This window comes from Theropithecus gelada, chromosome 2 (genome assembly GCF_003255815.1).
Source record: "Theropithecus gelada isolate Dixy chromosome 2, Tgel_1.0, whole genome shotgun sequence".
NCBI lineage: Eukaryota > Metazoa > Chordata > Mammalia > Primates > Cercopithecidae > Theropithecus > Theropithecus gelada.
In genome coordinates, this window is record NC_037669.1 from 161,179,603 (window position 1) to 161,310,826 (window position 131,224).

The 131,224-nt window shown below is 38.0% G+C and overlaps 2 protein-coding genes and 1 long non-coding RNA gene across 3 annotated transcripts in view; 1 reads left to right on the plus strand and 2 right to left on the minus strand.

Annotated features, from left to right (window-relative positions):
* Nucleotides 1-46,464: 46,464 nt before the first annotated feature.
* Nucleotides 46,465-119,081, plus strand: PIK3R4 (phosphoinositide-3-kinase regulatory subunit 4). Its single transcript, XM_025376804.1, has 20 exons — nt 46,465-47,001; nt 48,095-48,870; nt 59,844-59,977; nt 61,717-62,299; nt 65,391-65,525; nt 67,143-67,364; nt 71,946-72,119; nt 76,612-76,757; nt 78,563-78,766; nt 87,812-88,013; nt 89,167-89,354; nt 90,514-90,724; nt 93,389-93,554; nt 107,410-107,574; nt 111,620-111,831; nt 113,667-113,798; nt 116,435-116,535; nt 116,961-117,049; nt 117,311-117,419; nt 118,535-119,081. Exons 2-20 carry the CDS (start codon nt 48,138-48,140, stop codon nt 118,703-118,705), a joined length of 4,077 nt encoding a protein of 1,358 aa, XP_025232589.1. The 5' UTR covers nt 46,465-47,001; nt 48,095-48,137; the 3' UTR covers nt 118,706-119,081.
* Nucleotides 119,082-119,863: 782 nt separating this feature from the next.
* Nucleotides 119,864-121,691, minus strand: LOC112619032. The gene is made up of 2 exons (XR_003118159.1): nt 121,521-121,691; nt 119,864-121,490 (listed from the first exon to the last, which is right to left on the minus strand). It is a non-coding gene; the product is annotated as an uncharacterized LOC112619032 (long non-coding RNA).
* Nucleotides 121,692-122,175: 484 nt separating this feature from the next.
* The window catches only part of COL6A6 (collagen type VI alpha 6 chain), a 111,649-nt gene continuing 102,600 nt past the window's right edge, over nt 122,176-131,224 (minus strand). The window contains exon 36 of the mRNA XM_025376803.1: nt 122,176-122,826. Within this exon, the coding sequence (XP_025232588.1) occupies nt 122,637-122,826 (190 nt within the window). The 3' untranslated portion in view covers nt 122,176-122,636. The remainder of the gene's footprint in view (nt 122,827-131,224) is intronic.

Below are 131,224 nucleotides of genomic sequence, written 5' to 3' on the forward strand. Positions count from 1 at the left end.
TCAGTAGGTGCACAGATTGGTTTTTTGGTTATCTTCAAATCCTTTTCCCATGCTAGGCCGCCACTGTCATTATCTTTCAGACTGGGAAAATGGTTTCAGCAAATGAGTTTGCTACCTTTCATTTAGCTCTATGCCACTCCTGCATTAGCCAGAACCTAGACTGTCTGGAAAAAAAAAAGAGGTTTTAGGGGAATTCTACTAAAATCATCACAGCAGTCATAGCTCATTTTTAGAAGGTGCTAAATATCTCTGGAAATAAAACTTGCAACTCCCAGAACTCTTAGAAAATTAATATTTTAATTTAACTTTATGCATGGCTTGCTAGTGTAATATTACATATAATGGAAAAACTGAACCATTAACTAATCTTCAGATAGTTTGTGATGTTAGCATTTAAACTACATCTATAGTAGGAAAAATTACGTATGCTATAAATGTGATTAGTATAGTTTATCACATGCCATGGACTTCCAAAATCAGTGTTAGGTGAGCGTCAAATCCTATTGTGTGTGATTCTACAATATCCTGCTATTCCTAGATACTTGAGGATCCCTCTCATTGTTACATTTCTTCTACCCTGTCTTCTTATGAAGCTAAAGCCATGGCTTCCTTTTTCTTTTCCCAGGTAAAAGCTTTTGACCAAAAGCTTTTGTAATTCATGTATGCATATATGTAATAATAATGTAGCAAACTCTTTGCCTCTCTGAATCTACTTTGGCATGACAAAAGCTATCTCCATCATTTCCTGTTTAAAAAGACACACATTTTAAATCACAATTCCATCCTTGGCCCAATTCAGAGGTATATCTACTTTCAGTTGAAAGATGATGAAACCCAGGACAGGTTACAGAAAATGTCCTGGTTTGTATGACTCATGGTATTAATAGAATTGAAGTTCTTTGTGTTTGCACAAAACAAAAAACAAGGGCTGACAAAGTGCAGCCTTATTGCCAAGTTCCGGACCTTTTAAAGACTTGTAAAGATTGGGATATGTTCCCAGCATAGGGAAGATTCAAGGCCACTGAGAAAAACAAAACTATAAAATTCTGACAGTGATTTTTCCTCACAGTGTCTGCAATCCCTCTCCAAAGCTACCTGATAGCCTTCAGTATGATACTATATTGATTATTAAGGATTTTTGCCTTTCTTCCCATTTGTAATAGCCTGCCTGGTTTCCTAGCCGTATAGTCCCTTCCCCTATACCAGTTGCAGGCTCTACTCTAAACAACAGGTGACGCTTATTTAATGTATACCATATGAACCTCCCTCCTAGCTACTACAAGTATTAATGCTATTTTCCTAACAATCCTATGAAGAAGATACTATTCTTATCCCCAATGTAGAGATGGAGAAATTGATGCACAGAAAAGTTAAGTAATTTGTCCAAGGCCATACAGCTAGCAAGTGGTGGGACCAGGATTTGAATCCAGGCAGATGAACTCTAGGAGTCTATACTATTAACCACTGTGCTCCACAGCCTCACAGCTGACTTCAGGTTCTGACATCAAACTGACCAGCAAATAAGAAAAACTTAAGGCCAGATTAGCATCCTGTTGGCCTGCAACTCAGACTTGATCTGCTTTGCCTTGGACCTCAGTTTTCATGATTGGGTATGTATTTCACCATCACCTCTTGCTCTCTCAAATCATAGCTCCTGCACCAGATAGCTTTTTTTTTTTTTTGGAATTTATGTATGGGACAGAATTCCTACAACCTGATGTTGGAGCTCCTGATCCTAGCTTGCTGAGCACTCTTTGCTTCCTTATAGGCTTGCAGACTCTGCGGCTTGCTATAGCCTGTTGCCTATCACCAAACCTCTCCATGCCTGACTTGGCCCCGTCTTTGGCCAGTTTGTTAGCTATCTGCCTCTCTTAAGGCCGGCAGACAGCTCTCTGGACTTCCTTCGTATCTGTCAGGACTGCCCGAACATCTGGCTTGCCCAATGAGTGTGTATTGTTTATGGATTTTGTTATGCTCCAAACTGACCCAACCAGCCTCAGTTCTGACTCTTCCTTTTTTTTTTTTTTTTTTTTTTTTGTCATTTCCCATTTATCTTCTTGGTGGGCTCCTCATCTGACTCCACCAAACTTTCCTCCCTCTACCTTTCCACCTTTCTTATGGACCACATCATTTTCTGCCTTGTCTCTATTTTGCTTATTTTTTTTTAAACTCTTCATAGTATCGCCTTCTTTGGTTTCTCCTGGAAACATCTTATTTTCCCTTTTTTACATTCCATATTAATTGTTTCTATCTCAATTCTCACACACTCTTCTCCTTCTACAAACTATCTGGTTTGGAATCAGCAGTTTTCTGATCTTGAAACAGCAGATCTTTCACCTACGTGCTATATGCCAGAAAAACCACGCTTTAGATTTATGTTTCTGATTTGCAAGTTTCACAGCCTTAGTTTCCTCATCTGTGAAATAGGGATAATAATATGACTTCACAGAAACATTGTAGGGATTGTACAGGGTCACGTATTAGAAAGTACTTGAATAGTATATTACATTAAACAAATGTTAGGCATTATTAATATGAAGAATACTACAGGACCTTTAAAATATAGAAGAATAAGTGATTTCTACTCTGCATCATAAACCAGCCCAAGAATTGCAGCACTCTGTTTCTGTTCTTCAATCTTTATGGCAGATGTTGATATATAGAGCAGAAAGAACCAAATGCATTAGGAAGCTTAAGAGCTCGTAATAGCCGTAGGCATTAGATATACAGGTCTCTGGAGACTCTCAACATCTTTGTCAAATTTTTCAGTACCCTTGTCAAGTTCCTTGCTTTCTTTACTGGACTGGGAATAAAAGTTTTTCTTAGATTAAATCAGACATTGTAAACTGGCAGTTTACTGGCTAAATTTGACTCTTTGATACACCTCATGTGACAGAATAGTAATCTTTTTGAAAAGATGCATGTGAATGCATTTAGGTAGTATTGTGGATCAGGTTCTCCCAGAAGATTCTCTAAACCAAGAATTTGGGTGTAAGTGATGTATTTAAAAAGCGCTCCCAGCTGGACATGGTGGCTCATGCCCAGCACTGTGGTAGGCCAAGGCAGGAGGATCACTTGAGCCTGGCAGGTTGAGGCTACAGTGAGCTGGGATCACGCCACTGCACTCCAGTCTGCGTTTCAGCTCCAGTGAGCTGTGATCACGCCACTGCACTCACACCACGGCACTCTAGAGCAAGACCCTGCCTTAAAAACAAAAATAAATAAAGCACTCCCAAGAGAAACTGATAAGGGAGTTGGGAAACACGATAAGGAAGGGGAGAAGCCCAGTAAGGGTGTGATTCCAGGTGAAGTTACAGACTAAAACAAATGATACCTCAGTGTATTGTTCCTAGTGTTAAAGGAGGGATGCTTTCATATACCCTCCTCCCCTGCAGAAAGAGGAGACAGCATAACCGCCAAGTTCTTCCCTCGTTCTTAGCAGTGATTAACTTTAGGGCCCAAGAGCAAGCCTCTGAAGGCCACACAGGTGAAGTATTAGCAGCAAAGCATGTAAGAAGTGGGAGAAGGGCACACAGCTGGTGAAAGAGATCTAGAGGTTCCAGTTGGAGCACCAACAAGGTCCACTACAAATGGGGTACACGCTCTCTAGTGTGCCACAGTCCTACCACTTCCAGTTCTCACTCCTGGCCAGCTGCAGCTCCAGCGTTTCTATGATGGAGGGACTTGGCATGACACTGTGGCTGGAAGTGGAATGCTATCGTGAGGCTGTGCTTACTTAGCACTTTATACAAGATGAGAAAACATCAATTGTCCATACCTGAGACTGGAGACTGTATTGGGGATGAGGGGAATTTGTGTTAAATTCCTCCCTCCCCAAGCCCAGTTTTGTTTTTACCCCAACATTTAGCCATTTCATTATTTAGTCTGGCTCCTATATGCATTTTCATGTGGTGACTACATAACTCGTATAATAGGAGATTAACACGATGATAGAATGTTAGATTGAAGAGACTGAGATTACTTGAACCTCTCCCTTAACTTTACAGATTATGAGAGGAGGTTCCCAGATGTTGTGACTCTCACAAGGTCACAGAGCTAGTGGTGGGAGAGACTGTGTAGCACCAATGTCTCCTGACTCCCATGGGTTTGCTTAGTCTGGGCTCAGCTTCATTCAGTGCTTCTACACATGGGTTATGACGAGGCTGACTCCACAGAGAGACTGAATTAGATAAATTTATTAAATTGTAGAGCCCAATATAAATGTTTAAGTGTGGTTATGACCTCAAATGAAATATCTTGTCCAGCCGAAACTGATGAGCTTTGAGAGGCAGCAGCTACAGGTTATTACACAGAAAATGGAGGGCATTAAACTTAATTCTCTGTATGATGCCTATCTAATATCTGCTAAATGTGTTTTATATCGTTAACGTTTCCCACAAACTCATTGATAAAGGCCTCACTTGATTTGAGTTCATTGGAGCTGATGACTGAGATAGCTAAGGAAATTGGCTTATACTTCACACTTTAAAAGCATAAGTGATCCCATACAGTAACTTTTTGAACTGTCCCAAGCATCAGTTTGCTGAGGATACATCACTTAGAAACATGGAAATGTCAATAAAATGAGTTAATGCCTAAACTAATATTTAGTACCATGCTTGGTGATATGGTTTGGATTTGTGTCCCCATCCAAATCTCATGTCAAATTGTAATCCCCAGTGTTGGAGGAGGGGCCTGGTGAGAGGGGATTAAATCAGGGGAGCAGATTTCTCCCTTGCTGTTTTCGTGATAGTAAGTGAGTTCTCACGAGATTTGGTTGTTTAAAAGTGTGTGGCACTTTCTCCGTTTTCTCCTGCTCTGGCCATGTAAGATGTGCCTCCTTTCCCTTTGCCTCTGCCATGACTTAAGTTTCCTGAGGCCTCCCTAGCCATGCTTCCTATACAGCCTGCAGAACCATGAGCCAATTAAACTCCTTTTCTTTATAAATTACCCCATCTCAGGTAGTTCTTTATGGTAATGTGAGAACGGACTAATACACTTGGCATAAAGAAAGCAGTTGATAAAGTTTTTAAACAACAACATTACATAAAGGGCTAAGGGCTTCTGACTTAGGCTGGAGGAATATCTTGAGATGCTTTTCATTGTAATATTTTCCAACATCTACGTGGGAAGCAAGAGACTTGGCCTGGCTGCTTGTTGAAACAATTCTCGAGAGGAGACCCAGAGAGGTCAGGCTGACTGTTGTTAGAACTTGAACAAAGGAGACTGGTGATTAACTCAAGGACAAATTTGTGGGTTGAAATATGAGGATTCAGACTGACTGACAGGCTGAAGCTGGATACTGGGTAGGAGCAGAGAGAACCTGGAAAGACATTGCAGAGGATCAGAGAAAGAAAGGCAGAGTAAAAATTGGAGATAGAGGCTCATATGTTTCATAGCATGATGTCCCTGACCTGGCCTGGCCTGGAGAGGGTTAACAGCTTCAGGCTCTGGCCTGAATGATTGAGGATCACGCACTTTGAAAGTCTGGGGGTCAAGTACTGCTTGCAAACCCCAAGGTTGTTCTGGGCAGCTAACAATTAGCCTGGTATGAAAAGCCCTCTCATTTATCTTTCTTCATGGTTGACATCTGATGGAGTCATTCAATTCACATCAAGCTCTTTGACAAATGATGTTGGATATGATTTATTTGGCTCTTAAACAGTGTAAGTGCAATCCAGATATATGGTCTCCCTCCCTTCACCTATCAGAGGACAGTATCTTCTTAGCTACCAGGACAAACAGAAGATTCTATACTACCAGAGCTGTGCCCCAGCATCCTGGGTGTTCATGTTTCCATCTCTCCACTAGCCATCCCTCTCCTCCTGCTGGCATTTCTGTGGTTTGGTACACAGAATAGGCTGAGCCAATATGAGAATGGGGTGGTTCAAGCCTCACCTTTTTTTCCTCACTGACCACTCAATTGCCCTAAGACCATCATACCAGGCCAAGCAGGTACACACAAATTTTATTTATGGGAGGGGTAAGCAATTTTAGCATAAGTTTATATGGAAGGCCAAGAGTTGATCTCTCCTTCCCCCAGATGCCAGGTGGTGGGAAGGAATGGCATCTTTTCTGCAACTCTGTATCAGGTTTAGACAGACCATTTCCTTTTAATAGGTTTATTATACCAAGCACAGACATGCCTCCCAAGCATTGTCTTAATCGGCTGGGGAAAAGAATCCATTCTGAGGAAGAAAAAATTTATTCAATTAGCATAAAGTGTTATCCCAGGCCCTTGGAGTCGATGAGCCCCCATTGATTACATGGAAGTACACTTGATTTCTGTTCTGCTCTCTTCCCATACCTACCAAAATAAAAAGAAGCTGTATTAGTCTTTAATGACCTATTTCTTTTTTTATAGCACAAAGGACTCTGGATTAGATTAAATTCTTTCAGTTCAACAGTGGGGAGCTATTTCAACTTTTCTTTACATCTGCAATACCCTAAGTGCAAAAAATGTTTCATAAATGTTACTTATGATGATAATAAGTAAAGGAGACTGATTTAGGTCTTTGTGGGTTTTGATTCCTCTCATTTCTCCACTGCCAGTCTCTTTCTAGAGAGCATTGGCTCAGGATTAAATTGCAAAATAGATCAAGATTTCCAAAGTCATCTTTGCTCTCTGTTCTTGCAGTTTTCCCCCATCGGTGGCAGAGGGGCCTCATTTCTCAGCTCCTGATGGTCCTATTCCTTTCCAGTAAAAACCCCTCTTGCTTATCTATACTGGAGTAGAATTAATACAAGCGTAAAGAGTTACCCTTTCCAAGCCTATGGTTAGAACAGAGATTACCAGCTATTAATAACATTCCTACTGAAGCAGACAGACAGATGACTTACATGGGGAAAGTGGGTGGATGAGCCAGAGTGGAGAGCTCGTCATTGTCTAGTGATGAGCTGCTACTCAGCTCTAGCTGACTGTGACAATGAGGAATACTGGCCCAGTATTGGCAAGTATTTTCCAGGTTTTCAAAAAAGCTGGAAAACTTGATTTTAGGGGAAATCTTCCAATTTTCCAGTGAGCTAAACAGTAACTTAGAATACAAGTGAGCAATCCCACTCCTAGCTATCTATCCAAGAGAAAGGGGATATGTCCATAAAAACATGTGTAAGAATGCCCATAGCAGTTTTATTCATAAGAGCCAAAAAATGAGAAACAAGTCAACCGTCCCTTATTTAATGTTGGCTCCCTAACTTATCACCCAAACTACCTGTTGATAAAGACAAAGCTGAATCAAGAGCTATTCTGACAGAGTCTGCAGTGTGACAGAGTCTCTGTACTGTCTCAGAGTGGGAAGGACCAAGTCAGGATATTTACTGATAGCTTGAAGTGCTTTAAGGTGGGTCTTTCAGTGTAAGAGAGTAGGTCTTGGTTAGGAGTAGATAAGGACATGATAATTTAGGATTGATGGACACAGCAAGGCAAGGTAAAGGGTTTAAAGCAACTAAAGGTGTCAATTATTGTTCGTTGATTTCTATTGAAGAGTTTCAAGAATTTCCTGGAATGAATAATAAAGTGGTTTGTGACTTTTATCTTCCTAGACAAGAGTTTCTTAAAATAGTAAAATGATCCTGACGATGCCAGGGGAATAGTAGAGTTATGCTAATGTAGGTAGTCAACTGTATAAATGTAGATGGTTTGGGTTCTCATCTTCAATAAGAGAATGACATTGTGGCATACTTATAAAATCGAGTATTACATACTACTCAACAACAAAAAATTAACAAACTATTCCTATACATGGTAACATGGATGAATCATATAGGGATGATGATGGGTGAAAGGAGCCAGATGCAGAAGAGAAATCAGTGTAATACGTTGAAGAACATACATAAAGTTTCAAGAATAGGCAAAACTAATCTATAGAGATAGAAGTCAGAATAGTGGTTACCTCTGAGGAGGTAGGGCAGGTGGTAGGTGTGGTATTACTTGGGAAGGGGCACAAGGGAACTTTACAGTGTTGAAAATATTCTGTAACTGAGTGGTGATTACATGGATATACATATGGTGATTGGGCAATCATTGAACTGTATACCTAAGAATACTTTATACACTTTAATATATGTCTTACCTCAATTAAAAACATATATACACACAAAATATCACCATTCTTCAACAACACACTCAAATAACAAGATATCCATTAAAATAGAGGTCCATTAAAACAGAGGTCCATGTTGGGGCTGAAGAGAAAAATAGAAGTGAGCTATGGGAATAAAAACATTATGAAAACAAACATATAAGAAATGGAACCCCATCTCTACTAAAAATACAAAAATTAGCCGGGCATGGTGGCACGTGCCTGTAATCCCAGCTACTCAGCAGGCTGAGGCAGGAGAATCACTTGAACCCGGGAGGTGGAGGTTGCAGTGAGCCGAGACCACACCACTGCACTCCAGCCTGGGTGACAGAGCGAGACCCCGTTTCAAAAAAAAAAAAAAAAAAAAGAAAGGGACTTTTCAGAATCAAAGGTGGCAATGCATCCTCAATTATAAATAGTTAATGATCCATTCAACTCTCTCCTTTTGACATCTAAAATAATGTATATTTAAAAGATTTTTTAAAAGGTAAAACCAACTATAAAATGTACATGTGTCAAACATTTTGATGAACTCATTAATCAGTATGAACCAGTCACGATGCTACAGTGGGAACCAGTAAGATGCTATGACCAGTTCAAAAGACATTTAAAGGGCAGAAACTTACACAAGGGAGTAAAAAATTACGAAATAAATTTCTAAACAGGTGCAAAAAGGATTTAAACAGATCTATCTACCTGTCTATCTCTATCATCTATCATTCATCTATATGTAATAATCAATTGCATTTCACTAAACACAATGAATTTGTATGTCTCTGGACAAGAATCACTTATACTTATTTGTTTTCTGTAACTAGCAGAATTATTTTTAAAAGCAGCTCACACAGTGAAAAGAAGTGATAACCTGGATGGGTGAGCTAGAGTGAAAAAAAACCTTTACAATTTTGTTTATTATTCTTTTTTTGAATACACACACACACACAAATTTAAAACTAGGCAGTCTGAGAAAAAACATAGACACAGGCCTGTTTTAGCTCAGGAACCTCAAAATTTCAAACACTCTTTTGGAATGTTAAAAGTTGAGGGTACCAAAGAGCCTCAGAGGTCATCCATTTTTAAAAGGCCTCAAACTACAGGAACGGCACTTTCTTATAGATTCTTGGCCACCAGTCAGCAAGAGGGATACATTTTAAGAGACAGCCTGGTCTTTGAAATGTTCAGCAATCAGCCCACCTCAGCCACCCCTCTTTTTGCTGGTATGCCTAACCCTGATTCTGAAATCTGGTCTCACTGTATAATATAGAAGAATTTCATATGATAGGTCATTGTCTGGACTTCTGATAAAATATCACGATGTCTTTTTCATAGTCATCTAACTTGCTAGGTTTCTGTTTCAGGCAGTGGGATAAGATATGTCCTAATTCTTGATCATGAGCCAGGAGGAAAGGCAGAGAACTCTCAATTTCACAAAAGGAACAAAGCTTCATTTATAGTACACCACTGCGCATGATAGAATTTCATGAGTCAGTCAATAAGGATAATTAAACTGTGTAGGTCAAGGACTGGACACAACCATTCAACCTCCAGAAAATCCATTAAACAAAAGCATAAAGAACATTATTTAAAAGCTGCAATATTTAATTATTGGTGCATTTAAAAAATTGCTTTATTGCTGCAAAACAATGTCAAGAAAATAATAAAAGCCCAAATTCTCAACAATATTATTTCATCAAAAAAATCAACTTCAAAACATACTAACAATAATCCTTTTTTTTTTTTTTTAATTCACTGTGTAAATTCCCTACTTTTGTGCTTTGCTTCTGCTGTTTCCTCTTCCTGGGCTGGCTTCTTGTCTGTTTTGTTTGTTTGTTTGTTTGTTTGTTTATACTGAGTCTCGCTCTGCTGCCAGGCTGGAGTGCAGTGGTGCCATCTCAGCTCACTGCAACCTCCACCTCCCAGGTTCAAGCGATTCTGCTGCCTCAGCCTACCAAGTAGCTGGGACTACAGGCGCGTGCCACCACACCCAGCTGATTTTTGTATTTTTAGTAGAGACGGGGTTTCACCATGTTGGCCAGGATGGTCTCGATCTCTTGACCTCGTGATATACCCGCCTCAGCCTCCCAAAGTGCTGGGATTACAGGCGTGAGCCACCGCACCCGGCCCCTGGCTTCTCGTCTCTTTAAAACATCTCTTTAAGATTCTTTTCTAGGAAACCCTCTCTGGGGACCACAGCATGCTAAATTTTCCCCCATTCTGAATCTTTTCAGTGCTTTTTATTTTATTTTTATTTTTAGAGATGGGATCTTGCTATGTTGCCCAGGCTGGACTGCTGTGGCTATTTTGAGGCATAATTATGGCACATGACAGCTTTGAACTCCTGGACACAAATGATCCTTTTGCTTCAGCCTCCCAAGTAGCTGGGGCTACAGGTGTGCCCCACCAGGCCCACTTTTGGCACCTTTAAGGCATTGTTTCTTCTAGCACTTTAAAAAATATCGACTCTATTAAATTATAGTTCACATATAATGCTACCCATAGTAAATGTAAGCTTGATGGGTTTTGTCAAATGTATACACCCTTATAACCATCACCATAATCAAGGTACAGAATATTTCTACTCTCCACAAAATTTTATCATGCCCTTGTAGGCAATTCCGTTATATCACCACTTCTGCCCACAGACAACTCCTGATCTGCTTTCTGTCATTGTAGATTAGTTTTACCTGTTCTAGAGTTTCATATAAATGGAATCATATGATATGTACTGTTTGGTGTCCAATTTATTTGGCTCAGCATAATGTTCTTACAATTTACCTATGCTGTTGTATCAGTATTTTATTCCCTTTGCTTGCTGAGTTGTATTCTGTTGTACAAATAGATCTCAATTACTTGATCCATTTGCCTACTGTTGGAGACTTAAGCTGTTTCCATGTTTTGCTACTATAAAAAGCTAATATGAACATTTTTGTGCAATCTTTGTATGGACATATATTTTTCTTTTTAAAAAATTAATCAATTTTTATTGCATATATTTAAGGTGTCTAACATATTCTGATATACATACAAATAGTGAAATTACTACGGTCAAACAAATTAACATATCCATACCTTACATAGTTTATGTGTGTGTGAAAAGAGCACTTAAAATCTACTCTTAGCAAATTTTCATTATACAACACAATATTACCAACTATAGTCCTCATGCTGTACATTAGATACCTAGACTTATTCATTCCACATAACTGCAAGTTTGTATCCTTTGGCCTACACTTCTCAATTCCCTCCGTCTCCCTACCCTTGGTAACAACCCTTCTACTTTCTATATATACAATTTCTTTTTGATCGTGCAGACATATATTTTCATTTCTCTCTTACACACACGTATGCATACATATATACCAGCTATATATGTATATGTACCTACATATATATAACATACACATATATATGAGTGTATGGTAAATATACGTTTAACTTTATAAGAAAACTGTTGACCTGTTTTTCAAAGTGTTGTACCATATTACATTCTCACCAACTGTATATGAAAGTTTCAGTTATTACACATTTCCATCAACACTTGTATTGTCAGACTTTCTTCTTTTTGTTATTCTAGTGGATGTGCAGTGATATCCATTGCAGCTTTAATTAGCATTTAACCAAATGCTAATAATGATGAGCATGTTTTCATAGGCTTATATAAAGTAGGAAGAAGCTAGAGGATGGGTGGAGTCGGATTATGAAGGAACATCTAGACAAGCTAAGTAGATGAGCATTTGCCAGATTCCTCTCCTCAGGCCTTTAAAACAATTTCTGGAACCACTTTCACAGAAATATATAATATTGCAACTAATTTTTTGATTTATTTTTGATCATTTAATAATTTTTATGTGCAGGACAATTGAATGGACTGAAGTAAAATATATAACTATTAAAAAGTTTATTTTAGATGCACTATTTAATATCAGTAATATATGAAGACAAGTCTGGCCTATTCCCCTATGAAGAATGCATGCATGCTGTTCAATTTAAACTCTATAAGTGTGATTTGTCAGCTAACAAATTAAAATATGACACATACTGTGTTTGGCTTTGGAATCCAGTATATACTGAAATGTGGAAGTGAAATTTAATTTTATTCTAGGGGATCAAAAAGCATTCAAATTGTTTTCAGGGCCTGATATTTGAAATTCCTGTTTTACTTTAAGATATCAACAGGTTTGTGTTTATCTTTTTATGTTTTGCTTCTTAATGGCATGATGGGAGACAAGGTTTCAGAATTCTCTTGGAAAATAACACATGGCAGGAATGCATGATTTTCATTCCTGAAAATTAAGAGCCAAATGGAATATAATTGTCACTATGCTGTCCTTCTTTTTAACACTGTTTTTGTAATTATTTGATGTACTCTCAAAGCTTTTGATAAGAATCATGCAATTTACAGATCTATTGAGGTTCTATTTGAGGCAAATTAATAGTGATATTATTATTATTATTCTTTGAGACAGAGTCTCGCTCTGTCGCCCAGGCTGGAGTGCAGTGGCACAATCTTGGCTCACTGCAACCTCCACCTCCCAGGTTCAAGTGATTCTCCTGCCTCAGCCTCCTGAGTAGTTGGGATTACAGGCGCATACCACCATGCCTGGCTAATTTTTGTACTTTTAGTAGAGATGGGGTTTCACCATGTTGGTTAGGCTGGTCTCAAACTCCTGACCTCATGATCCACCTGCCTCAGCCTCCCAAAGTCCTGGGATTACAGGCCACCACACCCAGCCAATAGTAATATTATTTTTTATTTTCATCAGCTTATTATATTTCAACGCTTATATTCAATAGGCTTTCTGCCTTTAATTAGTGGTCCATAAAGCTTTACAAATTAGTATAAGGCAAACATCCTTACAACCACCATTCATGTCAGAAGATAGAGACTCTCCAAATACTCCATAAATCTTATACATTTTCAGTCCCGATCTCAACTCATCCTTCCCCCAACAGTAAGCACTGTCTTCACTTTATGATATTCACTTTCTTATTTTTTCTGTACAGTTTCACAACCCAAGTGTGCATCACTAAATTGCCATTTAGTTTTGCTTGTTTTTTTTTAAAAAAAGTTTGCCTTTTGAGTCTTTTAATTTATAGATTTCTTCTTCCTCCCTCTCTTACCTTGCAATTATTTGTTGTAGAAACATGATTATTTCTCCCGTATTTTCCAACAGTCTGGGTTTACTGATTATATCCCCTTTTCACAGGTTCCTCTGCCCTCTGTATTCCTATGAATTGATATTTGGATCTTGAAAACTAGTCAGATTCAAGTTTAGTTGTTTTAGCAAGACTATTTCACAGGCGATGATGAATATACTTCATCAGGAGGCACACAATGTCTGGTTGTCTCTCTTTCTGTGCCCTGAGCAGCTATGGTTGCATATTGCCCAGATGATTTAATTCTTTACAAATTGCAAAATGGCAGTATTCCTATTCTCACGTTCCCTCTTTAGTTATTTGCTGAAAATTTTAATGAGAAACCTTGCCTTATCTACCATTTGATTATGTAGTGATAGAGTTCATATAGCAAAGGAAGGATAAATAGTTCTTTCCTTTTATTTACTAATTTCCAAAATAAGTAATTGGTTTGCTAGCATCTCCAAGGTGATCAATTAGCATGCACACGTGTGTGTGTGAGAGAGCGAGAATTAACTCATTGATTTATACATATTTGATGTGTTTAGAAATCTGACAGATAATACCCTTATTCATGCTAAAATTATCTCATTTTGGGGCCAACTTTGAGTTGGCTCCCAAGTCTACAAAAGATATATTTTAGAATTCTTTTTAACAAGAATCTGGCTGTGAGAAAAGACCACAAAGGAAATAAAAATTTTGCACCAAAAGGATTTGCTTTGGCTCATCTAGCAATTTTGTTTTTATAGTCTGTACATGCCCTATTTTACTAGAAACCGAACTATGCTTTATTATTTTTAGTCTCATGACTGTGTGAGTGGCAGGATTCGCCAAAGACAAGCAGTATTAGAATGTGAATCACAGAAACTCTACCTAACTTCTAGAGAAATAAACGTTGTCCGACAGGTGTAAACTATCATTCTTATTGGTAAATAACCACAGCTGGCCTTGAAGGGGAACCACCTTCCACTCTACATGATGCATAGCCAGGCTTTGACAGTAATTCACAGTCTCTGGAGTGCAGCGCTGTCTGGGTTCATTTATGTCCTCAAGCCTCTTTGTCCTTAATTGCAGCCTCCCTTACTAGGCTCTATTTTTAACCCCTTTGAAACTATGGTAAGTGTTTGGATTTTTACTGAAATATTTTAGACATACATAAATAGAGAAGTATTATGAACATCTGTAGAATGACTATCTAGAATTCCCAAATTTTATTATTTTGTAGTATTTCCTTCAGACCATTTTTAACAAGAAAAAATAGAGGGAATCCATAGTCCCCTTAATTCTCTAAGCTAGTTCTATTTAGCTCCCTTATTGCAGAGGCAACCACTATTTTGATGTTGATTCAAATGATTGAATGAATGTTGATTCATTCTGTGCATATTTTAATGTTTATGTTCCATGTCTATATCTGTGAAAAATATTTAGAATTGTGGTGTCTTTTCAAAGTTTTATAAATATTATTATACTACATAGCATCTCATCCACTAACTTGCTTTTCTCACTGGATGTTTCATTTTGGGAATCTGTTTTTGTTGCCGTTGTTTTGAGACATGGTCTTTCTCTGTCACCCAGGCTGAATTGCAGTGGCACAATCATGGCTCACTGCTGCCTTGACTTCCTGGGCTTAAGCAATCCTCCCACCTCAGCCCCTTGAGTACCTGGGGCTACTGGCAATGCCACCATGCCCAGCTAATGTTTAATTTTTTTTGTAGAGAGGGGCTCTCATTGCCCAGACTGGTCTTGAACTCCTGGGCTCAAGAGATCATCCTGCCTCGGCCTCCCAAAGTGCCGGGATTACAGGTGTGAGCCACCATGCCTGGCCTGGAATCTATCTATGTTAACACATCTAGTTTATTAATTTTCATTGTTGCATCCATTGTCTTGTTAATGGGCATTTATGTTTCTATTTTTTCCTACTATAACACAGTGCTTCAAATAATATTCTTAAATATGTATGTGGGAGAGTTTCTGTAGAGATAGATGTAGAAGCGGAGTTTCTGGGGTACAGAGTCTCCTATATCTTCAACTATGCCAGATACTACCAGATTACTCTCTGATGTGGTTGCATATTTTTAAACATTTTGTTGTGTGTATTTAAGGTGTAGAGCATGATGTATGAGGTACACACAGATAATAAAATGGTTACTATAGTGAAACAACTTAACATATCCATCATCTCACATAGTTACACATTTTTTCTGTGTATGGCAAGAGCAGCTAAAATGTACTAATTTAGCAAAAATCCCAAAAATAATACAATATTATTGACTATAGTCCTCATATTGTACATTAGATCTCTAGACTTGGGTATCCTACGTATCTACTACTTTGTATTCTTTAACTTACATCTCCCCATTTCCTCTCTCCTCCTAACCCCCCATCTTTGGTAAACCCCTGTTTTATTCTCCATCTCTGTGTATTTAACTTTCGAAAAAAAGATTCCACATATAAGTGAGATCATGCCATATTTTGCTTTTTGTGTCCATTCTGTTTCATTTGGCATAATGTCCTCCAGGTTCATCCATGTTGTTGCAAATGGCAGGATCTCCTCCTTTTTTAAGGCTAAATGATATTTCGTTATATGTATAATGTTATATTTAACAGTTTATTTCAAATTTGAACCTGTTAAATTTAATTTTGAAGATTTTTATTTTCAAATCACTTTAATTTGATCATTATACATCATGTATCAAATTAGAGTTATTAGCATATCCATCATCACAAAAATGTATCATTTCTTTGTGATGGGAACATTCAAAATTCTCTCTTCTATCTACTTGAAAATATAAAATAAATTCTTGTTAACTATAGTCACTCTACAGTGTTACAGGACACTAGAACCTATTCTTCTATCTAGCTGTAGTTTTGCATCTGTTAACCAACGTCTCCCTATTCCCACTTCCAACTCTTTCTCAGCTTCTAGTAACCACTTTTCTACTTTTTACTACTATGAGTTTCACTTTTCAGCTTCCACATATGAGTGCCAACATGTGGTGTTTATCTTAGTGGGCCGAACTTACTGCATTTAACATAGTGTCCTCCAGGCTCATCCATGTTGTTGTGAGTGACAGGATTGCATTGTTTTTAATGACTGAATAGTATCCCATTATGCAGACACACTACATTTTCTTTATTCATTTATTGATGGACATTTAGGTTGATTCTATATCTTGGGTATTGTGGATAGTACTGCAGTAAACATAGTGATGCAGATGTCTCTTCAATATACTGATTTCCTTTTCTTTGGATATATATCCAGTAATTAGATTGCTGGATCACATGGTAGTTCTATTTTTAGATTTTTGTGGAATACTGCTTTTCATAATGGCTGTACTAAGTTACATTCCCACCAATAGAGTACAAGGGTTTCCTTTTATCGGCATCCTTCCTTGCATTTGTTATTTTTGTCTTTTTGGTAATAGCCATTCTAACTGGGGTGAGAATGTGGTTTTCATTTGCATTTCCCCGATGAACAGTGATGTTGAAGCATTTTTTCATATATGGGTTGGCCATTTGTATTTCTTCTGAAAAATGTCTACTCAGATCATTTGCCCATTTTAAAATCAGACTAATACATTTTTAGCGTTGAGTTTTCCATTCCTTGTATATTCTGGATATTAATCCCCTTGTCAGGTGAATAGTTTGCCAGTGTTTTATTCCCTCCTGCAGGTTGTATTTCACTCTGCTGATTGTTTCCTTTGCTCTGCGGAGACTTTTTAGTTTTATATAATCCTATTTGTCTATTTTTGCTTTTCTTGTCTGCTTTTGAAGTCTTATCTATAAAATCTTTATGCAAACCAATGCTATGAAGCATTTCCCCTATGTTTTCTTCTTATAGTTTCGGGTCTTATGTTCAATTATTTAATTCATTTTTAGTTAATTTTTGTATATGGTGAGAAATAGGGGTCTAGTTTCATTCTTTAGCATATGAATATCCAGTTTCTCCAGCACCATTTGTTGAAGAGGTTGTTTTTCCCCCAACGCATGTTCTTGGTGCCTTTATCAAAAATCAGTTGACTGTATGTGTGTGGATTTCTTTCTCAGTTCTTTAGTTTGTTGGATTGGTCTGTGTGTCTGTTTTTATACCACTACTGTGCCGTTTTGGTTACTACAGTTTTATAGCGTATTTTGAAGTCAGGTAGTGCAGTGCCTCCAGCTTTGTTCTTTTCACTCAGTATTGGTTTTATTGCTGTGGCTCTTTGGGGTCTTTTGCAGTTCCATATGAATTTTAGGATTTTTTTTCTGTTTCTGTGAAGAATGTCTTTGGTGTTTTGATAGGGATTGCACTGAATCTGTAGATTGCTTTGGGTAATATGGTCATTAGGTTGTTTCTACATCGTGGCTATTGTGAACAATGCTGCAATGAACATGGGTGTACAGATATTTTTATGAGGTGATGATTTCATTTCCTTTATGGATATACCCAGAAGAAGGATTATTGGTTCATATAGTAGCTTCTTTTTTTTTGAGACAGAGTCTTGCTCTGTTGCCCAGGTTGAAGTGTAGTGGCATGGATTTCAGCTCATTGCAACCTCTGCCTCCCAGGTTCAAGTGATTCTCCTGCTTCAGCCTCCTGAGTAGCTGGGATTACAGGCACACGCCACCATGCCCAGCTAGTTTTTGTATTTTTGGGTAGAGCTGGGGTTTCACTGTGTTGGCCAGGCCTTGAACTCCTGGCCTCAAGTGATCCACCTGCCTCAGCCTCCCAAAGTGTGAGGATTATAGGTGTGAGCCATGGTACCCAACCAGTAGCTCTATTTTTAATTTCTTTAAGAACCTCCACAATATTTTTCATAATGGCTGTATTGATGTGGTTACATTAATTTACATTTCCACCAGAAGGGGTTCAAAATTCCTTTTTCCCTATTTCTGGTGTATCATACCTTCTAATTTTTGCCAACCTGATAGATATGAAATGGTAACTCATTGATGTTTTAATTTTTATTTGCTTGATTACTAAAGAAGTTGAATACCTTTTTATATACTTATTGGCCATTCTTTCTTTTTCTTCTGTGAGTTGTTGGGCAGTGTTCTTCAAACTGCTGAAGGATGATCAATGTAATGAGAAAAGTTGGAGATGGAAGGTCACTTACACACTGGCACAGATTTCCAGGAGTCCTCACTAGCCTCCTCCCCAGCTTACATCTTTATCTTAAATCTGTGTGTCTTTTCACTGTTCCTCCTGTGCATTTATTGTGAGGTATCTGAGAGAATAATATGGGGCAGATGAACTACAATAAGGAGGAAAGATAATAAGGAAATAAGCTCAAAATTAAGAATAAAAAGAAATAGAGACTGCAATCTATTGGGCTTTAGCATGATAAAATCCCCATTTTGTTCATTGGATTGAGAAGAACACTAGTTTAATATTTTACTAAGGAACTAGAAAGAGAATCATAGAATTTAGATTTTAGACTTTGTCTTTATATTTTGTAACTTTGCTTTTTAGAGTCTCCACCTCTTTCATGGCCTCTGAAGGTATATCTTTGGTGTTTGAGGAAGATGAATAGATTATTGTCTGAGGTGGGTTGTATATAGTTAAGAATAGGGGAAGGGGGTTCTAGGTGTAATTGCTGGTTCTGTCACTTACTAGCTTTGACAACTTGAAAATTTGTGTAACCATTCCAGAATTCATTTCCTCAAGATAACAAATAGCACCTACTTTATAGGGCTGAAGTAATGATTAATGGAGTAATATATGTAAGTAGTAAGAACAATGCTTAGAATATAGTAACTACTCAATGTCAGTTACAATTATCATCTTGAAAAATAACACATAAATGAAAATATACTATATAAATGCAGATTCTTATCTTGAGTGGAGAATTCTGAAAGTTCATATGACATTCCTAGAAGTAGATATATATTTTTTTTCATGGTTGATAGGAAAACCGGTAACTTTAGGGTAGTTTATGTGGAAATGATTTCATCCTGGTGTTGCAGAAAAGATGACTATGTTATGAAAGCATTAATCTATTCATTCATCCATCCACTCATCAATCATTTATTAGAGACCTGCTACGTACCATGAATGCCCTGTGCAAGAAAATGGAGGAAATAAAAAGTTAAATGATACTTAGTATCTGTTATTAAGGAGGTGAGTAGGAGAAATAGCCACATGAGTATATTTATTAATTTAACAAATTTTAGAACAGTGAGAGCACAGAGTAGGGAGTTGCCAATTCTATAAGAATATATTAGGAAAGCTTCTATAGAGATATAAGTTATGAGGAAAGGAGACCTTCCGGTGCCTTTAAAATTCCACCAGGTAGTTGCTATTGGACTAAGCCAAGGGGGTACTTCATGGCTATAGGTGGTATTGGAGAGGAGAAACCTGGGAATAATGTCAAACCAAGAGGGTGTTTAAACCAAGTATTCTGTGGATTCATTGCCAGGAAAGAAATGCAAGGTGGTCACTGGAAGGTTCCAAAGTCATGACCAGGAATATGAAACATGGTCAAGTTCAAGGCAGGACCAAGGCCCACCTGGAAAATAATCAGTGAAGTTGGAAGTTCAGCCCAGAGAAACAAAAGGAAGTTTGTTTTTCAGATCTAGCTGGAGATTTAGGCTCATTCAGTCAATGAACCTCTTTGGCTATGCTTATTATCAGCCGTGGGGTAGTGTGAAGTTAATTCAAGGAACTCTGCCAAGCTGAGCAGATGCTGCCTAATTTGCCAGCTCATAAGTCTGGTTTTCTGGTTATTTTTCCTCTTTATTCTAGTTCATGTGGGTACTCTTATCTTTAGCACAGTTTTTCTGTGTCCTGAAAGTTTTTAAATCCTCCTTAAAAAGAGATCTGTTTCCATTGAGTTATATTCAGGCAGTAAAATACATAACTTATCTGTATTATGTGCAATATATCCTATGGAAATTGTGTTTACTAGGGTAGATATAAAATTACATCATCCTGCTTAAGGGCTTAATGAAGGATTCCAGGAGAAGGTGACCAAACTGATGATTCAATGTTGAGGGTGGCCCAAAAGAGAAAGGTGCTCACTGTCGCAGCTACTGGATTAATGGGCCAGATTTAAATGCTGAAAATATGTCCAGTGCTGACGTTTGTCACCAACTGCATGCCAGAACAGTGGCCCACTTGGCAAATAACCTACATCCTATGCCTTGCCTTTCTACTTGTGCTATTAATTTGCTTTCCGTGGATCAATGACTACAAAGTGTGAATCAGTCTCTACAGGAATGGCCAGCTTGCTGGCAGGGCAGTAGCTCTTCTGTAACTTTGCCAAAGTTCACAACTGGGAAGAGATAATTAAATCCAAGCACGAAGTTCAGACATCTTTGAAAGCTTCCCATAAGGTTACCTTCTGCTTCAGGTTTTGAGGCTGAATTCAAAGGTCATCCTCTGAAAAGTCAGAAACCATCCAAACTGACCACATTTAAAATACTATTACTAATGAAATTCCCAGAGAGCTTTCTTATTAATTCAAGGAACACCTGTTTGTCTCTCTGCATATCCCCTTAGTAAATTACTTTTGCCCCTAGACAAAGATATCTTCTGTCACCCCGCCAAGTCCTTACCTACACACTGGATCTACATCAAGAGAAGAACACAGATGGATAGTAATTGCTGCCATAAGAAAGCTCAGCCTTCCTGAATATGGGGAAATTAGCTTCTTTGTGGGTTAGGTCTTTCCTGGAATCCATAGCCAGGCATAAGACAGAGGTTCCCTGAATCTGAGATACTAAACTGGGAAGGAAGAACCTTGCTCACACACTAAGGATAGTCTTAAAGCCTATCTCGAATATTCACCCATAGTGGGGAAGCTTAGGAGGGACTAGAGAGGCCAGCCTAATTTGTATAAGTCCTATGACCTGACAGATGAAGGCAAGTTGTGTGTGGGTAGGTGCCAGGGGGCAATGGAGAGGCATGGTCTGGTATTCAATAGGGTTGAATGAGAATCCAATACAAAGAGGAGCATTTAAGTTAATGTCATGAGCAGGTATGTGAGAGGACATTATGGGCAAATCTTGAGACATGCTATGGCCAGTTATCTGTCTTCCTTTGTCCTATGTGGGGCAATGCATAGGAGAGTCAGACCCATTCGAAGGGACAAGTGTGGAATGTGTTTTTTTGGGTTTTTTTTGTTTTTTTTCCGAGACGGAGTCTTGCTCTGTCGCCCGGGCTGGAGTGCAGTGGCCGGATCTCAGCTCACTGCAAGCTCCGCCTCCCGGGTTTAGGCCATTCTCCTGCCTCAGCCTCTCCAGTAGCTGGGACTACAGGCGCCTGCCACTTCGCCCGGCTAGTTTTTTGTATTTTTTGTAGAGACGGGGTTTCACTGGGTTAGCCAGGATGGTCTCGATCTTCTGACCTCATGATCCGCCCATCTCGGCCTCCCAAAGTGCTGGGATTACAAGCTTGAGCCACCGCGCCCGGCCGGGATGTGTTTTGACTCTCTTTGTTCAATTTGCTTTACGTGTTCTGGTAGATCCTGTTTCCAAAGTGTAAGGCAGCATCCCATGACTGTCCTTTCAGCCACTCCTTTCTTAGTGAACCAAACACTGAAGTGAGATTTGATGTGCCCAGGAACCCACTGCATCTTCTCAATCTTGGTTCACCGGGGCTAGGCACTGAAATATGGGACTGAGGATAGGAGCTTTGTGGGCAGCAGAGAATAGTAAAAATTTTGTGGATACATATGGAAGGGAAGGTGGGTATTACAGTACAGGTGATGGGGCAGATGATCTCTGTCATCTAGTAGTCCTAGGAGAGGTCATCTGGTCCTTGGTATGAGTGAGATGTTAACAATGGGAGGGGAGTCAGATGGACGACAGCGCTTTGAATTTCTCGATGCTTTTGGCATGTAGCTCTTCTTGAACTATAGGTACCTCATCTTAGTACAGAATGGATCCTAATTATTGTGAAAGGTAAGATTCTAGATGAGGGGCTACTGTGAATCATATCCAAATGCCATGATAACTAGATCAGCCTTTGACTGTAGGAGTGTTGTCTCAGCAACTATAGACATGGTGAACTTTGAACCTAGATTTTCTGCTCTATCTGATAAATGGTCTATAGGAGGTGGGAAGTGGAGAGGCAAATGAATTTGTTTGAGATTTTTTGTGTAGAGCCCTATAAAATAGAAATAGGCTATCAAAATCAAACAGTGTGTGGTTGGCTCTTCTGTGAAGAGGGGTAAGTTCCTTGAGAGGAGGACAACGGTAGAGAGGGGACATATACATTTTCTTGAGGATATTCACAAGCAGGATAGTGTCCTTGTATGAGGAGGGGACAGTCTGAAATGAAGTGCACTGCCACAATATTTCATTTAGATTTAGAGTTGGGAACAGCTATATCGTCTTGGCTTATTTCTCTCAAAGTCTCTGATGACTGGGTTTAATCAGTTATCCAGGGTAGTTCTAGGATGACGGTATTTCAGATTGTGAAACAAAACAGGTCATCCTACTAGATTAGTGGCCTTTGCAACCCTTGACCCCTGGGCCTCATCTGCATAGCTCTGAGCTCTAGCAGGAGCTACTGCATCATCTTTGTCACCTGAAACTGGGGAGGGATAGCCAGAGATCTTGTGCCAAAGTGTCCTAGGCCTGGTGCCCTCACTTTGCCATCTATTTTAGGTTGAGTTTTCTGCCTGGTGGGGCCAGAGCCAGGCAGGGAGGAGCCAGGGATTCTACCTCAGGCTGTCAAGCACATATATCCTAGTCTGGGCCCACACAGCAGTTCTATTGCCATCAATCAAAGAACACTCACATCGGAATTTTGTGATGCCAGAATTTGTGAACAGATGAGATGGTCATCTATGTCCTGTGAATCATCAAATCATCTGGGGAGTTTTGTGTGTGGTGTGTGTGTGTGTGTGTGTGTGTGTGTTGTTTTGTTTTGGTTTGGTTTTGAAGATGGAGTCTCACTTTGTCACCTAGGCTGGAGTGCAGTGGCATGATCTCGGCTCATTGCAACCTCCGCCTCCCCGATTCAAGCCATTCTCTTGCCTCAGTCTCCTAAGTAGCTGGGACTACAGGTGCCCACCACCACACCCAGCTAATTTTTGTATTTTTAGTAGAGACAAGGTTTCACCATGTTGGCCAGGCTGGTCTCGAACTCCTGACCTTAAGTGACCCACCTGACTCGACCTCCCAAAGTGCTGGTCAAGGTTGTAGGTGCCCTGGAGGTCCAGCTTTCTGTGGGTCAGGGCCACCCGAAAAGCAAAGATCAAAGTGTGTTAAGTTGAGGCTGCTGCCCTATTTTATATACATCTAATTTCATATTCTTCTAGATACTTATGGAGTCCTTGTTTCCTGTTTCCAGAGTACACCCCAGTGATAAGAACTTGCCTTGGGATCCATTAGAGCTTACTTTTTCCTTAATTTTCAATTTTTATGGGTACATAATAAGTGTATATGTTTATGAGTTACATGAGACATTTTGATACAGGCATACAATGCATAATAATCATATCAGGATAAATGGGGTACTCATCACCTCAAACATTTATCCTCTGTGTTATAAACAATTCAATCATACTCTTTTACATATTTTTAAATGTATAATTAAATTATTTTTACTATAGTCACCCTGTTGTGCTAGCAAATACTACGTCTTATTCATTCTTTCTATCTTTTTGTATCCATTAACCAACCTACTTCCCTTGCACCCACCAAGCCTACTATCCTTCCCAGCCTTCAGTAACCCTCCTTCTACTCCATCTCCATAAGGTCAATTGTTTTAGTTTTTAGCTCCCACAAATAAGTGAGAACATGTGAAGTTTGTCCTTCCGTGGCTAGCTCGTTTTACTTCACATAATGACCTCTAGTTCCATCCATGTTGTTGCAAATGACAGAATCTCATTCTGTTTTATGGTTAAATAGTACTGCATTGTACATATGTACCAGTTTTCTTTATCCATTAATCTGTTGATGGACACTTAGTTTGCTTCCAAATTCCAGCTACTGTGAATAGTGCTGCAGTAAACACAGGAGTGCAAATATCTCTTTGATATACTGATTCTTTGGGGTATACACCTAGCAGTGGGATTGGTATGGATCATATGGTACTTCTATTTTTAGTTTTTTGAGGAACCTCCAAACTGTGTTGCATAGTGGTTGTACCAATTTACACTCCCAACTACAGTGTACCAGGCTTCCCTTTTATCTACATCCTTGCCAGCGTTTGTTATTGCCTGTCTTTTGGATATAAGCCATTTTGACTAGGGTGAGATGATATTTCATTGTAGTTTTGATTTGCATTTCTCTGATGATCAATGATTTTGTGCACTTTTTCATATACCTGTCTGCCAACTGTATGTCTTCTTTTGAGAAATATATATTTAGATCTTTCACAAATTTTATAATCAGATTATTATATATTTTTTTCCTATAGAGTTGTTTGAGTTTTTTGTGTATTCTGGTTATTAATCCCTTGTCAGAAGAATAGTTTGCAAATACTTTCTCTCATTCTGTGGGTTGTCTCTTCACTTTATTGATTGTTTCCTTTGCTGTGCAGAAAGTTTTTATTTATTTATTTATTTTTATTTATTTATTTTTTTGAGACGGAGTCTCGCTCTGTCGCCCAGGCTGGAGTGCAGTGGCCGGATCTCGGCTCACTGCAAGCTCCGCCTCCCGGGTTCACGCCATTCTCCTGCCTCAGCCTCCCGAGTAGCTGGGACTACAGGCGCCCGCCACCTCGCCCGGCTAGTTTTTTTGTATTTTTTAGTAGAGATGGGGTTTCACCGTATTAGCCAGGATAGTCTCGATCTCCTGACCTCGTGATCCGCCCGTCTCGGCCTCCCAAAGTGCTGGGATTACAGGCTTGAGCCACCGTGCCCGGCCGAAAGTTTTTAACTTGATGTGATACCATTTGTTCATTGTTGCTTTGGTGGGCTATGCATGTGGGGTATTACTCAAGAAATATTTGCCCAAACCAATGTATTAGAGAGTTTCCCCAGTGTTTTCTTGTATTGGTTTCATAGTTTGAGGTCTTAGATTTAAGCCATTAATTCATTTTGGTTTGATTTTTGTATATGCTGAGAGATAAAGGTCTAGTTTCATTTTTCTAGGTATGGATATCCAGTTTTCCCAGCACCATTTCTTGAAGAGAGTGTACCTTCCCCAGTGTTTGTTCTTGGCACTTTTGTCAAAAATGAATTCACTATATGTGTGTGTACATATTTGTAACTTCTGTTTTCTGTTCCATTGGTCTATGTGTCTGTTTTTTATCCCAGTACTATGCGGTTTTGTTACTATGTAATTTCTCCAGTTTTGTTCTTTTTGTTTAGGATAGCTTTGGGTGTTCTGGATCTTTAGGGTTCCATATAAATTTTAGAATTTTTTTTTCTATTTCTGTGAAAATGTCATTGGTATTTTGATAGGGATTACATTCAATCTGTAGATTGCTTTCGGTAGTATGGATATTTTAACAACACTGATTCTTCTATTTTATGAACATGGAATATCTTCCCATTTTTTGGTGTCCTCCTCAATTTCTTTCATCAGTGTTTTATAGTTTATATTATAGAGATGTTTCAATTCTTTGGTTGATTCCTAGGTTTTTACTTTTATTAAATATGATAAAATTGACTATTATAAATAGGATTACTTTTTAAATTTCTTTTTCAGGTTGTTCACTGTTGGCATATAGAAATGCTACTGATTTTTGTATGTTGATTTTGTATTCTATGACTTTACTGAATTTTTTATCAGTTCTAATATTTGTTTTACAGAGCCTTTAGGTTTTTCCAAATATAAGACCATGTCATCTGCAAACAAGGATAATTTGACTTCTGTCTTTCCATTTTTCAATGCCCTATATTTCTTTCACTTGTTTAATTGCTCTATCTAGGAGTTCCAGTATACTAAGTAACAGTGGTGAAAGTGGAGATCCTTGTCATGTTCTTGATCTTAGAGGAATGGCTTTCAGTTTTTCCTCACTTAGTATGATACTAGCTATGGGTCTGTCATATATGGCTTTTATTATGTTGAGGTATTTTTCTTCCATACCCAGTTTTTTAAGGTTTTTATCATAAACAGATGTTGAATATGATCAAATGGTTTGTTAGCATCAATAGAAATGATCATATGGTTTTTGCCCTTCATTCGGTTAATATAACATATGGCATTGATTGATTTGCATATGGTAAACACTCTAGCATCCCTGTGATAAATACCACTGGGTCATGATGAATGATCTTTTGAATATGTTTTTGAATTCAGTTTGCTAGTATTTTGTTAAGAATTTTTGCATCAATATTCATCAGGGATGTTGGCCTGTAGCCTTCTTTTTTTGATGTGTCTTTGTCCAGTTTTGGTTACCAGTATAATACTGCCTCTTATAATGAATTTGAAAGTATTCCCTCCTCCCCTACTTTTTGGAATAGTTTGGGTAGGATTGGTATTTGTTTAAATGTTTGGTAGAGGTAAGCAGTGAAGTCATTGGGTCCTGGGCTTTTCTTTGCTGGGAGACGTTTTATTATGGCTTTGATCTCATTATTTGCTATTGATCTGTTCGGGTTTTGGATTTCTTCATGGTTCAATCTTGGAAGATTCTATGTGTTTAGGAATTTATCCACTTCTTCTAGATTTTTTCAATTTATTGGCATAGAGGTGCTCATAGTAGCCACTAATGATCCTTTGAATTTCTGTGGTATCAGTTGTAATATTTCCTTTTCATCTCTGATTTTATTTGTGTCTTCTCTTTTTTTTTTTTTTTTTTTTGGTTAGTCTGGCTAAGAGTTTGTCAATTTTGCTTATCTTTTCAAAAATCCAACTTTTTGTTTCATTGATCTTTTGTATTATTTATTTTGTTTCAATTTCCTTTATTTCTGGGCTGATTTTTCTTTCTTTTCTTCTACTAATTTTGGGTTTGGTTTGCTCTTGCTTTCCTAGTTCTTTAAGATGCATCATTGGGTTACTTGAAGTTTTTCTGCTTCTTTTTTTTTTTTTTTTAGATGGAATCTCACTCTGTCACCAGGCTGAAGTGCAGTGGCATGATCTTGGCTCACTGCAACCACTGCCTCCTGGGTTCAAGTGATTCTCCTGCCTCAGCCTCCTGAGTAGCTGGGACTACAGGTACATGCCACCATGCCTGGCTAATTTTTGTATTTTAGTAGAGATGAGGTTTCACCATGTTGGCCAGGCTAGTCTCGAACTCCTGACCTCATGATCCACCTGGCTCGGCCTCCCAAAGTTCTGGGATTATAGGTGTGAGCCACCGTGCCTGACCAGTTTTTCTCCTTTTCAACGTAGGCACTTACAGGTATGAATTCCCTTCTTAGGACTGCTTTCACTATATCCCGTAGGTTTTGGTATGTTGTGTTTCCATTTCATTTGTTTCATGAAATTTTCCAATTTCCTTCTTAATTTCTTCATTGACCCACTGGTCATTCAGGAGCATAATTTTTAAATTTCCATGTGTTTGTATAGTTTCCAAAATGCTTCTTGTCATTGTTTTCTAGTTTGTGTTCAGAGAAGATGCTTGATCCTATTTCATTTTTAAAAAATGTTTTAAGACTTGTTTTGTGACCTAACAATTGGTCTATGCTTGAGAATGATCCATGTGCTGAGAAAAAGAACATGTATTCTGGAGCTGTTGGACAAAATGTTCTGTAAATATCTATTAGGTAAATTTGGTATATAGTGCAGATTAAGTCTGATGTTTCGTTGTTGATTTTCTGTCTGAATAATCTGTCCAATGCTGGAAATGGAGGTGCTACACTCTCCCAATATTATTGTATTGGAGTCCATCTCTCTCTTTAGCTCTAATAATAGTTGGTTTTTGTATCTGGGTGCCCCAGTGCTGGGTGCATATATATTTATAATTGTTATATCCTCTTGCTAAATTGACCCCTTCATCACTATATAACCTTCTTTGTCTCTTCTTACAGTTTTTGTCTTGAAATCTATTTTGTCTGATATAAGTATAGCTACTTCTGCTCTTTATTGGTTTCCATTGGCATGGAATATCATTTTCCATCCCTTTATTTTCAGTCTTTCTGTATCTTTTTAGGTGGAGTGTATTTCTTATAGGCAAGACATCATTGAGTCTTATTTTTTTATCCATTCAGCCATGATTTCTTTTGATTGGAGAGTTTACATTCAATGTTATTATTGATAAATAGCTTACTCCTGCCATTCTGTTATTTGTTTTCTGGTTGTTTTGTGATCTTCTCTTCCTTCTTTCCTTTCTTCCTGTCTTATTTTTAGTGAAGGTGATTTTTTTAGTGGTATGGTTCAATTTCTTGCTTCTGTGTGTGTGTATATATCCATTGTATGTTTTATTTTATTTGTTGTGACCATGAGGCTTGAAAATACTAACAGAACCCATTATTTTAAATAAAAGCCTTTAATAACTTAATCCCCACTTTTTAACTTTTTGTTGTTTCTATTCACATTGTATTGTACTGTCTATGTCTTGCATTGTTTTTGAAGTTATTATTTTTGACTGATTCATCTTTTAGTATTTCTATTTAAGATAAGAGTAGTTTACATACCACAATTATAGTGTTATACTAGTCTGTGTTTTTCTGTGTACTTACTATTACCAGTGAGTTTTGTACTTCAGATGATTTTGTATTGCTCATTCGTGTCCTTTACTTTCTGTACTCCCTTTAGCATTTCTTGTAGGATAGGTCTGGTGTTGATGAAAAATCCCTCAGCTTTGGTTTGTCTGGAAAAGCCTTTATTTCTCCTTCATGCTTGAAGGATATACTATTAGATATACTATTCTAGGATAAAAGTTTTTCCTTCAACACTTTAAATATGTTATGCTACTCTCCTGCCCTGTAAGGTTTCCACTCAAAAGTCTGCTGCCGGCCGGGTGTGGTGGCTCACGCCTGTAACCCCAGCACTTTGGGAGGCCGAAGCAGGCGGATCACTAGGTCAGGAGATCGAGACCATCCTGGGTAACACGGTGAAACCCTGTGTCTACTAAAAATGCAAAAAAATTAGCTGGGCTTGGTGGCGGGTGCCTGTAGTCCCAGTTACTCCGGAGGCTGAGGCAGGAGAATGGCATGAACCCAGGAGGCAGAGTTTGCAGTGAGCCTAGATCGCGCCACTGCACTCCAGCCTGGGTGACAGAGTGAGACTCTGATTCAAAAAAAAAAAAAAAAAAAAAGTCTGCTGCCAGATGTATTGGAGCACCACTATATGTTATTTATTTATTCTTGCTGCTTTTAGGATCTTTCCTTTATCCTTGACCTTTGGGAGTTTGATTATTAAATGCCTTGAGGTAGTCTTCTTTGAGTTAAATATCCTTGGTGTTCTCTAACCTTTTTGTATTGAATGTTGACATCTTTCTCTAGATTTGAGAAGTTCTGAGATATTATCCCTTTGAATAAACTTTCTACTCCTATCTATTTCTCTATCTACTCCTTAAGGCCAATAATTCTTGGATTTGCCCCTTTGAGACTATTTTCTAGATGTTAGAGGTGCGCTTCATTCTTTTTTTACTCTTTTTTCTTTTGTCTCCTCTGACTGTTTATTTTCAAGTAGCCTGTCTTCAAACTAATTCTATTTGATCAATGCTGCTGTTAAAAGACTCTGAGGCAATTTTCAGTATGTCAATTGTATATTTCAACTCCAGAATTTCTTCTTGATTCTTTTTAATTCAATGTTTACTAAATTTTTCTGATAGAATTCTGAATTCCTTCTCTGTGTTATCTTGAATTTCTTGGAATATTCTGTTTGAAAGGTCACATATCTCTATTTCTCCTGGATTTGTACCTGGTGCCTTATTTAGTTTGTTTAGTGAGGTCACTTTTTTTGCATGGTCTTGATGCTTATGGATGTTCATCAGTGTCTGGGCATTGAAGACTCCAGTATTTATTGTAGCCTTCACAGTCTGGGAATGTTTGTACCCATCCTCCTCGGGAAGGCTTTCCAGGTATTTGAAAGGATTTGTTGTGGTCTAATTTGTATCTGCATTAGGGGTCACCCCAAGCTCAGTAATATTGTGGTTCTTATAGATAGTAGAGATATTGCTTTAGTGGTAATGGATAAAATCCAGAAGAATTCTCTGGATCACCAGGCAGAGACTCTTGTTCTCATCCTTTACTTTCTCCCTAACAGAGTCTCCCGCTCTGTGCTAAGCCACCTGTAACTGCGAGTGGAGTGACACAAGCACTCCTGTGGCCTTCACCACTAGGACTGCACTGGGTCATTTCTGAAGCCAGCACAGCACTGGGTCTTGCCAAAGCCCACACTAGCTACTACTTGGCTACCACTTATGTTTGCTCACAGCCCTAGGGCTCTACCATTAGCAGGTGGCAAAGTCAGCCAGGCTTGTGTCCTTCCCTTCATGATAGCAAATTCTCACAGGCTTAGGGTGCATACAGAGATTCCATGCAGGAGCTAGGGACTAGAGTCAAAAACCTTAGAAATGTATCCAGTGTTCTATTAGATTGCAGCTGAGTTGGAACTCAAACCATGAGACACAGTCCTTCCTACTCTTCCCTTCCATTTCCATGGGCAAAGGAGCCTCACCCTGTAGCCACTACCACCACAGGCCCACGGGGAGTACTAACAGGCTACTGCTGACGTTCACTTATGGACCAAGCACTATTCAGTCAGTTTGTGGTAAATGCTGCCAGGCCTAGGACTCACCCTTAAGGGAAGTGTACTCTCCCATGGTCCAGGGTGGGTCCAGAAATGCCATCCAAGAGCCAAGGCCTATAATTGGGAACCCCAAGAGCCTGCTTGGTACTCTACCTGACTGTGGCTGAGCTGGCACCTAATGTGCAAAACTAAGTCCCCTTTAGTTTTCCTTCTGTTTTTCTCAAGCAGAAGGAGTCTCTCACTATAGCCACTACACTTGGGAATGTGCTGGGTCTCACCTGAATCCAGCTCATCTCAGAGTCTTACTCAAGGCCCCTGGCATACTACCTGGGTGTCACTGTTTGTTATTCAGGGCTGAAGGGCTGCTTAGTTAGAAGGTGATGGATCCTGCCAGGACTGGGCCCTTCCCTTCAAGGCAGTGGGTTCCCTTCCTACCCAGGGTGTGTCTCAACATGTTGTCTGGGAGCTAGGGCCTGGAATGGGGGGTCTTACGACTCTGATCAGTGCCCTATCCTACTGTGGCTGACTTGGTGCAATATGCACGACAAAGTCCTCTTTACTCTCCCCTCTTTTCTCCTCAAACAGAAGGAAGGAGTCACTTTTGAAACATGAGCTGTGCTGCCTGAGTTTATGGGAGGAGTAGCACAAGCACTCTCGTAGCCACTTCGGCCGGCTTCTTAGTAGGTGGCGTACCCCTGAAGTCCACTGGTTATGAAACCAGCTCAGCACTATTACTCTCCTAGGGGTTGCCGTCCTTGTGGCCTAGACTGTCTTGCAAGTTTATTAGGGCTCCAGCTCACTTTAGCCCACGGTGATGAGGCTTGCTGAAACTCAAGTTCTGACCACTGGGATGGGTAATTTCCCTCTGGCTAGGGCTCATCTAGATGTTCCTTCCTTCAGCACACACTGGCTGACTTCAGCTGGGTTTTGCTTTCTGCTGTGATAGGACACCACTGAGTTGAATGCAAAGTCTCACAATCGCTGCTCTTTCTCTCTTGCAAGTACACAGATTCTTTCTCTGTACCATGTAGCCACTGCCAGGGGGATGGGGGAGGAGTGGCAAGGGCGATTTAAGACTGTCTTTACTACCCTCTTTGATGCCTCTTTCAGTGACATGAAGTTCAAACCTGGTACTATGAATGCCCGCCTGATTTTTGGTACTTAGGAAGGTGCTTTTTGGGTGTCGGTCGTTGTTAAATTTGGTGTTGCTGTAGTGGGGGACAATCAGTGTGGAGCCTTCTATTCAGCCATCTTCCATTAGAGCTCATTTGTGATGGGCATGTGGGTTAGGGGGACAGCTCCTCAGCTTCCTGGTCTGATGATATTTCCTAGTGGTTATCAAAAGCCTGATGTTCCAAGAAGCTATCTTTGGTTTAGACATGGAGGTGGGTAACTGCCATCCTTAGTTTCATAAGAATGTGTTGTCATTTACATCTGAGGTTAGAATTCAACAAGGTACAGGACATTCCTAACCAATTTCCCTCTTAACTGGCCAGGTTAGGTCAAATAAACAGTGAGATGAAAAAAGTGAACAATAAGTTTATATAGTCAGAGGAAGTAGTAGTTATAGTGGAGATGTTGGTGATGATGGTGATGTCGGTCATCTGGGTAACACTGATGCAGCCATTGACAAATGCCTGTGATGACAGTTAGTGCCTGGGGCTGGCTTTTAGTTGATCTTTTTCACATGATAGGTGGGTGAGTCAGCTACTTTGAAAAGGCTAAGAACAGAGTGGACATGTATAAATCAAAGTTTTATAACTTAAATATTTCCACTTTGATTCATACTATAATTTCAGAGACATTCAATCTTTATTTCAGAATGACCTTTCATTGTCAGTGATGGAGTATTTTAGCCTTAAGTTACAATGCCCTGTTGCCTCTGTAACATACAGTTATTTTGTAAAGAAATTCCTAAATGATTACTGGAACTTATATTTAAACAATCATTTTGTAAGGAGTAATTGTCATATTTGACATATTTCTATTTTTCATCAGATGAAATTTTCTTACACTGAGAGGTCCAAAAGAAATATACTATACTATCCCAAGGCCACATAACTTATGGGGAATAAATTTAACAGGATTAAGAGGTAACTTATTTATATATTCCATTTTTTTCCTTTGGGTGTTGACAGTTTATTCATTTAGGAAATGAAAATAAATAGCAAAAAAGTGATAATGATAGTCTAGATATTAAAAGGAGAAAAATAACATTTTGTAGCTACATGAAAATTATTCTCACTGGAGTTTAAAATGCTGAAGAGAATAACAGAGTTATTCTCTTATCGATGAGAATAATTTCATTTAAAGCCAATAAAAATATATATTCCATCACAAGCTCTCCACTGTAAATGTAAATAAGATATACTACGCAATAAATCTCTAAACAACCCACTCCAATAATTAAAATTGTTTTATTTTCCTTTTTAGTATATTTTGTGATCATCATCCTGCTATTTTTTTTTTTTTTTTGCTGAGCAATATTATATGCCTGGTCCCATGCTGGACTTTTATATATATGATCCCTTTTAATGCTCACAACAACCCTATGTGGCATCTGTAATTGCCTCTGCTTTACAGATAGAGAAACTGACTCAAGAGATTTTAAACAACTCACTACATCCTGTGGTGCACACAGGAATTACCCCGGGTCTAAGATCATGTTCTCAAATATTGCACGATATTTGCCCACAAACATATGTAATTTTCACAGAGTATCTGAAGTAATTTAAAAAAAATTCCTGTAGCTGTTTTATTTATAGTAATATTATATCACAAACGTTTTCCGTATTTGCCACATAACTTCTTAATCAGACATCCTGTGCACATTTGCTCTGAGCCGCCACAGGGGTACACTGCCCTCTAGTGGAATTCTATTCTTAAGAAAATTTTGCCCTCTTTCTGCCCTCAGGATAAAAAGTTGTTTTCTTGTTGCATAACTGTTTATTGTTACTGCTTTATTTTAAACATGATAAAGTGTTAAAAGGTCTTTTATCTTGTATTCTTTAATGTAGAGAGATATGATTATTCCTATTTTGGGGGGGTATGTGGAAAATAAATCGAACCTCAGAGAAGTTCAGAAATGTACTTCATGAAAGAATTCATTGTTCCTGGCATTGAAATAAACATGGCGCCACTATTTCCTGAAGTTAACAGGATATTTAAAGCATCTCTCCTAAAATTACATTTAAAGGCTTGAGGATATGTCAAATTGTGTTAGGACCAGCACTGAAAGACAAAGTAGACTCCCCTGGGATCCATAAATAACTTAGAAATATATTTAAAACACAAGAAATTCAAATAGACCAGAATTTGTTTTTGCCTGAGCTCACGTTAATTCCTCATTTTTAAATATGTTTTTTTGTTTCTTTTTCTTTCTTTTTTTCTTTTTTTTTTTTGAGACAGAGTCTCACTCTGTTGCCCAGGCTGGAGTACTGTGGTGTGAATCTCGGCTCACTGCAACCTCTGCCTCCTGGGTTCAAAGGATTCACCTGCCTCAGCCTCCCAAGTAGTTGAGACTACAGGTGGGGGCCATCATGCCTGGCTAATTTTTGTATTTTTTTATAGTAGAGACGGGGTTTCACCATTTTGCTCTGGCTGGTCTCAAATTCCTGGCCTCAAGTGATCCACCCACCTCGGCCTCCGAAAATGCTGGAATTAGAGGCGTGAGCCACCCACGTATGGCCTAGTTTTTAATATGTTTCTAATGAATCTTTTTCACTTTAATGTTGTTAAAAATCCTCACAGTATTAAAATGCTTAATTGGATAGCTTTGTTTTAATTAGGAAGGACTTTGGTTAATATCGCATTGTTTTAGAGACAGCAACAGGGATAATGTTTTTTGTTTTGTTTTGTTTTTAGTGAATTAGGCCATTATTTCTGCTACTGTTCATCAAAAAAGAGCCCTGGGCAAAACTGCTGATGCTATCACATGGAAAAGGGCTGACATGAGTTGTAATTGCTTTGTGTGCAGCCAGCGGAACATGCTGTAGGGGGGAGGGGAAACCCCTTCAGCTTCATCTTTATAGAAAGCCCAATCTTCTTGTGCTTAGTGAATGACCAATTTGAAAAAGGAGAAGCAGCAAAGACAGGGTTATAAGGCACGTATAACACTTAATAAAAGACAGAATCGTACAAGGCTTCCTAAGGAAATGATATTAATATCTCTTTGTGCTCTACATTAAAATTGTTTATTTTCTTTGAGGTTAGGTTTCAGGACAGGTAAGAAGATGGTTAAAACCAACATAAAGCAATTTTTAAGACAAATACTCTTCCAAGTAGTACACAAATAAGTTACCCACACAAGGTTAAAAAAAGACGATGGCAAAATGCCTTCTCAGTGTAGAAATGTAGGATAGGTAAAAATCATGGATTATGTATATTGATAAACTCTTTTGTTCACTGAGAATTGACATTCAGCATATTACATACAAAATGAAAATTTGCCTAGGCAATGATCTTTGATATTATAGACCATGCCATATATAAATACCAAATTGCAAATAAAATTTTATACTTAGAAGACTTCTAGGATGTTGATGTTTTCTATAGGTTCCTCCCCCTACAGTTTAATTATTCTAAATACTTGTAGAGTGTTAATATTATAAGGTAGGATTTCTCAACCTCTATTATGTTACCGATAATTCTGTGTGTGTGTGTGTATATGTGTATGTGCTGCTTTTCTGTGAATTGTAGAAAGTTTAGCATCATCCCTGGCCTCTAAGGCTAGATGCCAGTAGCAAACACTACCTGTACCCCATATGACAATCAAAAATGTCTCTGGACATTGCCAATAAAATCAAAACACTTGTATATATGGCATGGCTGTTCATTAAAGAGATGAGATAATGGTATAGTATTACAGATTGTGTTTTTCAAAGATGACTGCCTCAACATATATATATGAGATATATACGACAAATATATATGATAAAGACATATATCTCATATATACATATATCTGAGATAAATATATATCTCTCATATATATATATATGAAATCTCACTTGCTTTTCATATAATGTGACCTTGACATGCATCAGTTGAAAGGTGTGTGTGTTGGGGAGAGGGTATCTATGCTCCTTTCTCTTGAACCAGGGTGTAACTTTGTAACTGTCTCACCCAATATAAGGTCTATCACTGAAGCTAGGTTATAAAAGGCAACACTGCTTCTACCTAGATGTCTCTCTCTGGATGCTTGTCCTAGGAACCCATCCAGAATGTTGTGAGGAAGCCTAGGTCGCAGGAAGAGGTTATGTGTGAATATTCTGGCCAACAATCCTAGCTAGGCCTCCACCACAGCCAGCACTGACCTGTATATGAATACGAGGGCCTCCAGATAATTCCAACCTCTAGTCTTCAAGGCTTCAGCTAAGGACCCAGAAGTCATGGAGCAGAGGCAAGCTGTCCCTGTCTAATTCCAGATCCACAGAAATAGACAGACAATACATTTTAAAAATTACTTTCAACTACTAAGTTTTGGGGTAATTGCTTATACAGCAAAATATAGCTAAAATATACAGTTTGAATCAGATTTCAATTATGTGTGTATATATAATATGTATATAATATATATGTAATATTTTAAATAAGGAGAGTCTAACATTATTGATTAGGATTAAGATTGGCCCATAATACTGATTTTACCCCATCCTTCTCCACAACGTGCAAGCATTCCAAAAGGAGAAAGAATCTCAGTCTTCCCGAGTTCCATTAAAAACAAAACTAAATGACTAAAAACAACCATACTCATCCCATAAGTACCAGGTCCTTCCCCCATACCACTACTTTATCACTAGCGCACAAAACATCATATTGATTTATGATATGGCAAGCACTGTCAAACTGAATCAATTAACATTTTAGGGCCATTTCATCCCTATAAGCAAACTATATTCAGCTGCTAGAAACACATGAACTAAAGGCCATGGATTTGGTTTTATTTTTCAAGCCACATGGGCATACCCACCTGCTACAAACAAGAGACCTGTAAAGGTCAGACTATAATAAAAAAGCCATCTCCAGTATAATTGCAAACTCTGCACAGTGACAGCCCCTGGAATTAAGTGACTTTAAAGTTCTAGAACAAGATAAATTGGTCAACTTTTTACACTACTTTATCAGTTAAGGAAGACCTTTGGTTACAAATACAGAAAATCTAACCAACAGCGACGTCAACAAATGTTTATTTTTCCCATGTAATAAGATGTTTGGAGATCAGGGCTGTGGGTTCAGAGGCTTGACTATTATCAGGGCCTTCCTTCCTTCCTTCCTTCCTTCCTTCCTTCCTTCCTTCCTTCCTTCCTTCCTTCCTTCCTTCCTCCCTCCCTCCCTCCCTCCCTCCCTCCCTCCCTTCCTCCCTCCCTTCCTTCCTTTCTGTTTGAGACGGTGTTTCGCTCTTGTTGCCCAGGCTGGAGTGCAATGGTGTGATTTTGGCTCACTGCAACCTCTGCCTCCCAGTTTCAAGCAATTCTCCTGCCTCAGCCTCCTGAGTAGCTGGGATTACAGGCATGTGCCACCATGTCTGGCTGATTTTGTATTTTTAGTAGAGACAGGGTTTCTCCATGTTGGTCAGGCTGGTCTCAAACTCCTGACCTCAGGTGATCCGCCCACCGGCCTCCCAAAGTGCTGGGATTACAGGTAAGACACCATGCCTGGCCCAGGGCCGGTACTTCTGTTACTCTCTTTACCTTTTCCTCATGCCTCTTGAATCATGGTCACATTATAGCTACTGTAGCTCTGGGCAAGGCATCTGTATTAAAGGCTGGAAGAAAGTCAGAGGGGAAATAGGTGGTGCCAGCAGATTTCTCCTTGTATCTCTTTGGACAAAACATAAGGCATGGCTGTGCCTCAGTTAAGGAAGACTGGAAAAACAAGTATCGCCAATGGCCACATAAAAATGTGTTCAATGATGGACCACATATACAACGTCCCATAAGATTATAATGGAGCTGAAAAACTTATATTGCTCACCTGTTGTTGGTGATGCTGGTGCAAAATAACCTGAATTGCCAGCCATATAAGAGCCTAACACATACAACTATCCACAATACATAATACTTGGTAATGACAATAAACGACTATGTTACTGCTGTTTTTAGTATATTATTCTTTATATCACTAGAGTGTATGCCTTCTATTTATGAAAAAAAGTTAACTATAAAACAGCCTTTTGTGCTTCTCAGTTACTACTTTTGACTTATTAGTAATGTGATCTTAGGAAAGTCATTTACTTCTCTGCACCTTCGTTTTATTATCTGAAAAACGGGGACAGTTTTTTCATAGAATTGATGGGCAGTTCAAATGAATTAATATCTGGCATATTTTACGCCCTATAACAGGGTTAACTTTTCAAGGTAATATGACATGTTCTGGCCAGGCGCCGTGGCTCACACCTGTAATCCCAGCACTTTGAAAGGCCGAGGTGGATAGATTACTTGAGGTCAGGAGTTTGAGACCAGCCTGGCCAAGATGGTGAAACTCCATCTCTACTAAAAACATAAAAATCAGCCAAGCGTGGTGGTGGGTGCCTGTAATCCCAGCTACTCAAGAGTTTGAGGCACGAGAATTGCTTGAACCCGGGAGGTGGAGGTTGCAGTGAGTAGAGACTGTGCCACTGCACTCCAGCCTGGGTGATAGAGCAAGACTGTCTCTCTCTCAAAAAAAGTAATATTACATGTTCAAATATAAAGGTCATGTAGATATTGGATACATGAGTTCAGCGATCAGGCAAAGGTTTGAGAGGGGAAAAACAGTATCATCAGCATACTGATGATATTTAAATCCACAGAACCGGAAAAAGTCACTTAAGGAGAAATTTTAAATAGAGATGAAGTACCTAGAAAAACAGAAGATGCTATAACATATTATTGAATTGATCTCAAGTAGTGAGCACCATATTTGCCAAACCATTTACCTAACTCAAGAGAAAAACTTTGCCCTGGCCAGGCACAGTGGGCCATGCATGTAATCCCAGCATTTTGGGAGACCAAGGTGGGTAGACTGCTTGAGCTCAGCAGTTTAAGACCAGTCTGGGCAACACGGTGAAACCCCATTTCTACAAAAATTGTTTTAAAAATTGGCCAGATGTGGTGGCTCAGGCCTGTGGTCACAGCTACTCAGGAGGCTGAGGAAAGAGGACTGCTTGATTCCAGGAGGCAGAGGTTGCAGGGAGCCAAGATCATGCCACTCCATTCCAGTCTGGGTGACAGAGTGAGACCCTGCCTCAAAAAAAAAAAAAAGTTTGCCCATGATGTTTATTTAACATGTTAACAAATGTCTTCACTATAAAGATTCAAAGAAAAAAAAAAAATCCCATCTGGATTTTGGTCTAAAGAAAAGCTTTTCATTTCATATTAACTAATGTATTCCCCTTTACCGAACAATGAGAACTATATAAGTCACAAATTTACCTTTTGTGCTGCCACAATTTCAAAGCTAAATTAATACTTTAACTTTTTTTGTTTGTTTGTTTGTTTTGAGACGGAGTTTTACTCTGTCACCCAGGCTAGAATGCAGTGGTGTGATCTTGGCTAACTGCAAACTCTGCCTCCCAGGTTCAAGTGATTCTCCTGCCTCAGCCTCCTGAGTAGCTGAGATTACAGACACCTGCCACCATGCCGGGCTAATTTTTGTATTTTTACTAGAGATGGGGTTTCACTATGTTGGCCAGGCTGGTCTCGAACTCCTGACCTCAGGTGATCTGCCCGCCTTGGCTTCCCAAAGTGCTGGGATTACAGGCGTGAGTCACCATGCCCGGCCAAATTTAACTGAAGTTTAATTTATTAATTCCAAGTACTATTTCTCTGCTCCTTTTGAATGAATATTTATTATTTTCTCGTTTTATTTGAGTTACTTTTGTAAAGTCATTTCAAATCTTTTGTGGAAGAGAACTGGTGAAGGAATAGAGGTGGATAATAGTGGAAGACAGAGGAATGGCTTGGATACACGTATTCCGTTTGCCCACCTCCTCCTCTGCAGCCAGCATCTCACTCACTGCCCTCTTCAATCCCCCACAGTGGCCTTCTCTTTGTTCCTAACTTGTCAAACTTCTCCCCACTGCTAGTCCTTTACTTTTACTCTTCCTTTTGCTTACAACACTATTCCCACTATTCTTTATTTAGCCAAAGCCTGTTCATCTCTTACATCCCAGATTAAATGCCCATACCGTGGGCATGTCTTCCCTGACTGCCCCTTATTATATACTCTCGTGGACCCTGTACTTTTTCTCCATAACACTTATTATCATTGAAATCCTCTGATTTTTTTTTTTGACAAATCATCTACTTTTAAAAATGCTAACCCTTTCATTTCCATGTATTCAAGAACAGTTTTATCCAAGATTATACATTCCAAGAAAATTGGAATCTAGTTCTCCCTATCCTTTGTCTGCCTATTTTTTCATGTGTAATGGTGAAAGAGCTTTAGGTTAGGCAGCTTAGGTGTTTTTAAATAAGATCCAGAGAAGTGATAGCAATGAAATAATTACCAATTTTTAAAAACATTTCTGCCACTTTGTTTCTCTCTGAAATATTCAATCTATATTCACATTTCTTCAATTATGCATGAAATGTTTTTTATAGCTGTTTCTAATCCTGGATCCAGTTGAAGCTCACACATTGCATTTAAATTTCATGTCTCTTTAGAATCTTTTAATTTAGAAAAGTCAGTCCATGTTTTTGACGGTATTCACTCTTTGAAGAATCCAGGCTAATATTCCATTTTCTGGATTTGTCTGCTTGTTTCCTGACGGTATTGCTTAATTAATTTTTCTATTCCTTTTTTTTTTTTTAATAGGCTGGAAATTGGGTCTAGAGTAGGATTGTCTAATAAAAACATAACATAAGCCACATATGTAATTTTAAATTAGTAATCACATTTTAAAAAGTAAAAAGAGGCTGGGCATGGTGGCTCACACCTGTAATCCCAGCACTTTGGGAGGCTGAGGTGGGCGGATCATGAGGTCAGGAGATCGAGGCCATCCTGGCTAACACAGTGAAATCCTGTCCCTACTAAAAATACAAAAAATTAGCCAGGCATGGTGGCGGGCGCCTGTAGTTCCACCTACCCAGGAGGCTGAGGCAGGAGAATGGTGTGAACCCGGGAGGCGCAGCTTGCAGTAAGCCGAGATCGTGCCACTGCACTCCAGCCTGGGCGACAGAAAGATTCATTTTAATTAAATATTTTCCTTAACCTAATATATCTAAAATATGATTCCAACATATAATATTTATCAAAATATATTGAGATTTTTTCATTTTTTTTGTACTAAGTTTTCTAAATCTGTATGTTTTCTATACTTGTAGCACATTTTAATTTGTATTAACCATATTTCAAGAACTCAATAGTGAAATGTAACTAGTGGCTATCATATTGAGCAGTGAGGTCTAGGGGCTTGATTGAATTCAGGTTACACATTCTTAGCAGCCGGGTGAGCTGACTCACACCTGTAATCCTAGCACTTTGGGAAGCTGAGGTGGGTGGATCACTTCAGCTCAGGCCAGGATCACTTCAGGCCAGGAGTTCAAGACCAGCCTGGCCAACATGGTGTAACCCTTATCTCTACTAAAAATACAAAAATCAGCCAGGCGTGGCGGCATGCACCTGTAATCCAGCTACTTGGGAGCTGAGGCACAAGAATTGCTTGAACCCGGGAGGCAGAAGTTACAGTGAGCTGAGATCATGTTACTGCACTTTAGCCTGGGCAACAGAGCAAGAGTGTCAAAAAAAGAGAGAAAAAACCAAAAATATTCTTGGCAAGAATGCTTCATGGGTGACAGTATGTATTTCCCATTGCATTATATCAGGAGCCTCAAAATATCCGTGTCCTACTATTAGTGATACTAACTTTGATCACTTGGATAAAGGGGTTATGAAAAGGTTTTCCACTATAAAAAGTTCATTTTCATTCTTTTTTAACATAGAAAATAATCTGTAGGTATTCCTTGGGTACCATGAGACCATCTTGTTGTTCACAACTTTTACCCAATGATCTTAGAACCCATTGACAATCCATGTAAAAATCAATTATTGCACTGCAGGTTACAAAATGGTAATTTCTTATAATTTATTTTACATGTATTAGCTGGCATTCTTTTTTTTTTGAGACGGAGTCTCGCTCTGTCACCCAAGCTGGAGTGCAGTGGCCAGATCTCAGCTCACTGCAAGCTCCGCCCCCTGAGTTTACACCATTCTCCTGCCTCAGCCTCCCGAGTAGCTGGGACTACAGGTGCCCGCCACCTCGCCCGGCTAGTTTTTTGTATTTTTTTAGTAGAGATGGGGTTTCACCGTGTTAGCTAGGATGGTCTCGATCTCTTGACCTCGTGATCTGCCCGTCTTGGCCTCCCAAAGTGCTGGGATTACAGGCTTGAGACACCACGCCCGGCCTAGCTGGCATTCTTGTATAAGAAGATAAAATACTTACTATTAACTAGAAGGAGCTGTTTATATTAGGGATCCTTCCCCCCTGCCTTATTTTTCCCCTTAGAATGCAAGGACAGCAGAGCTCACATGGACATCTCACAGGACTGCAAATGCACTGGTGGAGTAAACAGCTCAGGAGAGGGAGGAAATGAATAGACATCAGGCAGATGAATGTATTTGTAAAGGTAAGGCTAACTGCTATAATTAATAGACTATGAGATTTTGCTGGCTTATAATGGGGTATACTTTTGTATATGTAAAAGTTCTATGTGGGTGTGCCTGCTAAGCAGGGGTCTTTCTCCAGGCTGTGATTTTGGGACACAGGCTGCTATCTTCTTGTGGCTCTGGCATTAACTAGGGCCTTTAAGTCTTCTGCAACCAGGCTAAAGAGGAAAGAAGGTGGAATTCATTCACCTCCTAACTATCGTGTACTAGAAATGAAACACATAATTTCCACCTGAACTTCATAGTGAACGCTAGTAAAATGGCTCCACTTAGGTGCAAACAGTGGTGTGGGACTGAAAAATATGGTTCCTATAGTTCAGGCACTTCCCAGAAACATCTATTTTCTGTGGAAGGGGACAGTTAGCCATCAGTGCCAAAATGCAGCTGCAAGGACACTGGCTAGAGGATGGTCCAGTGTTTGCTGGCTCTTTCTTAGTTTGACTTCAACAGTAGCAAGTAAATTTTATCTTTTATTGCTTTGAAAAGAACTAGGTGAAATTTCTTCAAAAAAAACCCTCCATGGACAGTCATGATTGCTATTTAACAACAGAAACAAGGAAAGAAGGAAGAAAGAATGAGAAGGAAAGAAAGAAAAAAGGAGGAACTGGAAAGAAAAAGAAAAGAAAACCATAGTAGTGAGTATAGAAGGCATTGAAAAAATCCATAAGTTATTTCACAAAATGTAATGTTGGGGAAAATACAGGTGGGGAAAAGCAGAAATAATCTAAATTGAGACATATTTACCATATTTCTATACCATTACTTCTCTATTGGAGAGATATCTAAAGCACTTACATACATGGTATTCAGAGTCTGAAATATAAGCTTACTCCTTAAAAAAATACTATCTGGTAATTAACTGAGTGCTTCCATTGATTTTATGTATATATTTTAGATGTTCCCAGTCCTGGGACTCCTGACCTTGGCCCTAATGATCACAAACCTCACAAAGTCCATATTTATTGATTCAAAAAATACTGATTGAATGTCTATCATCTGTTAGGTATGGTTCTAGGTGTTGAAGATATCCTGATGAGTAAGAATCACACAATCACTGTTGTCGTGGAGTTTACAGTCTAGTGATAAAAGAGCCAATAAACAGTTATGCCTCAAACTTAAAGGATTTCAATAATAATAAGCACTGTGAAGGAAAAGTAGAAGGTCCATGAAAGTATATAATGGGGGGCAGTCAGTGAAGAACTGCATGAGGTGATGGCACCTAATCTGGGACTTGAAAGATGAAAAGATTTTGGCTAAAGAATAGGGGAAAGAGTGTTCTAAGCAGAGGAAAGAGTAAATGTGAAGGACTAACAGTAGGGAAAGGTTTGACAATTAGAACAGGATAGGAGCAAAGAGAAAGCCAGTGTGGGAGATTAAGAGGGACAATGAGTGATGTCAATTGCAGTGCAGCAGGTGGGCAGGGGTCAGATCATGCAAGGATTTGTAGGGCAAGCTACGGATTTTTAATGTTAGCCTAAAAATGAGGAGGAGCTTCTAGAAGGATGTAAGCATAGATGTCTTATGATTATAATTTCATATAAAAAAGACTACTCTAGGACTAGCCATGTCAGACATTAAAACATTATACAATTATTTTAAAAGTACTGGTAGATGAATTAAATAGTACCTCAATGGACAGAAAAGAAAGTCCAGCAGAAGACCCAGATATACATAGGAAATCTGTTATATGGTAAATATGACATTTCAACTAAGTGGGGGGAAATGTATTACTCAACATTTTTAGATAACTGAGTAACTCTCTAGAAAAACATACAGTTGTAGCTATACTTCAGAAATTTAAGAGCACAAAATGAAACCATAAAAGACCCAGAAAAAATTCTGGGAGAAGTATACAAAATAATATCAGGAGTGAGGAGTGCCTTTTCTGTGTAGGTTTCAAAATGTAGACATCATGACAATGATGGTTGCTTGGCCTAGGCTCTGAGGAGATGGCAGTGAATGGGTTCAAGGTATATTTCGGGGATGGAATCAGCAAGAGCAAGTGATCACTGAATGGGAGGAATGAGTGTGGTGAGGAAGAGGGGGAGAGTAGGAATATGTTAAGGATGCCTTAATGAGTTCCAAATTTACAGTCTTGAGGAATTCAGTGGGTAGTAGTGCTGCATATTGAGTTGGAGAAGAAGGGAGGAGGGAATGTTGCAGGGATAATAACAATTTCAGCTTTGGATTAAAACATTTTGTGTTTTAAAGAACACTATCAAAAATGTGAAAAGACAACACAGAGAGAAAATATTTGCAAATACTATCTCCGATAAGGGATTTGTATCTAGAATATATAAAGAATGCTTACAACTCAATAATAAAAAGACAAACCAATTAAAAATAGTCAAATAATTTAAATAGACATCTCTTCAAAGAAGATATATGAACAGAAAACAAGCACAATAAGAAAGATGCTTAACAGAATTGGTTATTAGGGAAATACAAATCAAAACAACGAGATACCACTTAAGAGCCACCAGGATAATAAAAAAAGGAGATAATAACAGTGTCAGCAAGAATGTGGAGAAATTAGAGCCCTCATACATTGCTAATGGGAATGTAAAATGGTGCCTGCACTTTGGAAAACAGTTTGGCAGTTTCTGAAATGTTAAACATAGAGCTGCCATATGAGCCCACAATTTCATTCCTCAGTATCTATCCAAGAGAAATGAAAACATATGGCTACACAAAGACTTATACACTAATGCTATGAACATAGCAGCATTATTCATAATAACCTAAAAGTAAAACAACTCAAATGTCTATCAACTGACAAAAGGATAAAATGTGATATATCCATACAAAAAAAATATTTGCAACAACAAATAAATGAAGTACTAATACAAGCTACAACAGGGATAATCCTCAAAAACATTATGCAAAGTGAAAGAAGTCAGTCTCAAAGCCCACATATTATATATAAAATGTCCAGAAGAGGCAAGTGTATAGAAACAGAAAGTAGATTAGTGATTGCCTAGGGCTGGAAGCGGGAGGAGAAATGGGGGAGAACAGGGAGCGACTGCGAATGGTTTCACGGTTTCCTTTTGGGGTAATGAAAATGTTTAAAATCAGGCAGGCTGGGCACGGTGGCTCATACCTGTAATCTCAGCACTTTGGGAGGTCGAGGCGGGCGAATCACTTGAGGTCAGGAGATCTAGACCATCCTGGCCAACATGGTGAAACCCCGTCTCTACTAACAATACAAAAACTAGCTGGGCGTGGTGGCACATGCCTGTGGTCCCAGCTACTCTGGAGGCAGAAGCATGAGAATCGCTTGAACCCGGTGGAGGTGGAGTTTGCAGTAAGCCGAGATGGCACTACTGCATTCCTGCCTGGGTGACACAGCGAGATTCTCTCTCCAAAAAAAAAAAAAAAAAAAAAGGCCGGGTGCGGTGGTTCACGCCTGTAATCCCAGCACTTTGGGAGGCCGAGATTGGCGGATCACGAGGTCAGGAGATTGAGACCATAACACGGTGAAACCCCGTCTCTACTAAAAACACAAAAAATTAGCCAGGCGTAGAGGCCGGCGTCTATAGTCCCAGCTACTCGGAAGGTTGAAGCCGGAGAATCGCTTGAACCCGGGAGGTGGAGGTTGCAGCAAGCCGAGATCGTGCCACTGCACTCCAGCCAGGGTTACAGAACGAGACTCCGAGACTCCATCTCAAAAATAAATAACTAAATAAAATCACATTATAGGGATGATTGCACAACTCGACAGATGTATTAAAAACTACTGCTTTGTACATTTTAAGCAGGTGAACTTTATGGTATGTAAGTTATATCTCAGTAGAACTCTTAAAAATCCAGCTTGGGATATATTAGTTTTCCTAAATATTCTTGAGTTCTCTTAACGCTGTTCTGCTGTCCTGGGAGTGAAGGGGTGTCTGAACAGGTTCTAGGGGATGTCAGAAACCTCAGCGTTCGAGAATGAAAGGTAGAAGAGGAGGACGGGGATAGATCGTTGTCAGAGCATTATTTTCTCCCTGTAGTTTCGCCCGGAGTAAGACTACACCTTCGTTCGTTTCCTAGCAACCAGTTTCCTACCCTGGCAATTCCTCAGGGCTCACTCTTTTTCGTCACTTCTGCTCGGCGACAGGAAGTGAGGTCAGACCGGCTGCTTTCCCGGGAGTTCGGCGTTTGCTGCGGCTGTAGCAGCTGAAGTATAGTGTTTTCCTGGGACTGGCGGTCTCCACTTCTCTCCCGGGTTCCATCTCCCCCCGCCCGGTGGTGAGGCCCTCGAGGAGGGCTCGGAAGGGTGTAGCGATCCGCGCTAGAGGAAGACGAGGCCCAGGAACGCATGGCCCCCAGGGCAGGTTAGGGGGCTGGAAGGGGCAAATCCCGGGGTACCTGTGGAAACTCTTTAGCGTGGCTTCTTCTCTCTGCCGAGACCCCTAGAGCTTTCCCAGTTCTCCTCCCAGGACCACCCGGGTTCCTGAAGAGCGGGACTTTTCTGCGCCCCTCCCCCAACAGCCCATCTCCTGCCTATGAAGAAAGACCCTTCGTAGAGATAGCTTCCCCGCTGCTGACGCGTTTTCCTGTCCCGTCCTCGAAGTAGTCCACTATGACCTCGTTGTGAAGCCTCTGAACGATTTTTGACACTTTCCCGAGGCCTAGGGTAAATGTTTATGTGTGCTTAAGGTCGTGTGTGTATATGTGTGGCATTTATTTCTTGCAAAACCTGAGTTAGCAAAACCCTGGGCTACGGTTAGCAAGTGCCTATTTTGGTCTACATTTCTTTAACATCTGTGGCAAGGTTTCTTGTTGCAGACCAGGGAAGTTTGCACCTTCTTTTAGCTGGGTGAGAGGGCACATTGGAATTAGGCAGGAAGTGTCCAGGAGTTAACTGAATTTTTAGATCTTAGTTTGACCATTTCAGGAATTCAGTGACCTATTTGTATTAGATGACTCCTAGTCAGTTTCACATTTTTCTTTTTTTCTTTTTTCTTTTGAGACGGACGGAGTCTCGCTCGGTCACCCAGGCTGGAGTGCAGTGGCGGGATCTCCACTCACTGCAACCTACGCGTCCTGGGTTCAAGCAATTCTCCTGCCTCAGCCTCACGAGTAGCTGGGATTACAGGCGCCCACTACCACACCCGGCTAATTTTTGTATTTTTAGTGGAGAGGGGGTTTAACCATGTTGGCCAGGCTTGTCTTGAACTCCTGATCTCGTGATCCGCCGGCCTTGATCTCCGGAAGTGCTGCGATTACATGCGTGAGCCACCGCGCCCGGCCAGTTTTAAGTTTTTAATGTGTCTGTGTCTTATTTCCAAGAAACTACAGGTTCTTGGACAAGAACTATGTCATAGAGTAATTTTGTGATTCTCATAGCCCCAAGCACAGCACGGAATACATAGTAAAGGCTCATTAATATTTTAAATTTAAATATCAGAAAATAACACATTCCAACATTTTTGGCTTAAAGTTGAAGAGACCTATCTAAATATAGTTCAGCTTCTGGAAATGGCGATGCACAATAGCAGGATCTTTTTAGGTAAAATAACAAGGTCTTCTTAGAGAAAATAACATGGTCTTTTTAGATAAATGTGTGTGAAATTTAGAGACTGCCGAGAAGGCTAGGTACAGTGCTCTTAGTGGAAGAGAAATATGCTGCATCCGTCTTTTCGGAAGAGACCAAGTAATGGAATAATGGTGTTTCACTGCTTCTTTGTTTCTTGTCTTTTTTCTTCATTTGTTTTTCTTTTATATAGGTATTGTATCCTAACCTTACCGACCCCAGAGGTGCTTGCCATTATGGGAAATCAGCTTGCTGGCATTGCTCCCTCCCAGATTCTTTCTGTAGAGAGTTATTTTTCAGATATTCATGACTTTGAGTATGATAAAAGCCTGGGGAGTACTCGGTTTTTTAAAGTTGCTCGAGCCAAGCACCGAGAAGGCCTGGTCGTTGTGAAGGTTTTTGCAATTCAGGATCCCACATTGCCTTTAACCAGCTATAAACAAGAGCTAGAGGAACTGAAAATCCGGCTTAATTCTGCACAGAACTGTCTGCCTTTCCAGAAAGCATCAGAAAAAGCATCTGAGAAAGCAGCTATGCTCTTTAGGCAGTATGTGCGAGACAATCTCTATGATCGCATCAGTACCCGTCCATTCTTGAATAACATTGAGAAGCGCTGGATTGCTTTCCAGATCCTGACAGCTGTGGACCAAGCACACAAATCTGGAGTTCGTCATGGAGACATCAAGACTGAGAATGTGATGGTCACCAGTTGGAATTGGGTTCTTCTAACTGATTTTGCCAGTTTTAAGCCCACTTATCTTCCAGAAGACAACCCGGCAGATTTCAATTATTTCTTTGACACATCACGGAGGCGAACTTGTTATATTGCTCCTGAACGTTTTGTTGATGGTGGGATGTTTGCCACTGAGTTAGAATATATGAGAGATCCTTCAACTCCGCTTGTAGACTTAAATAGCCATCAGAGAACAAGAGGAGAGTTGAAGAGAGCAATGGACATCTTTTCAGCAGGTATTTGAGTGGGTCACATTTGCTAAAGGAGCATGTGTTTATCTTTTAACTGTTAATCAGAAATGTAGCTTTTTTTAGTCACCAGATATTGAAAAGTTAATGTCTTGGTTTGTCCTCAGACACTATTTCAATTAGAGGCAGTATTCCTGCATTGGATATGTTTAAGTGCCTAGGAAATGCAAACAGCAGTTTATTTACACAAACAGATAAACATATTTGCTTGCCTACTTTTATTGTATGTGTCAGGCCCTGTCCTAAGTGCTAGGGACATTGATGGATAATATATTTTCATAATGCTTCCATTTTAAAGTGACCATGGATATTGCAAAAGGACATTTCAATGCAGTGTTGTTTACTGTGGTGGTAATAAGCATTGGGTGCTACTATATGAACACATAGATACTTAAATTAGTCCTCATGGTGGTGATGAGTCAAGAGGTGGGATCAAGCAAGGCCTCTTTAATAGAAAGATGATATTTACATTGAAATCTGAAAGTTGATTGGGAGTTAACTTTCGTAGAGTAGTTTGTTTCAGACAGAGAATGTTGCCTACACAAAAGCTTAAAAACCAGAACATGATGCACTGATGTGTTTTCTGGAACACAGAATGTGAATTAAGTAAGGCCCAAACTCAGGCCAGATCAGAAACGGTCTGGCCTGACTGTAGCATGGAGAGTGAATTTTGCAGGGAAGCTACACAGAAGACAGGAAAACAAGTTAGGAGAAAACTGCCACAGTCCAGGTAAGATGATTGTGACTGGCTTAAGGTTGTGGCAGAGTTGGAAGGAGTGGAGAGAAGTGGTAATGCTTAAGAGATTATTAGTAGATAGAATTGTTAGGACTCTGTCATTGGAAGATGAAGTCACAGGAACTTCGGCCCGCCCACCAAACTGAGTGGGTGGTAATGCTGGTCCCTGAGACAAGGAGACACAGGAGGAGGAACAGGTAAGATTGGGAAGATGATGAGGTCTGTTTTAGATATGTTAAGTTTGAGATTTCTGCCAAGGATTCAGGAGAAGATGTACAACATATATTTGGTTATATTTTTATTTATTTTTAATTTATTATTATGTTTTAGAGATAGGATCTCACATTGTTGCCTAGGCTGGAGCGCAGTGGTGCAGTCGTAGCTCACTTCAGCCTTCAACTCCAAAGATCCTCTTGCCTCAGTTTTCTGCGTGTAGCCAGGACTACAGGCGCACACCACCACACCCAGTTGATATTTTTTAAAACATTTTTGGTAGAGACTGTATTTTACTATGTTGCCCAGAATGTTCCTGAATGCCTGAGCTCAAGCTGTCATCCCACCTCAACCTTCCAAAGTGTTGCGATTACAGGGATGAACTACCACACCTAGCCCAGCAATTGGTTATAAATTTTTGGGCATAGAAATCTGGGATAGAGACGGAGATTTGGGAGTTATCAGGAAATAGGTAGAAATTGTAGCTAGGAAAAGTTGTACAGAAGTGATTCTTAAGCTTTTTTGGACTCCCTTAAAAAATGTAATGAAATTAGCGGACTCCTTCCCTGGAAAAATGTACCATGCATTCATTCCTATATATTATTTCACATACACAGACCACATGAAGCTGAGCTATGGATTCCAGATTATTTAAGAATTTATGGGATAGAGAGGAAGGAGAAGTGTGTTGAGGGTGGTACTCTGAGGGACTTTGAAAGAAATCTGGCATCAGTGCCATTTTTGGTAAATTTTGTGATAGTTTGGCTTAATTTTTTTCTCGCTTGTGGGTTTTATTGCCATTGCTTTTGGTGTTTTAGTCATGAAGTCCTTGTCCGTGCCTATGTCCTGAATGGTACTGCCTAGGTTTTCTTCTAGGGTTTTTGTGGTTTTAGGTCTAGCATTTAAGTCTTTAATCCATCTTGAATTAATTTTTGTATAAGGTGTAAGGAAGGGATCCAGTTTCAGCTTTCCACATATGGCTAGCCAGTTTTCCCAGCACCATTAACTAAATAGGGAATCCTTTCCCCATTTCTTGTTTTTGTCAGGTTTGTCAAAGACCAGGTGGTTGTAGATGTGTGGTATTGTTTCTGAGGACTCTGTTCTGTTCCATTGATCTATATCTCTGTTTTGGTACCAGTACCATGCTGTTTTGGTTACCATGCTGCCTTGTAGCATAGTTTGAAGTCAGGTAGCATGATGCCTCCAGCTTGGTTCTTTTGGCTTAGGATTGTCTTGGCAATGTGGGCTCTTTTTTGGTTCCAGATGAAGTTTAAAGTAGATTTTTCCGATTCTGTGAAGAAAGTCATTGGTAGTTTGATGGGGATGGCATTGAATCTGTAAATTACCTTGGGCAGTATGGCCATTTTTCACGCTACTGATTCTTCGTATCCATAAGAATGGAATGTTCTTCCATTTGTTTGTGTCCTCTTTTATTTCATTGAGCAGAGGTTTGTAGTTCTTGAAGCGTTCCTTCACATCCCTTGTAAGTTGGATTCCTAGGTATTTTATTCTCTTTGAAGCAATTGTGAATGGGAGTTCACTCATGATTTGGCTCTCTGTTTGTCTGTTATTGGTGTATAGGAATGCTTGTGATTTTTGCACATTGATTTTGTATCCTGAGACTTTGCTAAAGTTGCTTATCAGCTTAAGGAGATTTTGGGCTGAGATGATGGGATTTTCTAAATATACAATCATGTCATCTGCCAACAGGGACAATTTGACTTCCTCTTTTCCTAATTGAATAGCCTTTATTTCTTTCTCCTGCCTGATTGCCCTGGCCAGAACTTCCAACACTATGTTGAATAGGAGTGGTGAGAGAGGGCATCCCTGTCTTGTGGCAGTTTTCAAAGGGAATGCTTCCAGTTTTTGCCCATTGAGTATGATATTGGCTGTGGGTCTGTCCTAAATAACTCTTATTATTTTGAGATACGTCCCATCAATACCTAGTTTATTGAGAGTTTTTAGCATGAAGGGCTGTTGAATTTTGTTGAAGGCCTTTTCTGCATCTATTGAGATAATCATGTGGTTTTTGTTTTTGGTTCTGTTTATATGATGGATTATGTTTGTTGATTTGCATATGTTGAACCAGCCTTGCATCCAGGGATGAAGCCAACTTGATCGTGGTGGATAAGCTTTTCGATGTGCTGCTCGATTCGGTTTGCCATTATTTTATTAAGGATTTTTGCATCGATGTTCATCAGGGATATTGGTCTAAAATTCTCTTTTTTTGTTGTGTCTCTGCCAGGCTTTGGTATCAGGATGATGCTGGCCTCATAAAATGAGTTAGGGAGGATTCCTCTTTTCCTATTGATTGGAATAGTTTCAGAAGAAATGATACCAGCTCCTCTTTGTACCTCCGGTAGAATTCGGCTGTGAATCCCTCTGGTCCTGGACGTTTTTTGGTTGGTAGGCTATTAATTATTGCCTCAATTTCAGAGACTGTTATTGGTCTATTCAGGGATTCAACTTCTTCCTGGTTTAGTCTTAGGAGGGTGTATGTGTCCAGGAATTTATGCATTTCTTCTAGGTTTTTTAGTTTACTTTCATAGAGGTGTTTATAGTATCCTCTGATGGTATTTTGTATTTCTGTGGGATCGGTGGTGATATCCCCTTTGCCATTTTTTATTGCGTCTTGATTCTTCTCTCTTTTCTTCTTTGCTAGTGTTGCTAGCAGTCTTATCAATTTTGTTGATCTTTTCAAAAAACCAGCTCCTGGATTCATTGATTTTTTTGAAAGTTTTTTGTGTGTCTATCTCCTTCAGTTTTGCTCTGATCTTAGTTATTTCTGGACTTCTGCTAGTATTTGAATGTGTTTGCTCTTGCTTCTCTAGTTCTTTTAATTGTGATGTTAGGGTGTCAATTTTAGATCTTTCCTGCTTTCTCTTGTGGGCATTTAGAGTTATAAATTTCTCTCTACACACTGCTTTAAATGTGTCCCAGAGATTCTGGTATGTTGTGTCTTTGTTCTGATTGGTTTCAAAGAACATCTTTATTTCTGCCTTCATTTCCTTATGTACCCAGTAGTCATTCAGGAGCAGGTTGTTCAGTTTCCATGTAGTTGAGCGGTTTTGAGTGAGTTTCTTAATCCTGAGTTCTAGTTTGATTGCACTGTGGTCTGAAAGACAGTTTGTTATCATTTCTGTTCTTTTGCTGAGGAGTGCTTTACTTCCAACTACGTGATCAATTTTGAAATAAGTGCGATGTGCTGAGAAGAATGTATATTCTGTTGATTTGGGGTGGAGATTTCTGTAGATGTCTGTTAGGTCTGCTTGGTGCAGAACTGAGTTCAAGTCCTGGATATACTTGTTAACTTTCTGTCTTGTTGATCTGTCTAATGTTGACAGTGGGGTGTTAAAGTCTCCCATTATTATTATGTGGGAGTCTAAGTCTCTTTGTAGGTCTCTGAGGTCTTGCTTTATGAATCTGGGTGCTCCTGTATTGGGTGCATATATATTTGGGATAGTTAGCTTTTCTTGTTGAATTGATCCCTAATAGCCCTCTTTGTCTCTTTTGATCTTTGTTGGTTTAAAGTCTGTTTTATGAGAGACTAGGATTATAACCCCTGCTTTTTTTTGTTTTCCATTTGCTTGGTGGATCTTCCTCCATCCCTTTATTTTGAGCCTATGTGTGTCTCTGCACGTGAGATGGGTCTCCTGAATACAGCACACTGATGGGTCTTGACTCTATTCAATTTGCCAGTCTGTGTCTTTTAATTGGAGCATTGAGTCCATTTACATTTAAGGTTAATATTGTTATGTGTGAATTTGATCCTGTCATTATGATGTTAGCTGGTTATCTTGCTTGTTAGTTGATGCAGTTTCTTCCTAGCATTGATGGTCTTTATGATTTGACATGTTTTTGCAGTGGGTGGTAGTGATTGTTCCTTTCCATGTTTAGTGCTTCCTTCAGGAGCTCTTGTAAGGCAGGCCTGGTGGTGACAAAGTCTGTCAGCATTTGTTTGTCTGTCAAGGATTTTATTTCTCCTTCACTTATGAAGCTTAGTTTGGCTGGATATGAAATTCTGGGTTGAAATTCTTTTCTTTAAGAATGTTGAATATTGGCCCCCACTCTCTTCTGGTTGTAGAGTTTCTGCCAAGAGATCCGCTGTTAGTCTGATATGCTTCCCTTTATGGGTAACCTGACCTTTCTCTCTGGCTGCCCTTAACATTTTTTCCTTCATTTCAACTTTGGTGAATCTGACAATTACGTGTCTTGGAGTTGCCTTTCTTGAGGAGTATCTTTGTGGAGTTCTTTGTGTTTCCTGAATTTGAATGTTGGCCTGCCTTGCTAGGTTGGGGAAGTTCTCTTGGATAATATCCTGAAGAGTGTTTTCCACCTTGGTTCCATTCTCCCCGTCACTTTCAGGTACACCTATCAGACGCAGATTTGGTCTTTTCACATAGTCCCATATTTCTTGGAGGCTTTGTTCGTTTCTTTTTACTCTTTTTCTCTAAACTTCTCTTCTTGCTTCACTTCATTCATTTGATTTTCAATCACTGATACCCTTTCTTCCTCTTGATCAAATTGGCTACTGAAGCTTATGCATGCATCACGTAGTTCTCGTGTCATGGTTTTCAGCTCCATTAGGTCATTTAAGGTCTTCCATACACTGTTTATTCTAGTTAGCCATTCGTCTAATCTTTTTTCAAGGTTTTTAGCTTCTTTGCGATGGCTTCGAACATCCTCCTTTAGCTCGGAGAAGTTTGTTATTACGGATCGTCTGAAGCCTTCTTCTCTCAGCTTGTCAACGTCATTCTCCGTCCAGCTTTGTTCCATTGCTGGAGAGGAGCTGCATTCCTTTGGAGGAGAAGAGGCACTCTGATTTTTAGAATTTTCAGCTTTTCTGCTCTGTTTTGTCCCCATCTTTGTGGTTTTACCTACCTTTGGTTTTTGATAATGGTGACATACAGGTGGGGTTTTGGTGTGGATGTCTTTTTCTGTTTGTTAGTTTTCCTTCTAACAGTCAGGACCCTCAGCTGCAGGTCTGTTAGAGTTTGCTGGAGGTCTACTCCAGGCCCTGTTTGCCTAGGTATCACCAGCGGAGGCTGCAGAACAGCAGATGTTGCTACCTAATCCTTCCTCTGGAAGCTTCGTCTCAGAGGGGCACCTGGCTGTATGAGGTGTCAGTCGGCCCCCACTGCGAGGTGTCTGCAAATTAGGCTACTTGGGGGTCAGGGACCCACTTGAGGCAGTCTGTCCGTTCTCAGATCTCAAACTCCATGCTGGGAGAACCACTACTCTCTTCAAAGCTGTCTTAGAAGGACATTTAAGTCTGCAGAAGTTTCTGCTGCCTTTTGTTCAGCTATGCCCTGCCCCTCTAGTGGTGGAGTCTACAGAGGCAGGCAGGCCTCCTGGAGCTACGGTGGGCTCCACCCAGTTTGAGCTTCCCAGCCACTTTGTTTACTTACTCAAGCCTCAGCAATGGCAGACGCCCCTCCCCCAGCCTCGCTGCGGCCTTGCAGTTCCATATCAGACTGCTGTGCTAGCAGTGAGCAAGGCTCCATGGGCGTGGGACCCTCTGAGCCAGGCGTGGGATACAATCTCCTGGTGTGCTGTTTGCTAAGACCTTTGGAAAAGGGCAGTATTAGGGTGGGAGTGTCCCGATTTTCCAGGTACTGTCTGTCACAGCTTCCCTTGGCTAGGAAAGGAAATTCCCCAACCCCTTGTGCTTCCCGGATGAGGCAGTGCCCCACCCTGCTTTGGCTCATGCTCTGTGGGCTGCACCCACTCTCTGACAAGCCCCAGTGAAATGAACCCAGTACCTCAGTTGGAAATGCAGAAATCACCCGTCTTCTGCGTTGTTCATGCTGGGAGCTGTAGAATGGAGCTGTTCCTATTCGGCCATCTTGGAACCTTCCCCTGCCTTCAGTGTTTTGTAAAATGAGGTATAGTCTGTTATAAAACACAATATAGTTAATGCCTATGGTAATTTTAACATTGATACAGTAATTACACTTCTTATTCTAATTTTGTATTTGACCCAATCATATCTCTTACAGCATTTTGCCTGCTTCAGGGCAGGACCTTGTTTAGGGTCAGATATTACATTTAGTTGTCATATCCTTTTAGCCTCCTTTAATATTTCTACAGCCTTTTTTTCTTTTTGTTATTATCACATTGCCATTTTTTGAAGAATGCCTCCCCCCACTTAATTTTTCAAAATCATTTTTATACTTGTTAGTTTGAATTATTGTAGAATCAAAGGAAGTTGCAAGAATAGTGAGGTATCCTTCACTCAGCTTCCCCCAATGATGACATGTTATGACTGTCGTACCATATCAGAATCAGTTGACATAGGTACATTACTGTTAATTAGAGTATAGACCTTATTCCGTTTTCACCAGCTTTTACATGCATTCTGTATGTCACCCGCTCCTTTGTTTTTTGATAGGATGTTTCTCATTTTGAGTTTGTCTAATGTTTCCTCATGATTAGATTTAGGTTATAACTTAGTAGGAATACTGCATAGATGATGATGGGTTTTCACAGGGTCACATCTTGAAACAAATGATGGTTGTTTGTGATGTTAATTTTAATCATCTGGTCAAAATCTTCCCAAATTTCTCCCCTCTGTAGTTTTCTATTTTTTTAATCCCTTGCAACTAATAAGCAACCTATGGGAAGAAATTTTAAGATGTGCAAATATGCCTGGTGTGGTGGCTCACACTTGTAATCCCAGCCTCCCACACTTGGGAGGCTGAACTGGGCAGATTCTTGAGCCTGGGAGTTCAAGACCAGCCTGGACAATATGGTAAAACCCTGTCTCTAAAAAAAAATGCAAAAAACTTGTTGGGCGTGGTGGTGCATGCCTATAGTCTCAGCTACCCGGGAGGCTGAGGTGGGAGGATTACCTGAGCCCGGGAGGTCCAGGCCACAGTGAACTGTGATCACACCACTGCACTCCGGGCTGGGTGACAGAGTGAGACCTTGTATCAAAAAACAAACAAAAAAAGATGTGCAAATATCCTGCCCATCACTACAATTTATCCCTTGGCATTTGGCATCCATTGATGATTCTTGCCTGTTCGAATTTTTACTATGATGGTTGCAAAAATGATTCTTCCACTGAAACACTTCCTCCACATTCAACAGTAGTACCTCAACATTCTGCTAGACTCAAGGATCCTCTCTTTCGCCCCATTTATTTATTTATTAGTATAGACATTAATTCTTAATTTTTTCAATCGTTTGTATTTATTACCTTAATTATATTGGTGCATCAGTTGTCTCAGATTTGGCCAGTGGTAGAAGGAGCCTTCTCAGGCTGATTCCCATGTCCTTGTGGCAGTCCTCATTATTATTGTAATTTTTTTTAAGCATTTCTTTACTTTTTGGTATAAGATATTGTACCTACCGTGCCCTAGTGCTCAAACAAGCCATTAAGGAATCCTAATTCTTTTAGTATGTAGTGAATGATATTAGAAGCCTCTGTCTAGTGCTCGTTAGATTGTCTTTGACACTTGGCTCTTACAGCTGACAGCGCCAGGCGGTATATGTAGTATGCGTGTGTTGTACTCTGCTTTCGTTGGGTGGAGTGTTCTGTTGGTATCTGTTAGATCCAGTTGGTGTTTTTCTCTACTGTTTTTTCCCCATAGCACCAACTTCTAGATTCTATTTTATGTGCCTATGTTCCTCAACTTACAATGGAGTTACATCCCAATAAACTGATGAGAAATTGAAAATATAAGTAGAAAATGCATTTAATACACCTAACCTATTGAACTTCCCAGCTTACCCTACCTTAAACGTGCTCAGAAACTTACTTACATTAGCTGGTTAATTTTAATTGTATTTTTTGGGTCCTCTGTTTCCTTGTTGCTTATGGTGTTTTTAATAGCTGCTTTTCAAAGTCCTTTATTCTAAAATGTGACACTATACAAAGAGAAATTAACAAATTTATTGAGTGTTTATTATGTGTTAGGAACTTAGTTGCTGGAGATTTTTCAATGAATAAAGTAGAAAAATCCCTTCCTCATGTAAATTGTATTCTAATAGGCATATAGATAAAAAGAAACACAGACTGTCCTGATTTTGCAGTGGTTCAGATTATGATTGTTTGATTTTACCAAAATCAAAAGTGCAAAAGTGATACACATTCAGTTGAAATGTATTTGGAGCACCCATACAATCATGCTGTTTTTCACTTTCAGTTCAATATTAATAAATTATGTGAGAGAAATATCTCACAACTTTATTGTGAAATAGCCTTTGAGTTAGATGTGTTTGCCCACATGTAGGCTAATGTAAGTGTTCTGAGCATGTTTAAGGTAGGCTAAGCTGGAGAATTCAGCAGGTTACATGTATTAAATCCATTTATTTTTCTTTTCTTTTTCTTTTTTTTTTTGGAGACAGAGTCTGGCTCTGTTGCCCAGACTGGAGTGCAGTGGCCCAATCTCTGCTTACTGCAAACTCTGCCTTGCAGGTTAAAGTGATTCTCCTGTTTTAGCCTCCCAAATACCTGGAATTACAAACATGCACCACCACACCTGGCTATTTTTTGTATTTTTAGTAGAGATAGTGTTTCACTGTGTTGGCCAGGCTGGTCTTGAACTCCTGACCTCAAGTGATCTGCCTGTCTTGGCCTCCCAAAGTGGTGGGATTACAGCCATGAGCCACCATGCAATATTTTTAACTTTTCATTGATTTATTGGGATGTAACCCCGTTGTAGATTGAGCAGCATCTGTACATAAAATATAACCTGGAAGTAGGTGCTATGGAGGAAAAACCGTAAGGAAAGAGAAAAGGGAATGTGTCTGGTGAGGGGTGTGGGGGTAGTTGTGGAAGTGGGGCCTGCAATTTTAAACAGGCAATCAAGAAAGGCCTTACTGCTGAGTGACATTTGAGCACCTGAAGATCTGAAGGAGGTGGAGGTACTTGGGGGAATAGCATTCTAGGTAGAGGGACTAACAAATGCACAGGCTGAGAGTTGAGGTTATTTAAGGATCTCTTTAGACTTGTTAAATGCCTGTCATGTAATGGTTCAGTGAAACTGTGTTGTCCTTTTGGAAATGTGGGTACTTTAAAAATTTCTGGTTTGAAGATTATATAAATGCAAAATGAGAGTTATCTCTCTTTTCTTCTCCCTAATCTTACAGCTACACTTTTTAGCATTTCACATATTATGTTTGTTCACTGCTTTATTTTCTGTCTTCCTTCCTAGAATGAAAGCTTCATGAGGGCAAGGATTTTATCTGCTTTATGTACTACTTGTGCCTATGGTATAGTGGTCACCTAATAACTTTTTGTTTAATGATGAATAAATGATTTGTCAGATACGACTTTGTAGTAGTAATTCCTTATGAATTTAATGTCTGTAAGTCCATACTAAAATAAAAGTTTCTTGTTTTATCACTCTATATGTAAATTGTATATATTACATATATACTTTAATTTAATTTATTTATTATTTTATTTTATTTTATTTTATTTTTTTGAGGTGGAGTCTCACTCTGTCATCCAGGCTGGAGTGCAGTGGCATGATCTCAGCTCACTGCAGCCTACCTCTACCTACCTCTACTTCCTGGGTTTAAGTGATTCTTGTGCCTCAGCCTCCCAGGTAGCTGGGACCACAGGTGTGCGCCACCATGCCCGGTTAATTTTTGTGTTTTTGGTAGAGATGCGGTTTCATCATGTTGACCAGGCTGGTCTCGAACTCCTGATCTCAGATGATCTGCTGGCCTTGGCCTCCCAAAGTGCTGGAAGTACAGGTGTGAGCCACCATGTCTGGTTTATACATTCATTTAAAATTACAGAACTGGGGAAGTATTTAACTTTTAAGAGGGAGAAAAATTGTATGGCTCTATTTTGACTTTATACTTTAGAAACCAGTGTTCAGGCAATAGACATTTTCCCTGTCAGCTTGATTGTAGTTATATGTTGCATCAACATTTTAAATTTCATTTACTTTGGGGTTTTTGCATTTTGGGTTTTATGAACTGTCTGAGTTCTCAATCTATATTGCATGGTATTTTTCATCTCTTTTCTAACAGAATTATACCTGCTATTTTTCAGGTTGTGTGATAGCTGAGCTTTTTACAGAAGGTGTACCATTATTTGATCTCTCTCAACTTTTGGCTTATAGAAATGGACATTTTTTCCCTGAACAAGTGCTAAATAAAATTGAAGATCGCAGTATCAGAGAATTGGTAACTATGCTACAAATATTTGCTATAAAGTTTTTAATAGGCTCTTGTTCCCACTTTTGCTTTAATCAGATTTCTGGAATGTTGTAAATTTGGAATAAAGCAGTAAAACACTATAGACTAATATAAACAGCCTTTTGTTACTACTTTGTTAGGGCAGAATGTACTGTTTTTTTTCCCCTTTAGGCACAGAGCTCATTTGACTTAAAAAAAAAATCTATTTATTATCTATTTTCCCACTATAATTTTCAGTGTGTGTTTTACAGATTTGGAAGGAGGTAAGGTGGTTTCTAGGGGTGGGAGAGGTCCTGGATAGAGCTTGCTAGTAAGAAATGAAGAAGACAGACATTTTAAATGGAGGGAACAGGAAATGTCAACTTGAATATAATATAGCAATGCAGGGTCATTGCATATAGAAGCAAATAGCTTTGTATTAATATATGAAGCTGAGGGCAGCTCTGGAAAGGCAGCTACAGAAGCACAAATTAGTATAGCAGAATGGGCGTGAGGAGTCATGTGGGGGGATCACCTAAGCCACATAGCTACATTACTGTTTGAGGGCATCTTTTCTAAGTCATTTGTAGGGTAACTAATATTGTGGTGATGACTCTGAGTCATGGAAAAGATTGTAGTGTATTTAGAATATTATTTAATTAGGTAGGGAGATATATAATACAGGGAGATCTATAATACATTTAAATTTCTCTTAAGTATGTCAAATATTAAAAACTAAGGTGCTTCAGAGGAAGCCAGTTTAGGCCATATTTATTGAACAGTACACTGGATTAGGAGTTGGTGTAATGTTCTGTCTTTGGGTATGGCACATACTTGTTATGTTGCTTTGGTTAACTTCATGTCTTTCGGCGTACATTTTCTTAACTGCGAAAGAAGTGAATTTGTTTAATCTTTAGGGCCTAATCAAACTAAAAGCAATTCTGACTAGTTAACATTTTCTTTTAGTACATTTGATTCCCCCATGTTCACTACTAGGCTCTTATTTAAAATATAAACAAAGTTCAGATAACTCAATACATTTTGTGATATTTTATTTAAATAATGACTGATACCCTATGAGTGTCCAGGAAAGATTAAACTATGTTCTGTGCATTGAAAAATATTTATTTCCCTATGATACTAGAAAACATAGGATAAATTCAAATGAGGTGTATCATTTCTAGTGTTTGCAGAATTTAACATCTCTTTGACACTATTTGAAAACTTTAAGCCACTGAGTCCCCTATTGATTAGATCCTAGAGCTATACTTAACCCACAGATTCCTTTGCACTTGTGGCAATAAGGTTCTGAACCATAACTCAACCCTGGATATGTAAATGGATTTTAGGGGTTCTGTGATTCCTTCCAGAATTGTATGGGTTTTTTAATGCAGAAATTGTGTGTATACATTTTTCTCTGGAGAAAATCCATTGCTTTCCTCAGATCCTTCATGGTATCTCCTACTCAGAAAAGTTTATAAGAATCTTTGAGTTGTGGACAGCAATATATTAGTCCCTATTTTAAGAAATGGGGAATACTGAGCCATGGTATAACCTCCTGTTTATGTGTCAGGGCCATCTGTAATATATTTGTATATGATTTTTTGCTGCTTTCTAGGATGATGGAGTCACAATCACTTAGCAGTCAGGTTCTGAAAGATCCTTTACATCGTATGTAAATTGCCTTCCATCTGCTTTACTTTTCTATTCTCAAATCTATTTTAATTCCTTTTCTTTCCTTGGTGTAGGTAACTCAGATGATTCACCGTGAGCCAGATAAACGTTTAGAGGCAGAAGATTACTTAAAACAGCAGCGTGGCAACGCCTTTCCTGAAATATTTTACACTTTCCTTCAGCCCTACATGGCCCAGTTTGCCAAGGAAACGTTTCTTTCTGCAGATGAGCGTATTCTGGTTATACGGAAGGATTTGGGCAACATTATTCACAATCTCTGTGGACATGATCTGCCAGAAAAAGCCGAAGGAGAGCCTAAGGAAAATGGGCTGGTTATCTTGGTATCTGTTATAACATCCTGCCTACAGACCCTTAAATACTGTGATTCCAAATTAGCTGCTTTGGAACTTATTCTTCATTTGGCTCCCAGATTAAGTGTTGAAATTCTTTTGGATCGGATTACTCCATATCTTTTGCATTTCAGCAATGACTCTGTTCCCAGGGTGAGGGCCGAAGCCTTGAGGACGTTGACCAAAGTTCTTGCTCTCGTCAAAGAGGTTCCTCGTAATGATATCAATATTTATCCGGAATACATTCTGCCAGGCATAGCCCACTTAGCCCAAGATGATGCTACTATCGTTAGACTAGCCTATGCTGGTAAGAGTTTATTGTCCAAATATTAACCACTTAGATAATTTTTAAGTTAATGACTATAATACTGCTTGTTTTTCTGATTTGTTTGAGAATTCCAAGTATGAACTTTGCTCTTTGAACTGTTTGTGTACATTTTGATAATATTTCTAGATACTGTGTTCCTGGGAATCAATGTTTGTGTGTTCTCTCACTTTTGAAACGATCAGAATTATCAAGTGATGGAATTTTGTGATTTTCTTAGGAATATTACATTCAACTTGGAATAAGACTAATGTTACTAATGTTTACAAGTATGTGCTTCTGATCTAGTGTCTTCAGGCCTTTATGAAGTTTCTCTGATAAATATGGTTATTTGACTGTCAGTTTTAGGATATAACAGTCTATTGCTGCTGAAAAAGATTAATTTTGCTGGATAATTTGATGTTGAAAGAACCTAGCATACTAACTTACTGAAGTTTAAGGTTGTTTTTCCAGTAACTGTGCTGTTTAGGATGTACATCTTCTTTGTGATGAGGTGGGTGTGTTATACACACCTACCTGTTTTGCCTGTAATTCTCACTCAAAATCAGGTGATACAGATTCATGTTTCTAGCTCCCCAAATTAATTCTGAGAGCTTATTTCTGCATGAGAAATTCCACTGAATATATATAATATCGCTGAGTATAAATAATTTATTTCTATAATATAATCTGAAAGAAATCAGGGATTCTGTTTTGAAGTCTTTGTAAATAGTACGTGTGTGGTGATGATATTGTCTTTTTTTTTTTTTTAAACAAACATAGTTCATTCATTTTATGATTTGTTTGTCATTATTTTAATGAAACATGCGAAAAATGGTCTTTGGACTCTGGTCTTATCTCTAGGCACACCCAAAAAGTGATTGGTGATTGTTAGGTGTTTTTATGTTTCCTCATAGATATATTTTTATTTATGTTTATCTTTGCCTATTTATTTATTTATGGTTTCTGTAACCATATAGGTATGAACTTCAGGCTCAGAAATCCAGGATTTCTCTAAGACACATAAAAGTTTATCATTTGTAACAAAGCATAGTTGTAACTCACTTGGCAAATATAAATAATTGAACCAGATAAAATCAAATCAAATCAAAGTTTATCAGTTTTAAAAACAAGCTCTATCTTCTTTACCAGAATTTTATGATCCTACTTTTTGGTGCAGTGTATCTTAATCTGTTCTCAATTGTGTTAAACAGGTCATGTTCTGATGAGGTGCCATATTAACATATTGACACTCAGTTACTAATAGCTATCACATAGAAATAATAGCTACTGTTTGTTGAAAAATCTGCTCTAGGTTATTGCAAGGGTTAGCTGCAACAACCTTGAGCATTAGATGTTATATTACCTTCATATGACAGGTGAGGAGATTGGGGTTAGGAGAGACTAAATAACGTGACCCAAATGTATCTGGTCTATTTCTCAGTTCTCAGAGCTCCTGTTCTAGACCTTGGTTTTGAAGCAATCCTGCTTTTCTTTGGTCTTCTGGGTCTTTATGGTGAGAGTCCATGATAACCCAGGGTCAGTGCCAGCACCTTGCATTGTCATTTCTTCACAGCCCAGTATGTGATCACCCAGGCTGGAATGCAGTGGGGAGATCATGGCTCACTGCAGCCTTGACTTCCCAGGCTCAAGCCATCCTCCAAATACAGCCCTCCAAACACTATAGGAATGTGCCACCACGCCTGGCTAATTTGCGGTCTTTTAAAATAGAGCCAGTGTATTTGAATGTGTATGGTTAAATATAATTAAAATATATGTGTCAGTAATTATAAAAGTTTAAAATCATTTATTTCTTTACAGTATTTTTTAAATATCATAGATGCTGGTACAGATTTGTGTAAAGTGAACTTCCAAGTGTGCTGTGGTTTATGGGGAAATAAGCATAGATCTACTCACACTTTAGAGGTACCCAGGAAAGTAAGAGACTTTTCCTAATAAAAATTTGCTCATTAAAGTGGGGATACTCATCTAGAATTTTTGACATATTATCAGGATATGGCCCAGAGTTTTTCCATCTTTGGGGTGAGCAGGCATTATAGGGTATTAACATCTTGCTTACTTAGAGGTAAATTTTTATTCTATTCAGAGCATTGTTGAACCTGGCAGGGGTGGGGAGTAGGACCCCAGGATGAAGGGAATAATTGTATTTGATTGACTCAAAGATCTCAACTGCCATAAGGTACATTTCGATTTCAGAGATGTTGGAAAGTAAGGAAAAAGTAAGGTTATTTTAAGTTTAAGGTAGTTAAACTATGTTCAGTGCTGTTCACTGCTAAGAAGGAAAAGAGTACAGTCTTTGACCGGTTATGGTCATATGTTAAGAAACACATATGTTAAGTGGGAGGCAAGGTAAGAGAAGAAAGTATAAGTGAAGAGCAGATACAATTGATAGTAAATGTGACAGCAGAAATTAGAAGTAGTTATTTTGCAGCAGTGAGGAGTATCAGTCTTTGTAGGTCATCAGAAAGGGAAAGGAGAAGATATAGACAGCTGTAGTAATGTGGCAAACAGTCTGCCACTTTGGTTCACTAAGAACTTGAGTATCACTTGTAAAGCAGTCTAACAATGGTTTCTCTTTGAGGCAGTTGTGACTCTTCATTTGTGTGTGAAGAAACGGAGCCTCAGATTGCTTAAATGGCCAAGTTAGTAAGTGGCAAGGTTGAGATTTGAATCCAGGTCTGTCTGATTCCAAAGCTTAGCTTCATCTGTTATTTTAATGTGGATGTTTCTTTGTTAGTCTAATAAATATCTCTCACTTGTCAAGGATAGTGTTTGAAGGGTAAGTCCCTGCAGAGAATTAGGCTTTTTTTTTGTCCTCAGTAAATGGGGTATTAGATTGTTTTTGTATTATTATTTTTTAAAGCTGTGTTTCATTAATAAGACTGGCAGTTTGGAGATAGTTATAGATTATGAACTGGGTTACTAAAATCTGATTAGGTTAAATGCTAAATTGAAAAGTTCTGCTTTTCCCATAGGCTTATGATTATTTATGTATAAAGACAGGGAGGAAAAGTTACAAGCTTTACAGAGATTTAAGACTGTAATTATAAATATCTTCCTTTTTATTTTATAGAAAACATAGCTCTGCTGGCAGAAACAGCTTTGAGATTCCTGGAATTAGTACAGTTAAAAAATCTTAATATGGAAAATGACCCCAATAATGAAGAAATAGATGAAGTTACACATCCAAATGGAAATTATGACACAGGTTGTATAATTTTCTCTTCCAGATTTCCTGTTGTTTAGAATGAATTGCTGATGCTAACTTGTAAAACTATCATTTGTAGTTTTCATGTAAGGTGAAGGAATACCAGATATATATATATATTAAATAGGAAGAGTCCCTGGTGTCTAATTATTCTCTCTATCCTCATATACTGTTACCTTACTCGAAAACAATCAGCTTGTCACCATGGATACTAAATTCAATTGTTTGTCAGCCAGAATTGATTTGTGTGAACAGTAAAGCCGGCTGAATTATGTAATTCTCATAAAAGAAGAAAAAATTAGAAACCTCATAGCTAAAGAAGCTAAACCTTTTCCCCTTATGTGAGTATATTCTGAGTATCCTCAATCATACATTGTTTTTATTTCATACTGATTGTGATTTACATTTCAAAACCGTAGGAGCAGATGTGATGATGGTAAACTTATTGAAGTCAAAGTCCTTGTCTTAGGTTTCTTTGCATTATACAACTCTACAGATTTTTACTTAATGTTTGTTGAGTAAAAGATTTAGAAGTAAAGTAATAGATGTAATTTTCTCCAAGATGCTTCTAGCTATGAAAAATTAGAGAAATCTAGTTTTTTAGAATTTTATGCTATAAACAGCTACAATTGCTGTTACTTGTTAGAATGGCACCATTTTTAGGCAACAGTATTATCTAGAGTTGAATACAGTGGAATAATTTTGAAGTTTCAGGAGGATGTGTCAGGAAATCCTAGCCTTTTTTCGTGGAATTACTTGGAAAATAATATTTTCCTATAACCATGTAATTGGACCTATTTAGATAATAAAGTTAAATGTTAAAATTTTGGGGGAGGGAATCTAAAGTTTTTCTTAATGTGATCATATAGTTTTGCATGTCAGACCAGTTAACTTTTTCCTTGACAGGAGTAGCTGGACCAAGAGTGGCCCCTGTCTTCTGTTTATTCACAGATAATTGTTAAAGATTAGCTCTGTATAAGGCAATCAGGAGCCTGCCCTAAGCACTAGAGCATGGCAGTGAATCAGATAGAAATGATCCTTGCTCTTGAGCTTACATTTTAGTAAAAAGAAGATGGGCAACTAAGTAAATAAATAAGTGAGAAAAAGTGAGGGTGAGTAAGAGATAAGGCCAGAGAAGACGACAGTGGCCAGATGAAGTAAAGCCTCGACAGAACTTGCAGTGCGTTTTCTGGCTTTCTAAAATAAACTGACCTTTAAAAACACTTTCTAAAAGGATTGCTCAGTACCGTCATACTATATCCGAATCCTATCCAGTATTTTCAAGTCCTTTATTAACTGGGATCTTACTGGGGCCATGTGATTTCCTTTCTGGTGCTTCTCTATAATTTTCCCCTTGAGCTCATAAATGAAACTATTTAATTAGTGAGATAGTAACTATGCTTGTGGCATCTGCTTGTTAGGATCTTCTTCACTTTATATTTCAGTTTCCTATCCTTCAGAGCTTTGAATAATGGAAAAAATTGGCGATTAAAGACTTCGGTGGCTTCTGTAATCAGTCTCTCTGATGAGTAAGAGAGAAGACTGGGACTATCTGTATGGGGGGAAATTGGCCTTTTCTTAACTATTTCTTTCTTTCTTTCTTTTTTTTTTTTTTAGAGCTCCAAGCCTTACATGAAATGGTCCAGCAGAAAGTTGTTACTTTGCTAAGTGATCCTGAAAATATTGTAAAACAAACCTTGATGGAAAATGGAATAACACGGCTGTGTGTATTCTTTGGACGTCAGAAAGCCAATGATGTTTTGTTGTCCCACATGATTACTTTCCTAAATGATAAGAATGACTGGCATCTACGTGGAGCATTTTTTGATAGTATAGTTGGTATGTTTTTTGCTTTTAAATTCATTTAAGATTTTTAATCATCCTCTCAAATACTTCCATGCAATCTGAAGGATAGATACTACCAAATTTCATTAATAATGAAATGAATTCCTAGTATTTCTGTTTTCATGCTGCTTTTGGATGATGTAAGTATTTTAGCTTGGTAAAATCAAGGGTTGGTAAATCAACCTGTGTTACATCCGTATGAAGGAATACCATGTGGTCATTAAAAACTATATTTAGACAGAATAATGACCTGGAAAGTACCGTGAGGTATGTTAAAGTGACATAAGTAGGTTGTAAATCCTCTTAAAGTATGGTTGCTGTTGTGTAAAGGTAGCAATAACAGGAATCATATATGTTTATAAACATGTTAATAAAAGTGAACACGCATCACTTTTAGAATCAGAAAATAACAGTTAAAATATAATCGTGGTTGAAAATCAATGTAGTTGGAAAGAATTAAGTTAAAGGCTTTGCTTTGTGTAACTGAAAATTTTTGAAAATTTAAGCAGCATTTTTTTTTTGCTGTTCTTTCATTTTATAATTCTTGATTTTTAGATATATCTAAAGTCAGACATCTTATGTTTTATATGCATGACTTCTATTACATTTGGATTCAGAATTAGAAGTAAATGAAGTGGACAATATTTTGCATGGGTTAAGTCATGTTTGATACAGGATTTAATATTTTTCTCTTTTAAATAATAACTGATCCCCTTTTCCCTGAATGTACTGATCTTTTCAGTTTAATATTTGGCCAATTATGAAATATATGCTAAATTCATATTATTATGATTATCCAATACCCCCATTATATCATTTCTCACATGGTTGTAATAGTTTATCTGTTAACCCAAAAAGTTTAAAGACTATTCTGCACAATAGAAAGCTTGACTGGTATCCAAACTTTCTTGTGAGGTAGCAGGAAGCTGTAAGACTTAAAGTTTTGGTTCCCAACAGTCTAGGAAAGGTTCGCTGTTTGATTTTTGTTTTCTAAAAAAATAAAGTGCAAGAAACCTATGTGGCAACAGGATTGATATTTCTACAAATACTCTCATATGTTTTGGAGGAAAGGGTACTTTCTACTTTGAAAAACTTTGAAATTCCCTGTTTTTCTTGTTTTGTTATTTTTGGAAATTACTGTACCTGTTTTTTTCTTTTCAGACATCTTTTGTTTCTTATTTTTAGATTAATTTATAGATGCATGTTAGCCTTCCATCTAGGACTTCATCTAACTCAGTTCCTGAATACAGTATTATTCTTTGATTCTTACATCTTTTTGACTTCCTTGCTCTCTTCTTCTTCCAAATAATGCTATGTTTATTTCTTTCTCGGGAAGAGTTGGTTCTTACAACTTCCCCTATCTGTTGGTCAATTCATGTGTTCTTTGAAACATATATTAGTTCTTTTTTAATTTAAAAATAAATTTTTTTAATTGTTGAAAGTAATACATGCTTATATTACTTTTGGAAATAAAACTTAGAAAAATTTGGAAAATATAGAAACCAAGAAGAAAATAAATGATGGTTAATCCTACAACCCATGCACAATCTCTGTTAAAGCTTTGATGTTTTTTCCCATAGCACTTCCTTTTCTCTTTCCATCCCATTTATCCCTTTCTGTCATATGCTGATGGTTAAGAGAAGGCATTGTGGAGCTAGACTTCTGGGTTCAAGTGTTCGCTTTGTCACTAGTGGTGGCTCTTGGAAAAATAATTTAATTTTTTTGTGGCTTAGTTTACCTATCTGTAAAATGGAAATAAGAATAGTGCCTGTCTTACTGGTTGTTGGGGGATAGAATGAATTAATATATGTAGTAGTACCTGGCATAAGTGCTGTGTATATATTATATTACTTCCAAATTTTATTTTATTATTTCTTATACTTTTTTCTAATAACATACTTTAAGCATTTTCCCATATCATTAAAAATTTATTTGAAACCATAATTTAATAGGTCTAAACTATTCCATTATATAGTTTTGCAAAAATTTAACCTTTCTTTTGGATATTTAAATTATTTTCATTTTTTTCTGTCATATATAGATTATCTATATATTTGGTGTAAATATGTAACATATGTATGCAAGTAGTTTCTGATTATTTTCTTAGGATAGAAGTAAACAATTTTAATTACTTTGTTAAAGAATGTGAATTTATTTTTAAAACTCATGACACATTTATAAGCTATTCAAAAAGATTATATCATTTTGCATTCCCATCTCCATTAAGTGCTGCACACCCATCCAGTGTGAAATAGCCTTTACTTAGTCCTTGCCTATTGGGAGGGTAAAATGATAACTTGTTTTGATATATATATTTTAGCTTAACTATCAAGTTGAAAAACTTCCTCATGTTGATTATGTATTCATATTTCTAATTCTATGAATTTTAAAATTCATTATTTTGGCTTTTTTTCCTGATATTTATGCTTTTCTTGTTCTTTTTGAACCTGTACATACATATTAAGAACATTAATTTTTAAAATTAAGTGCATGTTTCTTAGTTCTTTAACTTGATTTTTAAATCTTTTTTGTAGACAGTTTTTCTGAAGTCAGTTTATTCGATCTTTTTGCTTTGTGATTTTTTTTTTTACTTTTGTGTGTAAAGTCTTTTCCCATTCCAGAATTAGATTAATAATCTGTTGTGTGCTTGTCTTCTTTTCTTTTTCATGCTTTATTTTTTATACTTAACTGTTTAATTGATCTTTATTTTTGGTCTGGGATGTGAGGTGAAATCTAAATTTTCTTTTTCTTCTCAGATATGTAACTGATTTTCCCAGCATAGTTTATTAAGCATTTTTTTTGTTTTTTTCGTACTGGTTTGTGAAACTGTTTTATCATCTGTTGCATGCCTCTGTCTGTTAAGATCAGTTTTGTGGCTATCTAGTCTGTTCCATTGATTTTTCTATTCTTGTACCCATACTCATAGCCATATTCAATTTACATTATTATATATTTTTAATCACCTGTATTATCTGATAGGGTAAGTTTCAGATGTCATTATTCATTTTCAAAATATTTTTAGCTATTTTAGCTCATTGTACATTTCAGTATGTAAAGTTCCTAAATTTAATCCACTGGAATTTTAGATAGTATTTTTCCTTTTATTAAAGAAAACAATTATAACATTATTTTTTAATCATAAAGGAAATAGGCTTTTAGAAATTATTTAAAATTTAATCAAAATTTATAATGTGTGAAAAACAATAATTGATTTTCCAGAGGCAGCTACTCAGCTTTGTGCTTTTATTTTAGTGTTTTCAGGTGATTATTACCATATCTCTAAATAATATTTTTATATTACTATTTTTAGAATAACCAACTTTGGATTTTATCTCTCTGTTTTCTGTGCCAGATGAAGATTTAATTCACTCATATGCCTTGATCCTTCTTCTCTTCTGAGTTTTTGAGATGTTGACTACTGTTTTCAGTGCTTTAGTTTTTAGTTTGTTGTTTTAATAACTTGAAGTAATTAAATCTATTTTGTATTGCTCCACCTCTGATTTGCACTACAAGATTAGTGCCCTTTTTTTTTCTCTTTACCTTTGTCTCTCTTTTTATTGTTTGGTTAGTTGAGAATTGAGAATTCTCAACAATTTTTTTGTCATAGTTAATAATACATTCTGTTCTATAATCACAATGAAGTCTGGTATAGACTGATTATGAAGCTTCAAAACGAAATACATGATTAGGAATGTGTAAATTTTATTGACTGTGGAGCCAAGTAGTATACTGTAATTATATTTGCTCCATCATAATCCCAGTTCAGTGACTGCCCCCCTCACCATTTGAGTATGTTTATAGCAAGGCCAGTGGATTCTACTTTGCTCCCTCTTCTAGGTACTAAATACACTATTTTAATTTCATATTTGGACTGTGATTTTCTTGAGCAATTTTTTGTTTGTTCCAGAATTTTAGATTTCTTTGTTCTCTTTTTAGAAAGAAAAGTAATATATTGTCACCACAACCGTAATAGCTAGCTTCTTTCTTATTAATTTTATTTGTTACTTAGAATCTATTCCATTTTCTTTTCGATGACATTCTTGAAATTTATTAGCTTTTAATTCTAATAAAGGCTGACTGATTTCTAGGTCTTTGCTAGCTTTTTTTTGCCCTTGAATTCTTAGGTTGAAACTTTCCTAGAAAGGGTTGCATGGGGGGCAAACCTTTAATAGTCCTTATATGTCTTGAAATGACTTTTTTATTTAATTGATAGTTTGACTGAAAATAGAATTCTTTTCATAACTTTTAATGCCTTGCTTGCCTATGTCTTGTCTTCTAACCTCCATTGTTGCTGAAGATTATATAATTCCACTCTGATTCTTCCTTTTTAGGAGACCTATATTTTCATTTCTGTAAGTTCTTAGGATCTTAGCTTTTCTATGGTGTCTGAGAATTTCCTGATGATTTGCTTTGCTGTGGGTCTTTTTAACTTTATCATGCTGGGTAGGAAGTGCAATGTTCTTTCCTAGGTAATTGATCAGTATGTTTGACTTTTGCTTAATTTTATTACTTTACTTAATGATATATGTACTTTTAGGTATTGAATAATCACATAATATTGCTTTTCATTTCCAGGTGTTGCTGCCTATGTTGGCTGGCAAAGCTCCTCAATTCTCAAGCCCCTGCTGCAACAAGGTCTTAGTGATGCTGAGGAATTTGTCATTGTGAAAGCTCTTTATGCCCTTACTTGTATGTGCCAGTTAGGACTGCTACAAAAACCCCATGTTTACGAATTCGCCAGTGATATTGGTAAGTTTCTGTTTCTCAAAATTAGAACGAGATTGGAAAAACTTTATAAAATTTCTAGGTAATATAGAATAAGAATTGCAACTTTATTGTTCCTACTATTGATTGTGTGGGGTTCCTACCGTTGATTGTGTGGGTGTGCATGCATGTATGTATGTGTATATGTGCATGCTTATGTGTATGTGACAGACAGACAAGCTGACTCATTGGGTCCTCCAGGCTGGTTGGGAAGTACTACTTTGTTTTCATCTGTTGTTAAGTCTGTGTTACCCTTGTCAAAAAGCAAAACTTTGGTATTTTATTTTGTTTGTTTGTTTTGCGACAGAGTCTTACTCTGTCGCCCAGGCTGGAGTACAGTGGTGTGATCTTGGCTCACTGCAACCTCCACCTCCCAGGTTTAAGCCATTCTCCTGCCTCAGCCTCCTGAGTAGCTGGGATTACAGGTGCCTGCCACCATGCCCAGCTTATTTTTTTTGTATTTTTAGTAGAGACGGAGTTTCACCATGTTGGCCAGGCTGGTTTCAAACTCCTGACCTTGTGATCTGCGTGCCCCAGCCTCCCAAAGTGCTGGGATTACAGGCATGAGCCACCGTGCGTAGCCAAGACTTTGTTTTTAAAAAAACCTTGATATGGGTCAAGCCTTGACTGGTCTGAAGATGAAAATTATTTTTGGGCACTTGACCAGCAGTCAAGTTGAAAATTGGATGTGAAGGATCTGTCACTGCATTGATTACCAGTTAAGAATTCATAGACTTGAATAATATATTTGTTCTATTATGATTTCACATAATACATTGCTTCTGTGGCCTAATTAATTATTTCCAAATAACTTTTGGACATTATTTCTGAAATTTAATATAGCTTATAATTAGCATTTTATTTATCTACAAAACAGATGTGCATCAATTTTAAAGCAAAAGTTATCATGAAAATAGTTTTTTACCCCTGCATACAAAGTTTGCGGAGACTTTTCTGGACCTTGTTATTTCTAGTCTTTGATCCCAGGATGAATACATGGAGTGCTCATATATCTTTAGTGTCAAAATAAATTATGTTTATGTACAGAATAAACCCAGTGTGGTACTACTTCTTCGATGGATAACTCTCTTAGAACTACAACTGAATTTGATATGAAAACTATGGGGGGAAAAAAAACAGTTTTCTGAGAAAAATCAAGTAAACAATCATTTGTTGGCATTTAAAACTTTAAAAGTAAACAATTTTAGTAACTTAGAAACACCTACTTATTTAAAACAAATGATAGACTATATGCATCTCTCTCATTCTGTTTTTAAACTATGTGTATTCTGTTGTAGTGATTTTTTCCCCTGCTTTATTGATGTATAATCAACAAATAAAGATAGTATATTATGTTCAACATGATATTTTGATATATGTATACTTTGTGAAGTAATTATGGTAATCAAGTTAGTTGACATATCCATAGTTCTTTTTCTTTAGTGGTAAGAACATTTAAGAGTTATATCCCAGTGATTTTCGAGTATACATTTTTATTAATTATGATCACCATGCTGTACTTGCACATACACTGTACAAGAACTTATTCATCTTGTCTAACTGAACTTTTGTATCCTTTGACTAACACCTGCCCATTCCACCCTCCCTTCTACCCCAGCCCCTGGTAATCACCATACTACTTTCTACTTCTATGAGTTCAGCTTTTTTAGATAATATGTATTACTTCGATCATACAATATCTGTCTTTCTGTTTCTGGCTTATTCTACTTAGCATAATGTTCTCCAGTTTCATCTGTGTTGTTTCAAATAACAGGATATTTTTATTTTTTAGGACTGAGTAGTATTTTAGTTGTATATATACACCATTTTTTTTTTATTCATTCATCAATGGACACTTAAGTTGATTTCCTATCTCGACTCTTATGAATAATGCTGCAGTGAACATGGGAGTGCAGATATCCCTTCAACATACTAATTTCATTTCCTTTGGATATATACCCAAAAGTGGGATTGTAAGATGATAGATAGTTCCGTTTTTAATTTTTTTTTAAAGACACACGGTTTTGCTCTGTCACCCAGGCTGGAGTGCAGTGGTGTGATCACAGCTCACTGCAGCTTTGATCTCCCTGGCTCAAGCTCTCTTCCGGCCTCAGCCTCAAGTAGCTGGAACCACAAGCATGTGCCACCACGCCTGGCTAGTATTTATTTATTTAGAGACGGAGTTTCGCTCTTGTTGCTCTGTGCTGGCTGCCTGGACTTTGGGGAATGTTGACATGGGTTATGTGAAACTACCCTTCCTGCCCTCTTCTTTGGGGCTTTTCTCATTTTTGTGCTATACCCAGGTGCTGTAAACTGTCACCTGGATTCCTTTGTAATGGTGTTTTTATGCATTGATAGTTGTTAAAACAGATTTTTTTCTACAAGAGGATGAACACTGAAATGTCCTATTCAGCCATGTTGTTTTCACTGCCTAGTGACTCTTAAAGAGAATAGTGGTGGTGGTTTTGATGGTGATTGTGATTTCTTTGGTGCTCCTTTTAAAAACTATACTCTTCCCATTTAGCTATTGTGAATATTTTCCCCCACACTTTTCTTCTGATAAGTTGAATGTGCTAGATAAAGAAAAGATTGATTGGGAGGCCGAGGCAGGCGAACTCCGACCTGAGGTCGGGAGTTCAAGACCTGCCTGATCAACATGGAGAAACCCCGTCTCTACTAAAAATACAAAATTAGCCAGGCTTGGCAGTGCATGTCTGTATTCCTTGCTACTCGGGAGGCTGGGGCGCGAGAGTTGCTTGAACCCAGGAGGTGGAGGTTGCGGTGAGCTGAGATTGCGCCGTTGCACTCCACCTGGGCAATAAGAGCGAAACTCTGTCTCAGAAAAAAAAAAAAGGAAGAAAAGATTGAATAGGCTGTTTCATAGGCAGTTCTTTAGATTCAGGCTTCTTGTTTTGAGTATTTGAGGTGCTTTGTATCAGGCACCTACTTTCTGATATAATAATGCTGTAGAACAGTCAACCACAGAATCTCAATAAATCCTTCAGTAAATTTTTCATCATGCACCCATGGGTTGTATAGGTGGCCCTGCTTCAGGTTCTGCATCTCCAGGTTGTCTGTGATGACTGTGATTCATCTGTCTCATTCTGGGGCCCTCATTGTAGGGGCAGTGGCTACCCACATAATGTTCTCATGGTGATGGCAGAAGCACGAGAGGGCAAACCCAGCTATGTAGCACATTTCAAATTCCTGTTTGTCCTAATATTCATTGGCTAAAGCAAGTGATATAAACCAAAAGCAAGGGGGCAGAGAAGTATCCTTTGTATACTGCAGATGTATACAAAGTGAATGAGTGTGGTTGTATAATACAGGAAAGTTAAGAATAAATAATACATTATAATACAGTTCCCAACTCCTGTCAAACCGTTATGGGTTTAGCTACTTTCTGGAGGTTTACCAATGTTTTTCCAATCCTCATTTTCCCTCTTATCACAGGGAAAATACTCACTGTCCCTTGTTGGATGGATCAGAGGCTGCAGGGTATTTATGAAATAGACAAAATCTTCTTCATTTATAATTAGAAGATTTAGAAATGCGAGACCTTGGGAGAGGGATATTTCGAATGCATCTTTTCTCCTTCCCCTTTTAATATAAGTATTATTAGCCTATAATTGTATTCCTGTTTCTCTGTTAATGTGTATTTCTTATGTACATTAAATAAATATCAGAGGATAAATAAATATCCTCTGAATGCTGATGTGTTTGCATCCTCAGAGCTAATACAATTTTTCTTGCCTTTAAAAGTTTGGATTTTATTCTAAATCAGGTTAGTCTAATGTCAATTAGTTGAAATCATTGATTTTATGTTTAGTACATAAAATCGTTAAAATAAAAGGTATGGAAAGACATTTAATTCTTTGGTTTAATGTCATATTTTAAACTTTTTAAGAATAGGTATCATGTTTTCAGCTTTTTTGTTTCCATTCATTCATTAATGGCTTGTGAAAGTAACTGTGAGTTATGTGTTAGATTTGATCAAACCACTGCATTAAAAGAATATCAGATGGGCCAGATTGTTCCTTTCATCTTTATGCTGTAGCTTGGAGAAGTAACTTCTCCCCAATTTCTCTGCCCCTTGGGTACAAGTTGGGGAATAATAGTTAGCTGTATGCTGTTGGGACTTGTTATGTTTGTAACAGTTTTTAATCCAGTGTTATAAATGAGTAGTGCCCACACAATTTTAGTTCTGACTAAAAAAATATAAATTTTAAGTCCTCAGCTATGAGGTAACTGTTTCTATTCTTTTGTGGTACTGCTGTGATATTTATGACAAGAGAATATTATAAACAGTGTGTCCACTTGATTGAGTTTATGCCTCAGGGTAATTGAGTATGTGAAGGCTCCTGATAGTAAAATTGTGGCAAAATACTTTTGTCAGTTATGTTATAATGTAAAAATTTGTTTATCCCGATAGTTTGAAATAACTTATTTGATCCCTACCTTTTCTTTTCCTCTTTAGCCCCCTTCCTGTGTCATCCCAATTTATGGATACGTTATGGTGCTGTGGGATTTATCACAGTGGTAGCTCATCAAATAAGTACAGCTGATGTCTACTGTAAACTGATGCCTTATCTCGACCCATATATTACCCAACCAATAATACAGGTATACATGTTCCAAGTTGGAGTCAGTCTTTCCTCCAAACTGTGCCTCTTTAAAAAAAATGTGCAGAGAGCCCTATTTTTCTTAACATTTTTAAGTATTTAAATTGGGCTATAGCATTTTTATATTCTTTCAAGCTAATTAATATTAATGAACCAAGCACCTCTGAAGGTCAGAGAAGTGCAAAAGATTATTATGTTTTACATCATGTTGTATCTAATGTAGCGTACAGTAGTTCATATATTTTCTTTTGTGTAATATAAAGCATCTGTTAAAAATGAAATATAGTCTAGCAAAAATATATGTTGATGGACCTCTGCTTTTTATTTTAAAAAGTATTACTGATTGCATCCAGTTATAATAAATTAGAAAAAGTCTTTTTCAAATTTAAGTTTTTCACCACTAACTGGTTGTTTTGATGTCTTTTCTTTTTTATTCTAACAACACCACAACCTCTGCCCCACCTCTAGCAGTACTTGGTGATAAACTTTGAGTCTTTGGTATGTACAGGGCAAATATTATTCACCTAGCTCTTCAGTGTTTATACCCTTCATCTTGCTAGACAGCAAACTATCAAGATAGGCATTTAAATGGAATGAAATGGTGAAGGATGATTCTAGCTGTTAAAACATCCTGAAAGTTCCTATTTTTACCGGAACTCCATTTCCCATTTGGAATTCACACACCTGTCTGGCTTTCTCCTATTTTTGTATTTCAATGTGCCTTTTCTTTGTTTGGAGAAAATGGCCTTGGATAAACTCTGGAAACTAGGAAGTTTTGGTTATACCCTCTTTTCTTCATAGATTCATTCATTTCTAGAGGTTATCATTCTTTATTTCATAGAGTCTGTAGGATTTTTTTTTTTATTTTTACCCCAAGAGCAACTTACATATACATGAAAGATAGATAACGCTATCAGAAAAAATGCCCTTTTAGAAAAGTTTATGCTTCCTTGAAAATTAGGCCTAGAGATATCATCTACTGCTTTTGAGTAGTTACTCTATTTAAAAGTTTGCTCATTGAACTTTTTCTTTTGTCACTGTTTTGTATTTTGAAAGGCCAGGATCAGAAGTTGAGAGGCTAATTATTCATTTGCTTCATGAATCTTATTTTTCTACAATTTGGATTAGAGAAAAGATACCTTTTTATGCTGCTTTCCACTGACTGACTTCACCAAGGAGTTAAATATACCTAAAGGAAGTCCTCTTGGTGCTTCTGCTAGAGTCACAGAAAAAAAAAGAAAAAAAAAGAAGATAACTTGGTTACTATCAGCAGGTTCATCCATTTTATTATATTTGCATTGACAAGGAATGTATTCCTTTTGGATAATTAAAGGAAGGATTTTATAAACACTATGGAGATAGCAATGGTTTTTAGAAGTGGTTGAATCTACCAGGAAAATGTGATGACTAAAGGAAGACCTGTGGTTATTGAGCATCTTTTCTGGATCAGTACCTAGTGGTTGTCAGATCTGTGAACTGTACATACGTTTTGGATGTAGGATGTTGTCTGACATATTGGGATCTAGAAAAGGCTCTTTTTTTCTCTAGAATTTCCTGGATTGGATGATTAGTCTTCCAATGATAGATACAGATGTGTGGTGTAGTGCTAACAATGAAAAGTAAGAGATACCTTAGCTCTTTAAAGTTTACTAGTATTCTTTTTTCTTCTACACAATTAAAGATGTTGATATCTATTATTTTCTTAGAAAATAAATATGTTAACTTTTCGCAAGTTGTATTTCTTGAATTTGAAAATAACTGTACATGTTATAATTTTAGCTGATCCTTTTTATTCTTCTAATATAGATTGAAAGGAAACTTGTTCTGCTCAGTGTTTTAAAGGAACCAGTAAGCCGTTCTATATTTGATTATGCTTTGAGGTCTAAAGATATTACTAGCTTGTTCAGACATCTTCACATGCGTCAGAAGAAACGAAATGGTTCTCTTCCCAACTGCCCTCCGCCAGAGGATCCTGCCATAGCTCAGCTTCTGAAGAAGCTGCTCTCACAGGTTGTATCACCCTTCCAAAGTCTTACATTTAAATGCGAATTTCATAAAAATATTGAAGTGTCCATTTAGCTTTTAAAAAATGTTTTTGATTGATTAGATTACATCCTAAAAAATGAGTAAGTAAATCTGGCAAACATCTTATGCATTTGCTTTGAATCCTAAACAAAGATAATACTAAGATGATGATACAGTATCAGGTTAAGCTAAATAAGGAATCATGGGAGACCTGTTATGTTTCTTTTGTAATTACTGGCTAAATAAATGAGGGAAAGACAGTAGAAATAACCTTAGATTTAATTAGTATTCTTGATTCAGTTCTATGTTTTACCAAAAATATAATGAAATTTAACTGGAAGAAACATTGCAAAACACAGATGAAGTATAGAAAAATCCTGGTTCATTTTGATCCAAATTTGTAACTAATACTTGTAAACAGCTGAAATAACTTATACTTAGAATGCATCTTAGGTATAGTAGACCAGCCATTTACTGGTATATCTTAAAAGCCTATGAATTTGAATCAATTAACAAAATCTTATTAGAACTAGGAAGTAATCTTACTACACTTGGCATTAGTAATGCCTCTTTAGAAATATGAATTGTATTCATGACAAAAAGGCCAAAAGCAATTGCAACAAAGGCCAGAATCGACAAATGGGATCTAATTAAACTAAAGAGATTCTGCACAGCAAAAGAAACCATCCTCGGAGTGAACAGGCAGCCTACAGAATGGGAGAAAATTTTTGAAATCTACCCATCTGACAAAGATCTAATATCCAGAATTTACAAGGAACTTCAGCGTATTTACAAGAAAAAAAAACCCCATTGAAAAGTGGGCAAAGAATATGGACAGACACTTCTCAGAAAAAGACATTTCCACAGCCAACAAACATATGAAAAAAAGCTTAACAACATTGATGATCAGAGAAATGCAAATCAAAACCACAGTGAGATACCATGTCACGCTGGTCAGAATGGCAGTTACTAAAAAGTCAGGAAGCGGGCCAGGCACTGTGACTCAGGCCTATAAACCCAGCACTTTGGGAGGCCAAGGTGGGTGGATCACCTGAGGTCAGGAGTTCCAGACCAGACTGGCCAACATGGTGAAACCCCATCTCTACTAAAAATACAAAAATTAGCCATACGTAGTGTTCTGTGCCTGTAATCCCAGCTACTCGGGAGGCTGCTACTCAGGAGGCTGAGGCAGGAGAATCACTTGAACCTGGGAAGTGGAGGTTGCAGTAAGCAGAGATCGCACCACTGCACTCCAGCCTGGGCGACAGAGTGAGACTCTGTCTCCAAAAAAAAAAAAAGTCAGGAAAAAATAGATCCTGGGGAGGCTGTGGAGAAATAGGAACACTTTTACACTGTCGGTGGGAGTATAAATTAGTTCAACCATTGTGGAAGACAGTATGGTGATTCCTCAAGGGTCTAGAACCAGAAATACCATTTGACCCAGCAATCCCGTTACTGGGCATATACCCAAAGGAATATAAATCATTCTACTATAAAGACACATGCACGTGTATGTTTATTGCAGCACTATTTACAATAGCAAAGACATGGAACCAACCCAAATGCCCATCAATGATAGACTGGATAAAGAAAATGTGGTACATACACACCATGAAACACTACACAGCCATAAAAAGGAATGAGAGCATGTCCTTTGCAGGGACATGGATTAAACTGGAAGCCATTACCCTCAGCAAACACAGAAACCGAAAACCAAACACTACATGTTCTCACTCATAAGTGGGAGTTGAACAGTGAGAACACATGGACACAGAGAGGGAAACAACACAAACCAGGGCCTGTTGAGGGGTGGGGGGGGTGAGGGGAGGGAACTTAGAGGATGGGTCAGTAGGTGAAGCAAACCACCATAGCACACGTATACCTATGTAACAAACCTGCATGTTCTGTACATGTATCCCATTTTGCTTTTTAAAGAAAAAACAAAAAATAAATATATGAAGTCTAGGCCAGGCATGTTGGCTCATGCCTGTAATCCCACCACTTTGGGAAGCCAAGAAAAAAAGAAATATTAAATCTAAATTTACATCTTGTTTCATGAGGGATATGTGGAACTTAGGGAAGCCAAGACAGGAATAAAAATGGTTAAAAATAAAGAATACAGTTGCTGAATATATGCTCTATGAGCCATAATGCAAATTTTAAAGACTTAGTTTGATGTGACTTGAATTCCTGAAGAGTTTTTTCTTTGGGTTTTCTTTTAACCTTGGCTTGTACATTAGATATGTTTTGTATTTTAGAAAGCAATTTGTGGAAAATTGGATTCTGAATCACATTTTTCTTTCTTTTTTTTGGTTCTACAATTTAAAAAAAAGAATGAAAGATAAAGAAAGAAAGAATACCAGTCTTTCTTTTTACTTTCCTTTTATTCATTTTTAAATTATTGTTATTATACTTTAAGTTCTAGGGTACATGTGCACAACGTGCAGGTTTGTTACATATGTATACATGTGCCATGTTGGTGTACTGCACCCATTAACTCATCATTTACATTAGGTATATCTCCTAATGCTATCCCTCCCCCCTACCCCCTCCCCACAATAGGACCTGGTGTGTGATGCTTCCCTTCCTGTGTCCAAGTGATCTCATTGTTCAGTTCCCACCTATGAGTGAGAACATGTGGTATTTGGTTTTCTGTTCTTGCGATAGTTTGCTGAGAATGATGGTTTCCAGCTGCATCCATGTCCCTACAAAGGACACGAACTCATCCTTTTTTATGGCTGCATAGTATTCCATGGTGTATATGTGCCACATTTTCTTAATCCAGCCTGTCACTGATGGACATTTGGGTTGATTCCAAGTCTTTGCTGTTGTGAATAGTGCTGCAATAAACATACGTGTGCATGTGTCTTTATAGCAGCATGACTTACAATCCTTTGGGTATTTCCCCAGTAATGGGACGGCTGGGTCAAATGGTATTTCTGGTTCTAGATCCTTGAGGAATCGCTACAGTTTTCCACAATGGTTGAACTAGTTTACAGTCCCACCAACAGTGTAAAAGTGTTCCTATTTCTCCACATCCTCTCCAGCACCTGTTGTTTCCTGATTTTTTAATGTGAATCACATTTTTCTGATGTTTCTCCTGAGTAAGTAATCCTTATCAAAGAGATTTCAATGTGCAGTAAAAACCATCTCAATCTAAATGTTTCTTCAGGCTTGGCCATTGTGACTCTATTTCTCTCTCCCCTACCTATCCTATATATTAATTTAAAAACCTTCATTCTGGGCCTGGTGCGGTGGCTCACACCTGTAATCTCAGCACTTTGGGAGGCTGAGGTGGGCAGATCACGAGGTTGGGAGTTTGAGACCAGCCTGGTTGACATGGTAAAATGCTGTCTCTACTAAAAATCCCCAAAATTGGCTGGGCGTGGTGGTGTGCACCTGTGGCCCCAGCTACTTGGGAGGCTGAGGCAGGGAAATTGCTTGAACTTGGGAGGCAGAGGTTGCAATGAGCCAAGATCGTGCCATTGCACTCCTGCCTGGGTGACAGAGCAAAACTCCGTCTCAAGAAACAACAAAACAAACCTTCATCCTGACATTTTCTTTTCCTTATCAGTCATTTGTTTACCTCATGGGGCCACCCTAGCCCCTTATCTCTTCTTTTTACCTTGCTAAGGTGTCAGTTTTGACACTGGTAAAAGGAGGGAGTGAGAAGGAACAGTTTCCATAGCCATTCTACTTCCTGCTTCCTATGGTTCTTCTAACTGCTTCTACCACTGCTACTCCCTCAATGCCAGCCCGCGTTACTGGGTGCCATGATAACAAATCACTAAAGCTCACTGACCCATATTCCTCTGAAATGTCAGTGCATGGTATCTTCATTGGTCTGTCAGTGATCCCCTCATTTGTCTGAGTGGAAAAAGAGGAACAAACAATCCCCCATTTTATGTTATCTCTGGTGCCAGTGGCTTTAGTGTCCTAAAGGTTAGGGGACAATCCTCTGTTCAAGAGATAAGCACTGCTAGTAGAAGGGAGAGCAGGCCAGAATCTCTGAAGTTCTTATCAGAAATAACAGCAGAACAACACCAGCTTCCGGTTTTTTGAAAGCCAACAACGACTTTACCACTGTAGTTTGTGATTTCCATATTTTTGACTATTCTTTTTTTTTTTTTTTTTTTTTTTTTTTGAGACGGAGTCTCGCTGTGTCGCCCAGGCTGGAGTGCAGTGGCGCGATCTCGGCTCACTGCAAGCTCCGCCTCCCGGGTTCACGCCATTCTCCCGCCTCAGCCTCCGAGTAGCTGGGACTACAGGCGCCCGCCACTGCGCCCGGCTAGTTTTTTGTATTTTTAGTAGAGACGGGGTTTCACCATGTTAGCCAGGATGGTCTCGATCTCCTGACCTCGTGATCCACCCGCCTCGGCCTCCCAAAGTGCTGGGATTACAGGCTTGAGCCACCGCGCCCGGCCTTGACTATTCTTAAAACAAATTTGAGCAACAGATGTTATTCCTGTTTTATAGATAAGGGAATGGAGACACAAGGAAGGTAGTTAACTTGCTTATGTTCAGATAGTGCAGTAAGTTTCAGAGTTGGCATTTGAATCTAAACCTACCTGATTCCAAAGCCTACACTCCTACACTATGCTGTGTTGCCTCTAAAGTAAAATAAATAGAGGACATAGAGCGAAGACTCAGAAGCTTGCTTGGGTTTTATACAGACTTAGGAAGAAGCCCATGTGCAGTTTATCTCCTCCAGCCCCTTACAAGCCTTTTCTCTACCTTCACTTCGTTTTGGTCCCTGTGCTACCTGAGTTTCTTAGGATTATTAGCAGAGACTTAGATCCAGGGGAGGCTTTGGAGATAGGAATTGAGTCCTTGTTTCTTTCTTTCTTTCTTTCTTTTTTTTATTGAGATGGAGTTTGTTGTTGCCCAGGCTAGAGTGCAATGACACGATCTCGGCTCACCACAACCTCCACCTCTCGGGTTCAAGCGATTTTCCTATCTGAGCCTCCCGAGTAGCTGGGATTACAGGCATGTGCCGCCAGGCCTGGCTACTTTTATATTTTTAGTAGAGATGGGGTTTCTCCATGTTGGTCAGGCTGGTCGTGAACTCCCAACCTCAGGTGATCTGCCTGCCTTGGCCTCCCAAAGTGCTGGGATTACAGGCGTGAGCCCCCGCGCCCGGCGAGTCCTTGTTTCTAATATCAGGGCTACAGAGCGAAGGGCCATATTTTTAGTTTCTGCAAGCGGGCAATATGAACACTCCTACATAATTTTTTTTTAGCTTACAGTTCTTCAGTGCTCTTCTATACGGGACTGTACTTGAGACACATCATGGGTAAAGTAGGCCTTTCTAGACAAGCCTAGCATTGTTTCTATGGGAAAATATGTTAGTAGTTCCAGCTAATAGACTTAACATACACTTTTGGAACATTATCCATATGGGAGTTGGAATCTGTACTCCAGATTTTCAGTAGAACTTACATTAAGAGACGACTCTTGGAAGGACTGTTTTCGTTAGATCCATCTACAAGAGCTTCCTGTTTTATTTGTGTCCATTTAATCAGGTTCTAATAAATAATACAAAATGATTTCACTCCTTTAAAAAATGAGTTCCATTTTTAATGATTTTTATTTTTGTACTTTTTGACAGATTAGTATAAATACAGCCTTAAAATTCAAAAGCTGTAAGAAGATACATAATGCAATGTTAAGTTTTTATCTAATCCCTGCCCTCCAGCCATGCAGTTTCTTTCTCTGTCGATTGTGAATTTTATGTTGGGTGTTGAATTGCTTTGCAGTGTTGGACTTGTTCTGCTGCACAGTTACTTGGAATCAGTTTCATCCTTTTAAGCTTTGCTTTTAAGCTTTGTTAAGATAGGTTTAGGATAGGTCCAGACCAACCCTTAGTTTGTCAGTTTAGTCCCACTGCTAAGGACTTTTCAGAACATGATGCTTTGTGTATAGTAAGAGGTCTTTCACTGTTCCCAGCCTTGTGTTGTTCTTTCTATGGCCTCAGGTAGTTTCCTTATGCATACATAGTTTAATATTCAGCCAAAGACTTCAGGAGACCCTTCTGTAGCCCTCTGAAGCTCTCATTCTGTGCAGATCCCTCTTCCTCATTTCTCTGCCCCACAGAGTTAGCTTTTGTAGCTTTCTTGAACTCTGATGTGTCCTTGAAATCAGCTCTGTTTTATTCTGTGTTCCTTCTGCCATAGCCTGGCAACTCTAGACAGTATTGCTGCGACAGTCACAGGACTCAGTTTTAAATATTTTAGGCATTGTAGCCCTGTCTGCCTGTTTTCCCATGCCTGAAATGTGTGTGTCTCTGTGTGTGTGTGTGTGTGTGTGTGTGTTTTGTACGGTTTGAAGTTGTTTAAAGTGGAAGGGTAAAACTAGTCTGGTCCCTGTGATTTCATCATGGTCAGAAGCTGAAGTCTGTGGGCATGTTTATGGACTTACACTAATATTGCACTTTCTTAGTTACCATAACTTAGGCTTGATCTTTGGTGGGAAAAAACATCTCCCAGCTTTTTTTTTTTCCCTTTCTTTTTCAACATTTTCTTGGCTATCCTTGGTTCTTAACATTTTTTTTTTCTTTTTCAAGAGTTTCTTGGCTATCCTTGATTCTTAACATTTTCTTACACATTTTCCATGTGATTTTTTTCATCAGCTTGTCACTTTATACAATAAAAATTTGTTGATATATTGATTGAGATTGCATTGAACCTGTAGAAGTCAGCTTGTCACTTTTGATTATTTTGAATGCTATTACAATTGGCAAATTAAAACATTATTTTGTTTGTAGCTGGTATATGGAAAAATTTTTATATTTCCTTTTATCCAGCAACCTCATAAAACTTATTAATTATAATAATTTGCTTGTACATTTTCTTTTGAACTAGTACATTCACAATTGTATCATGCATGAACAGTGACTATTTTATTCATTGTTTTTCCAATCTGAGTATCTTTGTTTTCCTTGCCTTTTTTAAATGACTAGGATATTTAGTATAGTATTAAAGAGATTTGGTGTGAGCAGGCATCCTTGTTTTGCATATCAGAGGGAAAACTCAACATTGTACGATTCAGTGTGATTTTTGCTATCAGTTTTTTTGTACAATCTTTTGAACAGATTAAGGAAATCCTCTTTCTGGCTTGCTAAGATGATTATTGGAAGAATGCTAAATTTTATCAAATGTCTTTTATCTGTTGAGATTATTATATGGTTTTTCTATTCTGTTAATGTGTTGAAATATGTTGATTGATTTTTCATATTTTAAACTTACTTTATTCCCTGGATATTTGAAATAAATACAGCTTTGTCATATTGTATCTGTATATAAATGTAGTTTTAGAAAATAAATAAAATATAAATATATAAAATGTTTTTAGGTACACTGGATTTGGTTTGCTCCTACTTTAGTAGATATTTTTTCATTTGAGTTTATGAACAACCTTGTCCTATAGTTTTCCTTTCTTGTAATGTTCTTGTCAATTTGTTTGTTTTTTCATGGTACAGTGCTAACATTTTTTTTTATTGAGATACAATTCACTACCATAAAATTCACTCTTGAAGTGTACAGCTTACTGCTTTTTAGTACATTCGCAAAGTTGTGCAACCATCACCACTGTTAAATTCCAGAACATTTTCATCACCCTGAAAAGAAACCCTGTATCCATTAGCAGTCGTTTTCTTTCCCTTAGCCCCTGGCAATCGCTAATCTACTTTCTGTCTCTATGGATTGCTTAATCTGGACATTTCATGTTAATGGAATCATGCAATATGTGGCCTTCTGTGTCTGGCTTCTTTCACTGATCTTAATGTTTTTAAGGTCCCCCTATGTTGTAGCATATATCAGTACTTCATTACTATTTATAGCCCTTACTGTGGCCCTCCCTTTTGTGGACTAAAACATAGACTAACAAAAAGAGAGCTCTTACTTTAGCTATAAAGTAGCTATTGTCTATTTAAAGCGAATTTTAGGAGGAGACATGAAAATAAACCAAGTGTTGCAAGTTAACACTGGGATTTAGTCAAGAATATGTCTATTATTATTGTACTTTAATGCAATTTTATTTCATGTTTTTTGGCTTTGTGCCCTCCTAGGGTTGGTTTTATCATAGTCTGCTGAGAATTGTGAATATGACTGTAAACTCTAGTGGGATTCTAGATTGAGGCCTCAGGAGAACTGACATTTTATTAAATGAATGTTTTTTATTCCTTTGCTTGATAAAAATGTACTAGAGGATTCTGTGGATGGTTGGAAAGACACGCAGAACTGCCACATTTTCCAGAATATTTAAGTTGCCAATGAATTAATTATTTAGATTGATTACTTAGTATTTGTCCGTTTCAAGTGCGCTAAGTATTTTAGGTGGATTAGCATGTAAATTTCACTATAATCTGATAAGATGGGTGCTAGTAATTATCTTTATAGATTAATAGAAGTGCACACATATAGTAAGTAGTAATTAGGGCTGGAATTTGAACCTAGGCAGTCTGACTTCAGCCACTATCCTAGATTGCTGCTGGATTTGTTGCTCAGATCTGCAGTTCAGGCAGCATTCCAATCAATCCTTTAGTTGCATAGTATATTTTATGTATCATAGAATGCCTTTATATACTTATTCAATATACATTTCTCAACACAACCAGGAGCAAAGTTGAAGTCGGTACACTTTCTTTTGCTTAATATTATACATATCAGAGTTTTTGTTCAGATAATCTTTATTCAACAGTTGTATTTTAAATATTACTAGATATCACACGTTGTGTTCTTTGGAAATTCCAAAGATGAGTTATGTTTGAATACTGTCCTTTAGGAAGAAAGTTAAGATATAAATCATGATACAAATTACAAAGTGCCCTAATAGAATGTTCTGGGAGATCTTAGTAGTGACATGTCATTCTGTGTTGTTAACTGTATTTTTCACTTGCACTTGGTTGTTTCACCCTTCTGACTCTTTCAGTTTTAAATTGGGTGATTTGTCCCTTCAGTTGTTAGTCATTCTGAGGTCTGTTTTTATTACTTGTGAAAATAAACTAGAACATATGGTTTTATTTGGTTTTAGGGAATGACAGAGGAAGAGGAAGACAAACTTCTGGCACTGAAAGACTTCATGATGAAATCTAATAAAGCAAAGGCCAATATAGTGGACCAGAGCCATCTTCATGATAGTAGTCAGAAAGGTGTAATTGACTTGGCAGCTTTAGGCATAACTGGGAGACAAGTTGATCTTGTTAAAACCAAACAAGAACCAGATGACAAACGGGGTTAGTATGCTTGTTTGTGTGTGTGTAGCTTGTTGTTGTTAGTTATTTTGTAAGACTGTTTTTTAGCTAATTAATAATAAAAATCCCCATTTCACAGATAAATAACTTTCAAATACAGTGACTCCATTACTTAGCAGGGAGATTTTGGGGAAGAAAATTAGGGAAGCATACTAACAGTTAAGGAAGTAACTTGCCAGAATCACAACTCTGTGTGTGACAAACCAAGGTCTGATTCCAAAGCTCTTCTTTTACAATAAAATCACGTTGTCACCATGGAAGGGTTTGACTGAAGATGAAATTCTGTTTTTTAACCCTTTAACCAGCAACCCAAGAACAATAGTGTATGTAAAATGGTATCAAGTTTTCTGGTTCGTTATTAGTAGGTAATGCCCAATGAATTCAAAAGAAAGGTCTTGCTATTAACAATGAAATGCAAGAGTAGAGACCAGATAAGACTTAACCATTTGCAGTCTTGAGATTTGGAACTGTGAGCTCTTGTGACATTGACATTGATTGTATGAAGTTTTTTAAGATCCTGTGCATACCCTTTTTGCATATGCATTCACTGCCAATTATATGTCTTTAAAATTTCCTCTATTCTAGCATTAGATTTCGAAGGCAGCTAGTGAATTGTATTTAAAATAAACTTCTAATTCCCAAATTCGAGAAAAAGTATTTGTAACTTAAGTTTTAATGGTTTAGATCCATAATATATAAAACATACAAATTAATAAGAAAGCAAGCCAAAAAAAGAAAGATTGAAGGATATGAACAACTGATAGAATAGAATGCATATATATGAAAAGGTAAATAATTTAATAAATGCAAATTAAAACAGATGCCATTTTCTTACTATTCGCTACTTTAGATATCGTGGTTACTTGAAATTGAGCTGACCTTGGGAAACTAGGAAGTAATTAGGTCTTATTATTAAAATCATTGGAAGCACATCTGTTCCATCTGCCCTAGAAATGAAATGAGAGTTAATGAGTTGATATATGAATATGAATAAATTAGAAATCTTAAGGAACAAATAGGATATGAAGTGTAGTGCTGTCCCTGCCCCCTCTCCTGTCCCCTCCAAAGGCAATAAAAGCACATAATGGTTTTAAAGGCTACTTTCAGACTAACTATTCCGAATATATTTTCATAGCCAGAAAACATGTAAAACAAGACTCAAACGTAAATGAAGAATGGAAAAGCATGTTTGGGTCACTGGACCCGCCAAACATGCCACAGGCCCTACCTAAAGGGAGTGATCAGGAGATGATTCAGACTGGGAAACCTCCTCGTTCCGAGTCCTCTGCTGGCATTTGTGTCCCTTTGTCAACTTCTCCACAGGTACTGTCACCCAGTCAGTGGTCCTTCTAATGTCTTTGAACCCCGTTCTGCTATATTGGATGTTTAAAGGCTGTGTACTGTAGTAGAAAAATCAATATGGTGACTTTTCTTTTAGGGAGGACATATTTCTTTCTAAGACAGGTTTATCTTTAATTTTATAGTGAGGAGGAAATCTAGTTATTGAAAGTACTAAAAAGGTCTCATTTTAGGGTACTTGCCAATAAAGTGATCTGAAATTGTGGGTTGAAGACACTATTATGAACTGTAATTATAATTAGGCTGCAGTGAACCTTTTAAATCTTTTTTATTCCTCCTCCAGTATAACATAGCTATATCTATAAAGTAGCAAAAATACTTCTGGGAAGAAGTCCCAAATTTCCTATGTGTGATAAATGTCATGATGCTTTTGATATACAGATCATTCCTGACAACAATGGTTAGACTTAGGATTTTTTGAGTTTGTATGGTGTGAAAGTGATATTCATTCATTAGAAACTGTACTCCGGTACCCATATAGCCATCCCATTTTTTGTGTTCAGTACAGATTTCAGTAAGTTACATGAGATAGTCAGCACTTTATTATAAAATAGGCTTTGTGTTAGATAATTTGCCCAACTGTTGGCTAATGTAAGGGTTCTGAGCATGTTTAAGGTAGGCTATGCTAAGCTGTGATGTTCAGTAGTTGGGTGTATTAAATGCATTTTCGACTTAATGATATTTTCAACTTATGATAGGCTTATTGGGATGTAATGCCATTGTAAGTTGAGGAGCATCTGTATTTGAAATAAGTTTGTAATTTAAGGAGCTCTTTCCTAGTCATTCATATCTTAAATAAAAAATATTAATTGAACCAGATTAAGTTGAAATTCCATTTCTTCTGTTCACTTAATGATAATTTTTGTTTAATGTTATTTTCGTGCTAATCTTTTTTTATATATAAAATGTAGGATTTATATAAAAAATGGAAATGTAGCATTTGTGGTTGAACTTCATTTTAACTGGGTTTTCATTGAAAAATGTATTTAAATGAATTTTAAAATTGGTACATTAATGAGGACAAAAAGCTGTTATAATTTATAGATAAAAACATGGGTACACTTTTATCTTCAAATATACTTTGCTTATGACGTAAATAGTTAGAATTCTATTTGTTTTGTAGGTTCCAGAAGTGACAACTGTCCAAAATAAAAAACCAGTAATACCGGTTTTAAGTAGTACAATTTTACCATCCACCTATCAGATTCGGATTACAACTTGTAAAACTGAACTTCAGCAACTCATCCAGCAAAAGCGGGAGCAGTGCAATGCTGAGAGAATAGCTAAGCAGATGATGGAAAATGCTGAATGGGAGAGTAAACCACCACCACCTGGTAAAAGTTCCATTGATAGGTAGTTATAGTCTAGTCTGGGTGCTTAAGGCTAGAATCTAATAGAGGAAATGAATACTTAACTACCAGACAAAAGAGGTAAGAACAGAAATGTTATTTGGGAAACCCAGAGGAAGAAGCAGTGAGTAAGAAATTGTGTCATTATTTGTTGATTTGGAGCTTTTTAGTTGTGGGGGCAGCTGGCAAAGTCATATTTAGGCCAATCACATAATAATTTAGCCTATCTGTGCTTCATTTTCCCCACTTATAGTACTAGGTTTTACCTGTTTAATGTCTTGCCACTTTCTCATTTGAATGTCTGGCTTCTTTGACCAAATTCCTGCTTTTAATTTCTGGAAGGTTTAACATACTTTGATTAATATTAAGAAAAAGTTAGAAAATTTAGAAAATGATGAGTACTTTTGAAAAGAAAATAGGCTGGGTGTGGTGGCTTACTCCTGTAATCCCAGCACTTTGGGAGGCTGAGGTGGACGGATCACTTGAGGTCAGGAGTTCGAGACCAGCCTGGTTAACATGGTGTCACCCTATCTCTACTAAAAATACAAAAATTAGCCAGGTATGGTGGCACACGCCTGTGATCCCAGCTACTCAGGAGGCTAAGGCAGGAGAATTGCTTGAACCTGGGAGGTAGAGGTTGCAGTGAACTGAGATTATGCCACTGCATTCCAGCCTGGGCAACAGAGCAAGACTCCGTCTCAAAATAATAATAATAATAATAATAATAATAATAATAATAAAGTAAATAAATAAATAAATAAAAAAGAAAACAACATCACCTTTAACCCTACGCCTTAACGATGATCAACATTAAAATTATGAGGAAGCAGTTCTGTATTGTTAAGACTTAAAAGTAATTTAGAGATACTTCAAATGAAAATCTGACTCAGCTATTTTAGCAGACTTGCCTAGTGTAATGTAGCAGAGCTAGTCTTTGACACTAGATTTGTAGGTTGAAAAATATTTTTTGAGTTTCTGTCTCTACATTTTAATGATAAAAATTGAAATTGAGAAGATGCATAGTGTGCTTATATATAGATATTTACAAATCATGTGAATTCCCATGGGCTATTGATGTGGACTTGGGGAAAATGCTGGTAAAGGTCAATGATTTAAAGATTTAGAAGATACTGTTAAGTGGCAAGTAGCATCGTTAGTTGCATAAATTTTCTTATCAAAATAAATATTTTGGAATTTTTTAATGTTGAAACTTTGTGATATGAATCAATATTATATACCAGCGCTACTTTAAAAACTGAAAAGTTGAGCACAGACTGCTGTATTTTATGTAGAATCTGTCTTTGTAAGTGGCATATTATACTTAGTAGAGTAATACATTTTATTTAATAAATCACAGAAAAGATGTCAAATTTTGTAGTTCAAGAAATGTGCAGTGACTGTTGGACTCTTGATTTTTTTCTTTCTGCACTTGAGTAGCTGTGAAATTGATTTTCTCCAGAGGGAATGTGCAGCCTAGCCTGGTAGATTATTAGATTTCATGACAAAGTGTTTTTGATCACTTTCAAATCCAGCATATTCTTAAAAATCACATTTAGCTACTGTTCCCACACATGTGAGCCAGAGATCTAAGGGGAAACGTTTTGTTTTTCGTTTTAGAGTAAGCTCGGTTTGGCAGTGGTATCAGTTTCATTTTTGTTTCTTAGTGAAAAGAAATCATTTCTAAAATGACATTATCATCACTCAGGTTGCCACAATGGTGATTCCCAGTACAGTATGCTCTTTAGCATAGCTTTCTGTTTTATTTTAAAATCTTACGATATTAAATATAATGAACTGTTATACTTAATACAAAAGAAGCTATCAAACATTGAAGACAGTTATGTGCAGGTACTTACGTTAGGTGCTGTGAATGAACCATGAATGGATAAGATATGGTTTTTGGTCCCAGGGAATGTATAATTTATTAGAGGAAATTAATCATACTCAAAAGAAGAATATACATAAGAAAACATAGGTTATAGATGGCAAAGTACTGGAAAGTCCATGAACATTCTGAGGCTGTAATTTACAATACCATTTATACTAATGTGTTTATACCATAGAATAAATGATTTCAAGTAAAAAGAGAATCAACCAACATTTGGATGTTTACTATAGGCTATGGATAATATTAGATTCTTGTATATATCTCATTTGTTCATATAGTCACCCTTTGGGTTAAGTAATATCTCCCTCATTGTACATTTAGGAAATTAAAGGTCATAGAGTTTAAATAAGTAGCTCAAGCTCTCACTTTTATGTATAGTGGAACTGGGCCTCCTAGTGCCCAGTTTCTCTAGACTAGTCATTACCCCATCTACTGAGTCAGTAGGCAGGGATTTCAGAGGTAGCAGGTACCCCTGTGCCTTCATTTTCAGTTAACTGTCGTGCTTTGTCAGATACTGGAGAAGGGCCCCAGGGGCTGCCTTTGTGAAGCTATTTAAGCAACACTTAATTGCTAAGTTGATGTCTCAGTAAATAATATCTGTCATGGTCCAATAGACCACTCTTTATTGGCAACTATTGGTACTTCCAAATATTTTAGTTGTGATTGTTTGCAAGCTGGTTGTTGGTTATTATAATGGGGGATGATGGGGAGATTGTATTTGTAAACTACAGTTTATGATACGCTCCTTTGCTTTTCCTTAGGGTGGCGTCCTAAAGGGCTATTAGTTGCCCATCTTCATGAGCATAAATCTGCTGTGAATCGAATTAGGGTCTCTGATGAACACTCACTTTTTGCAACATGTTCAAATGATGGCACAGTGAAAATCTGGAACAGTCAAAAGATGGAGGGGAAGACCACCACTACCAGGTACCATCTGCTCAGGAATGAATCAGTTCGTTAATTCAAATCAACAAATGTTTATTGAGTGCTTACTCTATAACAACCACTGTTAGGGATAGCAGGCATATAGCAACGATAAATAGACAAAAATCCTTCTGTGGTGGAGCTTACCTTCTACTGGAAAGTAAGAGACAAGGAAAGTATAAGTAAAACAGCTAATGTGTTAAATGGTTAAAAATAATTGTGGTAAAAAATACATCTGGAAAGGAAGATAGGAAATGCAGTAGAGGTGGGGTAGGGTAGAATTTAAATAAATTAACCAGAGAATGCCTCACAGGGAAAGTGACATTTGAGGAAGGACTTGAAAAAAGTGAGAGAAAGCCATGTGGATATCTTGTGGAAAAACATTCCAGGCAGAGGAAACAGTCATTTCAAAGGCCCTGAAGAAGAAACATGTTTGGCATGATTGAGGAATAGCAGAAAGGTCTTTGTGGCTGGAGCAGAGTGAGCAAGATGGAGGAGTAAGAGGGGCCAATTAGATATGGCCTTGTAGGCTGTTGTAAAGGACTTTGACTTTGACTCTGAGTGAGGTGGGGAGCCTTTGAAGAGTTCCGAGTAGGGGGAGATATGATCTGAGTTAGCTGTCAACAGAATTACACTGGCTATTATGTTGAGAATAGACTGAAGAGGAGCAGGGCAGAAGCAGTTAGGAGACTTTTAATAATCAGACAAGAGCTGGTGGCTTACTAGCAGTATGAGGTGGTGGGAAACGATCAGATCCTGTATATAACAAGATTTGCTGAATCAGTTAGATGGAATATGATCATGAGAAATGTAAAAAAAACTATAGAATGGCTAACTGTATAAGGAAAACAAATAGTGTACCATTGCCACACTCCTGTGGACAAGAAGGATATAATTTATGACTTCAAATCCCTAAGACTTTAAATATGCATGATGTGATTTTAATAAATGTGATTATGATAAGATTTTAGAATTGTACAACTTTGTAAGTATGTCCCTATCTGATTTGTAGTTTATCCTCCTTCTGTTTCTTTCTTTCTCTGTATTGGTTCTACTGTACTCTTTTTTTTTTTTTTTTTTTTTTTTTTGAGACAGAGTCTCGCTCTGTCACCCGGGCTGGAGTGCAGTGGCACTATCTTGGCTCACTGCAAGCTCCGCCTCCCGGCTTCACTCCATTCTCCTGCCTCAGCCTCCCGAGTAGCTGGGACTACAGGTGCCTGCCACCACGCTGGGCTAATTTTTTGTATTTTTAGTAGAGACGGGGTTTCACCATATTAGCCATGATGGTCTCGATCTCTTGACCTCGTGATCTGCCCGCCTCGGCCTCCCAAAGTGCTGGGATTACAGCCGTGAGCCACCACGCCTGGCCCGTTCTACCATATTCTTATTTGTTCTTTGCCTAGTTTGGTCTGAAAAGAAAGCTACTAGAAATCAGAATTGAATCTCATCTATGTAAAAAGATGTGGGGAATCTCTGGTGCTTTTCTTGTAAATTCATTGACCATAATTAACCACAAAATCATCAAACAACAAAATATCTTTGATAACTAAAATAATTTAAAAGTTTACTCTTTACTTACCAACCTGATAAGATTTTGTGCTGATTAGCTCTATATTTTTACACCATGCTTAATTATTGTATTTTTCCTTATTCTGTCTTTGTGTTGTATTGGTCAGAAGATAATTTAAAAAGAAGAATCCTAGGTCCATGTAGAAATTTTTTTGTCAACATTTTACTATAAAATTTTCAAATATACAAGCAAAGTTGAAAGTGTTTAACAGTGAACATCCATGTACTTGCCACCTAGATTTGTAATGATTTTACTATGTTTGCTGTGTTTTATAACTATTCATTTATCCACCTCCCATCAATCTATTCTTTAAAATTTTTATTTTACTTCTTAGAGTCAGGGTCTCTTTTGCCCAGGCTAGAGTGCAGTGGCCTGATCATAGCTCACTGTAACCTTGAACTCCTGGGTTTCGAGTAATCCTTTTGCCTCAGCCTCTCAGGTAACTAGGACTATAGGCGCATGCCACCATACCCAGTTAATTTATAGCTCTTTTTTCTTCTTGATATAAAATTTGTATGCTATGAAGTACGCAGATCTCAAGTGAACCATTCCATGAGTTCTGACAAATAAAACCTCTACATCCTGAATCCTTCTCAAGATACAAAATTTGACCATCATACCAGGATGTTCCCTCCTATCCCTTTCTTTTAAATCCCTGCTCTTTTCTTCCCCTTCTACTACCATTCTTTTGATTTTTTCCTAACCATTCTTAGCTTTTTTTTTTCCTTTTTTTTTTTTTTTTGAGATAGTCTCACTCTGTTTCCCAGGCTGGAGTACAGTGGCATGATCCTGGCTCACTGTAACCTCTGCCTCCTGGGTTCAAGTGATTCTCCTGCCCCAGCCTCTCAAGTAGCTAGGACTACAGGCGTGTGCCACCACACCTGGCTAATTTTTGAATTTTTAGCAGAGAGGGGTTTTGCCATTGTTGACCAGGTTGGTCTTGAACTCTTGACCTCAAGTGATCCGCCAGCCTCAGCCTCCCAAAGCACTGAGATTACAGGTGTGAGCCACTGCACCCAGCCCATTCTTAGCATTTTAATTAGCATTTTAAGTACCTCTTCTGATAATTGTTTTCCAAATGGTTCTTTGTTATTATCAGTTGGATTCATTGTCCCCTTTATTAGGATGGTAAATTGCAAAAACCCTGCTTGTTAGTTCTGAAGTGATTTTTATTACAGTCATACTTTCTGTATCCCAGTGTCATGCTTTAGACAGTGTTGTTTCGGTATCCCATTTCAGTTAATAATATCCCCCAAATTTTGGTAATTTAGCTGACTTAATAGAATTTGGGAAGTCTGTATGATTAGGAGACTGGATCTCCTCTGAATGCAGTTACTCTTTTGCTTTGCTGTAACACCTGCTCTCTTGTTTGTGGGCAGCCATGGGCCTTGGATTGGGAAAGAGTGTAAGAAAATGCAGTGTGTCGCCCTTATCACATCCCTTTATTGACTAGTGAGGGAGAAGGAAGCAATTCTTATTGCTAGAGCCAAGTGGGGAACAGCTGGTGGCAGGGAAAGAACAGCAAAACTAATGTGTTTTCTTAGGAAATGTTGCTAGTACATTCTGACTAAGAGGAGTTTCCCCCAGGAGTGATGTTGGCAGACCATTCAGTTCCCAGTCCTGATTTTCTTACTGAATTGTGATTGGTGATTTACGCTACTTAGATCTTGGCTCTGCCATTTTCTTTTTTCTTATTTGAGTTAAACTTTCAGTTTGTCCCTTTGGGACTAGTTGTTGAAAAATTGCTGTTTTTCTAAACTTTTGCACAGATTTTTCAACTTATTTATAGTATTTTAAATTACATTTTCTGTGTTTTCTTCTTGTGCTACCTTATTTCTGGCTCATTCAGCTTCTCAATTTTAGGGGAGATGGATGCATTTGTTATTTGTTGAAATTGGGGTGGTAGTAAAGTAAGTGGAGTTCTATCACAGTGAAAACTTAAAACAATATGAGTGGTACAAAAGAAAGTTGTCAGTGTTAGGGTTACATATTTTGGAGTCACTGGTAGTGTTACTGGGGGATCCTTGCTCCCAGAGCTCCCAAGATGGTGGCGGGCCACTTGCAAGATGGTGGCAAGCCTCGTATTCTCTGACCTGGGGTTCTTGGCCTCACAGATTCCAGGGAATGGAATCTTGGGCTATGTGGTGAGTGTTATAGCTCTATTAGAAGCAGTGGGTCACGGAAGAGAACCATGGAACCCAGTGACTAGTGTTCAGCTCGATTAGGACGAACCCAGGCACTTAGCCGTGCAGGAACAGTGGCAAGCCTTTAGCCCTATCGGGAGTGGCAGTGGGCGCCTTGCTAGATCAGGAGCACAGCGGACACCCTGCAAGATCTGGAGGGATGGAAGTCAGCAGCGGGTCTGTGACAGCAGCAAACAGCAGTAGTGGACGGCCAGTGAAAGCTTAGCTTGAGCCATAACAAAACACGGACCAGAAGAGTGCAGTTGCAAGATTTAATACAGTGAAATAGAGTGAAAACAGAGCTCCCATATAAGGGGAGGGGACCCAAAGGGGGTTGCCCTTGCTGGCTTGAATGCCTGGGTTTATAGCCTGATCCTTGTCCCTCCTGCTGTGCTCTCAGGCAATAGATGATTGGCTATTTCTTTACCGAGTTTAAAGGCGGATGCAGTCACCTTCCCAGCTAGGCTTAGGGATTCTTAGTCGGCCTAGGAAGTCCAGCTAGTCTTGTCTGTCAGTAGTATTGAAAGTCAAAGTTTTTGAGTGACTATAAAGTAAAGGGATTATGAAGGGCAACAAAGGCCTGATGTTTGAATCTTAGGAAATTGAATTTTTGGAACAGGAAGAGAGGGGCAAGAAAGGGAAAGAGAAGAAACCATTTAAGTTAATATTATAAACTACAATGAAAGAGAAAACTTATTAAAGGAATATGTAGGCCTCTCTCAAAGGAGACAAAAACTCCTACTAGCATGAAAACCTCATAATGCCATTGGTGCACTCTCATACAGTGCCCTCTGGTGGAATGCAATTGATGCCTCTTCCCTGGAGGTGTTTTTTTACAATATATGTATCCAAGCCTTTATGATGTACATATCCTAAGGAAATAACTAAGAATCAACTCAGATTTAGTTTCAAGACTGTTCAGATTGACTTTCTTTATAATAGCAAAAAATTAGGAGCACACTAAAAGTTCAGCAGCCATTATCAATGAAAGACATTAATAATTGTGTTTTTTAAAATTAGGTTTAAGAAGAGCATATGGGGTTTCTATTTTGGAATGGCATAGTAAATCTGTTCCTCCATAAAGCAGTGAGAATACTGGCAAAGACTGGCAAAGTCAATTTTCTGAGAACTTTGGAAATCAGCTAACGCCTTGCAGCAATCTAAAGTGGATTCAAGAAAAACACTTGACTCTCCATAAGAACAGTGAGCCATGTCATCTTTAACTTACTGTAATCTCATCCCCCTTTACCAGCTCTGTGATAGTCTGGAAAACAGCCTCATAACTATGGTAGCCATGAAAACTAGCCCCTTAGTAGCCAGTGGAGGGGTCATAATAGCATTGGAGCTCCCCAAAAGCCCATCTCCAGAGAATTGTGACTATTTGACCTCTGCGCCAGCTGGCTGTAAAGTTCCATTTTCAGGACCCATCTTTATTTGACTTGGCTCATACCTTGTTCTTTGAGAAAACTCTTACTCACAGGGTACTTGTTGAAAATAATCATCACCATTTATTTAACATAGCAGTCATCTTGAGGTGGCATCAAGAGGCTGACAGAAAGCTTAAAAGGAAGAACTGGGTAATGAGATGTCCATATGGGCCTTTGAAAAGTTTTGATCTATCCCTGGGTCCTTATAAGACCACATGTATGTGTAGAGTTGTGCACATACCCAGGAAGGAACTGAAAAGACCAGATTCTCATGTCTGGCTGGCTTTGAGACTCTGTGCAAGCAAGAACTGAAGACTAAAGCAGAGATGTAAAATGCCTGATGGAGTGTTGAAGGTGTGCCACAACATAAACAAAACCCTCAGTAAAAGGCTGGAACACTTAATTGTTCAAGGCATTGAAGGAAATACCTGCCAGTTATATAGGTGACCACTTACCTAACTGAACAGAGACTTCAGTGGCCACATATGACAAAGAATACAGACTTTATAGAATTAGTCCAAGCAAGTCACTAAACAAATAGCAACAGCTTTGGAATCTTATTTCCAACGTTGACACATTATATTAATTTTGAATGCACAGTTTTGAACAAAAGATTACAAGTTAGGCAAAGAAGCAAGTAAGGATGGCTTATACATAGGAAAAAACCTTACTAGACACAGATTTTAAATCAGCTATTAAAAATATGTGCAAAGAATTAAAAGAAACCATGTCTAAATAATTAAAGGAAAATATGAGAACATTGTCTAACCAAATAGACAATATTAATAAAGAGGTAGAAATCATAAAATAGAAATTCTGGAACTGAAAAGTATAATAACTGAAAAAATTTGCTGGAGAGCTTCAATAGCAGATTTCCACTGATAAGAGCAAAAAATTAGAGAATTTGAAGATGATTGATATTATCCAGTCAGAGGTACAAAAAAGAAAAGAATGAAGAAAAATGAGTAGAGCCTCAGAGACCTGTGGTTACTATCAAGCATTCTCACACATGCATAATAAAAGTTCCAGAGGGAGAGGAGATGGAAAAGGGGACAGAAAGAATATTTGAAGAAATAATGCCTGAGAACTTTTCATGTTTGATGGAAAACGTTAATCTGCCAAGCCAAGAATTCAGTGAACTCTAAATAGGACAAAATCAAGCAAGCCATACCTGGACACATCATACACTATTGGAAGACAAAGACAGAATTTTGAAAGCAGAGAGAGAAAAGTGACTCATCACATACAAGGGATCTTCTATAAAATTAACAGTTGATTTTTAAGTCAGAAATAATAGAGGCCAGAAGTCAGTGTGTTGAAAGGAAAAGACTGTCGACCAGTAATTCTGTGGCAGTAAAATTGTCCTTCAGAAACCAAGGAGAAATTAAGACATTTCAAGATAAATAAAAACAGGGACTTTATTGCCAGTAGATTTGCCCTAAAAGAAATACTAAAGGGAGTCCTTTATGCTGAAATGAAAGAATATGATACAGTGACTTCAATCCGTATAAAGAAATGAAGAGCACTAGTAAAGATAACATAAGTAAATACGAAAGTACAAATTATTTTTATTTGTAACTCTTTTTACCTGCTATCTGATTTCGAAAGATGACTGCATAAAGAGATAATTATAAGACTGTCAGTGGGCTTATAACATGTAGATATGTAATTTGTATGACAATAGTTATATGTATGAGGGAGGAGGGAAGAGAAGACAGAGCAAAGTTTTTATGTATTACTGAAATTAAGTTGGTATTAATTTGATTATTTTATGATGTTCATTGTATTCTCAGAGCAACCACAACTTATAAATGTAATCAGAAGGCAGAGTTGATAGAAAGGGTGAAAAACATGATCCAACTATATGCTATGTATGATAGACACACTTTAGATTTAAAGACATAAATAGGCTGAAAGTAAAAGAAATGAGAAGATAAACCATGCAAATAGTACCTAAGAAAGAGCTAGGCCAGGTGCAGTGGCTCATGCCTGTAATCCCAGCACTTTGGGAGGCTAAGGCGGTGGATCACCTGAGATCAGGAGTTCGAGACTAGCCTAGTCAACATGGCAAAACCATGACTCTACTAAAAATAAAAAAAATTTTTGCCAGGCATGGTGGCACGCACCTGTAGTCCCAGCTACTCGGGAGGCTGAGGTAGGAAAATTGCTTGAACGCGGGAGGTGGGGGTTGCACTGAGCTGAGATCACGCCCCTGCACTTCACCTTGGGTGACAAAGCGAGACTCTGTCTAAAAAAAAAATAAATAAATGCTGGAGTGGCCAATGTCAGATAGAACATAAACTTTAAGGCACAAATTTCTCCTAGAGACGACGAAGGAGATTTTATAATGGTAAAAGAATAAGTTCATCATCAAGACATAACAATTACAAACATACTTAACAGCAGAGCCCCAAAAACACACTAAGCAAAACCCAATAGAATTGAAGGGAAAAATAGATAATTCCGTTATAATAGTGGGAGCCTTTAGTAGCTTGTTTTCAAGATGGATAGAACAACTAAACATAAGATCAGCAAAGAAATAGAAAATGTGAGCAACACTACAAACCAACCAGATTTAACAGGTATCAGTAGAATTCTCCACTCAGAAACAGCAGAATATAAATCTTCCTTAATTGTACATGTAATCTTTTCTATATTTAACCATATATTAGGTCACAAAACAAACCTCAATAAATTTAAAAGGATTGAAAGCATATGAAGTATGTTTGCTAACCAAATTGCAATGAAACTAGGTATCAGTAACAGAAAGGAAGTTGGGAAATTCTCAAATACATGGAGATTAAACAATATATAGCTAAATACCCAGCATTTCAAAAGGAAATTAGAAAATACTTTGAGATGAATGAAAATGAGAACAGCATACTAAAACTTGGATAATGCATCTAGAGGAGTACTAAAAGAGAAATTTATCACTATAAACATTCATATTAAAAAAGAAGAAAGATCCTGAATTAGTAACTTAACCCTAACCTTAAGAAACTAGAAAAAGAGCAAACTTAAAGCAAGTAGAAAGGAATGATAAAGACTAAAGAGGAAATAAATGAAATAGTAGAAAAAAAAAAAAAATCAGCAAAGGTAGAAATTGGTTGTTTGTAAAGATCAACAAAATTGGCACACCTTTAGTGATCAATAAAAAGAGAGGACTCAAGTTACTAAAAACAGGAATTGAAGGGGACACATTACTACTGACTTGACAGAAATAAAAAAAGAGTACTGTGAAGGAAATACCATAAACAATTGTATGCCAACAAATTAGATAACCTAGGTGAAATGGACGAATTCCTAGAAAGACACAAGCTGCTGAAAATGACTAAAGAAGAAATATAAAATCTGAATAGACCTATAATAATAAAGAAATTAGTAATCAAAAAACCTCCCACAAAGCTCAGGCTGAGATAGCTTCATGGTGTATTCTACCAGAGGTTTAAAGAATTACAGTAGTTCTCCCTTATGTGCGGAAGAGACGATCCAAGACCCCTAGTGAATGCCCCAAACCTCGGATAGTACCAAACCTTATGTATACTGTGTTTTTTGTTATATGTACATATCTATGATAAAGTTTAATTTATAAATTAGGCACAGTGAGAGATCAACAACACTAATAGAAGAGTTATAACAATATATTTTAATAAAAGTTATGTGAATAGAGTCTCTATCTCTCAAAATGTCTTATTATTCTGTACTCACCCTTCTTGTGATTATCAATCTAATAACTGGGACAGCTACTAAGTGACTAACTAACTGACCAACGAGCAGGTAGTGTATTCAGCTGGATAAAGGAATGTTTCAAGTCCTGGGCAGGAGGGAACAGGACAGTGTGAGATTTTATCACACTACTCAGAATGGTGCACAATTCAAAACTTATGAATTGTGTATTCTGGAATTTCCATTTAATATTTTCTGACTGCGGTTGACCACAGGTAACTGAAACCAGGGAAAGTGAAACTGTGGATAAGAGGGAACTAATGTAATATCCATCCTTCAAAAAGTCTTCCAAAAAATAAATGAGGGAACACTTCTTAACTCATCCTTTGAGGCAGATGTCAGTCTGATACCACAGCCAGGTAAACAGTTCACAAGAAAGCTATAGACCAATACCAATAATTAATATAAGTGTAAAAATCTGCCAGAAAATAATAGTAAACTGAATCCAACATGTAAAAAATAATATCATGACCAAGTACAATTTATCTTAGGAATATAAGGTTGGTTCAACATATGAAAATCAATTAATGTACCATTAGTATGGTATAATGTACCATTTATATGGTATAATATGGTATAATTAGAATAAAGGGTAAAGACCAAACGATCATCTCACAAACTCTCAGAAAGTATTCGACAAAGTCCAATATCATTTTATAATTAAAACCAACTCAACAAACCAATTAGTAATAGAAAAGAATGAATAAAGGCCATCTACACAAAAAACCCTACAGCTAACATTGTACTTAATGGTAAAAGATTGAAAGCTTTCCCCCTAAGAGTTAGACAAGAATGTCCACTTTTGCCACTTCATTTGAATACTGTACTGGAGGTTCTAGCCAGGACATTTGGGTAAGAAAAAGAAATTGAAGGCATACAAATTGGAAAGGAGAAAGTAAAATTTTCTTTTAGCAGCTAGCATGAGAATTAGCAATAATTAAACAATGATTGTTTTAAAAACTTACTAGAACTAATAAGTTCAACAAAGTTGCAGAATACAAGATGAATATATAAAAATCACTTGCATTTCTATATGGTAGCAATGAATAGTCCAAACATGAATTTAAGAAACCATCTATTTACAGTAGTATCAAAATGAACAAAATATTTGGGAATAAATTTTACACAAGAAAGTATAAGATTTGTATACTGAAAAATACTAAAGATCATTGAAAGAAATTAAAGAAGACTCAAATGAATGGAAAGAAACCCCATGTTCATGCAATGGAATACTTAATATCATTAAGATGGCAGACCTCTCGATGTACAGCTGCAATGCCATCTCTTTGGAATTTCTAGCTGCCTTTTTTTTTTCCTGAAATCAATGATCTAATCCTAAAATCCATAAAGAATGATAAGAGACTCAGAATAGCCAAAACAATCTTGAAAGAAAAGAACCAAATTGAAGGACTCACACTTCTGTATTTCAAAACTTGCTACAAAGCTACAGTAAATCAAGACAGTGGAGTACTGGCATAGGGATAGACATATAGATCACGTCTATGTGTATGTCTGTGTCATATATTCATGGAATAGAACTGACATGCAGAAATACATTGATGGTCATTTTTTTTTGACAGAGGTGTCAGGATAATTCAATGGGGAAAAGAATGGCCTTTTGAACAAACAGTGCTGGGATTACAGGATTTCCACATGCAAAAAGATGAATCTCAGTAGACTTACTCAAAGTGGATCATAGACTAAATGTAAGAACTAAAACCATAAAACTTTTAGAAGAAAACATAGACATGTATGTCTTCATGACCATGGATTCGGTAAGGATTTCTGAGAAATTACATGAAAAACACAAGTGACAAAGGAAAAAATAGACAAATGGGACTTCATCAATGTTATAAACCTTTGTGCTTCAAAGGACTCTATCAAGAAAGTGAAAAGACAACCCACAGAATGGGAGAAATAACTTATAAATCATATATCTGATAAATATCTATTATTTAAAATGTATAAAGAACCTTACAACTCAACAGTTAAAAGACAAATGACCCAATTAAAAAGCAAATGATGTGAATAGATGTTTCTCCAAATAGGACCAATTAAGCACATGAAAAGACGCTCCCTAGTCACTAGACAAATGTAAATCAAAACCACAGTGAGATACTACTTCACACCCACTACAATGGCTATAGTAAAAAAGGCAGTAACAAGTGTTAGGATGTGGAGAAGTTGAAAGCTTTATACATTGCTAGTGAGAATGTAAAAATAGTGCAGTAACTTTGGAAAACAGTTTGGTAGCCTTTCAAAATGGTAGACATAGAGTTACCATATGACCCTATGATTCCATTCCTAGCTATATACCCAAGACAGGTGAAAACATGTTCACACAAAAATCTGTACACAAATGTTCATAGCAGCGTTATTCATAATAGTCAAAAAATGGAAACCACAATTTCTATCATGTGATGAATAGATAAATTAAATGTGGTATATCTACACAATGGAAAACTAGCCATAAAACGGAACAAAGTACTGCTACATGCTGTAATGTGAGTAAACCTTGAAAACAGTATGCTAAGTGAAAGTAGTCAGATCCAAAGGCCACATATTGTATGATTTCACTTATATTAAGTGTTCAGATAGATAAATCCATAGAGACACAAAGTAGATTAGGAATTGCCAGGTGCTGGGGGAAGGGAGCTTTGGGAAGAGACAGCTAATGGATACGGGGTTTCCTTTGGGTATGCTGAAGATGTTCTGGAATTAGATAATGGTGATAGTTGTAAAATGTGGTGACTTTATTTATAAAGCCCTTTAAAAGGGTAAATGTGGTGATATGTCAGTATTAAAAGAGATGGGGAGAGAAAGCCTAAGTGTGTGTGAGAGACCAAGCACACTGGCACTCCCGTCTCTGCCATTGCTTGTCACTGGCTGTCTTTACTCATCTACAGTACTGATTGGGCCCCTGTAGGCATTGTGTTTGAGACATTTGTCCACACAAAGACTTATACACAAATGTTTATAGCGGCATTATTCATAGTAGCCAAAATGTGGAAATGACCTATATGTTTATCGGCAGATGAATGGATGAGCAAAATGTGATGTAGCTGTACAATGGAATAATATTCAGCCTAAAAAGGAATGAGGTATTATATACCACACCATAAACTTTGACATTATGTTATGGGAAAGAAGCTTAATTTAAAGACCACAATGTATGACTGCATTTATATGAAATGTCCAGAACGTTCATAGAAAATAAAGTTGGTTAGTTGTTACCAGAGGCTAGGGAGAGAGGGAAATAGGGAATGAATGCTAATGGGTATGAGGACAGTTTATTTTTTGATGTCTTATAATTAATGAAAATGGCCTGGAATTAGTGGTGATCTTTGCAGAAATCTGTTAATATACTAAAAATCATTGAATTGTGCACTTTAAAATGCACTTTATGGTATTTGAAAATCATTTCAGCAAAGCTGTTTTTAAGAAGAACAACTAGGCCGGGCACGGTGGCACATGCGTGTAATCCCAGCACTTTGGGAGGCCAAGGTGGGCGGATCATGAGATCAGGAGATCAAGACCATCCTGGCTAACACGGTGAAACCGCGTTTCTACTGAAAATACGAAAGAATTAGCTGGGCTTGGTGGTGGGTGGAGGCTGAATCAGGAGAATGGCATGAACCTGGGAGGCAGAGCTTGCAGTGAGCCAAGATCGCGCCACTGCACTCCAGCCTGAGCGACAGAGCGAGACTCCATCTCAGAAAAACAAACAAAAACAAAAACAAAAAAACAACTAGGGAGAGATGATTGATAAAATATGTGAAATACTACAGTTTTTTTAAAAAAACAAGTGTAAATATATTATGTATAGAAAACCTTTTGAAGGATATGTAACAAAATGTTAATAGTGTTTCTGGGTGGTATTGTTATAAATGTTTTTACATTTCTGTATTTTAATGCGCTTAATATGCATTAACTTTTATAATAAAGTGAAATAAATTACACAAGATAGATGAATGTGTTCGGCGTTTAGGGGCTTTTGACTTTTTAGAGGTATGGCCCCTTAGAAGTGTAAAGTTGCAGTCTGTGTGGAGGGTAATGGAGGAGGGAGTTGGTGATAATGGAAGTCCCCTGCGTAGATGATATATTCAAGAAGTTTGGCAGTGAATTTAAAGAAAGAGAGTAGAAAACACAGCTTGAGAGATCAGCATATGTGTGGGAGAGACTGAATATTATAATTTTGCATTTATGAATGTTTTGTGGTTTACATATTACCTGATTTTCCCTGTGGTCCAGTTAGGGAAATAGGTCAAAGATAAACTGAGGCATACAACTGATTAAGTAGCTTCATCAACATCATGTAAGCAGTTGGTAGTGGAAGTTCTTGATTCCAAAGCCAGTGCTTTTCCTTCTGTGCCAAGCTGCATGTGTGATGGAATAACTGAATGGTGTAAGAGTGAGGGTTTAAGATATTTCAAGAGTTGAAGGAGTTATGATCAGGACCACAAGTGTGGGAGTTCTCATTAGAAAAGAGTTCAAAACCAGCCTGGGCAACATGGCAAAACCCCGTCTCTACAAAAATTAACCAGGCATAGTGATGCACGCCTGTAGTCCCAGCTGCCAGGGTAGCTGAGGTGGGAGGATCACTTGAGCCTAGGAGGTTGAGGCTGCAGTAAACTGTGATTGCACCACTGGCCACTATACTCCAGCCTGGGCAACAGAGTGAGATGCTGTCTCAAAAAAAAAAAAAAAAAAAGGAGAAGGAGGGATAGTCTATGATGGGAGAGAGAAGTGTGTGCAGATGGCTATTTGAAAATATCAGAAGAAAAGGTGATTTTTGTAACAGTTCTTTTGGGAGGAAATTCTTGTTTTTGTCCTGACATCAGGGAAATTAAGTGGACCTCACAGTAATAATTTTGCTTGCTAATAGCCATGTGGATATTTAACATTAGCAGTGACATTGTTTCATAAATGAATTTTATTTTTCTTTCATTCAGATCTATTCTTACATACAGCCGAATTGGAGGTCGAGTCAAGACGCTCACATTCTGCCAAGGCTCCCACTATTTAGCCATAGCATCTGATAATGGTGCTGTCCAGCTTCTTGGAATTGAGGCTTCTAAGCTGCCCAAGTCTCCTAAAATCCATCCTTTACAAAGCAGGTATCTATCTTTTGTCTTTTTTAAACATTGTATTTACTGCACTACAGTACCTTAACTCTCCTTTCTACCCTGCAATGTAGTTGGGATCAACTGAGGGCCTCTTACATTGCACTTCTTTTTTTAAGCCCATAAAATAAATAAATAAAATTTTAAAAATGTGCTTCCAGCTCAAAACTGTCACATGTGGTTAGTCTCAGAAGATGATACCTATGTATCTTACCTTCTGCAAACTTGTCAAGAGGTCAAAGGGGCAGCTTTGAACTTGCAGCTCATCCCAGTCTAGAATTTGTCTGAATAACCTAAAATTACCAGTTATATCTTCTGTCTCAGTTACTAAAAACACAACTCTGCCTGATTTTGAGAATGTGAGTGTTCTTCATTAAGGAAAACTCAAATGTCAGCATTCCGTGACTTGGCATTAAAATCTCTGAAGTTGAGGGGGACATGGAGAAGAGCATTTAGACAGATGATTTGCTCTTCATTTTAAAACAAAATAGCAGTGGTTCTATTTAAGAATTTTCTTCATTTTTTATAAATTGTGGTTGCTTGCAGATTAAATGCATACAAGGTAAGATATTTAAAGACAAAGCAGAACAATTTTTGACCAATATGTGTTACACACTGAAGATTTCAAAGACATGTTATGCTTTAAGAATCTACAGTCTAGTGGGAGAAATAGACAAGTGAACAGACAATTTCAGTGCAATGTGGTAATTTTTACATGGATAACAGGAGCCAGCTTGAAAGGGAAGACAACAGGTAAGACCAGGTGTGAGTTAGCCAGGTGAAGCAAGGTGGTTAGGAAGGCCCAGGTGGAGGTGGTGGACCCCATGGAAGAAAGCAAAATGAGGAGTTGTTTAGTGGATGATAAGCCATGGCCATTAGGTAGCTTAAGGCAGAAAGGGATATTTGTTGGGTCACCTGGGCTTTTTGTTTTGTTTTGTTTTGCTTTTGCATTTAAAAAGGTTTTCCACACATTCACTGAACAGATTTAAGCTACTTTTTTCCAGGACATATTCTTTATGGCCTTTAATAACAAATACCTGCCCATTTGTAAGAAAATCTGTTTCAGCAGATGATGCCTGTCTAGTAACCTATCCATTGAGTTTCATGTAAATTATTTAATAACTTGGCATAGTGCACTATGTGATGACTGAGCCCAGAGGCCACACACACAGACAGACATGCACATTCAGTGCACGGTTGTCTCTCAGCCAACAGCACTTTTTACTGTAAATGTTACTCTCTTAAAGCAAACGTTAACTACCTAGATAAGGAGACTGGCAGGATGTTTAGCTTTTAATCTGCCTCACAGTGAGTGCTTCAAAGAAACCTTGCCATAAGGTCATAAGTCTTTGATTGTTTTGGTTATATCAACTGTTGTCATAGATAGCTCTTACTAATTAGAATTTGTGGAAGGAACCATTTTACATTTTACTTTGCAGTTGGATTTTTCATCACTCCTCAATAGGAAGATGTGGTCCAAATTATAATATTTATAAGTACAATTGTTTATCCAAGAGTTAGCAGACTACAGCTTGCAGTATGGTCCATAAAATAAGAATGATATTTGCATTTTTAAAGGGTTGAAAAAATAAAAATAATATTCAACAGGAATGTATGTGATTCACAAAGCCTAAAATATTTACAATCTGACTTCTTATAGATGATGTTTGCTGACCTCTGATCTACAAGATAAAACCAAAACTGCCTGTATGAATGCATGATATGTATGAATCAAGGAGACTGGCCAATGTTTTATGTGTTTTTTTTAGTTTTAAAAATGCCTCAGCTTGAAAAAAACTAGTACACTTATACAGTGGAATAATAATCTGCATTATAAAGGAATGAATTATTGACTCATGCAACAACATTGATGAATCTTAAATGCATTTTGCTAATTAACCCACTTAACTGTATACCACAAAAAGTGAATTTTAACGTATGTAAAATTTAAAAAGTTAACCAGGATGTAAGGGGAAAGATGGAATGCAGTCTATGACAAATTAATCTGTTTTACAAGTGAATCACATAATCATATTGAAGGGCATGGCAAATAAAGGAGAAACTTTGGAAAACAGTTTTTAAATTTGATATTGGGAGGCTAATGACACAACTCAACTCAAACATTGTATTCTAGTTCGTTGTTTTTCACAGGGTTAACAACTTCATTTTAAGTTTCAGGTTTAACAAATCTGAAACTTTACCCTTCGTTTGTGTACTCAGGTTGAACAAACAAGTAAATATATTGTAGTTATGGGAGCCAGGTTTGTCACTGTTAGAGAAAGGTATTACAGATGAATGAACTCTGGTGCTGCATAGGAGTTGGAGATTATCAGTATGGACTCATGATATTTGTATATGCATAGGCATAAATATATACATGTATAGAAACACACGAACAGATACAGAAATATAGATGTGTCCACATGCCTGAAGTAGTATACATAATATATCTTTTAGCTCTGGCCATTGAGAGGAGCTAGAAGCAGGCACACTGCCATAGCAGTGAACACATAGGGCCTAGATTTTTGTTTCTAAATCCATTGTTCAATAAAAGGAACTAGTACTTCTAGAACTGGTTGATTTCAGGTGTGTGGGGCAGGGAAAATAAAAGATAAGCCTGGAGCATCTTGTGGTGTCACAAAATTAGAAAGTATTTTAAAAAGTACATTGAAAGGGCACAAGAGCTGACATGAAAGAGCTTCCAATGGGCAAAGTTGGAACAACTTGGGCAACAAAATAAATAATTGTAGTATTGGATTGTAACTCAAAGAATAAAATAAATATCTGTGAATCCATACTGATATAAATAAGTAAATAAATAAGTTTCTGGGGAAGAAGTGACAACTTACAGAAGAATCCCAGTCAACTAATGTAGAAGGACTGAGGGAAACAAAAAGTCACCATTAGCTCACCACAGGCATGCTCCCTCAAATGGATGCTAAAATTAGTGGGCCAAAGTTAAAGCAGAAACAGAATTTTTGCATTGTCTCAAAGTATTTTTGCCAAATATTGAGTAATTATAAAGGGAAAAAATGTTTTACAATGGAGAATCCTAGCAGACACCAGCTTAATTCAGATGATTCAAGTTAACATCATAAGTGATTCAGGTTAAACATTTCTAATCTGAAAATCCAAAATTCTCCAAAAACTAGAAGTTTTTGAATGCTAATTTGATGTCACAAGTGAAAAATTCCATACCTGACTTCATGGGACAGGTTGCAGTTAAAACTTTGTTTCCTGCACAAAAGTATTTTGTACAAAATTGCCATCAGGCTATGTGTATAAGGTATATATGAAACAAATGAATTTCGTGTTTAGACTTGGGTCCCATTCCCAAGATACCTCATTATGTTATTTCATCTTAAAAACAAAACAAAACAAAACAAAAACCAAAATCTGAAACAGTTGTGGTTGCAAGCATTTTGGCTAAGTGATAATTAACCTGCACATGCTAACATCAGGTCCTCCCTCAAATGATGCACTGAGAAGGGCACATCACTTCTGTGGTATCTTCCCCAATAAGGCATAATTTCAGGATAATAATGAGAAAATGTCAGACAAACCCAAATTGAGGAACATTCTCTAAAATAACCAGTAGTCTTCAAAAATATCAAGGTCTTGAAAGACTGAGGAACTGTCACAGATTGGAAGAAATTTAGTATTGCCCTGTATTATCCTGCATTGGATCCTGGAATAGTAAAAGGACACTAGTGGGAAAACTGGTAAAATCAGAATACGTTCTGTACTGTAATTACTAGTATTATACCAAGGTTAATTTCTTAGTTTTGATAAATGTTCTATGGTTATATAAGTTATTTACCTAAGGGGAAGCTTGAGTGAATGATATACAAGAACTCTACTATTTTTGCAATTCTTCTCTACATCTGGAATTTTTTTTAATGTATCAGCTTTCATTTGCTTGATGGAGTCACATAGCTCTTGTTTCTTGACTATGGATAGGATATAAAGTCATCTTAAAGGGAGACTAGTGCTGTGTTTTCAGTGACTGGAAACGTCTGTGCTTTGTGTATTTCTCTAGAATTCTAGATCAGAAGGAGGATGGTTGTGTTGTGGATATGCACCACTTCAACTCTGGGGCACAATCTGTTCTTGCCTATGCCACTGTGAATGGCTCTCTGGTTGGCTGGGACCTTAGGTCTTCAAGCAATGCGTGGACTTTAAAGCATGATTTAAAGTCGGGCCTCATCACTTCCTTTGCTGTGGACATCCACCAATGCTGGCTCTGCATCGGTAAGCTGACTTTCAAGTCATTGACTGGGTTTTGAATGCCACTAATGCCTGCAATTGCTGTCTTGTGAAAGCAGTTTTTTCCACTTTGTTCATTGGTAATTTTTCCCATCTCTTCTTTTCATAGTCATGTTAAAATAACTTGCAATTTTATTTTTTCATTAAAAAACAGGTTTGAAAGGGTGAAATCAGTATCCTAAGGCATAAAAGTCTCCTCATTGTCCTTGTCTTAAATGAGCCTCCTTACTTTATAATCATTAAGTGATCAGATTTGCTGGCATTCTCTTACTCTGCCAGTGAAGCAGCAGACTTGACTTAAGGAAAATAACATCTGAGTTTGGGCAGACATGGTTTAAATTCCAGTAGCTTTAGGCAGGTTGTTTAACTCCTCTGAGGTTCAGCTATCTCCATCTTCAAATGGGGCTAATCCTTTCAAAGGCAGCTTTGAGGATTTAATGAAGTAAAAGGATCTGTCACAGTGCGTGGTGTTGAGAGAAGAGCCAAGCAATGGTTTCTTACTTTATTATTTGCCTTGTCTCCAAAGGCTAAAGATGAACCAAGTGATCTAGCTTGCTTAAGCAGGATTTTAGAAAATGTATTGTTTCATGATATTCCATTTTATAGATAACAATTTGTGTATCCCTCTGTCCCTCAGTTGATGGATAGCTGAGTTGTTTCTAGTGTTTGGCTTTTCGGAGTCAACCTGCTGTAAATATTTGCAAACAAGTCTTTGTAAGGACATATATTTCCATTAATCTCAGGCATATATATACCCAAGAATGGGATTGCTGCTTTTGTAAAATTTAATTTTTAATTGACAAACAATTGTATATATTTATGGGGTACAGTGTGACGTTTTGATACATGTATTAATTGCAGGATGATTAAATCAAACTAACAAATCTATCACCTTACATACGTATTTGCTATGAAAACACTTACAATTTACTCTTTTGGCAACTTTGAAATATACACTGTATTATAGTCACCATTCTGTGCAGTAGATCACTAAAGCTTATTCCTCCTAACTGAAACTTTGTACTCTTTGATCAGCATTTCCCAGTTTCCTGTCTGCCCCTTTCTTCCTTTAAGTTTCACGTTTTTCCCTCATGGTGTTTTGAACCTGCCGCTTGAGAAACTACCACATCTTATTCTTTTCTAGTTGGCATGCTAATTCAGAGGAATTATCTTCTGTGCTTGAATTTCGGTTTTCTAGATTCCCTAACTTACATTTGTTACTGTTAAGTGTGTGCCCTTTGTTTAATACTTTTTATATGTTTATATGGAATGCATTTTTTTTTTTTTTTTTTGCCTTTTGTGTGAATAAACTGTAGAGGGACAGAAAGATGTAATATACCTGTCTATAGAATGTTTAAGAGGGAAGGGCAAATGGAAACAATTGAAATCTGATGACAGATACAAAGCTGCTGCTACTTTGGGATTGGTAAAGTGATCATTGAATACCAGTAAAACATCTTTGGGTATTTAAGGCAATCTGAACATTTTGACATACCAAATTCATTTTGTATCTTCTCAATAGCTTCTGTTTTTGTGGGTGCCTTTGGCAGTTAATAACAATGTCAGCAACTAATAAATTATTCATTTTCAATTTACCTTATTAGTAGTAGCATTATGATAAGCACCTTATATCTGTTATTTAACAACCAAAGGGGTACTGTTTGAAACTGGTGAGACAGCTTCATGAGAACAAAACTTTTTTTTAAGTAATGAAGGTATTTTTCAAATAAATTCATAAAAAGCTAATTCTATTTGTATAAATGCAGCTTGATGTACTTTGATCATTAGATGGTAATCTTTTTGTGCTTTTTCTCTTTAAGGTACAAGCAGTGGTACCATGGCTTGTTGGGACATGAGGTTCCAATTGCCAATTTCAAGTCACTGTCATCCTTCCAGGGCTCGAATCAGGCGCCTCTCAATGCACCCTCTGTATCAGTCCTGGGTGATTGCAGGTAAGATGGAGGGCTGGCTTTCATGTGTTGGGAGATTTTCTTGGAAAGTACATAATAACCTGCTGCCAAAACTCACGTTTTTAGTTTCATTTTACATATGAACTGAATGCTTGATTCTCTTCTGATTATGGAGGTTGCCACTACTGATACCTCACTGTCATCTAATATTATGTTCAAAAATGATCTCATCAGTCACCATCATTATTCTCCATTCTTAACTGTCCACCACCATCTCCTATCCTTTTTTTCTTCCTCCTGTGTCCCCTAGTTTTGTTACAGCTGCCACCATCTTCCTAGAGAGCTTAGAAACCTTGACTCGTCCTTCTCTGTTGCAATTTCTTGTTGCTCTGCTTCCTTTGTGTTGCTTGAAAGCTTCCCTTCCCTTCCCTCATTAGGCACTTAAATTTTCTTGTATGGCTCCTGGGTGTGACACTTGGGCAATTCTTGAAACTGATTTTCCTCATCTTTAATATGTAGTTAAAAATACTTGCTTTGTAGAGTTATAGGGAATTGAGATAAAACATGCAAAGTACATACTCTACCACACAATTAATGGTTGGTAAATAATAGCTTTTTTTATTCTTACGTTTTCCCTCAGCCCTCTTGCCTCTAGGCTCTTTGCGGTCCCTTCTTGTACATATAGTCCATCGCATACGCTGCTGCTATCAAAGTCACCATGTTGCCAAGTTCTGTGGTTATTGTGAGCCCTTTTCTTATTTGACTTACCATTTGAACAGTTGATTTCTATTGTTTTCAGATGCTTTCCTTACCTGGTTTCAAAGACATTTCTCTTGATTCTACAACTTCTTGATCTACTGGTTCCTTCTCATCTTCTGGCATTTAATTTGTGGCCTGCCTCAGGACCCAGTCTTTGGTCTCAATCACTTTTCCTACACTGGCTGTGTGTGTGATCTCATGCAATCTCATGCTTTAACTATTATTCAGACTCATACCTATTTTTCTTAAGATGTCTAATAGCCATTTTGTAAACTCAACATGTCTAACTAAACTGAATGCTTGATTTCCTCTCTACTAAGTGTCTCCACCACTGCCTCCTATCCCGCTCTTCCTATGGTGTTCTCTCAGTAAATGGGCAGCTGGGTGCTCAGAAGCCTGGAATTATCCTCGCCTGTTCTTTTTCTCATCCCACTTCCAGTCCATTAGCCAGTCCTGTAAGTTCTATTTTAAAGTATATCCAGAATTTGATCACTCTTTACTACCTCCATCACTATCTCCCTAGTCCAAACCACTATAGTCTCTTTTCCCTATTAATGTAATATCTTCACAGCCTGCTTCTGTCTGTACTTCTTAAGACCATTTTGTTTCTTCTGCTCAGTACCTTCCCATTGGCTTCTTGGTCCAAAAGACTTTATGGGACCTGCCTTCTTGCCACCTCCCTGACCTTTATCAGTCAGAATTCTAACAGGAAACAGTAGCACACTCAAGGTAGGATAATTTAAGAATTTATTTTCAAATAAAATTGTTTACAAAGGTTTGGGTGTCGGGGTATTACAAAAGATAGCACAGTAGTATGGGCTGGTAACAGCAGAGTAGCAGTAGAAGGCTTGAGGGGAGGAGGGCATGGTTACTGAATTTGGAAAGGAATAGAGAAGGCCACCTTGAAAGGAGCAGTGACTTTGAGATGAGGGATATAACCAGCCTGATGTGAATGACTTGACTTTCTTCCCTCTCTCCCTTTGATCTCCTGCTGCGGTTTCCCATAGGCATATATTAGTTTCCTATTACACCACAACTTATTTTTTTTAATAATTCTAGAGGCCAGAAGTCTGAAATGGGTTTTGTGGACCAAAATCAAGGTAGCAGCAGACCTGTATTCCCTCTGGAGGCACTAGGGGAACATCTATTTCCTTGCCTTTTCCTGCTTCTAGAACTAAATTCCTTGGCTAATGGCTCCTTCTTTCATCTTCAGAGCCAGCAACATAGCATCTTGTTTCGTTGTTACGTTGCTTTCTGTTCTTGCTGCCAAATCTGCCTCCCTCGTCTAAGATTTGTGATTGCATGTGGGGCCCCCTGAGTAATCCAGAATAATCCGTCTCAAGGTCCTTAATTTCATCACATCTGCAAAGTCACTTTGCCATATAAGGTACCATTCACAGGTTCCAGGGGATAGGACTTGGATACTTTTGGGGCCATTATTTAGCCTATCACAGGCTGGCAAACCCAGCCAGAGGGGGTACAGGAGCTTGTTGATGTGGTTCATTTAGGCCAGATTTAGAGCAGCACATGGAAAGTGACCAGCACTACTGCCCTTTCTCCTACTTATCGCCCATTCTCAGTCTGTTCCTGCCACACTGACTTGTTCTTTCAACTAAGCACACGCCTGCTTCAGAAAGGCCTTTGCATTTTTGTCTGTTGTCCCCACTAGAATGGAAGTTCCATGAAACTGGGAATTCTTCTGCTTTGCCATCTTTTCTTCAGTGCCTAGCGCAATGACTAGCCCATAGTAAAAATATTTACTGGCTCAGTAAATATTAATAAGTGAATAAAGCCTCTTATATTGTCTCTCCCCCTGAAAGAAAGAGATTTGTCTTTCTCTCAGGACTGCAATTTGTTTTGTTGTAATCTTCCCCAACTCTTTTTGTCGGAGTCTAGATTCTGGCCTTTGTCTCTTTTAGCTGTTCAGGGCAACAATGAAGTGTCCATGTGGGACATGGAGACTGGTGACAGAAGATTTACTCTCTGGGCCAGCAGTGCACCACCACTTTCTGAATTACAGGTTTGACTTCAGTTTTTACTGTAAAGGATGATATTATTCCCTACATCCTAAGTACTTTCAGGCATTTAATCAAACCTAGTATCTGTTGGGCTTTTGGGTTATGTTTAAATTTGGGTTTTTAATAACATCAAGTATCATGTGGCCATTGCTACATGAGTGTTTCCTTGCTAGTGTTCTGCATTAGTGGGTAAATAAGTTGCTAGCCCATAAAGCTTGTGATGTCTCTTTGGAACCCCAGTGAGATCTAGCTTAATTAGGAAAAGCCCAGATTGAGGTAGATAGGGCATACATAACTGGTCTCTCATTTCTTCAGGTAACCAGGTACTTGTAAAGCTACTGACAGTTAACTTGCCTCTAGAAATAGCACCATCATTTATGGAATACACGGATGTCTTTTATTTGACTCCACATTTATTTCTTTTAAGCCTTCTCCTCATAGCGTCCATGGTATCTACTGTAGTCCTGCAGATGGAAATCCTATCCTGCTAACAGCTGGCTCAGATATGAAAATAAGGTACACGATCTCAACAAATACTTAAAGAATAAAATGGATACTTTTACAAGATGTTATTACAGATACTGATGGCACTGTAATGTTTAAAATCATCTTATAAGGACAACTGTTAATACTTTATTTGTAACCAATGGTATGCTGTTCTATAAGAACCTCTTTTTCTAATGCAAAAGAAAAACAATGCATTGATGAAGATAAGCCAATGATTATTAGTTCCTCTCATTGTCCTATAAAGATTGTCATTTCTTTCCTCTTCCCTAGGTTTTGGGACTTGGCCTACCCAGAAAGGTCCTATGTTGTTGCAGGAAGTACTAGTTCCCCATCTGTGTCCTACTACAGGAAAATAATTGAAGGCACTGAAGTTGTCCAGGTACTGTAGTCTTTTCATTCAACTTTTGTAAGCACAAACATGGCTTTTGTAAACAGAATTAAAATAAATGACGTGACCAAGCGAGGAGTACTTTGAATTTAGGAAATTTATTTTTTCTTGAATTAGAAAAAATTAACTTTTATTAAGGTAAAATAAGCATAAAGAAAGTGCATATAAGTAATAGCTCAAATGACCAGTATGTACTTTATAACATCGTAAGGAAGCACTTTTATTATCCTCTTACAAATGAAAAAGGCACAGTGAGGTTAAGTAACTTGTTCAAGGTCACACAGCTAGTTAGTAAACAGAAAGCTGGGATTCAAACCTGGCTTTGGGACTGTAAAGTTTGTATTCTTGACTCAGGCAGAAACTTCAAGTGAGAGAATATACCCTTAGTACCTGGGCCAAAGTAGGTGTTCCATAAATAAAAGTGTGCTTCCTTCATGACAAATATTAATGAGCTTTAGAAGTGCTAGAACATCTGCTATGTATTTTTTATATTCTGGTCATGTATACCTTTTTTTATTTTTTATTTTTTGAGATGGAGTCTCGCTCTGTCGCCAGGCTGGAGTGCAGTGGCACAATCTCTGCTCACTGCAACCTCTGCCTCCCGGGTTCAAGCGATTCTTCTGCCTCAGCCTCCTAAGGAGCTGGGACTACAGGTGTGTGCCACCACACCTGGCTAAGTTTTGTATTTTTAGTAGAGACGGGGTTTCATCATGTTGGCCAGGATGGTCTCGATCTCCTGACCTTGTGACTTGGGAGACCTTGGCCTCCCAAAGTGCTGGGATTATAGGTGTGACCCAATGTGCCTGGCTATATCTCTTTTGATTATATTCTATCCCTTTTTTCTTTTGATGTTGGCAAAAGTTAATATGCACAGAATATTGACCTAAAATAAGTTTTCCATATCTGTAAGTGGCTACTCATGAAATCCAATGACTAGGACCCTGGAATGTCATTTTTGGCTCTTCTACTCCTTTTGCTCAGTGTATTTGTGAAAGCATGACTACTTTACAAAAGGTGTTAAATACAACAGTATCTCAGAAGCAAAGACTATTGACGAGAGGAAGAATATGGTACAGACTTTTAACTTCTGGCTTGCTCCCTGACAGGAAATTCAGAATAAGCAGAAAGTAGGACCAAGTGATGACACCCCTCGAAGGGGCCCAGAGTCCCTGCCCGTGGGACATCACGACATCATCACTGATGTCGCCACATTCCAGACAACACAGGGCTTCATTGTAACTGCTTCTAGAGATGGGATTGTGAAGGTGTGGAAATAAAAACCTACTGATTTGTATAAATTGTAATAAAGTTATAAATATACTACTATAACTCAAAAGGCATTTCTAGAGAACAGATTCATTTGCTTAATTTTCAAAATTATGTCTCTATATTACTGTTTCATGACTGACTAAATGATACCCAAAATGGTTAAGATGTACTTAACTAGTTTACTTATGCATCTCTTTGCAAGAATCAGCCAGCCAACAATGTCTGGGATTTTTATTGTATATGTTATAGAGGTGAGAAATATAAAATATGAAAATGAATGTTTATTTTGTATTGAAAAAGATGGTTGAAAAGATGGTTGTAAGCTATTATAAGTATAAACACATTTTTGCTATTAAAAATGCTATTCAAAGCAGTTAAACTGTATTCGTGCATCCTAAGTGTTTGTGTTTTTGGTGGTATTTTTAAATGGTAAATTTAAGCAGAGGAATAATCTCTCCAGCAGCATTTGTTCTAAGGTGAAGAAATGGACTCGATGTCACAAGGAATCAGTGACAGAACCAGGCGTTAGGTCCAAATCTCTGGACTCTAAATATTGTGCTCTTTCTGCTCTAATATTTCTTGTGTGTTTTACAGTCTGCCTTATTAGTTATTTAACATTATAGAATTGATTTCCTGCATATTAGTTATACAAGTATGCCTCCTCTTGGCCATCATTATTTTTTATGGGCTGTACCATAAATTCTGACACTTGGCCCAACAGGTTGCTTTTATCCAGTATAGACTATTGAATGCATGAAAAAGAAAAATAAAGTTAAAAGTACACCAAAAATATACATTTTTAAAAGGCCAAAATTGGTCTTTTCCACTAAGATAAAACCCTTCAAGGTTATGGATTACTATTTGCATACAGACTGTCTCCATATTTAATTCTCATCCACTTGTAGAAGGGTTTATGGTATTCAGAATATTTTAGTTTAAAATTAGTTACATGAGTCTATAAAAATCTCAGCCAAGAGAAAAGCCTGCTTGCTTAGAAATACGCTAAGAATTTTCTGTATTTTTATAATTATATAATTAAGTTACAGTACATGTAGTTTACAAAGCATATGTCTAGTTTCATGATTCAATACAATCATCCCTAGGTATCTCTGGGGCATTGGTTCCAGGACCTCCCAAGGATAACAAAAGCCACAGATGCTCTAGTCTCTTACATAAAATGATGTTGTATTTGCAGATAATCTACACACATCTTCTCATATACTTTAAATTATTTCTACATCACTTGTGATATAATACACTATAAATGCTATATAAATAGTTGTTATACTGTATTGTTTAGAGAATGAAAAGAAAAACGTCTGTACATGTTCAGTACAGACACAAACATCTTTTTCTGAATACTTTTTATCCATGGTTGAACTCATGGATGTGGAGCACCCACAGATACAGAGCCAGCTGCACTTAGTGTTTAGACAGGTAAACAACAAAACTGTCAGAAAATGCCAATCATTCAGAAACGTCAAAGTTAGGAATGATGGACTAACTAGGCCTAGATAGCTTCAAATTTGGCATTGTCATGTTGCCTTGCCTTTGTTTCCCCTTAATGTCTGCCAAAACCATATTTACAGGGTTTCTAGCCACTAAGTCAGATTTAGAGTCTGCAGGGCGTTGGGGAAAATTTTTTTTGATATAGAAACTGTAATGCTGAGATTGGACTTCAACCTGGAGCCATTAGATAAGCTGTAAGACTGATACATGTGGGAAATGCTAAGAAAAAAAAATGGAGTGGGCTGACAGAGATATGATCCTTTTCTCCCCTTATCTCCTGCTACCACCCATTCTTCTCTGTCCCCTTGCCCCACAGAAAAGCCCCAGTTTTGGAAAAAAGTTATTTGGTTGAATTCTAAGTATTACAATCTGATGCCATGTTAAGTTGCATCTCCTTTTGACCTCTACTTAAAAAAAAATAAGTTTGAGTCATAGCTCAGTGCAGAGATAATGGGAGGCAGTTCCTTTACAGTCGATTAATTCACATTTTTAAACCAAGAAGCATCCTGCTTGTGTGATTCTTGGGTTAAATATAGCTTTATTACATTTATATTCAACTTAATTTTTGCTGTTTCTACTTTTAGGAGAAAGAGGTAAATCAGGGAAAATACTAATATTAGGCATTTTTAAAAAGGAACTTCTATTTGCAGCATGCTTCAGAGCTCTCACCTATTAGTGATTCAAAAGATGGCCCAAAATGCTAAAAATAATCTGTCACCAAGGGAATATTTGTTTGGTGTTCTTTACTTGCCAATGCAGAAAAACAGACAAATACATCTCAATGGTATTTCCAACAATTAACAAAAGAAAAGTTTGTGCTTAACTCAGAGTTAACTAGAAAAATCCCTTTTATTAAAATACATTGTAAATATTGCTCATTAATATCCTGTACTTGAGACATTTTTCCTGAACCTCTAAGCACCACTTAGGATAGATGAAGCAAACCTGATGTGTTTTATTCTTCTCTGCTACCTGAGTATGAATGTGACATTTAACTCCTTGAACTTCTGTCTCCTCTGAAGACATTAGGTGCTATCTCTGGATTTACCTAAGTAAGAATGGCAGAAGTGGTTTTTAAAAAATGCTGCAGAATAGTTTGTCTTTCCAAGTTTTATGAAAATAGGTATAGGAAAGAAAATCTGAATGTCCTTGGTGTCAGTATCCATCCACTCCATGCATCCAAGCAGGGCTTCTTGCCATTCCCAAAGAGGGGGACAGTCTGCCTAACAGGGCCATTGCTACCAACTGTGGAGCCAGCTCTTAGACTGAGGTAAGGTCTGAACACTGTGTTTAAATTAAATAATGCTATAATACTTCGGGTGTTTAGTTGTTGAAAATATCAGCCCTATCATAAAAATAAAAATTAAATGCAGATGAGGACACAGCTATCAGAGCATGCTACTAGAGACTAGGTACTTCTAAAACCTTTCATACTTTTACTCTGATCTCTTTTGCATCTCTGCAACTGCATATGAATTTGTAGATTAAAACAATTATTTTCTTACATTTTTCTAAACTCAGCGTGTATTTAAGGCTGTTTTTAAGAGCTCTGCCAATCCTGTTTTGGTGCTGTTTATTATTGACTAAACAGCTACCTGATGGGTAAAAGTAACTCAGAGCTTCATCTATGACAAGTTGTGTCTTGACTCTCCTTGTCTAAAGCATATATGAATTAGTGAAAATTAATAAATGACCATAACAGGAAAGACAGACTAGAATTCCATCAAAATGGCTTCAAGCTCCATCAAAATGGCAGTAAGCTTCCTAATGAAGAGAAAACTTCCAGCTCAAAAGCAATAATTTATATTCTGTGGGAATTAATGAGTTTTTCAGTGAGTTTAGGAAGATTTAGAGATGGAGAAAATTACCCTCTTCTCATCAGTCCAAGCAAACAACTCCCACAGTGGTGTGTTTAAATGGAATAGAAGGTCAAATTTTAAAAATATGACATATAAACAGCATCCATTTCTAGGGTAAATTTTGGAGTAGCTTAAAACATTTAAAAATAACTTTGATTAAATAGATGAGCATTAGACATTACTAAATTAGGAAAGGAGGATGGGTTTGCAGGAAAAGAACTGGACAGAGATAAAAGAATTAACATTGACTCATGTACACATATGCATACATCATATAAATTTTACCTTCAATTTATATCTCCATTAGACTTTTCAAAACACTTTTCATTCTTCTGTCTTCTAATGAAACAGTTCTTGAACGTATCAGTTGTAGAGTGCTGGAATTGTCAGGAGTGGTCAAATAAATGAACAAGATATATTTTAATACCAATGAATGCAGGGGGTCAAGTCACCTGATAACCTACAAACTGTTGCTTGAGTTCTGGCAGCAGATTTAGTTACTATTTAAGTCCAGAGTCTTACTATGCTTCCTAAGGCTAAGTTGTTGAAGCATTTTTTTTTTTTTACCACGTCATTTGGGAGCACTTTTTGTCACCCTTCTTCCATTCTTAAAGGTATGGGAGGTGTTTCTGATAAAATTTTGAATAGCATCATCTCTGCCACTTCTTGCTACTCTTGAAAGATATTTTTTATCTTGAAAGAATTTTGCCTTCTGTAATATATCTTCTTTGAGGGTAGCTTTATATGGTCCAGGAACAAAGCTATACAACAAAAGAGAACATCATAGAAGATAAATGCCATTTCAACTTTAATAGAGTACATATTAATCTGTCTTACTAAATTAATTGTTTCACCCATTTCCTTGTTGCAGCCTTCCTCCAGGGTAATTTTAAAATTATTAAACTGGGTACTTACATTGGCTCATATATCAGAAGCTGACAAATGATACATCTCATCAAAGTATGCAAAAGTATTATTTCAGCAGCAAAGTTTCTTCATGGAATATGTACCTCAGATCTACCAAGGATGGTCCTTCAGATTATTTAGATTTGGGTTCATAATGGTACCTCATCACAGACCACCATATCTATAGTTTTCCCAGATCCACTCCTACTTCCAGTGCCTCAGCACATCATGCTATTTTCTTTATAACACTTGGCACTATCTGAACTTTTATTTACTTGTAAACTTCTTTATGATCTGTTCCCCACTTTTCCACCCAACCAGACAGAAGGTTCATGAGATCTTGTCTGTTCACTATAGTAATCCCAGGAACCTAAAAGTGCTTAACACATAGCAGTCACTCAATAAGTATTTGTCTAATGAAAGCATGAATGTATGCCACTCCCTTCTTTCCTCTCTTCCTTTCTTCCATAGGTCCATCTATCCATCCATATGTTTACTATCTGCTTAATAGAAGGCATGGTGTTAGGTACAATGGGGGACATAGAAATAGAGCCCAGTCTGGCAGGCACATCAAGAGCCTGGCTAGGAGTCATGAGTAACCCGACAGTAAAGAGGAGCTGGAGTCAGACCCTGGTAGGACTCGCAGGACAGGTTGAGAAATCCGGGAATCATAGAAGCCAAGTGCTAACTAGAACTTAGAGCCTGTCTGAAAAAACCTGTGCTGACAGAAGTGTCTGAGAATCTGTACTGCCTATATGGCAGCCGTGAGCCACAGGTGGCTTTTGAGCACTTGAAATGTAGTTAGTGTGACTGAGGAACTGAGATTTAATTTTAATTAAATAACCACATATAGCTGGTGGCTACTGTATCAGCCAGTACAAAAAGGGAGCCGTTTCAGACAATCCTATATACAGGGAGGTTGTGGAAAGAGCTTTGGGTTCAGACACATTCTTACATTCTTATATTCTAGCCCCTAGCCGAACAGCTCTGGGCAAATCATTTAACTAGAGTGACTCTTGTTTCTTCAGGTGTAAAATGGGAATGAAAAATGATTTCTGTTGTGAGTAACAACTGAAGTCCCCTAGACTAGTTACCATGGTGCTCTGTTGGTTACAGATGAGGAAACTGAAGTGCATTGAGGTGAACGTCAATGGCAGAGCCGGAACTATAACCCAACTGTTCCGAGACCGAGTTCAATGTTACTGCCATTGAACTGGGTTTTTATTCAGGACGCTATGGAGAACTATCAACATATTTGGAGTAAGAAAGTGAGATAAATTTCATACTACCAGAAACACCTGGAAATGGGTGTAGACTATAGGAACACAGATGGCTTGGGGCAGGCCGGACGGCTAAGGTATGAGAGCCTGGTGCAGCAGGCTCTTCATAAATATTTGTAGGATGAATGCGTGAAAGCTGGTGGTATGAAGAGAGAGAGAGGCTTCTTAATACTGATAAACTTCAGCAATTAGCTGAATTACAGTCAAGGGAGGTGATATGATTTGGATGTCCCCTCCATATCTCATGTTGAAATGTGACTTCCAGTGTTAGAGGTGGGCCTAGTAGGAGGTGTTTGAGTCATGGGGGTGGATCCCTCATGAATAGCTTGGTGCTGTTTTTGTGGTAATGAGTGAATTCTTGCTCTTAGTTCATGTGAGAGCTGGTTGTTTAAAAAGAGCCTGGAACCTTCTCTCTCTTGCCATGTGATGTGCCTGCTCTCCCTTCATCTTCCACCATGAGTAAAAGCTTCCTGAGGCCTCACTAGAAGCTGAGCAGATGCTGGTGCCATGTTTGTATGGTCTGCAGAAACGTGAGCCAAATAAACGTCTTTTCTTTATAAATCACCCCGTCTCAGCTATTCCTTTATAGCAATGCAAAGACTAATACAGGAGGACTGAAGAGAACTTCAAAACACTGAAACCAAAACAGTGGTAATATTCATTGTGATCCCTTTCTTATTTTTCTGTTTTTACCAGCTATAAAATCTGACCTCTCAAAAAAATCAGTATTTAGAAAATGAGTATAGTGAAAGATATAGAACAAATTTAAAATTAAAGTTATTTCACTTCTCACACACATAGAAACACACACTTTTTCTTCCACCTATAAACAGAGTTAAGCAGAAAGGAAACATTCAAACAACAAAAAAAAACACCATGCCAATTCATGTTACATAGACTCCAAAGCCTCCATGCATTGTATGCTACATATCTAGGCTTCTGAAACTCAAATTCCAACATATATCTCAGTTCACTTCCATCAGTGTTATCAGAGATGTAATAAGTTGATCAACAAACATCTACCAAGAACAGCAGCCATGGCTAAATTTCACTGCAAATACAAATTTCTCACATCTCCCTTCATATTGCTCTTCCCAGTATGTGTGTGTGTATGTATATATATAAAAAATATATATTATATAATATACAAATATAATGTATAATATACATAATATACAAATATTAACATCTACCAAGAATAGCAACCATGGTTAAATTTCACTGCAAATACAAATTTCTCACATCTCCCTTCATTTTGCTCTTCCCAGTATGTGTGTGTGTATGTATATATATAAAAAATATATATAATATACAAATATAATGTATAATATACAAATATATTATTAACATCTACCAAGAACAGCAGCCATGGCTAAATTTCACTGCAAATACAATTTTCTCACATCTCTCTTCATTTTTGCTCTTCCCAGTGTGTGTGTGTGTATATATACATATTATATATAACATACAAATATAATGTTATATATATTTATTTGATACGAGGTCTCACTCTGTCATCCAGGCTGGAGTGCAGTGTTGCCATCACATAGCTCACTGCAGTCCAGATCTCCTAGGCTCAAGTGATCTTCCTGCCTCAGCCTCCCGAATGGCTGGGACTACAGGTGCGTGCCTCCACACCTGGCCAATTGTTTTATTTTTGGACAGCTGAGGTCTCACTATGTTGCCCAGGCTGGTCTTGAACTCCTGGGGTCAAGCAGTCTTGTTGCCTTGGCCTCCCAAAGTGCTGGGATTACAGGAGTGAGCCACCCATGCGCTATCCCAGCGTTTCCTTATTATCTTCCAGACTGAACGTTATAAACTCATTCCCCAAAGTGACGATTGTATGCATAGAACATGGCTCCACTGATCATGGGAAGGGCATTATTTTGAGTCTGAAGCACATTGTTTTCATGGTCTTATCTTTACTGGACTCTTCCCTAGCCCCTTCACGCTGCCCCCCCTCCCCGCAACCCCTGCCCCCCCCCCTTTTCCATTAGGTCCCTTGTTTTCTTTTATGGCAGGTCTAGTTATGTTATCTCCCTCCCCATCTTTAAGAAAAAATTGTTAAATTAGTAAGTGCTTGTATAGCATAATATTGCTATCTTTTTTCCCCTCTCAAATATTTTTATTCTCAAAAGGTTGAACATTAATACCATATCTTTGAATTTCCATTTTTCACTGTGTTATACGTAGGAGTTAGTACTCGTTTTTTTTTCTTTTTTCTTTTCTTTTTTTTTTTGAGATGGAGTCTCTCTCTGTCACCCAGGCTGGAGTGCAGTGGCGTGATCTCAGCTCACTGCAACCTCTGCCTCCTGGGTTCAAGTGATTCTCCTGCCTTAGCCTCCTGAGTAGCTGGGATTACAGGTGCCTGCCACCATGCCTAATTTATTTATTTATTTATTTATTTTTAATTTTATTTTTTTGGGGGACAGTCTCGCTCTGTTGCCAGGCTGGAGTGCAGTGGTGTAATCCTGGCTCACCGCAACCCTAGGCTCCCAATTCAGGTAATTCTCCTGTCTCAGCCTCCCAAGTAGCTGGGACTACAGGTGTGCGCCAGCACACCCAGCTAATTTTTGTATTTTTAGTAGGGACGGGGTTTCACCATGTTGGCCAGGATAGTCTTGATCTCTTGACCTCCTGATTTGCCCGACTCAGCCTCCCAAAGTGCTGGGATTACAGGTGTGAGCCACCACACCCCAGCAATAATCATTTAATAAAAATCATTTGGGCCGGACATGGTGGCTGACGCCTGTAATCCCAGCACTTTGGGAGGCTGAGGCAGGCAGATCACGAGGTCAGGAGATCAAGACCATCCTGGCTAATATGGTTGTGGGGAAAAGAAAGAGATCAGCCTGTTACTGTGTCTATATAGAAAGAAGTAGACATAAGAGACTCCATTTTGTTCTGTATTTGAGATGCTGTTAATCTGTGACCCTACCCCCAACCTTGTCCTTGCAAGAGACATGTGCTGTGGTAACTCAAGGTTTAATGGATTTTGGGCGTGCAGGGTGTGTCTTTGTTCCTAGAAAAGCTAGGTATTGTCCAAGGTTTATCCCCATGTGATAGGATGAAACAATGTTGCTAAAAGGTTTATCTCAAGGCACAGGATTTTCCTTTAAACTTATTCATGTCACAGAGATCCTTGTTCTTATTCACAGAGATCCTTGTTCTTATGTCTTACTGCTAATTTCTTCCCTAAAAACGATCCTATTGTCCTGCCACTCCCTTATCTTTAAGATGGTAAAGATAATTATCTATAAATACTAAGGGAACTCAGAGGCCGGTGCCGGCGTGGGTCCTCTGTAAGCTGAGCGCCGGTCCCCTGGGCCCCTGCTTTTCTTTCTCTATACTTTGTCTCTGTGTCTTATTTCTTTTCTCAAGTCTCTCGTTCCACCTAACGAGAAACACCCACAGGTGTGGAGGGGCAGACCACCCCTTCAATGGTGAAACTCCATCTCTACTAAAAATAGAAAAAATTAGCCGGGTGTGGTGGCACGTGCCTGTAGTCCCAGCTATTCAGGAGGCTGAGGCAGGAGAATTTCTTGAACCCGGGAGGCGGAGGTTGCAGTCGGCCGAGATCATGCCACTGAACTCCAGCCTGGGTGACAGAGCGAGACTCCATCTCCCAAAAAAAAAAAAAAAAAGAAAAGAAAAAAATCATTTGATTACTCAGTTTGAGAATTACAAGACTGTATTTCTCTTTATCCTACTGTATATTGTTCAAATAATTCTTTGCTGATTGGTACGTTCAACAATAGGTTGTCAAGGCAAAGAATGAAATTGTCTATTTTGCAACTTGTGCTCAGCTCCAGTAAAGTCTGTGGAAAGATGGATGTGACAAATTTTAGATAAGGTGAGGTAGGATTAATTATAGTTCTCTGTGATCAGACTCCTCCATCTATGCAGATATTCAAGAGTCAGCCATGCTGCATTTATTAGTTGACTAGATGGACTGAAATAGAAAATACAGACAAGATTGCTTCTATTTCTGGAATTCTTTCACATTTGGTGTGTCCAGAAAACATACGTTGGAAAGCAGAATTATAACAGATGCATTATTCATATGGCATTAGTGATGGTGTCCATTTCTACCATTCAGTTGTTCTGGCTCTGGCCTGTCACTGCTTTAAAGTCTGGCAAAGGTTCTTCCTTGGCTGGATGAAGCAATAGAAAGGTGGCTTTCTGCCTTTGTTGTTTCTGAGCAGATCTAAGTGCTTATATAAAGAGGGTGCCCTGCTCTCTTACCCTCGTGGGCCATTTGTCTCCTTGGTAGCTTGTGGTTTGATTCGGCTCCTTCCTTTTCTATCTGATAAGCACCAGCTTCTACATGTATTTCTCATAATCTCACAGAATGACCTAATTCCTATGCAAGTCATTCCAAGGACCTGATGAGTCTCTATATCCAGACCTCTTCCCTAGCAGGTATTCTCATCTCCCTCAATCCTGTGTTTTCAGTTCTGCCTCACCTCTCTTGAATGGCTCAGGCAAGGAGTTTCAGAAGCAGCTGTGTGGCTCATAACTTTTGATTAGAGTCTTTGGTCACTTAGAGAAGGCCTGGGGAATGCACAGACAGTGGTATGGATTTCATGTCTCAATTCCTTGATGCCCCAGCCATTTGCTGACATTCCACCATTTCAAATACATAGGAGAAGCTGAGCATCCAGTGTATCTGGGGCAGTGTGGCGAAAGAGGAAGAAACTTCCTGTCCAAAAGCACTGTGGATCCCCTCCTCCCACTCATATTTCTCTGCAACAGAAAGCATGGTAGGAGTGGTTTCCAAAAATGCCTTTTAATTGCATAGATTGGCTCCCACATGTGTCCTTGTTGCAGTCATGGCTGGCTACATATGTGGAGAGCTGAAGGCAAAATGCAAATTCAGGCCCTTAAGTCTAAAAGCAGGGAAAAAAGCTTTCTTCCTTCTGTGATCTCTCCATCTACCATGCAGGTTTCTATCTGTCATTCAAAATGCTTTCCCCATCCCCTTTACTTGGTGTGTGGCCGGCTCTTGAGTTCCTTTTCCCAACAGCCAGAAGTTGAGCCAGACATCTCGCCCCTTCTCTTGGCTGGCCATCCCAGCCTGCGGCAGAGGGGTGATCCTCTACAGCAGGGGTGTCCAGTCTCTTGGCTTCCCTGGGCGACACTGGAAGAAGAACTGTCTTGGGTCACACATAAAATACACGAACGCTAACAATAGCTGATGAGTTTTAAAAAAATTTTTAAAAATCACAAAAAAATCTCATGTTTTAAGAAAGTTTGCAAATTTGTGTTAGGCTACATTCAAAGCTGTCCTGAGCCTCATGCAGCCTGTGGGCGACAGATTGGACAAGCTTGCTGTAGAGTGTTGCAGCCTCTTTGCTGGGACATGCTGGGTGCCTAGATATAGGTGGGCAAAAGACAAATGCATTGTGGCACTGCCAGCTTGGGGTGGATGGCTGCTGCTTTCCTGTCCCAAGACTGTGGGAGCATAACTGACCCTGTCTCCCAGTCTAGGGGAGGGTGGGGCGGGGGAACCCCAGGGAGCTGGGAGATACACAGTAGTCTGTGTTCCCCAGAACCAGTTCTGGGGAAGTGGAGGGAGGTGGACTGGCAAGTGAACCAAGGCTCCAGGTCCTGACTCCCCAGCACGTGCTTTATTATCCCATTGGACTTCACTATAAAACTCAAATTCAAAAATAACATTAATAGTGACTGCAGAGCACTAAACCCCAAGTGCTGTGCCCTACTGAGCACCCAGGCCCTGTGCAAGCTAACCAGCTTGTAGCACTTAGCCTGACTCGTTGAAAACACTGCTTTAGCACCAGTTTTAATGTACCCTCCATGCCAAAGACGCTGTCCTCGGCAAGAGTCACATGCACAGCATCTTGTCTATATCCCTTTTCCAAGCTGCCAGACACCTGCAGCATGGGGAGCCCTGCTCTTCCTGGACTTACTTCACAGGCCTGTTTTAGGTGTGACTTCAGGAATTATTTGCTGCTGGACAGTTCCCCTGGACAGCTCATCTGTCAAGGTAAGCAAGAGATTCCAGGTGGAGGCTTCTCAGAGGTGACAGAGCTAGGGCTTCTGCATTAGCAGTGCCTCCCTGGCCTTGATCACCATGCAGAAATGCACACATCACACAATAAAAGTAGGCACATCGCCAAAGGTATTTGCCTAAGTGTGGGTCCAGCTGCTGGTACACATTTGATTGTGGTTGGTGGCTGAGTAATGTATATGTGTGTTTGTACAGAATAATTTACCACAGAAATAAAGACACTCCCATTTGATTTCACTTATTTCTAATTTTTAAAAGGTAATATTCATATGTGCTAAAGATACAATATATATGCACATTCTTAAGTTTTGAAAGAACTGACTTTTGCCTTTGTTGATACTCTTATATGTTAATTTTTAAAAAAACATTAAGTCTACTCATTATATTCATTTCTTTGGATATAGTCTGTTTTTTCAAATATATAACATCTTCAGATCAATGCTTAGCTCATTAGTGTTTTGAATTTAAAAAACTTTCCTCACATGAGAATTAAGATAAAATTTCCTAAATCATGACTTTGGTGCATCCTACAAGTTTTGACATACAGCATTTTGATTGTTATACAGTTCTAAGTATTTTTAACTTTTCACTATAATTTTTTGTCCCATTATTGAGAAAGCTGATTTAAAAATGTATAGGCTTTTGGCCGGGCGCGGTGGCTCAAGCCTGTAATCCCAGCACTTTGGGAGGCCGAGACGGGCGGATCACGAGGTCAGGAGATCGAGACCATCCTGGCTAACACGGTGAAACCCTGTCTCTACTAAAAAATAAAAAAAAAAAAAATTAGCCGGGCGAGGTGGCGGGCGCCTGTAGTCCCAGCTACTCGGGAGGCTGAGGCAGGAGAATGGCGGGAACCCGGGAGGCGGAGTTTGCAGTGAGCTGAGATCCGGCCACTGCACTCCAGCCCGGGCGACAGAGCGAGACTCCGTCTCAAAAAAAAAA

Bases quoted from the DNA above. Each gene is read 5' to 3' on its own strand.
- PIK3R4 (XM_025376804.1), top strand. From the start codon at position 48,138: ATGGGAAATCAGCTTGCTGGCATTGCTCCCTCCCAGATTCTTTCTGTA. The intron at 107,575-111,619 runs GTATCTATCTTT...GTATTTCTCTAG, and splicing joins ATCCATCCTTTACAAAGCAG to AATTCTAGATCAGAAGGAGG. The intron at 117,420-118,534 runs GTACTGTAGTCT...GCTCCCTGACAG, and splicing joins AAGGCACTGAAGTTGTCCAG to GAAATTCAGAATAAGCAGAA.